General features: G+C 47.2%; 1 protein-coding gene and 1 long non-coding RNA gene across 2 annotated transcripts in view; both read right to left on the bottom strand.

Moving 5' to 3' along the window:
- LOC147662911 (zinc-binding protein A33-like) overlaps positions 1–9,652 on the bottom strand; it is a 10,305-nt gene extending 653 nt beyond the window's left edge. The window contains exons 1-4 of the mRNA XM_086950797.1: positions 9,608–9,652; positions 9,382–9,403; positions 5,546–5,608; positions 1–714 (exon numbers count right to left, since the gene is read on the bottom strand). The exon at positions 1–714 is cut by the window's left edge and continues 653 nt beyond it. Coding sequence (XP_086806923.1) covers positions 143–714; positions 5,546–5,608; positions 9,382–9,403; positions 9,608–9,652 — 702 coding nt within the window. The 3' untranslated portion in view covers positions 1–142. The remainder of the gene's footprint in view (positions 715–5,545; positions 5,609–9,381; positions 9,404–9,607) is intronic.
- A 40,995-nt stretch (positions 9,653–50,647) lies between these two features.
- On the bottom strand, positions 50,648–119,765 carry LOC147662910 (uncharacterized). The gene is made up of 4 exons (XR_015305471.1): positions 119,653–119,765; positions 96,098–96,124; positions 68,376–68,405; positions 50,648–50,680 (listed from the first exon to the last, which is right to left on the bottom strand). It is a non-coding gene; the product is annotated as an uncharacterized LOC147662910 (long non-coding RNA).
- Positions 119,766–144,179: the final 24,414 nt, after the last annotated feature.

The following is a 144,179-nucleotide window of genomic DNA, read 5'->3' as shown; positions in this document are numbered from 1 at the left end:
CTTTGACCACATTTTTCATCAATGCTTAAACCAGAACCACCTCCATGTTTAAATAGAAATACCTTATAAATACATACATCTTACATCTACATTGGAGGATGGGCAGGCTCACAGTCTGTCCCTGCCCCCAAGTGGGCTACAGCTAATTACTTTGATAGAATGGCTCACTGTGTCTATCACTGGTGTCAGCAGACTGTGGAGGAGACACAGTAATCCAGTTCTTCTGGTCCATGGTCCAGATGAAAGGGAAGACCTTCTCACGGAAGCGAATCATATGGGTGAAAATATGTCTATGTCTTTCAGTGTCCGCATTAAAAAAAGATATCTGTCCACCTCCAATGTCCAGAAACACGCCCAGTGTCACAGGAGGTGGGTCTGGGCTTAGATTGGTCAGAGGAGAGGTGAATGCCTGGTACTGGCCCGCAATCCGGCCCACTGCCAGTACCCCCTCCTTCTCGAGCAGGTTACTGTTCTCGGTCCTGTCCACAGATTCTTCAGCAACACCCACGGCCCAGCTTTCGGCTTTGCCTACACGCACCTTCCAAACGTACTTTCCTTTGGTGAAGCCATCTTTCCCAAATGCGACTGGCTGCCCCCTTTTGACAGTGGCGTCAGGCGTTGCATCGCCTTTAAGTTTTACACAATTCTTGTCTCTGATGAAGTTGAGATGGCTGCTAGCTGAGCCCTCCTCCAATATAACAGTAACCTCAGAAGCTGAAACAAGAGAGACATGTGGTTAATGCCGAGCAGGAAACAGCAACTGCCAATGCCATGTAGGTGCCCCTGAGTGGTATAGCCTGTCATCTGGAATTGAGTTTGTGTGCCACCACATATGTAAATGTCAGCACATATTCTTTTAGTGTGGGTCGGTGTCTAAGCTCAAGTACCATTCTGTTTTGGGAATGTGTCTCTTCATGGATTTGTCCTCTGTTTGGTATCTGTGTACACATTTTCCCATGTACCATTACCTGTGTGCACTCCTCAAATGTATCTTTTTTATTATGTTTTCAAGAGCCAAAAGAATAGGCAAGAACAAAAGGAAACAAAAACGCCAAAAGTAAAGCTTCAAACCAATTGACCCATACCTGCTCCCCCTTCTCCCTTCCACTAGCATAACGAAACTTGACGGGGGTCCCATGCAAGGTACGCAGCGGGCCCCTCCAGACTAAATCGGTGTACTGTGCTGAGGGAGGCCCCTGGAGCTAGGGGCCCCCCTCACCGCAGGAGATGCGGGGGCCTGTGAAACGCCACTGCTCTCCTCCCCCACAGCCCTAGATGACATGATTCACCAAGGATTCCAATGTGGAAGTTAGACCATAGTAGTCTCACCCTTTTACCCCAGTTCTTAAAAACCTTTGCGGGGCTTTGTTTCGTTTTGCACACCAGTCCCTTCCAGCACTACACTGTTTTATTGTTCGTGGGGAAGGCCGTTTCCAAACATGGGTTGTCACAGTGAATCTACCCGTTTCATGCATCTCTGCACCTTTATGTATTTCTCCAATTAGGTATGTGTTATAGGAGTATACAATATTCTATATGTGAGCATATATGTAGACATAGCCATATAACTTGTTCCAAAATAAATCTGTGTAAATTTAATTTGAAAATGTGGCTTCGAGTAGGTTTCTGAAAGGCTTCTGTATTGATGTATTTTCGGTTTTCTGTCCGTCCACCCTTCCCTCCCAGCGCCTTGGGACTAAGTCTGGGCAGAATTTGCGGAGTTCCGCAAAGTGCCTAAAAAAACTTTGCCGCGACACGTGGAGCTCCGCAATCGGCGGAGTTCCTTTAGATAAATGCTAGTCGCTGTGATTTTCAGTGTCAGGTGCTTGCCCGCACTGTGCAATCATCGCGAACGGCACCATGCACACCGCAAGATGGTGCTGCTTCCTTTCTGCCGCTCGAGTAGATTTTTACCCGAACACCAGCTTTCTCAACGTGAATGGACGGTTTCTCAACGCGAGCGGTCACGAGCATGTCGCAATGAGAAATCTGACCTCCCGTGTTGAGAAATCTCGCCGGGAGGTTAATTTTCCACGCTTGCCAACTTGATGTTGACGATCAGGAATGAGGAAAAATCTCGCCGGAAGGTGGATTTTCCTTGCTTGGCGTTGCAAACCGCGAGCGTGGAAAAAACTACGGAACTCCACAAGCTCTGCGTAACACAGAAAATTACACAAACTCCGCGAGCGGAGAGGAGTTCACCGCACAGACTTACTTGAGACCCTTACAGGTGAGTAGTCGCACTTTACAAGCCACATGATTGATCCATTCCTTCCTGTCTGCGGGTGTGTGGCTCTGTGTGTGCATATGTTTGCTTAGATATGTGTATGTGATCATTAACTTCATATACCTATTTGCAACATTGTGAATGATGTTTTATAGTTCTCCGCAAGTGTGAGGTATAAATATAATTATGCATCGTGGTTTGCATTTATGTTATAGACATTTGATTCACTTAAGATAATGTGGTATTTATGTAAGCAGCTCAAGATTCACGGTCTCACTTTTTCGAGCATAGTTAAAGTATGTTTGACATGGGCAGAGTGGTATATATACTGATAAGCGAGATACATAGTATGAGGATCGCTTCACTTCGTGGGGATTATTACATATAAGCTGCACTTCTGAGTCCTGTGCACCTCCAAATAGGCATGCCAGTCGCAGACTGGGCCAAAGTGCGTTAACCGTAAGTCGCAAACTCGCAGCTTCCCTGATGGCAGTGCACTAAAGAAATGTGGAGCTACTTATTTAAGCAGACTGTCTGTCTTTCACTTTTTAGGTGGTAATTTGACCTTACAAAAGAGGTGTTGAAATCCCACTGGAGGCGGGTGCTGGGAGATGTCTGGTCGGGTCCATTGTATCCTCTTAGTCCCATTATAAGGGGTACCCCTGGGAGGAGCACTCACTGAGCGGCAACTCTTTGTGGTGGATAGTCAGTGTGCCTATCAACAGCTGCTTTGCCTGTGTGCATGCACCTGTAATACAGTGTGCATCAGTGCAGAGGCCAAGTGTTTCCTCATTTGCATGTGGCCACACCTCTATACAAATGAAGGAACGCCCTCTTGATACCACACATAGCGCTGGTGTGATCTCTATTGCAGAAGAGGCCGTGAAAGCATGTGCAGAAAGAGGGCGCACACTCGGTGCAACTCAAGGCACTCTCCATGGTAAGCGCCAGATCTCTCCGAAAACTATCTCTACTACTGAACATTTTGCTCACCAATCTATGTTTTCAGGAGTGGTAATCTGATTTCTTCAAAGGAAGCAGAACTAAGAAATGTATTACATGAAAGTGCAGAATTGGAAAGATCCGGAGGTTGGTCACCTAATAAAAAGAACAATGCGCCTCACACCAAGCTGGGTAGTTTCAGCTACATATACAATACCTGAACCAGCAGGACAGTGATCATCATTGACGGTTGTCTCTTACGGGAACGACACGCAGCTCTTCCCCAAAGGGAGAATCCTAGCTCCACACAAGAAGTGTCTAAAGAATGCCTAACTGTGGTGCACAGGATGGAAGAGAGGCATCTGAAATGCAGTTCAGATAGAACTGAAACCTTGCTGTTCAGAAATGCACACAAGGTATTGTCTAGCCGCAACTGGTGGCCTTATGCACTGGGAATCCCCCTCAGCCTACTGCTATAGCCAAAACTTTGGGAGGCAAGTTTGACACAGATTTATGAGAATCAGAATAAACTTTATTCGATCTAAATAAATAGATCCTATAAGTACAATAAATGGCAATGCATTAAAATACAATTGGTTCCCAAAAATGTCATTACAATGCCTTATAAAACGATTAATAAAAGAGCAAGACAGACTTATTTTTACCCTTCCGTTTTCTGTTTGTGACTGGCACATGGTTTTCTCTTTTAAGATATATGAAAAAGATACCACGTATTTTACCAACTGATATACGCATGATTATTTCTGTCCTGGCGCTGTAGACCGCTGAGGAACCCGTCCTGGTTTTCCTTATGAGATGGTCCCTTTCTGGGTATCTCCAGGGTGAAACCAGGCATCCCCGGCGTCTGTGGGGGCCGTTGTAGAGATGAGGCAAGCTTAATGCCCAGAGTTACCAAGTGTGTTCCCTGGTTAGAGTAGGCACTGATGCGAGAATTATCGAGTCCGTTGACCCCTGGTCCACGACCCTGCAGCGTCGGGAATTGAAGCCTGGTCCCGGGCCGCTCTCTGCTTACAGGTCTGCCGCCTCTAACCAGTGAGCCACTCCTCTCCTCTATGGGGCTCCCTGATTACTTATTTTGGTCGCCTTCAGATTTTTCAGAATGTAGCAGCCAGACCAGACTGATTCTGAAGAAACCCTGGTGCCAGTCAATGGTTAAACATCTCACATAATTTCGGTGGCTGCCGATTCTGAAAATATATATATATTTTCCAAAGTAGTGGTGATGGCCCTCAGATTATTGTACAAGACTGGGCCAAGATGGCTTAGGGGCAGGCCAACCTACTCCTAGCTGCCTGCCTAGAAGGGTAAGATTGTCTGAAGCCTGTCTGCTTAAAACTTCCAGGTACTGGCCAGCTTAAGGAGGAGGTCTCGCTTTTATTTATCATCTAAAACGTGGAAAAGTATTGCCTCTGCTTTACACAATATCATAAATAAAAACCAGACTTGGAAACCAGTTGAAAACTTGACTTTTAATGAGGGCTTTTAAGTTCCAAGTTGCCCTGCTTTTGCCTCAATAAAGCGCATGGGTGGCTCATCCGCTAAGTGGCGCTCAGGGTGACAGCAGCGTTGTGATTGGCTAGGGGACCCTGGGAGCGTCTTGCCTCGTGCGTCAAGTACCGAGAAGAAGGTAAGTGGATTGAATTATTTTTAACCCCCTCTGCCCTGGCTCCCCGGTTAAGGATCAGCTGGCACTGCGCAAGCGCCCGGACGCCCGTTTGGGCAGGTGCCGCGCTCTACAAATTTGATCTTTCAGAAAGAGCATATACATTTCCAAGACTGGAAGGGCAAGCTCCACTGTGCACAATGTTCAGAATGAACACCCCTTTAGGGCCATACGCCTTGAAGAAGTCCAAAGGGTGAAACACGCTTGAAATGATAATTCTAGAAGCTTTTAAAGAACTCTGTTGTTAAGAATATCTGATGAAAATAAAGAGAAAAATGATAGGTTCTCGCGAAAGTACACCTATTATTTGCACTATATGTAAAGGACAGTTTTTCTTGGCTGATATATAGTGCCACATGAATTTGACACTTGGTACTGCCTTATGGATGCGGCACAATGTTCCCACTGCAAACTTTGATTAAGTGGCCACAGGTATATTAAAACATCATCTCCACCACTTGCCGGTCGCGAGCAGGAGGATCCAGAGTCTATATAGCTCTGTAAATTGCACGTGTGTATGTTTATATGTCTTGAGATGTCCACTGTTGCCTAGGTGTCTATGAGGATGCCACCAGGTCTCATACAGTGTGCGCCTTTGGCTGTATATGGAGTTCAGCGGCTATGACTGCGGATCATATTGGTTTACAAGGACCGTGAAACCAACTTCGATGCAATCGTACAACGGAACTTACCTGGGCCGTACTGCTGTATAAGGGACTCCTGCCGTGTAAGAGACTCTTGCTGTGTAAGGGACTCTGCAATAAAGAAAGGAAAGGAAAGTAAGAGGATTCATGATGCATTAATCAACCAAACCATTACACACGACACGATGCGAGGAGTTAGGATATAAGGGCAGATTATGATTACAGCACCAGGAGGCGTTTCATTATGAACCTGCACCACCTAAATTGAGACCATTCTGGCCATGTTCGTTGTGGTATCAATGGTGGCTGCATTCCCTGCCTGTCATGTCTACGTCACTGGCAGTCTTACCTATGGGGAGGACATTGGCAGTTTCTTGTTAGCTGGTGTCTACAGTGGTGACAGCCTCTGGAGTCCCTAGTGGGGGCAGCAACAGTCTATGGTGGTGATAACCTCTGACTGTAACGTCTGTGGTGGTGAAAGTGGACATCAGTGAGGTCTATGACTAGAAGAGTGACTCTCACCACCATAATTCTTTGGTATGGTGATGCCAGTCTCTGATATCTATGTCAACAAGGAGCTGGGGGTTTATAAGTGATTGAGCGTGGATATTATCTGATGTCTACCTTTATCAATTCTCAACTGTAACAGATCTATACAACACATTTTTTTTGGTGAAGATATGTTAACCTGCCAAGTCAAAAATATACAGTGTTCTAAATGGTAACTTGAAAATGTAAACAAAATAAAGAAATACCATGTGAACATTTCATGAATGCATTTATGTGCTATAGGAAAATAAAATGTGTTAAAAGAGAGAGTTTTAGGATAATAATATTTAAATGTACATTGCACCTAAAAATATTACACGCATAATAGAAATTCTTAACATGAAAATTGCTTAAATTGGAGAGATTTGACGGAGACCAATTCTGAGCTCATGTAACGTTTATACAATAACATATGAATTAAGAAGTGACACCATAATAATTCTGGCTTTGAAAAATGATAACGAATGATATGTAGTATTTGAAAGAAAATAATAACTGCAATAATGAAGACAATTAAAATGCAATTATGAAATGTGTGATTTATGTTGAATTTAAACAGTAGTGATTCAGCTAAATGTCATGTAGGCCTCAAATGCTTCTCTATTTCTGGCTTTAATGTAAAATCATGTGAGGCAGTCACCTAAGCCCCATGAGAACTTTCTGCAAAGTTTCATATCTGCCTTAGTTAACAATGGACTCTCTACTCGCTGAGAAGAATATTTGACAAAATATAACGGTATTGTTGCAAATCCAGAGAAAAGCATCTGGGAAGCGACGGACTGATTGTGAGCAAATTAAAGTTCCACCTACTTCAGTGGAAGTGGCAAAAAGGGATTACAATTGATCTTAATCAATATTAATGAAATTTGCAAAAAGGATTACTCAATTCTTCCGGATTTGTGTAATTCACCGATCACCCCATCACAGCTCACGATGAGTGACCAATGAGAACCAACGATAACCCCATGGACTGATGCAAGTGATATGATTGAGGGTGTAAACCCAAAACAATTAGGTATAATTGCCCCATAATGGAGCAGGAGGCTGACTTGCTGACATTTCCATTTCTTGCCTGGCATGCTGTCGGACAGATCTCTGAAACCTATCGCTTTTCCTAGGTCCTATGCCTCTTTTCCGTCTTTCTGGGTGGAACTGGCACTGATGGAACTGAACTATATGTAAATGTGACTTCAAAACCTGTCTTTGCCAGACGGTGAAGTGTGCAGAAAAATAACCTTTCGGCTGAGAGGTTAGCTGACTCCAACTGTGGCACATGGTGCGGCAGATCAGACTAGATCAGATCTAATTAAGGGGGAACTTGAAGTGACCAGCTTTGTTTTGGTTTGTATGATCAATAATTGAATTTCCAATTTATCCTACTTCTCTCAAAGGAGATATCCCAAATGTCAACAACTCGCTCTGTTCTGTGATGTGAGCTGCTTGTAGTATGTCTTATAATTAAACCTAAATTGATATGTATTTTCTTGACTTGTCCATGCTAACACAGGCATCAGATAAATGTTTTCCATTAATTATCTTTACCAATTCTGTCTCATTCTTTTAGTCATATTTCTTGCTTGGAAGCAATTTTATCTGTGGCCGGGAAAGGTATTTTATTAGTTTTCAGGTAACAATAATTCTATTGCAGGTCCTCATAGAGTAATTGTGCACGTTTCCTAGTATCCTAGTCCCTGACAGCTCAACAAAAAGACCCATTGGAGGACCAAGAAACTGTAGATGTTTGAGTGGCAAATTAAGATCATAGTATATTCTAGTAATGATGATGAATTGGTCCTGGTATGAAATGAGAGGGACTGAACTAATTGAAGTTAGAAAAAACCCACTACACTTTGCGCTGCATCATAAGCCTCTGGTACTGAGGATGGAGACCGTCTCTGGTGTTCATGGTGACATGCTATAGTGTCTGTGTAGTGGTTTTCTCTGGTTCTATGTATGGAGTTGCCAGTGGCAGTCTCTTTTATCCACAGTGGCCTTTCCTGAAGACATACATGTGAGGCTAACATTTCACGCTTTCAAAGGCTACCTCTGGACTTCAACTTGGCATTCGACAGCTTGAACCCCGATTTAACTATCTCGTCAAAAACTGTCAACGTGCTTCTTAGTTTCAAGGTGTCTGCAAGCACTTCCCACAAGAGCTGTCGTACAACCACTGTCAGCAGTTCCACTTTTATCACATGTGCGACTTTCGATGTTGTTTTATTGAAGAAAATGCATACGAAGTCAGCATTACATGCACACCGCTCTCAGAGGCGGGGCTCTGGCAGTCTGGCTAGCCGATTCAGTGTTTGCTTAATGGACGTGTATTAGACTTCCAGTAGGCTGAAGGAGTGTTGCTTTGACACACTGAATCACATCTGATGACTGCTGCCTATAGGCAGTGAGGGCAGTCAGTCACTGGTCACCTCAGGTCTATTGTCTCACTCTCCTGTGGCCACAATGATAATCAGTAATATCAATGAAGGAAGGAGGAACGGGGTATCTATATAGGTGGGAGCAGTGATAGCCTGGATGGATGCAGAATCTATAGAGGTGGAGGAAATTACAAACTCTAGCTGAGGTATATATTGACGTGGAACCAGTGCACACTCAGCCTGTGTTATCTACAGCAGGGGATCCAGTGCACTCTCAGCCTGTGGTATCTACAGCGGGGAAACCAGTGCACACTCAGCCTGTGGTATCTACAGAAGTGGAACCAGTGCACACTCAGCCTGTGGTATCTACAGAATTAGAACCAGTGCACACTCAGGTTGTGGTATCCACAGAGGGGAACAATGCAAATATCAAGGACCCCCAGCTGTGGCTCTAAAACTCCTAGGTAAGTTAGGCCTGGTGGAGAACCAGGACACCAGTACGCACTACTTGATTGAGCTTAGACGTTAATACATTTATTTAGTATTCATCAGTAAATTGTCTTAGGTCAACATAACATTCATATTCATGTTACATTAGTTCAAGCACATATTCATTAGCCAACAGATACATTGTTGTTTTCAAACATATATTATACACCAGAATATCAATACATTCAATGTTCACCCAATGCATTTCGGGGCGCGAAGCCCCTTCGTCAGGGGTCTGTGTGTAGAAAAAAGAAAAAGAAAAGAATAAGGAATCTATTAACTGTTGATGCACTGTCACAAATAGGATCTCTATAGAGTATGGCCGTCTTACCGCAAATAAGGTGAAATATTGGATAATGCTCCAAATTAGGTGGGTGATGTGAATCTGTCATAGCAAAGAGAACTGGGTTTAAACATATGGATTTTATTGAGCAAAGGACATGTACGGAAATATTGCATAAAGCATAGGGTTACCTGTATTATGTATTGATGGAGTCTATAGAAAAGGAAGAGAAAGAACGTGGGAGGTTTAGAATGTTTTAATTGCACAACGCTAAATTGGGTGTATGTTTAAATAATACGTGAGAGCCCTCACCTTATAAATACAATTTACTGATGAATACTAAATAAATGTATTAACGTCTAAGCTCAATCAAGTAGTGCGTACTGGTGTCCTGGTTCTCCACCAGGCCTAACTTACCTTATACTTCATAGTTTGCAGGCTACATACCAGCACAGCACACATATCGGATTAACGTTTTATCACATCTAACAAAAAGAGTGCAGTTACCCTTCCAAATTCTCTAAAACTCCTAGGGCAGGACAATAATATAATTGTAAGCAAACACCCTAGGCAGTCAATCAGATCAATACATCTAGCTGCTAATCATATCAACAACAACATTCATGTAGGAACTCAGTGCACATGCAGGTAAACTATGTTAAAACATGTTTACATTTAAGTTAACTTGCAGTTAAAAAGGTATGTGACAAATTGTATATACAATACAACATAATATCAAAATGGCACAGAGATTAAATAACAAAATTTACAAAAAAAGAAAATAAAGATTGATACAAAACATATTGAGATACTACAAACATGAATAAATATATATATTATGATTATGAAATAGGTATTGAGCTGATTGACTGCCTAGGGTGTTTGATTACAATTATAGCTACAGAGGTGAAACCAGTGCACACTCGGGCTGTGGTATCGACAGCAGGGAAACCAGTGCACACTCGGGCTGTGGTATCGACAGCAGGGAAACCAGTGCACACTCAGGCTGTGATATTCACAGAGGGGAAACCAGTGCACGCTCGGGCTGTGGTATCTACAGAAGGGGAACCAGTGCACACTCAGGCTGTGGTATCCACAGAGGGGAAACCAGTGTACACTCAGCCTGTGGTATCCACAGAGGGGAAACCAGTGCACGCTCGGGCTGTGGTATCGACAGCAGGGAAACCAGTGCACACTCAGGCTGTGATATTCACAGAGGGGAAACCAGTGCACGCTCGGGCTGTGGTATCTACAGAAGGGGAACCAGTGCACACTCAGGCTGTGGTATCCACAGAGGGGAAACCAGTGTACACTCAGCCTGTGGTATCCACAGAGGGGAAACCAGTGCACGCTCGGGCTGTGGTATCGACAGCAGGGAAACCAGTGCACACTCAGGCTGTGATATTCACAGAGGGGAAACCAGTGCACGCTCGGGCTGTGGTATCTACAGAAGGGGAACCAGTGCACACTCAGGCTGTGGTATCCACAGAGGGGAAACCAGTGTACACTCAGCCTGTGGTATCGACAGAGGGGAAACCAGTGCACACTCAGGCTGTGTTATCTACAGCAGGGGGACAAGTGCACACTCAGCCTGTGGTATCCACAGCTGGAAAACCAGTGCACACTCAGCCTGTGGAATCCACAGAGGGGAAACGAATGCACACTCAGCCTGTGGTATCTACAGCGGGGAAACCAGTGCACGCTCAGGCTGTGATATTCACAGAGGTGGAACCAGTGCACGCTCGGGCTGTGATATTCACAGAGGTGGAACCAGTGCACGCTCGGGCTGTGGTATCTACAGAAGGGGAACCAGTGCACACTCAGCCTTTGGTATCTACAGAAGTGGAATCAATGCACACTCAGGCTGTGGTATCCACAGATGGGAAACCAGTGTACACTCAGCCTGTGGTATCGACAGAGGGGAAACCAGTGCACACTCAGGCTGTGTTATCTACAGCAGGGGGACAAGTGCACACTCAGCCTGTGGTATCCACAGCTGGAAAACCAGTGCACACTCAGCCTGTGGAATCCACAGAGGGGAAACGAATGCACACTCAGCCTGTGGTATCTACAGCGGGGAAACCAGTGCACGCTCAGGCTGTGATATCTACAGCGGGGAAACCAGTGCCCGCTCAGCCTGTGGTATCTACAGAAGTGGAACCAGTGCACACTCAGCCTGTTATATCCACAGAAGTGGAACCAGTGCACACTCAGCCTGTAGTACCCACAGAAATGGAGCCAGTGCACACTCAGCCTGTGGTATCTACAGAGGCGGAACCAGTGCACACTCAGCCTGTTATATCCACAGAAGTGGAACCAGTGCACACTCAGCCTGTGGTATCTACAGAGGTGGAACCAGTGCACACTCAGCCTGTGGTATCTACAGAAGTGGCACCGGTGCACACTCAGGTTGTGGTATCCACAGAGGGGAAACCAGTGCACACTCAGTCTGTTGTAGCCAGAGAAGTGGAACCAGTACACACTCAGACTGTTATATCCACAGAAGTTCAACCAGTGCACACTCAGCCTGTGGTATCTACAGAGGTGGAACCAGTGCACACTCAGGCTGTGGTATCTACAGAAGTGGCACCGGTGCACACTCAGGTTGTGGTATCCACAGAGGGGAAACCAGTGCACACTCAGTCTGTTGTAGCCACAGAAGTGGAACCAGTTCACACTCAGCCTGTTATATCCACAGAAGTTCAACCAGTGCACACTCAGCCTGTGGTATCTACAGAGGTGGAACCAGTGCACACTCAGGCTGTGGTATCTACAGAAGTGGCACCGGTGCACACTCAGGTTGTGGTATCCACAGAGGGGAACAATGCAAATATCAAGGACCCCCAGCTGTGGCTCTAAAACTCCTAGGGCAGGACAATGATATAAGTGTAAGCAAACACCCTAGGCAGTCAATCAGATCAATACATCTAGCTGCTAATCATATCAACAACAACATTCATGTAGGAACTCAGTGCACATGCAGGTAAACTATGTTAAAACATGTTTTAAATTTAATTTAACTTACAGTAAAAAGGTATGTGACAAATTGTATATACAATATAACATAATATCAAAATGGCACAGAGATTAAATAACAAAATTTACAAAAATGAAAATAAAGATTGATACAAAACATATTGAGATTCTACAAACATGAATACATATATACATAATGAATGGAGGGTATGAAATAGGTATTGAGCTGATTGACTGCCTAGGGTGTTTGCTTACAATGATAGCTACAGAGGTGAAACCAGTGCACACTCAGGCTATGTTATCTACAGCGGGGGAACCAGTGCACACTCAGCCTGTGGTATCCACAGAGGGGAAACCAGTGCACGCTCGGGCTATGTTATCTACAGCGGGGAAACCAGTGCACACTCAGCCTGTTGTATCTACAGAAGTGGCACCGGTGCACACTCAGGTTGTGGTATCCACAGAAGTTCAACCAGTGCACACTCAGCCTGTGGTATCCACAGAGGGGAAACCAGTGCACATTCAGGCTGCGTTATCTACAGCAGGGGGGGCCAGTGCACACTCAGCCTGTGGTATCCACAGAGCACACTCAGCCTGTGGTATCCACAGCGGGGAAACGAGTGCACACTCAGCCTGTGGAATCCATAGAGGGGAAATCAATGCATACTCTGTCTGTTGTATCCACAGAGGGGAAACCAGTGCACACTCAGGCTGTGTTATCTACAGCAGGGGAACCAGTGCACTCTCAGCCTGTGGTATCTACAGCGGGGGAACCAGTGCACACTCAGCCTGTGGTATCCACAGAGGGGAAACCAGTGCACATTCAGGCTGTGTTATCTACAGCAGGGGATCCAGTGTACTCTCAGCCTGTGGTATCTACAGCGGGGAAACCAGTGCACACTCAGCCTGTGGTATCCAGAGAGGGGAAACCAGTGCACACTCAGCCTGTTGTATCCACAGAGGGGAAACCAGTGCACACTCAGGCTGTGTTATCTACAGTGGGGAAACCAGTGCACACTCAGCCTGTGGTATCTACAGAGGGGGAACCAGTGCACAATCAGGCTGTGGTACCTACAGCGGGGAAACCAGTGCACACTCAGCATGTGGTATCTACAAATGAGACACCAGTGCATACTCAGGATGTGGTATCTACAGAAGGGGAACCAGTGCACACTCAGGATGTGAAATCCACAGATGGGAAACCAGTGCATACTCAGGATGTGGTATCTAAAGAAGGGGAACCAGTGCACACTCAGCCTGTTGAATCCACAGAGTGGAAATTAGTGCACATTCAGCTGTGTTACCTACAGCGGGGAAACCAGTGCACACTCAGGCTGTGTTATCTACAGCAGGGGAACCAGTGCACACTCAGCCTGTGGTATCTACAGCGGGGAATCCAATGCACACTCAGCATGTTGTATCAACAGAGGGGAAACCAGTGCACACTCAGGCTGCGTTATATACAGCGGGGGAACCAGTGCACACTCAGCCTGTGGTATCTATAGCGGGGAAACCAGTGCACACTCAGCCTGTGGAATCTACAGAAGTGGAACCAGTGCACACCCAGGCTGTGGTATCTACAGATGGGAAACCAGTGCACACTCAGCCTGTGGTATCTACAGAAGTGGAACCAGTGCACGCTCAGGTTTTGGTATCTACAGAGGGGAACCAGTGCATACTCAGGCTGTGATATCCACAGAGGTGGAACCAGTGCATACTCAGGCTGTGATATCTACAGAAGGGAAACCAGTGCACACTCAGCCTGTTGCATCCACAGAGGGGAAATTAGTGCACACTCAGGCTGTGTTATCCACAGAGGGGAAACCAGTGCACACTAAGGCTGCAATATCTACAGAGGGGGAACCAATGCACTCTCAGTCTGTGGTATCTACAGAGGGGGAACCAGTGCACACTCAGGCTGTGGTATCTACAGCAGTGAAACCAGTGCACACTCAGCCTGTGGTATCTACAGAAGTGGAACCAGTGCATACTCATGCTGTGATATCCACAGATGAGAAACCAGTGCACGCTCAGGCTGTGGTAACTACAGAGGGGAAATCAGTGCACACTCAGGCTATGATATCCACAGAGGGGAAACCAGTGGACACTCAGCCTGTGGTATCTACAGAAGTGGAACCAATGCACACTCAGGCTGTGATATCCACAGATGGGAAACCAGTGCACGATCAGGCTGTGGTATCTACAGAGGGGAACCAGTGCATACTCAGGCTGTGGTACCTACAGAGGTGGAACCAGTGCACACTCCGCCTTGGTATCTTCAGAGGGGGAACCAGTGCATACTCAGGCTTTGGTATCCACAGAGGGGAACGCAGTGCACACTCAGGCTGTGATATCCACAGAGGGGAAACCAGTGACCACTCAGCCTGTGGTATCTACAGAAGTGGTACTAGTGCACACTCAGGCTGTGATATCCAGATGTCCTGACAGAGTTTGAGGTCAAAGACGTTCAAGGTATTGAACTGATGGGCTTCTCACTTAAAGGTCATAAGGGAGTCTTGTATTCCGGCCTGCTCTGTTATAGACCTCCTGGCAGTGCCATGACAGTCTCACACGATTTGGTGGATCTTATTTACGATCTTTCAAATACTCATGCCAGGCTTATGATTCTAGGAGATTTCAATCTTTGGTTAAATGGTCCCCTGGATACAGCCTATAAAGAAATATGCCAGGCCTTTAGTAATATCCACCTCCAGCAGCTGGTGCTTTCTCAAACTCATTTGAGGGGCCATATCCTTGATCTGGTCTTTGCAGAGGACACCTGGGTCAAGATTAAGGATATAACCGTTCAATGCTGGACTGATCATGCCCTCATCCAATTCTCACTGCAACTTCCTAATGACTCTTATACAGATAACAGCACAGGTAACATTAAATTCAGTAGGCAGTGGTCTAAACTATTGAAATGCTCCACACGGCCTACTTTGTTGCCTTGTGGTCTCACCCTGGAGAAAGGAGTTGAGGAGAATTATCTGAGCCTCTGTCAACAGATTACTGAATCCTTAGATAAAGTGATTCCTCTAAGGAAAGTGAAGGATAGACCCAAGCATTCTGCCCCCTGGTACTCCAACGAACTCTTTCAGCTGAAACTGCGTTGCAGACAAGCTGAGAGAACTTGGAGGAAGCAATATCTTGACTCAGATAAAACACTTTTCAAGCAGTTTTCTCAGGTTATAAAGCACAGATAAAAAGCCCTAAAGCCAAGTACTTAGAGGTCACGCTAGCACATGCGGCTAATAAGTCTCAAACCCTTTTTAAAATTGTTAACAACCTTTCCAACCCGGCTTGTGCCACTAATAGTATTCCTGCTTCGCAGGCACTGTGTGATTCTCTGGCTTCTACTTTTGAGGACAAGATCACTGCCATTTTGAGTGGTCTCTCTGCTTCAAGTACTCTCAACACCCAGCCTACTAGCGAGTCATTGTCTATATTGACCCCAGCTAGTAGTAGGGAGAGTATTGCTTACTCGATGTTGTCTAGCTTTCCCCTTCCATCTTATGAGGATTTTTGTACCGTGGCCAATAGTGTTTCATCGGGTTCTCCGTTGGACCCGCTGCCACATAAGTTTTGGAAGCTGTTTCAAGCGGAGCTTTTCCCTCTCTTATATTCAATCTGCTGCCAATCTCTTAGCACTGCCATGGTTCCCGACTGCTGGAAATTGGCGGTGGTATCCCCTCTATTGAAGAAAGCCACTTTAGACCCCCTTTGTCCTGCGAACTATAGGCACATCTCTTTAATGCCCTTTCCAATTGAAATCTTGGAAAAATATGTCACTAAGTCCCTAACAAGCTTTATAGAGACAAATATCTGCTTAGATGTAGCCCAGTTTGGCTTCCGGCCACTCATGGCACGGAATCCGCACTGGTGGTTGTTCTGGATGATCTTCGTTTGCGTGTCGACAGTGGTCGAGCAGTATTTTTGGTACTGCTCGACATTTCGGCCGTGTTCGATACGTTAAACCACTCTACTCTAATCAGAAGATTGGAAGAGAATGGGGTCGTCGGCTCGGCCCGGGACTGGCTGGTCTCTTACCTCCACAATAGACATCAAGTGGTGGCTTTACCTCCATTTAGGTCTGACACCGGAATGGTGGGGCAAGGTGTGCCCCAGGGGTCAGCGATCAGCCCCATTTTATTTAATCTTTATCTCTGCCCCCTGATCAGGCTGATTAAATCCTTCGGCATTACTGTAATAAATTATGCTGACGACACGCAACTTATTTTCTCCTTTGAAGGTATGGATGCTGTCTCTACAGAGACCTTTCACCGTTGTATGCTAGCCACTGCGGACTGGTTGAGACATAATTCCCTCCAGTTCAATGGATCAAAGACAGAGGTACTGCATTGTTCATTGGATAAAATTCCTCGCCCTCTGCCTGCGGACTTTTGGCCTCCTGCTACCTTGGTCACTGTCGAAGCAGCGGATGCTGCTCGCAACCTTGGTGTTATCTTTGGCCCACATCTGCAGTTGGGTGCCTTCGTGAACAAGACCATTGGCACCTGTATGATGCTGCTACGAATGTTGCGCAAGATCCTCCCCATGCTGCCTGCATCGGCCGGACCTGAAGTAGTGCGTAGTATTATACTCAGTAGACTTGACTACTGCATGCACTGCTTCTAGGTGAACCTAGTTCCCTGATTAGACAATTGCAGTGGCTCCAGAATATGGCAGCCAAGTTGGCCCTCTCGCGTTCAGCCTCTTCTTCTCCGGCACTCAGGGACCTTCATTGGCTGCCTATACATTGGCGGATCTGCTTCAAGGCATCTTGCATTGTCTTTAGGGCACTTCACGGACTGGGGCCTATGGCACTTCAGAATCTATTTACATGGTACTCGGCAGCCAGACTCCTAAGCTCCTCTTCTGCTTATTTGGTGGCAGTTCCTCGAATCCTGAGGATACAGATGGGTGGCCTCTCATTTGGCTTCACTGCTGCTAAACTCTGGAATTCTCTTCCACTTTCTTTAAGGAGTATGAATGAATTGTCTCTTTTTAAAAAGGGGCTGAAGTCCCATCTTTTTCCTAGGGCTGTGTGATCCCTCTCTGCTTGTGATGTATGCTGAGTCAAAGCGCCAGGATACCCTTTGGGTGACAGCATGCGCTATATAAGTATGTTTTACATTAGATTACATGGGAAACCAGTGCACGCTCAGGCTGTGGTATCTACAGAGGGGAACCAGTGCATACTCAGGCTGTGATATCTACAGATGGGAAACCAGTGCACGCTCAGGCTGTGGTATCTACAGAGGGGGAACCAGTGCACACTCAGCCTGTGGTATCTAGAGAGGGGGAACCAGTGCACACTCAGGCTGTGATATTCAGATGGGAAACCAGTGCACGCTCAGGCTGTGGTATCTACAGAGGGGAACCAGGGCATACTCAGGCTGTGATATCCACAGAGGTGGAACCAGTGCACACTCAGCCTGTGGAATTGATGGAGCAAGGATTCGCACGATAAGCGACTTGCTTGTATCATGACCCTCAAATAATGTTAATAAAATAAACCAACATGTTTGTCTTACTAATTTTGCACATTTTTCATTATACGAGGTGTTCCAGAGACGCTTGCCTATGTGTTTATTAATCTTAAATACGCTTGCACATTAAAGATGGCCGCTGCTACGCGGGAATTTAGACTGCGCATGCGTCGGTCATACCCATGTGATGTGACGTACTCGCAGTTCTGGTGGGAAAGTGTTTGCTCATGCGCTATGCAGCTGACATGGCCGCTCTGTGTTCTCACATGCTCTGAGCTTGCATTGCCGCTTTCGCAAAGCTGTTCGTTCTACATAATCCTAATGCTATAGTATATTATAAAGTAATGGGAGTTATATAGAAATTCATGGTATACAGTGAAATCATTTTTTCTATGTTTTAAAACTGTTTCTTTACCATTTCATGTACACTTTGAAAACTTGGCCTATTGTAACACTGTACTCCATCTTGAATGAAACTGCGTCTGCGCGATATCCGCGAGTCTCCAGAGCAGATGACCTTTGAAATCCCGCCAAGGAGCTGATTGACTGAGAAGATGCTCCTGGGAACCTGAACTTCAACCCAGCTAGAAGAAGCTGAACTGTACTACAATTGTAACAAATGTATACGAATATTGTATTCACCATTGTTAACTGAAAAGCATATGTCATGAGAACCTGGAATTTAAGGGGCGGGTACAGAAATTGAATATTAAGCCTGAGAAAGTCTAAAATTTAGGTGGTTTGATGACCTAACCTCCTCCTTTGTCCAATCAAAATTGGGGATCCTTACACTTGCAACAGTGGGGGGTGGTACACTGACCCGAAAAACAGTATAACTAGCGTAGGTTTAGCTAGAGAATTTGTCCGACTTGTCCTAATAGCTGACCTGTCACTGACCCAACGCACTCTATAGGTGACTGAACTCAGAGAGCTGCGAAGCACTCTGTTGGGAGGTTCGAGAAACCCATTCGGGGTTTATGCAGACTTAGAAGTGCTGGCGAAGCACTTTGCTGGGAGGTTCGAGAACCCAATCGGGGTTAATGGCAGATTCCTTGCAGAGAGGGAGTAGCGCAGGCGTTGCAACCGAAGCTGCGGGTGTTGGTCGTACCTTTGGTGAACCCTGTCCTGATCCAAAATTTTGGGGTTATCCTGTCCTGACTGTCCATGAGCTGTACCTGCTTGCCTACTGGCACATAAGTCCAGTCTTTTCCAATTTGACCCGTGGCCAGGGTTGGTCTTCACTCTATCCTAGGTAAATATAAAGTCTGTGTGGGTGATTGCTTATCTATATTTGCATTTCTAATTCTCGAATATTGCAAATCATAATTGCATATGTTCCCTTTTCTCCCCTGTCCCTTTATATATAAGATTTTCATGCATTACTCGTTTATTAGCATGTTCCACTTTTGACCTACCTTTAGTTAATGCTAAATCGTTTTTATCTTAAGTATATGTTCCTTATCTTACCCTCCCTCTAGGAGATAAGTTGAATTGAATAGTATGTTCCTATCGTACCTACCCTTTAGTATTTGAGCTAAATTAAATCTCGAATTTCAATAAAGTTTTCTTTGACTGCTCTAAAGACTTTTTGAATATAGCATGTTCCCTTTCTTTACCCTCCTTTAATCAGGTTGTGAGAGGTTGTTATCTAAATATAGCATGTTCCTTGTTTTTACCTATCCTTCTGTTTAAAGTTCTAGATGCTAAGCATACTCTGTCTTATTCATAGCTATATACTGTTTTGATGCTAGTTATTGATAGCCTTATCACATTTAATTTTCTGCTCATGACATATGATGATGAAGATGATTAGATAAAGTTTTGAACCTACCCAGAGTCTCTGGTTATTTCATATTTCTCAAATGTTTATAAATGTTCTTGACTACCTAATATTTCGACTAGACTCCCTGATCCTAGGTGATTAGGTTCCTAGTATTATACTGCTAGGTTATAGATATAGGAATTAGTGTTATAGAGAATCTCAAGATATACTGATAGTAGAGCGTGTGTTACCCAAGGTACATATTAAAGTGTGTTTAATGAAATTTATGGGCCCAGGTGAGTATTTAGTAAAATTATCCTATCCAGGTGACCTGCACTATCAGTATTCCTTCTGGTAAGCAGAGGATGGTTAGGGATCAGTTAAAGTTAGGTAGCTAGTTAGTTAGTAGGTTAAGATTCATATTTTCATTGATCGATCAAATGTATTATTATTGAAATGTATTATTATTGAAATGTGATATTATTGAAATGTTTATTTTGATGCTGCTATATTGAATGTATTAACAACAATTGTGCGTACCTGTTATATGTTTTGTTTGGAATCCCGGGGGCAGAATAGCGAGTGGTAGAATAGAAGCCACATCGCGGTAAGGTCACTTAGTCGAGGAAAATTAGTGCATGGTTGGGCAGAACTGGAAGCACTGATTAGGGTTTTCTGTATGAGTGATTGAATAAATGATAGCAACGATTTCGCTAGCAAAACTTCTATTGTGATATAACCTAGTAAGGGTCACATGGAAGGAGTAGTAGGTTCGTCGGAGCTTGATTGATAGCAAAAGGGTTCGCTGGTGAAACTTTAGACTTAGTATATATCCCAAAGTGGATGAGTCAAGGGAGTAGCAGATTCTCTAATGCTGGTATGAAGGATAGGCAGAAGGGATCTATACGCAGTATATGAAAAGTAGACAGAAGAAGTTTACTTGCAGTGAAACAAATCTTTCCTTTTCTAGGCACTTGAGTACAGTGGCAAATGCTTTACGTTGTAAATTAAATAAAGCATTTGCACTTTAAGAAAGACATTGAATTTCAGTTACCTTGTGAAGGAGGGAGTCAGTTGCGGAGCTGCGCTGACGTCACTCTGTGCCGCGCTGGTATTGGTCAAAACAGCGGGCGTGTAGCTGAGATAGTATTGTAAAGGAGGGGTGAGCGCAGGAGCGTGAGAACTTGTCTCACGGGAAAAGCCGCGCACCCATTGGTGGAACTTATTTGCAACCACAGTGTTGATTGGTTATCAAAAATTGAAAGACGAGCTAGCATTGGAAGAATTTAGTAAACAAGAGTACGTATTTTCACACGATATAAGTTTTTGCGAAGTATATGTGGTATCCAAGATATCCAGAAACTATACCTGATCCGAGATACTTAGGGTTCGCTAAGGAACAGATGTTAAAAGGCAGACCTTACAATATGTATGGAAGCATGAGAAAAATGACTCTTGTAGACAAAGTTAAAAATAATTTCAAGAAAGACAAGCCGATTAAGACTAGAGAAGGAGTTATTATTCCACCATGAAACACTCCCGCTTCATTTATGATGTTTGACAGAGGGTATCATGCTTGTGTATGGTTGGAAAATTGGGTGGAATATACCAAAGATGATGGAATTTTAGCATTCCCTCTACACAGTACCTTCAGTGGAAGAATTTTGTTCAATTTGAGAAACCGAATGAATGACTTACATCCCAGACCTAGATTAACGCAATATGAGGCTCTAGAAGAATGGGAGATTGAGGCTTTTGAGCGAGACAGACCAAGGATTGACAAAGGAATGAGTAAATAGTACCCGAAAATGCACCAAGAAGCAAAAGAGAAAAAAATAAAACAGTGGAGACAGAATATGATAGTGGAAGGACTTTACCCAGTACTAACCGTAGAGGAGCCTATGGGAGGTAAAAGGACTGAGAAAACTAGACATTTAATGACTACTGGTGATTCTGATGATGAATACTTGGAGGATTTATTAATGAAAAATCCACCACCATATAGTGAAGAAACAAGAATAGTAAACCCAAAAAATCCATTCTTTGGGCCTCCCTGTAATGAGGGGTCGAGCACATCTGATCCAAATGTTCCATATTATAGGCCTTCCTGTAATGAGGGGACAAGCACTTCAAATCCAACTGCTCCGTTCTTTAATCCACCTTTAGTGCCGCAAGTGATTCACAAGACCTCCCTTGAGAGAGTATTACAAGAAAGAGAAAAGGAAGCTTTAAATAAACAGAGAAGTGAATTAATTCAGAAAATATCACAGTTAAATACAATTCAGTAACCATTGGCCCAGTTGTTCCATTTTACGGAGATAATCAGACTAGTCCGAAAGCTCCAGGTATAACGACATCAGTAGTACAACCAAGGAAAGAAACCCTGATAGTAAAAGATCAGGCAAGCGAATGTGAATCAGTGATTTCCTTAATGAAGTACAGAAAGAGACTTCCACAGGTACGAGAAGTGCCACAGTAGTGACTCCTGAAGAAATAGAGAGATGGACCCGAGAAATAGAGAGACCAAAATTGTAGCCTTAGCCATTAGACATATTTAAATTAAGAGTTGAAATAGAAGAATTAATGAATGGGAATGTGGGACTGGAAAGATTGAATGTCCTTAGTGAAGATGAATTGCAGTTTGTCTGTAAAAGCATCACTAGAAATACAAGGGTGTTTCACGAAAAACTAATGGATATGGCAGCTAGCATGGGAATTGACATTGGCAAATCAAAAGTGTTGCAGAAACCCTATCTAGTAGAATTTTCTGACAAAGATTTAGAAAACATGAATGTGTCAGGGAAAAAGGTCCAGATTAGAGAGTTGATGAATTTGATGCAAAAATGGGGTGATCTAGAAAAATGGAGAGCCAGGTGGGCAAAGAAAAAGGAAGAGCTGCGGTCAAGACAATTGGCTTCAGAATTTGTCCTAAAAGAATCAGACAAGGTAGAAAAATGATGTCCCATGCGAGAAGTACTAGGTGGAGGATATGTACATGTGCCATGGTCCAGACAAGATATTGTGTCATTTACTAATGACTTTCTAAAATTACGAGAAAAACCTGTAGAGTGGTACAGACAGGTTGAGTGATTTGTGAAGGTTTCGAAATGCCTTCTGAAAGATCTAGATGGTTTCTTTGACATTGTAGTTCCTGTGGATCTGTGGACAGAATGTAAAATTGCTGTAGATTGGCCAAATGAGGAATACCCTAGAGACCCAAAGACAGGGGCGCCTTCCGAAGATGTGATGAGGAAGTACAATCAGGTAATATTGTACCTAAAAGGAAAGGTGCCTGCAAAAGAGACAGACTGGACCCGAATAGATAGAACTACTCAGAATCGAGATGAAACTGTACATTCATATTATGAGCGTCTGTTACAGGTGTTCAAAACGTACAGTGGGCTAGACAATATTGAAATGAAGGATATGACCCACTTCATTTATCGATTTGTGTTAGGGTTATGACCTGAAATTTCACAATGGATCAAAGATAATAAAATTTGTTGGGAAGCCAAGCCCATAGATGAAGTCCTGAAATATGCAAAATATTGAGAAGATGAGCTACAAAATAAGAAAAATGAATTAAAAGAAAAAGTCATGTGGGCACAAGTAAAATTAGCAGAGCACCAAGAACAGCAGTTAAGTAAAATGAGTCGAGAAGAGGCCAGGAAAAAATTTCCCTGCCACGGGTGCGGAAATATGGAGCACTGGAGGGACGAGTGATAATGTGCAAATTAATGATTTAAATCCACAGGCGCAGAATGAGGGGCCACGGAAGACACCGCAACAGGTAAAACAGAATCAGTTGCCGCGTGCACCTAGGCCAAACTATAGGAGCAAAGCACAACAGGGTGAAGAAGCCGAAGTTTGGGAAGGAAGGGAGGATAGAAATGCAGCAACTTCGCAGTTTCTGTTAAATGATACATTCCTCTGGGACAAACCTTACTGACGGTGCCTGAGGAGGAAGGACGGGGAGTGTGTGCTTGGCGCCTCTTTGCTGATAGACCAGTCAGGGCCATACATTGAAGGAAAGGTTGAAGGAAATGACATCACCTTTCTGTTGGACACTGGTGCTACCCGTTCTACTGTGAGAACAGCAGACGTTCCAAACCTACCCCTCTCGGGAGAAGCGATACAAGTAGTGGGCGTTTCTAATAAATTAATTAGTACCCCAGTTACAGAACCCATGGAAATTAAAATAGGGAATTTCAAAGAGATGCATAGATTCGTTGTTTGTGATTCAAGTCCTGTGAACTTATTGGGACGAGATTTGCTGTGCAAAATGAACTGTACCATCTTTTGCTCACCAAATGGCGTCGAAATTCAGACCCCGGACGAAGATGGAATCTACAAATTAATGCTAATAAGATCTGACTCAGAAATTAAAAGACTGACAATACAAGACTTACCTGAAGAGCTCCAACAGACAGTGAAACCAGAAGTATGGGATTTCACTGGGAAAGATGTAAAGTTAATGGCAAATGTTGACCCAATTAAAATTTCCATAAAAGAAGATGCAGTTTACCCAAATACTAAACAGTATAAAATTAGTGCAGAAGTGAAGGCAGGGGTTGCTGTTGAAATAAAAAGGTTGTTGGAAGCAGACATCATACAGGTGGTATTGAGCAGTCCTTGTAATTCGCCCATAATTGGAATAAAGAAACCAAGTGGTAAGTACAGGGTAGTACAGGACCTGCGCAAGGTTAATAAAATCGTTGTTCCTTGCTGTCCTATTGTGCCAAACCCTGCAGTGATCTTGTACCAAATACCATGGAATGCTGGATGGTTTACTGTCATCGACCTATGCCATGCATTCTTTTCAATTCCATTGCATCCAGACAGCAAATTTCTTTTCTCATTTGAATTCGACAGTCATGTTTATGTCTGAAATCGTGTTCCTCAGGGGTACACAGAGAGGCCTTCAATTTTTAATCAAATTCTGAAAAAATGCCTTGAATCCTTGGTATTGCCTAGAGAATCCGTCCTGGTACAATACATAGACGACCTCTTGGTGGCGTCTAAAAGCAGGAAAGACTGCGTCATTGATACCATTGCCTTACTGAACCATTTAGGTGAAGGGGGACATAAAGTATCACCAGACAAACTACAGTTCTGTACCTCCTCAGTGAAATATCTGGGGCACCAGATAGAGAGAGGTATCAGGAAGGATACCACAGAAAGGATTAGATTAATTCGAAACATGGAGCTGCCCAATACGCAGAAAGAAATCAGAATGTTTCTTGGAGTTGTAGGAAACTGTAGGCAGTGGATTGTGGGATTTGCAGTTCTAGCAAGACCATTGATACAAATGACAAAGAAAGGTGCAAAAGACCCAGTGGAATGGGATGAGGAAAGCATGTCAGCTTTTACGAAATTATGGGAATGTCTGTGTACAGCTCCCGCATTGGGAATGCCTAACTACTCAAAGGAGTTTGAACTGTTTTGTGACACACAAGACAATTGTGCACTTTCAGTCCTGACCCAAATTCATGGTTTAACCAGACGTCCTGTAGCATATTTTTCCTCTACTTTGGATCCAGTGGCTGCTGGATTACCTGGATGTCTGAAAGTAGTAGCTGCAACTTGCATGAGTCTTGAACAAAGTGAGTCCATTATTATGGGACATCCTGTAACTGTGTATGTTCCACATGCAGTTGTAATCTTGTTGACTAGAACTAAAACTCAGTACCTCACACCTAGTCAGCTGACTAAGTATGAGAGAATTCTTGTAGGTGCAGGAAATGTAACCATTGCCCGATGTAATATTTTGAATCCAGCAACCCTGTTACCAAATTCTCTCACAGCAGGAGTGAAGGGAGGAGTTGAACATGACTGCCTTGATCTGACTGAGTATAGCACAAAACCACGCCCAGATATAAAGGAAGTGCCCCTAACTGATGAAGATTTTGAACTGTTTGTAGATGGCTCCTGCCTGAGACATGAGGACGGAGGCTTAAGTGCTGCCTATGCAGTATTCACTCTAGGAGTTCCAGTGGAAGCATCCTATTTACATGGAGTCAAGTCTGCACATATAGCCGAATTGGTTGCATTGGCAAAAACCTGTAAATTTGGGAAGAACATGAAAATAACCATATACACTGAGAGCCAGTATGGTTATGGGGGTGTGCATGACTTTGGCCAATTGTCGCTACAAAGGGAGTTTCTGACTTCTTCGGGTACTCCTATCAGAAATGGAAATTTTGTGCAAGAATTACTGGAAGCAATCCAGTTACCAAAAGAATTGGCAGTGGTCAATTGTGCTGCTCACAAATCTGGCGATGACAAAGTGACAGCAGGTAATCGATATGCTGACCGAGTGGCCCAACATTGTGCCAAATATAAAATAGCAATCAATACAAAGATGGGGGTAGGCGGAAGCAGCTACCAACTTATGGTGTTTGAGGAAATAAAAACATGGGTAGAAGTGAGAGATTTGCAGAATGCAGCAGAACCAAAAGAAAAGGAAAGATGGAGAAAATGTGGTTGTCAAAGAAGGAATGAGGATGGTGTCATTGTTTACCTTGATGATATACCTGTGTTGCCAGATTGCCTGCTTGCTCCTATGGCTAGATTGATACATGGAAACACACATATAGGGAGAGACGCCATGATACGCATCTTCAGGCAAACATGGTTTAATTCGAAATTCAGAAACATAGCAGAAGCACTCTGCCCTAAGGTGCCTAGTCTGTCAACAATTCAATCCAGGAAAGAAAACTGTAGTTTTGCCAGGAAAGTTTGGGAAGGCAGAAGGCCCTTTCATACGGTTACAACTTGACTTTATTCAGTTACCACCATGTCGAGGAATGAAGTACGTCCTCGTCATTGTCTGCCTGTTTTCAAAATGGGTAGAAGCTTATCCTGCACGCAGAAATGATAGCATCACTGTAGCCAAATTGTTACTGAGGGAATTGATACCTAGGTACGGTTTTCCAGTCACAATTGAATCAGACAGAGTTGGGCATTTCCATAGTAAAGGAATAAGACAAATCTGTGAAGCCTTCAAAATTACGCAGAAACTGCATTGTGCATATCGCCCAGAGGCTTCTGGAGTAGTAGAACAGCTGAATGGCACAATCAAATCAAGATTGGGAAAAATGTGTGAATCCACTCAAATGGAATGACCAGATGCTTTGCCACTTGTCTTGATGGGACTCAGAAGTATTCCAGACCGGAACACAGGCTTGACTCCACATGAGATACTGATGGGAAGAGCAATGCGGCAGGATACAAACTGATAAGCATATCTGATGATTTGGTACTTGAATACTGCAAGCAACTGGGTGACCAAGTGCGTTCTATCTCTCACCAGATTGGGGAAGACGCCGTCGCCAGGCCACCAACTCCAGCACATGACTTGAACCCAGGTGATTGGGTCGTAATAAAGAAACATACTCAGAAGAGTTGCCTTGCTCCGAAGTGGGGAAAAGCAAGACAAGTAATCCTGGTTACCACAACAGCTGTGAAGTGTGCAGGTGTGCCACGGTGGAACCATGCCAGCCATACGAAGAAAGTAACTGAACCTGAAGAAAGTGAGGCTGAAGGTTGTGCAACTGAGGGGTCTCCTGAAATTGGTCCTGAAGTAGCTGAAGAAGAACAACCGAGCTCCAGTTAAGATAATTGGGTCCCAGTAATCGACCTGACTCTAGATCCAATAAGAGCAAGAAGACAAACCTACTTAGATAGAGAGTTTGATAGGGAGGACGAGACAGGAATAGAAGAAGACGATCAGATTATCGAAATCCAAATCAAATCTGATGATGAGGAAAACCAGATAGGGAAAGAACAGATTATTGACACTCCTCCAAGAACTCTAGAGCCTGAAAAGGGACAGATAGAAATTAGAGCAGAAGTTCAAGCGGAAGAAAATCAAAAGTTCGAAGTGCTTGAACAGGATCAGATAGAATTAGATAAATGTGTTCAGGAAGAAGAAATTGAAACAAAACAAAGCCAAATCCAGCATATACCTGAACAAGGCCAGGTTAGCGACATTGCAGAAGAATCCGAAATAAGACCTGGAACTAGTCAGACAGAAAGGGAAGAAGAAGACACTGAAGCAGATGTGCCACAACTGAACGAGAATAAAAGAGCACTTGAAGAAAGCCAAATTACAGTGCCAGTTAAAAGATTCAGAAAAGGTGATAAAGTACCCTGATTTGTCAAAAGACAGACTGAGATTAAAGACTATCGACGAAGAATGTCAGCAAGAAAAAATCAAGACTCCAGTAAACCTGAGCAGTCAGGAACAAAGCTTAAAAGAAGAAGTGCCCGAATAAAAAGACTAAACAACAAGTATCAGAGTCCTGAATGGACTTATCTGGTGTTGGAAGATTTTGAAAACCTTGAAATAAGTGACGAAAGTGATGAAGAATTTATTGCTGACCAGACGAAGAAGTGAAACTAACCTGAAAGTTGCCCTGTGTAAGCAATCTGTGAAAAGTTACAAAGAGGGGTTGAAGCTTCTTTAGTGCCAAAATGTCTGATTCCACTGTGAATGGAAGACCGAGGCGAAATTGTTGCAAAACATGCTGCAAAGTATGTTTATGTAGTGTAGCATTAGTACTTACAATATGGATAGGACTAACAATTACTATTCCTTACATGATGAGTAAAGATACTAATTTGTACCCTACTAAATCCGTGACAAAAGACACAGAAGAGCTGCAAACGAAAGATACACCACAAAGAGTAGAGACACAAGAGAGAGCACTTAGCCTTAGACAAACTAGAATGGACTTAGATGCACCAGATGAGGAAGGACTACATTATCACGGAAGCAAGAATAGAACTCATTTAAATGTATTTGCAAACCTTTTAGTACATTATGTAGAAGCAATGGAAATAGAAGACTGTTACGTCTGTATGAAGCTACCTACTTCGGTAGCTGAGGGTGTGACCTACCATCACTTGCCACTAAAATATGGAATTTTCTGTAGTATTTTAGCTAGTTTATTCTATAAGAGGGGACCTTTACAGTATTATTACTCTAACTCAGATGTGATATTTTCTGAACTTCCTATACGTGGAAATCTGAATCCTGTACATACTAAGAGCGATGTAACACGTTATATGGGAGAATACTTTCTAACTATAGGTACAATAGATTTAGGTGAAGCACATAGAGATAACTTAACATGTTCATTACATGAACAAGAGAAAATGTTTCTAAATATGGCAGAGAAAAGAAGAGAAAGTTTCCAAAGAAAGGCAAATGACAAAAAGACAGAAAACTCCTAAATGGGCTGAAAATATGGGGAGCACCTCAAATGGTGGAGCAAATGCTTCATTGTTGCTGGATTTCGAAAAGAAGGGGAAACTTTGTCTTCACAGAGAAAAGACTAGTTACTATAATAACATATTCATTGGTTCCAGTGAATGTGAACACAATTACAAGGTAATTGGAGGTTGGGGTTTCAAAAATGGGTCTGAACCTGTGTTTCCCGGAATTTAATATATATGTGGAGTCAAGGCTTATTTCAAATTGCCAGATCATTGGTATGGAAGCTATTATTTTGGAATTGTCTTCCCAAAAATATACCATGTGAATGAAGTCGCTGGAAGCAATGAAAACACTAATGGATTAGTGCGTAGTAAAAGAGAAAGTGTAGGAGAAATAATAGGTGATATATTTAGTGCATTGATACCAACAGTGGGAGTGGCTCTGAATACTCACAGAATCTGCAAATTGTCAACAGTAGTAGATCGGTTATCAACTGACACTGCTGGAGGTTTCCTGATGGTCAATACCGAATTGGTTGCGATCAGATCTATGGTTTTACAAAATCAACTTGCTCTTGATACCTTATTGGCAAAAGAGGGCGGAGTCTGTAGAATGTTGAAAGCGCAACATTGTTGCACGTATATTCCAGACAAAAGTGATGAAATCAAGAAATATGTGAGAAACATAACTAATTTGGAAAAAGAGCTCAAACCACTAGAGGTTGATAGTGCCTGGAAGAGACTAACGGATGGTCTCTCCTCTGCAGGTAGTTGGTTTTCTAACCTAGGTAAAAGTCTTGTGAGTAAAATACTGATGCCAATAGTGGGAATAGGGTTATTAGTGTTCACTATAATAATTTGCTGCAAATGTCGAAAACACAAAAATAAATATACAGTCAATATTAGAGGGATGAAACGAAATGTTGAAGAACTCTAACTAGAAGAACTGAATAATAAAATGTATAAATAGATGAAAAATTACCATCCTAATAGGGATGCAGAGAAAAGGCTGAATAGAAAGTTTGAAGAGATTGAAATGGGTGAAATGTGAAAAGTTGGCATCGGTTTCCATTAATAGTGACGATAGTAAATATCATCAAAGAGGGGATTGATGGAGCAAGGATTTGCACGATGAGCGACTTGCTTGTATCATGAACCTCAAATAATGTTAATAAAATAAACCAACATGTTTGCCTTACTAATTTTGCAAATTTTTCATTATACGGGGTGTCCCAGAGACGCTTGCCTATTTGTTTATTAATCCTAAATATACTTGCACATTAAAGATGGCCGCTGCTACGCAGGAATTTAGACTGCACATGCGTCGGTCATACCCATGTGATGTGACGTACTCGCAGTTCTGGTGGGAAAGTGTTTGCTGATGCGCTATACAGCTGACATGGCCGCTCTGTGTTCTCACATGCTCTGAGCTTGCATTGCCGCTTTCGCAAAGCTGTTCGTTCTGCATAATCCTAATGCTATAGTATATTATAAAGTAACGGGAGTTATATAGAAATTAATGGTATACAGTGAAATCATTTTTTCTATGTTTTAAAACTGTTTCTTTTCCATTTCAAAAACTTTGCCTATTGTAACACTGTACTCCATCTTGAATGAAACTGCGTCTGCGCGATATCCGCGAGTCTCCAGAGCAGATGACCTTTGAAATCCCGCCAAGGAGCTGATTGACTGAGAAGATGCTCCTGGGAACCTGAACTTCAACTCAGCTAGAAGAAGCTGAACTGTAGTTCAATTGTAACAATTGAATACGAATATTGTATTCACCATTGTTAACTGAAAAGCATATGTCATGAGAACCTGGAATTTAGGGGGCGGGTACAGAAATTGAATATTAAGCCTGGGAAAGTCTAAAATGTAGGTGGTGTGATGACCTAACCTCCTCCTTTGTCCAATCAAAATTGGGGATCCTTACACTTGCAACATTGAGGGGTGGTACACTGACCCGAAAAACAGTATAACTAGCGTAGGTTTAGAGAAAAAGACTAGCTGACCTGTCACTGACCCAACGCACTCTATAGGTGACTGAACTCAGAGAGCTGCGAAGCACTCTGTTGGGAGGTTCGAGAAACCCATTCAGGGTTTATGCAGACTTAGAAGTGCTGGCGAAGCACTTTGCTTGGAGGTTCGAGAACCCAATCGGGGTTATTGGCAGATTCCTTGCAGAGAGGGAGTAGCGCAGGCGTTGTAAACCGAAGCTGCGGGTGTTGGTCGTACCTTTGGTGAACCCGGTCCTGATCCAAAATTTTGGGGTTATCCTGCCCTGACTGGCCATGAGCTGTACCTGCTCGCCTACTGGCACCTAAGTCCTTGAGGGTCCTTTCCCGTCTTTTCCAATCTGACCCGTGGCCAGGGTTGGTCTTCACTCTATCCTAGGTAAATATAAAGTCTGAGTGGGTGATTGTTTATCGATATTTGCATTTCTAATTCTCGAATATTGCAAAGCATAATTGCATATGATCCCTTTTCTCCCCTGTCCCTTTATATATGAGATTTTCATGCATTACTCGTTTATTAGCATGTTCCACTTTTGACCTACCTTTAGTTAATGCTAAATCGTTTTTATCTTAAGTATATGTTCCTTATCTTACCATCCCTCTAGGAGATAAGCTGAATTGAATAGTATGTTCCAATCTTACCTACCCTTTAGTATTTGAGCTAAATTAAATCTCGAATTTCAATAAAGTTTTCTTTGACTGCTCTAAAGACTTTTTGAATATAGCATGTTCCCTTTCTTTACCCTCCTTTAATCAGGTTGTGAGAGGTTGTTATCTAAATATAGCATGTTCCTTGTTTTTACCTATCCTTCAATTTAAAGTTCTAGATGCTAAGCATACGCTGTCTTATTTATAGCTATATACTGTTTTTGATGCTAGTTATTGATAGACTTATCACATTTAATTTTCTGCTCATGACATATGATGATGAAGATGATTAGATAAAGTTTTGAACCTACCCAGAGTCTGTGGTTATTTCATATTTCTCAAATGTTTATAAATGTTCTTGACTACCTAATATTTCGACTAGACTCCCTGATCCTAGGTGATTAGGTTCCTAGTATCTATACTGCTAGGTTATAGATATAGGAATTAGTGTTATAGAGAATCTTAAGATATACTGATAGTAGAGCGTGTGTTACCCAAGGTAAATATTAAGGTGTGTTTAATGAAATTTATGGGCCCAGGTGAGTATTTAGTAAAATTATCCTAGCCGGGTAACCTGCGCGCTCTATCAGTATCTACAGAAGTGGAACCAGTGCACAATCAGGCTGTGATATCCACAGATGGGAAACCAGTGCACGCTCAGGCTGTGGTATCTACAGAGGGGGAACCAGTGCACACTCAGGCTGTGATATCCACCGACGGGAAACCAGTGAACATTCAGGCTGTGGTATTCACAGAGGAGAAATTAGTGCACACTCAGCCCGTGTTACTGAGGGGAAACCAGTGCACACTCAGGCTGTGGTATCTACAGCAGGGAAACCAGTGCACACTCAGCCTGTGGTATCTACAGAAGTGGAACCAGAGCACACTCAGGCTGCGGTATCTACAGAGGGGGAACTAGTGAACGCTCAGGCTGTGGTATCTACAGAGGGGACCCAGTGCATTCTCAGGCTGTGATATCCACAGAGGTGGAACCAGTGCACACTCTGGCTGTGGTATCTACAGCAGGGAAACCAGTTCACACAGCCTGTGGCATTTACAGAAGTGGAACCAGTGCACACTCAGGCTGGGATATCTACAGATGGGAAACCAGTGCACGCTCAGGCTGTGGTATCTACAGAGGGTGAACCAGTGCACACTCAGGCTGTGGTATCTACAGAGGCGGAACCAGTGCACACTCGGCCTTGGTATCTACAGAGGGGAAACCAGTACATACTAAGGCTGAGGTATCTACAGAGGTGAAAGCAGTGCACACTCAGGCTGCGATATCCACAGAGGGGAAACCAGTGGACACTCAGCCTGTGGTATCTACAGAAGTGGAATCAATGCACACTCAGGCTGTGATATCCACGGATGGTAAACCAGTGCACGCTCAGGCTGTGGTATCTACAGAGGGTGAACCAGTGCACACTCAGGCTGTGGTATCTACAGAGGCGGAACCAGTGCACACTCGGCCTTGGTATCTACAGAGGGGAAACCAGTACATACTAAGGCTGAGGTATCTACAGCGGGGAAACCAGCGCACACTCAGGCTGTGGTATCTACAGCGGGGAAACCAGTGCACACTCAACCTGTGGTATCTACAGAAGTGGAACCAGTGCACACTTAGCCTATGGTATCTATAGCGGGGAAACCCGAGCACACTCATTCTGTGGTATCTACAGCAGGAAAACCAGTGCACACTCAGCCTGTGGTACCTACAGAAGTGGAACCAGTGCACGCTCAGGCTGTGGTATTTACAGAGGGGGATCCAGTGCACACTCAGACTGAGGAATCTACAGAGGGGGAGCCAGTGCAAACTCAGGCTGTGATATCCATAGAGGGGAAAGATGTGCACACTCAGGCTGTGATATCCACAGATGGGAAACCAGTGCACGCTCAGGCTGTGATATCTACAGATGGGAAACCAATACACGCTCAGGCTGTGATATCTACAGAGGGGAACCAGTGCATACTCGGGCTGTGATATCCACAGAGGTGGAACCAGTGCACACTCAGGCTGTGGTATGTTCAGCAGTGAAACCAGTGCACACTCAGCCTGTGGTATCTACAGAAGTGGAACGAACCAGTGCACACTCAGCCTGTGATATCTACAGCGGGGAAACCAGTGTTTACTCAGGCTGTGGTATCTACAGAAGTGGAACCAGTGCACACTCAGCCTGTGGTATCTACAGCGGGGAAACCAGTGCATACTCAGCCTGTGGTATCTACAGAAGTGGAACCAGTGCACAATCAGCCTGTGGTATCTACAGCGGGGAAACCAGTGCACACTCAGGCTGCAGTATCCAAAGAGGTGGAACCATTGCACACTCAGGCTGTGATATCCACAGATGGGAAACCAGTGCACACTCAGACTGTGGTATCTACAGAGGAGAACCAGTGCACACTCAGGCTGTGATATACACGGAGGGAAAACTAGTGCACACTCAGGCTGTGGTATCCAGAGATGGGAAACCAGTGCACGCTCAGTCTGTGGTATCTACAGAGGGGGAACCAGTGCACAATCAGCCTGTGGTATTTACAGCGGGGATACCAGTGCACACTCAGCCTGTGGTATCTACAGAGGGGGAACCAGTTCACACTTTGGCTGCGTTATCTACAGAGGGGGAACCAGTGCACACTCAGCCTGCGGTATCTACAGAGGCGGAAGCAGTGCACACTCAGGCTGTGATATACACGGAGGGAAAACTAGTGCACACTCAGGCTGTGGTATCCAGAGATGGGAAACCAGTGCACGCTCAGTCTGTGGTATCTACAGAGGGGGAACCAGTGCACAATCAGCCTGTGGTATTTACAGCGGGGATACCAGTGCACACTCAGCCTGTGGTATCTACAGCGGGGATACCAGTGCACACTCAGGCTGTGGTATGTACAGAGGGGGAACCAGTGCACACTCAGGCTGTGGTATCTACAGCAGGGAAACCAGTTCACACTCAGGCTGTGGTATCTACAGAGAGGAAACCAGTGGACACTCAGGCTGTGGTATCTACGGTAGTGGAACCAGTGCACACTCAGGCTGTGATATCCACAGAGGGGAAATCAGTGCACACTCAGGCTGTGTTACAGAGGGGAAACCAGTGCACACTCAGCCTGTGGTATCTACAGCGGGTGTACCAGTGCACACTCAGGCTGTGGTATGTACAGAGGGGGTACCAGTGCACACTCAGGCTGTGGTATCTACAGCAAGGAAACCAGTTCACACTCAGGTTGTAGTATCTACAGAGAGGAAACCAGTGGACACTCAGGCTGTGGTATCTACGGAAGTGGAACCAGTGCACACTCAGGCTGTGATATCCACAGATGGGAAACCAGAGCACGCTCAGGCTGTATCTACAGAGGGGCAACCAGTGCACACTCAGCCTGTGGTATCTACAGAGGGTGAACTAGTGAACACCCAGGCTGTGGTATCTACAGCGGGGAACCCAGTGCGCACTCAGGCTGTGGTATCTACAGAGAGGAAACCAGTGGACACTCAGGCTGTGGTATCTACGGAAGTGGAACCAGTGCACACTTATGCTGTGTATCCACAGATGGGAAACGAGTGCACGCTCAGGCTGTGGTATCTACAGAGGGGGAACCAGTACACACTCAGCCTGTGGTATCTACTGAAGTGGAACCAGTGGGCACTCAGGCTGTGGTATCTACAGAGGGTGGAACAATGCACACTCAGCCTGTGTTATCTACAGAAGTAGAACCAGTGCACACTCAGCCTGTGGTATCTAAAGAAGTGGAACCAGTGCACGCTCGGGCTGTGATAGCCACAGATGGGAAACCAATGCACGCTCAGGCTGTGGTATCTACAGAGGGCGAACCAGTGCACACTCAGGCTGTGGTATCTACAGAGGGGGAACCAGTGCACACTCAGGCTGTGGTATCTAGAGAGGGCAAACCAGTGCACACTCAGGCGGTCATATCCACAGAGGGGAAAGCAGTGCACACTCAGGCTGTGATATCCACAGAGGAGAAACCAGTGCACGCTCGGGCTGTGGTATCTACAGAGGGGAACCAGTGCACACTCAGGCTGAGGAATCTACAGAGGGGGAATCAGTGCAAACTCAGGCTGTGCTATCCACAGAGGGGAAAGCAGTGCACACTCAGGCTGTAATATCCACAGAGGGGAAGCCAATGCACACTCAGGCTGCAGTATCTACAGAGGCGGAAGCAGTGCACACTCATTCTGTGATATCTACAGCGGGAAAACCAGTGCACACTCAGGCTGCAGTATCCAAAGAGGTGGAACCAGTGCACACTTCGGCTGTGTTATCTACAGAGGGGGAACCAGTGCACACTCAGCCTGCGGTATCTACAGAGGCGGAAGCAGTGCACACTCAGGCTGTGATATACACGGAGGGAAAACTAGTGCACACTCAGGCTGTGGTATCCAGAGATGGGAAACCAGTGCACGCTCAGTCTGTGGTATCTACAGAGGGGGAACCAGTGCACAATCAGCCTGTGGTATTTACAGCGGGGATACTAGTGCACACTCAGCCTGTGGTATCTACAGCGGGGATACCAGTGCACACTCAGCCTGTGGTATCTACAGCGGGGATACCAGTGCACACTCAGGCTGTGGTATGTACAGAGGGGTAACCAGTGCACAGTCAGCCTGTTGTATCCACAGAGGGGAAATTAGTGCACACTCAGGCTGTGTTACAGAGGGGAAACCAGTGCACACTCAGCCTGTGGTATCTACAGAGGGGGAACCAGTGCACACTCAGGCTGTGGTATCTACAGCAGGGAAACCAGTTCACACTCAGGCTGTGGTACCTACAGAGAGGAAACCAGTGGACACTCAGGCTGTGGTATCTACAGAAGTGGAACCAGTGCACACTCAGGCTGTGATATCCACAGATGGGAAACCAGAGCACGCTCAGGCTGTATCTGCAGAGGGGCAACCAGTGCACACTCAGCCTGTGGTATCTACAGAGGGGGAACTAGTGAACACCCAGGCTGTGGTATCTACAGCGGGGAACCCAGTGCGCACTCAGGCTTTGGTATCTACAGAGAGGAAACCAGTGGACACTCAGGCTGTGGTATCTACGGAAGTGGAACCAGTGCATACTCAGCCTGCGGTATCTACAGAGGCGGAAGCAGTGCACACTCAGGCTGTGATATACACGGAGGGAAAACTAGTGCACACTCAGGCTGTGGTATCCAGAGATGGGAAACCAGTGCACGCTCAGTCTGTGGTATCTACAGAGGGGGAACCAGTGCACAATCAGCCTGTGGTATTTACAGCGGGGATACCAGTGCACACTCAGCCTGTGGTATCTACAGCGGGGATACCAGTGCACACTCAGGCTGTGGTATGTACAGAGGGGGAACCAGTGCACACTCAGGCTGTGGTATCTACAGCAGGGAAACCAGTTCACACTCAGGCTGTGGTATCTACAGAGAGGAAACCAGTGGACACTCAGGCTGTGGTATCTACGGTAGTGGAACCAGTGCACACTCAGGCTGTGATATCCACAGAGGGGAAATCAGTGCACACTCAGGCTGTGTTACAGAGGGGAAACCAGTGCACACTCAGCCTGTGGTATCTACAGCGGGTGTACCAGTGCACACTCAGGCTGTGGTATGTACAGAGGGGGTACCAGTGCACACTCAGGCTGTGGTATCTACAGCAAGGAAACCAGTTCACACTCAGGTTGTAGTATCTACAGAGAGGAAACCAGTGGACACTCAGGCTGTGGTATCTACGGAAGTGGAACCAGTGCACACTCAGGCTGTGATATCCACAGATGGGAAACCAGAGCACGCTCAGGCTGTATCTACAGAGGGGCAACCAGTGCACACTCAGCCTGTGGTATCTACAGAGGGTGAACTAGTGAACACCCAGGCTGTGGTATCTACAGCGGGGAACCCAGTGCGCACTCAGGCTGTGGTATCTACAGAGAGGAAACCAGTGGACACTCAGGCTGTGGTATCTACGGAAGTGGAACCAGTGCACACTTATGCTGTGTATCCACAGATGGGAAACGAGTGCACGCTCAGGCTGTGGTATCTACAGAGGGGGAACCAGTACACACTCAGCCTGTGGTATCTACTGAAGTGGAACCAGTGCGCACTCAGGCTGTGGTATCTACAGAGGGTGGAACAATGCACACTCAGCCTGTGTTATCTACAGAAGTAGAACCAGTGCACACTCAGCCTGTGGTATCTAAAGAAGTGGAACCAGTGCACGCTCGGGCTGTGATAGCCACAGATAGGAAACCAATGCACGCTCAGGCTGTGGTATCTACAGAGGGGGAACCAGTGCACACTCAGGCTGTGGTATCTACAGAGGGGGAACCAGTGCACACTCAGGCTGTGGTATCTACAGAGGGAAAACCAGTGCACACTCAGGCGGTCATATCCACAGAGGGGAAAGCAGTGCACACTCAGGCTGTGATATCCACAGAGGAGAAACCAGTGCACGCTCGGGCTGTGGTATCTACAGAGGGGAACCAGTGCACACTCAGGCTGAGGAATCTACAGAGGGGGAATCAGTGCAAACTCAGGCTGTGCTATCCACAGAGGGGAAAGCAGTGCACACTCAGGCTGTAATATCCACAGAGGGGAAGCCAATGCACACTCAGGCTGCAGTATCTACAGAGGCGGAAGCAGTGCACACTCATTCTGTGATATCTACAGCGGGAAAACCAGTGCACACTCAGGCTGCAGTATCCAAAGAGGTGGAACCAGTGCACACTTCGGCTGTGTTATCTACAGAGGGGGAACCAGTGCACACTCAGCCTGCGGTATCTACAGAGGCGGAAGCAGTGCACACTCAGGCTGTGATATACACGGAGGGAAAACTAGTGCACACTCAGGCTGTGGTATCCAGAGATGGGAAACCAGTGCACGCTCAGTCTGTGGTATCTACAGAGGGGGAACCAGTGCACAATCAGCCTGTGGTATTTACAGCGGGGATACTAGTGCACACTCAGCCTGTGGTATCTACAGCGGGGATACCAGTGCACACTCAGCCTGTGGTATCTACAGCGGGGATACCAGTGCACACTCAGGCTGTGGTATGTACAGAGGGGTAACCAGTGCACAGTCAGCCTGTTGTATCCACAGAGGGGAAATTAGTGCACACTCAGGCTGTGTTACAGAGGGGAAACCAGTGCACACTCAGCCTGTGGTATCTACAGAGGGGGAACCAGTGCACACTCAGGCTGTGGTATCTACAGCAGGGAAACCAGTTCACACTCAGGCTGTGGTACCTACAGAGAGGAAACCAGTGGACACTCAGGCTGTGGTATCTACAGAAGTGGAACCAGTGCACACTCAGGCTGTGATATCCACAGATGGGAAACCAGAGCACGCTCAGGCTGTATCTGCAGAGGGGCAACCAGTGCACACTCAGCCTGTGGTATCTACAGAGGGGGAACTAGTGAACACCCAGGCTGTGGTATCTACAGCGGGGAACCCAGTGCGCACTCAGGCTTTGGTATCTATAGAGAGGAAACCAGTGGACACTCAGGCTGTGGTATCTACGGAAGTGGAACCAGTGCACACTCAGGCTGTGTATCCACAGATGGGAAACGAGTGCACGCTCAGGCTGTGGTATCTACAGAGGGGGAACCAGTACACACTCAGCCTGTGGTATCTACTGAAGTGGAACCAGTGCACACTCAGCCTGTGGTATCTAAAGAGGGGGGAGGGGGCGTGGCTTGAGCGCCGATGGCGGAGGTCGCCTGATCGCTCAGCTCTGAGACGGTGCCGTCTTTGATCCTGTTAAGAGTGGTCCCCGGGCGCCCCAGCTCCCCCATTTAGAGTGCTCTACCCGGGGCTGGTGCACCCGTCACGGAGGACCCTTCGGGAGACCCGGGAAGCGGCTGTTGACACCGGATCGGGAAGCAGCAGCAACAACGGAGCGGTGCTTAAGATGGCGCCCGCTCCGTCCCTGTAATCTGCATCGCAGCTGTGTCCGGACGGGACCCGGGACTGCTCCTCTCCATTGCTCCTTTACCCGGCACCGGAGTGCTATGATCGGAGCTCTGTTTCCACCGGGACTTTAGCGGAAAGGGCAGGGAGCGTCTGCCGAGCCGGCGCCAGCCCAACTAGCTGCACGGAGACCGGCGGAGCTGACAGCGGCGCCTTCCTTGGGCGCTTGACTCCACACGGCGCAGCCAGTCAAGTAGGTGGCAGATACGAAGGTGGGAGCCCCACAGCCTGCATTTTATACCGAGAGCGGTAAATCGTGTGTGATTCAGCCCACGTGGTGCTTGTGCCCGGGTGCACGCACTTTCGGCGGTGGCGGCTGGTGTCATTGGCGAGCACAGAGGCAGTGCATTCTCCTGGCGGCCATTGTCCCTTGGCTTTCCCACTCCCCCGGGGGCTCCCGAGACCGGGCCCTCGGCATACCATTAAGGGGGCTAAAGTCCTGAGGCCCCTCCCACGTTACATTATAGGGGCACAACTGGCAATCGACGGCGGAGGACATCAGAGCGGGCCTGTGGACAGCAGTGAGTGGGACCTCCCTGACCCCCGGGCTTGATAGCCCCTCCCGGAGGCCGCGATCCTTATGGGGAAGCCGAGGGGCCCCAAGGGGGGAGCCCCGGCCACTTCGGACACGGAGGCGGCCGATAAAGACGATGGAATGATTCCAGGGAACCCGGGGAACCCCCAGTTACAGCTACAGTTCGATAGAATCCTCGAGGCAATTGCGGACACGCGGTCTGCCCTCCAACAGGACATCGCACAGGTGGCGACGAGTCTGGGACTGCTCCGGGCGGACCACAGCAAGCTCTCGGACAGGGTTAAGGAGGTAGAGAGCACCGTGGGAACGATTGAACCTGCGCAAAAGACTCTGGCTGCCGCTATGAAAGATGTACTGGCCCGCGTCGGAGACCTGGAACGGCGTGCGGAGGACGCGGAAGGGCGCAACAGAAGGAACAACATCCGCGTGGTGGGCCTTCCGGAGAAAGTTGAAAACGGCGACATGGTGTCCTACCTCGAGAACTGGCTCCGGACGGTGGTGGCCCCTGAGGGACTATCCTCCTTCTACACACTGGAGCGAGCCCATAGGGTGCCGGCCAGACCACTACAGCAGGGCCGCCCCCCACGCCCAGTGGTGGCGAGACTGCTACACTATAGGGACAGGGATCATCTCCTCGACGCCGCCAGGCACAATGGCCCATTTCAGGTGGGGAACAGCCAGGTGAACATTTTCCCAGATTACTCCTACGAGACCCAGCGGAAACGCACCTCCTTCCTGGCGGTTAAGCGGGAACTCCGAAGTGAGGGCATCCAGTACTCACTGTTGTTTCCTGCGAAACTCCGCATCATACTGGACGACACGACCAAGTTTTTCGATAACCCGGAGGATGTCTGCGCTTGGCTCGAGTTGTATCGGGCAGGCAAAGACGGACTTGGCTCCTCGTCCCAGGCTATGTCGGAGCTAGGTCTTCAGCGGAGATCAAAGAGGATTCGGAGTCGCCGTGGCAGATCGAGCAGACCATCAACGGTAGAAACGGCAACAGAGAGACGAGGGGTGCTGGAACTGATCTCCAACCTATCTGGCCCACAGAGCGGGCCGGGGGTGGAGGACTCGGAGACTGGTACTGGTGGGCATCGATCGGACACGGAGAACACGGAGAACTCGGAAACAGACAGTGTCACTCTGCCCGTGATTACCCCGGATTCGGCGGAGGGCCTGCTGGACGGACAAGAATAACCCTGGGTGAGCTAACTCCGGTTGTAGGGCGAGACATTGTATGTGAGTAGATCTTTGGGTGGAGCTCTGGTTCATGGATGTGGGGGGATGCTGGGGTTGGATCCCATTCGGGCCATAAATGATTAGGGCACACTTACGTCTCAGTAGCGCAGGTGCGTGACGGCCCCCTGCTGGCGCTCGGCCCCCACTCAGCCCTTAAGGCGCGCCTGCGGTGGCTACCGTCAGGTTAGTTGGGAGGGAGAGGGTTCTTGGGGAAATGGTTTGGATGGGGACTAGATGGCGCAATTTGGGACCTGTTCTAGGGGGGTGGGGTGGGAGTTGGGTTTCTTGGGGTGTTTTGTTGTTGTTGAAGGGGACGATTGCCAATGGTGTGTGTCTACGAAGCGGTCCGATCAAGTCTGAGCGTTGCTGGGGGAACCTAACTGTGATTTTGAAGGACAATGGCTGAGGCATCTAACCTAAAATGCATTACCTGGAATGTGCGGGGCTTACACACTATGTCCAGACGACACAAGATCCATTCCTATTTGGTGCGCAGGGGGGTGCAGATAGCGATGCTCCAGGAGACACATCTCACAAAGCAGGAGGGTCTAGCATTGCAGCGTAGGTGGAGAGGGCAGGTATACTACACGACATACTCAGCTTATGCGAGAGGCGCACTGATTTGGGTGAGAGCCGGGGTGCCTTTGCAGGTGACTAGATCGGTGGTGGATCCGGAGGGGCGGTATGTAGCCATCACAGGTAATTTGGGGGGCAGGGCCCTGAATATTTGCTGCATTTATGCGCCTAACATGGACCAACTCTCCTTTCTGACCGCGCTGTCGGGCTCATTAGCCCACTGTTTTTCGGGGCCCCTCTTATTGGGGGGGGACTTTAACTCGGTGGTGGATGTAGATCTCGACCGTTCCCACCCTCCCCTCCCGGACTCCCCGGTTCGACGGGTGGCCAAGGGTAGGAGGGAGTGGCAATCCCAGTGGGGACTGACGGATTTGTGGCGAGCGCAGCACCCGCATACCCGGGACTACTCCCACTTCTCGGGTATGCACGAACTTCACGTGCGGCTAGACGGGTTGCTGGGGTCGGCGGACCTGATGGCTGCGACGGTGAGGACTGAATATCTGTCCAGGACACTATCCGATCATAACCCGTTGCTAGCTGTCTTTCAGTGGTCTCCGGGTACCTCCGCTGTCCCTACTTGGAAACTACGACCCGAGATTTTGGAAGATCAGGTGTTTAGGACGGAGCTAGAGGACAAAATTACCGAATATTTTGTAGCGAATGCCGGTACGGCCGGGTCGAGAGCCACGGAGTGGGACACATTTAAGGTGGTGGTCCGGGGTTACTGTATAGCAAAGAAGGTGGGGATGCGTAAAGTTATCTTGGACGAGCTAGCTGAAGCAGACCGGAAACTCCGTGAGATAGAACTTCGCCGTCCCGGTAACCCGGAGCTACAGGAGCAAACACTGGCGGCAAGGGAGGCAGTGGCCGTTGAAGTCGAAAGACTTCGGAGCTTCGATTATAGGATCTACTTAACTAGATCATTGGCGGAGGGGGATCGGTCGGGGGCGCTCCTGGCGTGGCTGGCTAATCCCTTGAGACGCACCACCCCCACGATGGCCATGCGCACTGAGGAGGGCGGTGAGGTATATACCCAACCCGAGATCCTAGACTGTTACCTGCGCTATTATGAGGAACTCTACCGTAGTAAGATGTCGCAGGACACCACCCCCATTGATGATTACTTGCAGTTGCTCCCGATCCCCACTTTGGAGCCGGAACAGGCGAAGGACTTGGGGAGGGATGTAGAGCTAGGGGAAATCCGAGGAGCCATTAAAAGGATGGCTAGGAATAAAACGCCGGGCCAGGACGGCCTTCCGGTGGAGTTTTACTCCACGTACATGGACCTCCTAGCCCCTAAATTGCTAGTGGTATATCGGGAGGCGAAACGCTTGGGGCACCTGCCGAAGTCGATGTGCGAGGCTCTGGTGGTCCCGCTCCTCAAGCCGGGCAAGGAGGGTAACGAGCCGACCTCTTACCGACCGTTATCGATGCTCACGGTCGACTATAAGATCCTAAGTAGCATTTTGGCAACAAGGCTGTTGGGCCACATGAGCTCCCTGATCCACGTTGATCAGGCGGGTTTTATTCCCAGGCGCAACACGGTAATGAACATCCGGCGCCTATTTCGAATCCTAGGGGAGGCCCACGAAGGAGCACCTTGCCCCTTGGTCTTATCAGTTGACCTGGAAAAGGCCTTTGATAGCCTGGAGTGGGCATACCTCCACAGAGTCTTGGCGCGTTTCGGTGTGGGGGAGGGGTTCCTGCGGTGGACAGCGGTCTTGTACGCCTCGGCAACGGCCAGGGTGCGGTCAGGCCCACTGATTTCCCGGCAGTATTCGGTGTCCCGGGGCACGAGACAAGGGTGCTCCCTCTCTCCCCTGCTCTTCGCGCTTGCGGTGGAGCCTCTGGCGCTATCGATCCGCACTGGAGCCCATTTTGGGGGACTGCGGACCATATCAGGACAACAATTTATTTCCCTCTATGCCGATGACTTATTGCTGTTCCTAGAGGATGCCGAAGCTGCCCTGACCGGAGCCGACGCGGCGCTCACCACCTTCGGAGAACTCTCGGGCTTGAAGGTGAACTGGGCAAAAACTTGTCTGTTCCCGGTCCGACACGGTGAGCCCCAACCTGCCACCGCCAGAGAGATTAGATGGGAACCGTGCTGCCTGAAATATCTTGGGGTTTATGTGTACCACGACCAGGCGGATGTCTTAGACAGTAATATTGCTCGCTGCATCCGAGCGTTGAGAGGTTCCATGAGCTTTTGGGCCACCTTGCCGCTGTCAGTGGCCGGTCGTATCGCGTTGCTGAAAATGGTAGCGCTCCCACGACTATTATATTACTTTAGGACGCTCCCGCTCTGGATTCCCCCGGCTACCTTCCGGCACTTGAATTCCATGCTAGTATCATTTCTCTGGGGGTCGGGCCGCCGCAGAGTGGCACTTAAGACCCTAATGAGACCAAAATCGGAGGGGGGGTTAGCGGTGCCGGACCTTGAAAACTATTACCTAGCCGCCCAACTGCAGACTTACACTCAAGAAATTGCGCAGGAGTTCCGGGGACCGGAGGACGAGAGAGGGCGCGGCATGCCTAGGCACGTCTTGTCCTATATCGCTTTACGGCAACGGCTGACCTTGAGGGACCTCACACGTGAGGAGCGGGCCATTCAGTCCTGCTGGAACCGAGTACATGCTCATGTGCAGCTGAGGCGCCCCTATGCTCCGGAGATCCCGTTGGGGATGATCACTGCCCTACCACACGGTGGTGATTGGTCCCGGTTGAGGTTCTGGGAAGATGCAGGGCTGCAGATGGTGGGTGATCTATACGAGGGAGGGGTCTTGTTGCCATTCCAGTCGATACTGGAGCGTTTTGATGTTCCTCGCGGCGATTTCCTTCTACATTCGGCAGTGGTAAGGGCGGTTCAGGCGCACTGGCGGACCGGACAAGAGGAACCCCCTACGTCGGAGGCCTGCCAGTACGTCATGATGTCGGCTGGGACAGTCAAAGCGGTAACGTGTCTCTATTCCAGATTGATTAACGCGGGGCTCCCCCCCCTGGAGGCCCTCAGAACCAGATGGGAAGTCGATATTGGAAGGGATATACCGGAGACTACATGGGCCCAGTTGGTGCGCCGTGCGTGGAAGGGCACTCGTCACGCCCGGTTTCAACTGGTCCACTATTATATATTACACCGGGCCTACCTGACCCCAGAGAAAATTAGGAAATATTTTGCCTCGGATTCGGCGGTTTGCCCCAGATGCCGAACGCCAGCAGCTACTTTAATACATATGCTATGGTCTTGTCCGGCGCTGTCCTCTTACTGGGGTGCGATAGGGGATACTCTAAAGGAGGTGACCGGGAGGGACCTGACAATGGACGCCGCGGTTGGAGTGCTACACTGGTTCCCCCATACTGCCAAGAACAAGCTCTCGAGTAAATTCATTGACCTGGGCCTACTGCTGGCAAAACGTGAGATCACTAGACACTGGAAGGCACGAGTTGGTCCAACGGGCACTAAATGGCGCAACAAATTCTTGAAATGGGCAGCTGGAGAAAGCACCCTTAGGCACCAATTAGCAGCACGGCGACGCAACGAGAAGATGTTAGAGGCAGCGCAGGAATGGGAAACACTAGTGCAGGCCCTGCGAGATTACCTCACTTCCAGTGATTCAGATAGCGATGATAATACACACAATCCAGCCCACTGACCTTCTTCTGAAGTGTTCTCCTTTCTGATAGGATTAGTTCCCTACAGCTAGCTCTAGACATATGCTCAACACACCAACGGCGGGGTGGGTGGGGAGGGGGTGGGAGGAGGCAGGAGGACTAGGCGCTGCTCCTTCACTTTCATTAGGACGGTAACGTTATTGTTTGTTTAGCTCGGGCCTTCCGGGGGGGATTAGACTGCGAGGGAGGGGGGGGAGTTTTATTATAGTTATTTGGAAAAGCAGATGATGACTTACATTACTCCTGGCTGATATCACGTGACGACCAGAGCATTCTGTGTGGGACATTAGGTAGCGCCGCCCAGCCTCCGGGATGTGGGCCAACAGGCTGTGTAACCAAATTACTCCCTGCAAGTGGTCCCCTGCACTACTATTGACACTGTTTACGCAATTGGATGTCAGCAAATAACTTGTATTAATTCCTGCAATAAAAATATATTTTAAAATAAAAAAAAAATAAAGAGGGGGGACCAGTGCACACTCAGCCTGTGTTATCTACAGAAGTAGAACCAGTGCACACTCACCCTGTGGCATCTACAGCAGGGAAACCAGTGCACACTCAGGCTGTGGTATCTACAGAAGTGGAACCAGTGCACAGTCAGCCTGTGGTATCTACAGAAGTGGAACCAGTGCACAGTCAGCCTGTGGTATCTACAGCGGGGAAACCAGTGCACACTCAGCCTGTGGTATCTACAGAAGTGGAACCAGTGCACACTCAGCCTGTGGTATCTACTGCGGTGGAACCCAGTGCACACTCAGGCAGTTGTATCTACAGCGGGGAAACCAGTGCACACTCAGGCTGTGGTATCTACAGCGAGGAAACGAGTGCACACTCAGCCTGTGGTATCTACAGAAGTGGAACCAGTGCACGCTCGGGCTGTGATAGCCACAGATGGGAAACCAGTGCACGCTCAGGCTGTGGTATCTACAGAGGGGGAACCAGTGCACACTCAGGCTGAGGTATCTACAGAGGGGAAACCAGTGCACACTCAGGCGGTCATATCCACAGAGGGGAAAGCAGTGCACACTCAGGCTGTGATATCCACAGAGGAGAAACCAGTGCACGCTCAGGCTGTGGTATCTACAGAGGGGAACCAGTGCACACTCAGGCTGAGGAATCTACAGAGGGGGAATCAGTGCAAACTCAGGCTGTGATATCCACAGAGGGGAAAGCAGTGCACACTCAGGCTGTGATATCCACAGAGGGGAAGCCAATGCACACTCAGGCTGCAGTATCTACAGAGGCGGAAGCAGTGCACACTCAGGCTGTGATATACATGGAGGGAAAACTAGTGCACACTCAGGCTGTGGTATCCACAGATGGGAAACCAGTGTACGCTCAAGCTGTGGTATCTACAGAGGTGGAACCAGTGCACACTCAGGCTGCTGTTGTGTACCATTTTAGGGCCCTAGTGTAATTTTCCAGATTCATGCCATTATATAGGTATAGATCTCCTTGTCCTTATATAGGCATAGAAATCATAACCATATTTAGACATAGCCCATGCAGTCCAAATACGGCATGGATACTAGTTCTGAAAAGCCACATTTTCTTGGAAAACTCGGCTTCAGCCGTTAGGGACTTCCCCTTGCTTGAATATTGATTTGTCCAAGAACTCATGGAGTTTTCAAAGAACTGAGACTCTTTGATGATGTTATTATGTCCAACCTTACGTCAAACTCGGCACCTTCAAGGTATAAGTATGTCCACACTTGCCTTAGCAAACGCACGGTGGTTTGGAGCAGTTCAACTATCTACGTGCCCGACGCAGCTCGCTACAGCAAGTGCCGAAGGAAGCCGACCCTCCAGCAGACGCAATGAGAGAGACGCTGTCTTTTCTCCAGCCGAGAAATCCAGCTCCAGTGTTTCCAAGCTCCCCTTGCGGGGTGTTGGGAAATCGAGTCTCGAGAAAGAGAGATACCAGACCTCCTTCATTCTAAACCAAGGTACGGAGCTGATTAGACTCTAAGAAAAATCTTGGATAGACTCTTGGCAAAAGAATACTAAGCCTAAGCTACGCCACACTTACTTCTTCCTTCGTACTAGACTTAGGTTAGGTACATCGGGGAGGCGTATTTTAGAAGCACCAGTTGAGTACTTTTAGTATTTATTTATTTATGTATGTATTTTATGACTTAGAAACCATACCATGATTTTACAGTATTATTTTATAATACTCTTCTTACTGTACGCATTATACTTTGCAACCAGTATTACGACTGCAGCAATTTATTTCTTCTGTATGAGAAAGAAGACTGTTCAATAAATACTTTTATTGAAAACGCCCATCTTTCTATTCTCTGCACCTCTGGTGAAACGACACATGCACGATTGATTGAGTGTATCTATGTATTGTTTCCACGACTCTAGAGATACATTTTCTTATTTTTGGGAAACTAAGTTGCGGTTGTCAGAAACTAATCCCTTCTTGTTTATTAGCTGGCACTCACAATTAAGTTTAATATATTCGATAGAGGCCTAGTCGACCTATGTCCTACGTCTAATCTATATGATATATTATTCCAATGCACAGAGCCTATTGAGAGCATAGGAACTACACTACATTGTGGGATCTACAGAGGGGGACCAGTGCACACTCAGGCTGTGGTATCTACAGAGGTGGAACAAGTGAACACTCAGGCTGTGGTATATACAGAGGTGGAACCAGTGCACACTCAGCCTGTGGTACCTACAGAGGGGAAACCCATGCACACTCAGGCTGTGGTCTCTACATAGGTGGATCCATTGAACCCTTAGGACAGGGCCAGGCAAGTCTGACGAGTAACTCGTTAGCTACCAGTAGCTCTCCAGGGGCCTGCGAATAACTCTCATAGGTGCAGCCCAGCCTATTATTATAGAAGCTTTTGCCTGGTTGAAATATTATCAGTATACTGCTAGCCATCCTCACACTTGTAATCTCAAAGCTCGACTACGTCAACAGCCTATATCTTGGAGTGCCCATATTCATCATACGCAAAGTACAACTCATCCAAAATGCTGTTGCAAAGCTGCGCCCAAAAGTACGCATGACCCTAGGCCTGCAATTGATCCACTAGTTACTTTTATCTAGAAGGGCAATGTTCAAAGCACTCTGCATTGTCCACAGAGCCTTCTAATGTAAAGGAAAGTAATTATGCATGGGCGGAAAATCCGTTACGCTCGCGGATTTTGCGGATTTTCGGTAAATTCGCAATCCGCAAGATTCGCGAATTTCCCGCAAAATCCGTAAATTCGCACGCAGTGGATTTTTTTTCTTTGCGGTGTAAGTTCGCAATTGCGAACATGTAGGTGCGGTGGGCAGCAACAATCTCGCACTTGCGAAATTACAAAAATTGCAATTCTGCACAAGAAATCTACTAGTAAGCAGCATAGACCCTCTGAAAATGATGATTTTTATCAAAATAACTCCTCAGGTTGACATTTGCCTGCACTTTTTTGGATTTGAGGCCTTTTGATTTTCTTTGGATAACTTTTGGATTAGAAATCAACTTTCTCATATAAGCTTGGTGGGGCATTACAGTTGCTGTAATGCTGTTCTGCAGAAAAACGAGTTTTGCAAAAGTGAAAGCAGTTTCAAAAGTTCAAACTCATCATTAGTAACCGTTCCCTGTAGTGCTTCCTGACAAGGGCCCCTCCAGAGTTCAGTTGCTAGTTGCAACATATGTATGACCCTGCTCTGACCCTCACAGCAGGCTAATAGAATAGCTACAAGTAGGCCACAAAGGTCCTGGAAAAAAAAATTGCACTGCAACAGAAAGCAAATTACAGATAAGGAAGCAGGTGCCAGACTGGAATTTTAAAACAGTGACACATTAATAAATCAACCCCAAATTAATTCATGTCAGTTGAAGCAGGCAGGTGTGCTTGCTTTTTCCCCCTATAATCTACAGTGATGATGAACCAGAGGGTGGCATAAGGCATTGATGTACCAGAGGGTGGCAGGGGTGAAACAGAGAGTGGCAGGGGTGAAACAGAGGGTGCTGGGAACCTGTGATGATGAACCAGACGTAGAAACAACATCTTCGTGACCGTTGCGAGCCGACATGTAAGTTCACAATTGCGAACTGTTACAAAACCCTCGCGAACTGGCAGAAATCCTTACGAACTGGCAGAAATCCTTGCAAACACAAAAAAAAATCTGCACATTCGCGAGAATTCGCAGATTTTGCGGATTGCGAGTTCGCAAATTCGCGAACGCCAGATTCGCAAAATTCGCCCATGCTTAAAAGTAATACCTACAACTTCAGTTCAAACAATATAAATGAAACCAGACACTACATAACAAATCCATAGGAGACACTGCTTTCTCAGTACAAGCAGCCAAACTCTACAACTCACTATCAGCAAACATCTGAAGCATATACACTTCATAAGGCAGTTGGAAATGTGGCTATTTCCAACATAACTACATCACGGCACAACACAGCGAAATAACCCATAATGCCAGGTTCACCTTCAAACTCAATCTTCAGATTACAATGCACTGATTGGAAATAATCAAACCAGCAAATTCCTTTCGAAAGGCATGTAAGTTTAGGGGCGCTGACCTATGGTTCTCCAGGAAATTATACAGTATTGCTCTATCATATATGACATTTCTGGCACCCAATAATACTAAGACCATAAAACTGAGTGGTGGCCAGCCAATTCTAACTTATACCTCTAACATTCTCATATGACATATCTGCTATGAGGGCTTTCCATCACCAGTATTGTAGAGCCGATAATCCAGCCATCGCCTACTGAACAGGAATGGAATGACTGAAGAGATCTTTCACACACTGCTGGACAATCCGATGACTTTCATCTAGTTCACCACTGCAGGTCCCAAACATCTATACACTATGACCGCTTCACTACATCTCACAGAGACACTCAGATATGGGCTTTTAGTAACAATGCCCATCCCAGCAGATCTCTCCAATTTTCCCTTCCTTCAGCCAGGCCAGCTCAGGATCTCAACTATACACACAATTTCAAACCGGACAATCCTGTTCAGTAACCAGCAAATAATCACCCGAAATAGTATAATGTGACCACTAGAGCTGCTCGAAATTGTCAGTATCCTGAAAACCATAAACTCGGCGTCTGTCTCACAACTCATCATCCATCACACTGCTACCCGTTGCGCCCCAGAACATGATAACCACACCTCGGTGGTCCTCACTCATGACATGGAAACACTACCCACATAGGATAACATCCTTAAAAACACACACCCTACATGCTGTAGCATGCTAATCACACAGGTAAGCTGTTAAGGGCCCCACATAGGGTTAGTAAGCACAATATAAATTCTGCAATACAATAACATTGATTTGATTCCAAACTCCAGGGCCGCATGCAGCTGCTCTTGCGCTTGTTCGCACTCACCCCTTTCATTTTGGCGGTTTTCATTTTCTGCATCTAGAAAGGAAATGGACAGAAGGGTTGTCAGCACTGAGCCCTCACCAAAAACATATTTACTACATGCACGTTTTTTAAATAAAGATGTTTACTGCAGTTTGTATAAATGACATATTACAACAGACAGTGACTGCAATAACCTAGGAATCAAGTGGAACACATAGACCCATTAGGTCAACATGACAGGTGCGAGGGATAAAAGCAGCAAGCATGAATATTTATTGTCTGCCCCTTCAATTAACACAGGCAAGAACCCGCACACTTGTATTTTAATTTTGCCCTGCAATTAGAAATGTTCCAGCTATAACATACATATTTTGCCATGTTTTTGCAGGCATCGTCAGTTCCTGTAGATTGGCATTTCCAAAAACGTATATTTGTAATGTTCCCAAATGCACTTGCTCCGTCTTGGGTGGCAGGAGGCTTTCCGGATCTCTGCTTATTCAGCTGAGGCCAAACTAGACCCAAGTGCAAGGCCTTGGCATACTGGATTGTGTCTCTGGCATGATATAATGTGGTGTAACCTTGAGAGAGTATGAGTTGGGCCAGCCCAAGACGTATGAAAGTGTCCTGAAGACCTCCCACCAGGAAACCTGTCACTCTATGCAGTCTCACGTGGGCTGGAAAGAACTCACTGCTGCGGGACATCACAGGCATGCCAATGAAGCGTCTACCAATTCTGTGAAGCCTTGGCCAAGTTTAGTAAATCTATGCAGAAACTTAAACTGAATTAGGCTCTGTCTGGAAAAAATGGACACTTCTCAGGGGGGCATAGGAGCATTTTACCAGTCTTTGTCTATGAAGCTCCCTAAACCCCCTCCAAGAAATGGAATATACATAAACAAGAGACCTTCTTGACCCCCATTAATAGCTTACCTCTCAATGTCATAACCTAGCAATGGAACTTACCATTTTCAGGTAGCGGGAGATGTGTGTCTAAGCTGAAGACAGCAAAAGATTTGGGACATGTACAGCTTACAGTCCTGCATTATTCAAATGATCACAAGTAAACTGGGAGGTCCCATATTTTAACAGGGAAGCAGTAACAAGATCCCACTCCACCAAACCATGCAAGGAGAAGAACTGCTTCCTTCAGGCTCCAACCAGACTGTGGTCTCTCATAAGCTTTCCGCCCATTGAACTGTCCGGAGTGTGCCCATCCACACTGTAAGAAAACACCTGGTGGTCAAGGACAGCACCAATAAAAAGTCCAGATACAGGAACTACAAGGTGATCTGTCTTCCATTTTTGTCTGAAAAACTAGATCTTGCTGCAGTCAAATAACTGGCCATTATTGACTAATAGAATGGAGGCCTCATAATAACAGGCAATGCCAAATATGCAGAGACCCCCTTCATAGGGGGATTGGCAGCTCATTTCTAATGAGATTTGCAGCATGCTAATCTCCCTCGGGAATGAGTGGACCTGGGCTGTAAGTTGCTTGAAAACCGAGAAGACGAGGAAGTGAGTAAAGTTTTGAAGTGTACAAAGCAGCTATTGGAGGACTACCATGTTGGCGAAAAGCACCAACCCATAAGAAACAACAGGCGAAGGGACCAGTAATTTAGGTATCCTGATGAAGTCGAAGAGTGCATGATGTTTCTGGCCCAATAGTTGCCAGCTGAGATCAAGGTCTCAACATATTTCCTCTGGATGATCCAACACCAGAAAAATTGACGGTTTGGACCAGTTCACTTGCTGTCCGAGCCAATCGAGCAGCTCCTTTGCAATTGGACCCATTGATTTCGGTGTTTGATATGTAGATGAGCAGATTTCTTTGAATTGAGAAACTTGGTTCTAGTCTCTACCGCCCAATGGACGATTTGGAGTTCGCAACAGGATGTGTGGCTCATACCAGGATGACATTCCCCTCCTGACTTGTCAGAACAATCAACAGGACTGTAAAAACTACTGTTAGATTCTAAGTCATGGCTCAAGCTTGGTTATTGCGAATGCCGCAGTCAAGGTCGCACCTGGTAACTCCAGAGCAGTGCGAGGAAGACTGTAATCAGATTGGTGGAAAGGTCAGATTGTTTTGACCAAAACATACTATCCATACAGGGCAGGTCAGAAGACAAAGGGTTGAAAGGCAGATAGCGCACCAGCACCAGGAGGCCTATCACTCAAAGTACTTAGAGGTAGCTGCCGGGGACTACGGTTGTCTGTAGTTTCCATGTTCCCTCTACTGGAGGCCAGGATGAGGCCCCACAGGAACAAGATGCCCCTGTGATTGGGCTTAGTTGGGCCCTGCCCTACACTAGCCTACACACACCACCAAAGCATTGAACTAGCCCCCTCCATTGCCAAACAGGGTTCACCAGGTGGGTTGTGTACGAGAACAAGCCAGGTTTAGGGAACTTCCAGGACTGGTACTTGCCTCCCAGGCCAAGTAACACACCAGGCCTATGTGTGAGGACTGGGCAGTATCCCTTGGCTAAACTCCATCTGTCCTAGAGGGCAACTGCTACTTTGGTCTGCCGCCTTCACTTGCCTCTGTCCTCTTCGGTGTCCCCAAGCCAGTAGATCAATGGGTGCATTGTCCCAGGCCTCTCATCTCAGTCCCTCTGTGCCTGGGACCAGGCCTGAAAAGGCTTGCAAATGGCTGTACCACGGTCCAGTACGCTCCATCCTATGCATTTTGCTCACATGCACAGTCTCTGGGGTCCACCATAGTGTTTCCCAAACTGTGGGTAGTGACCTTGTGGATCGGTAAAGTCCAGCCAATAAATAAAGATGGTTTCCAATACAGTACAATAACGTGTCACATTTGCTGTGCCTCAAAGATAGAGGGCAAATGTCAGGCCATGTCTTCTATTTAAGAGACTGGTGTTTACAAAATCCTCTCACTTTGAATTCAGTGAAAGAAAAATATGTGTCAATCCTGCAGGGGCAGAGAGAGTGTGAAAGGAAAGCTGGAGGATTTAATCTTTTGTCTAAAACACAACAAAATGTGAATACCTGTAAATGAACTGGCCACATTAAGCAGGTAGAAAAGTAAAATGAAGGACATTGTTTTGTAAATCTGAAGTGTGATGGAAAGAAAATATTTTAGCAGGATCCGAACAAATAAAGACACTTAAGTTGGTGATGCATTAGCAATATATACTGAAACACGATTTTCACATATTATCATGTATGTGCAATATAGTTTTCTCTATAAAACTGTGTGTCTGTGCAAATTAATGGCCATTTCAAGGGAAAATGTGCTGTCTGCAAATAACAATGTGCTATCACACAATGCTTTATTACTTTAAAAAACAAATTGAGCGCTTCAAATACATTAAAGCTAGCTGGGTCGCACAAGTTTGTCTTCCTAAAATGTGGGTCTAAAAAGTTTGGGAAGCATTCACCCACCATATAAAGAGCACGGGTCAACTCCAAAGCACACCTAAGGGGAAGGAGAGCCCCATCCATCTGGGATGCATCCGCAGATCAAGAGCACCTCACCGTCCACTAACCCTGGCCGTCCTGTCCTGGACACGTGCGGTCGCTCCCCTTGCCTCCTCCTGCGAAGACCTGGTATTGTAGCGCCTGACTTGAATTCCGCTCCGCACGCACAGTTTACGGATTTTTCTGCGCTCCGCTCAAGTTGGCAACCGCAAGCAAGAAAAATCCACCTACTGGCGAGATTTTTCGTCATTCACAATCGTCAAAATCAAGTTGGCGAGCACAAGCATGGAAAATCAACTTTACGGCAAGATTTATGAACACGGACGGTCAGATTTCTCATTGCGAGTGGTCACGTATGCTCAAGACCGCTCATGTTGAGGAACTGTCCGTTCAAGTTGAGAAAACAGCCATTCGAGTAAAAATCTACTTGAGCGGCAGAAAAGACGCAGCGCCGGCTTGTGCTGTGCATGGTAACGTTCGTGATGATTGCACAGTGCAGATAAGCATCTGGCTCTGAAAATCACTGCGATCTGCATTTATCTAATGCACTCCGCCGCTTGTGGAGCTCCGCGTAGCACGGCAGAGTTTTTTTTTTGCACTTCGCAGAGTTCCCACGGAACTCCGCCCAGGCTTACCGTCCACCAGCCGCATTACACTGGCCACCCTCCCTAGATTCTCAGTGGGTTTCCAGGCCCGGGGAAGTGGCGAGCAGCGACGACCATAGAGCAGCAGATGCTTTGGATGGTTTTCTCCAGAGATAGGCTTGTGGCCTGTCTAGTTGTTAAGAGATTGAAAGCATTTTGAATGCATGCTTTGACTTAATGAGTGTGCATTTGCCATCTATTGTTGTATTGTATTGTATGTCGATTTATATAGCGCGATTGCTGCCCCACGGGCGTCCAAGCGCTGAGTGTGTAGACAGAACTGGGCGGTGCGGAAGAAGTTAGTACTCGGTGGACCTTGCGAACAGATGGGCCTTCAATTGTTTGCGAAAGGAGAGCAAGTTCGAATTGGACCGGAGTTGTAAAGGAAGTGAGTTCCACAACTTTGAGGCGTTCAGGGAGAACATCCTGCCTCCGGTTCTAGCTCTCCTAACTTTGGGCACCACAGCCAAGAAAGCCTCCGTGGAACAAAGATTTCTGCTTGGGTGATAGCGGGTGACTAGGTTGTCATTAATTGCTGGGCCTGTCTTCCAGAAGGCCCGGTGGGAAATACACAGCGCCTTAAATGCCACTCTCTGCCTCACCGGCAGCCAATGCAAACTTTTTAATCCGGATCTGGCTGACTGAGTGCGTGGGATCTGTAGCAAGGTACGGGCTGCACAGTTCTGTACCACCTGCAGCTTCCGTAAGGTCATCTCAGGGGCTCCCACGTAGAGGTCGTTATTAAAATCTAGCCGGGACTGTATCAGGCCTTGTACTGCCACCTGTTTGGCCTCCATTGGCAGGAGGGGTAGAACTTTCCTCAGTGTTCTGAGTAGGCCGAAACATGTGGCAGATAGCTTAGTGGCCTGAGTGGTAAATGAGAGACTTTTGTCCAGCCATACTCCCAGGCTTTTTACACTTTCCTTGGGGGTAGGAGGGGTGCCCAGGCAGGGAGGGCATAGGGAGATGAATGGCACTGGTGATACTGGGCCCAGGAGCATGAGCTCTGTTTTATCTCCATTGAGTTTTAGAGAGGAGGTTGTCATCCACTCCTTGACATCCTCTAGACATTTCATCAGGCCTTCCGAGGTTTGCCTGTTGCCCTCTTGAGCCAGGGAAACCACTAGCTGGGTATCGTCCGCATATGATATGATCTTAATACCGTGCGGTTCGACGACCCCAGCCAGTGGTTTCATGTATATGTTGAACAACGCAGGGCTCAAGGAAGAGCCCTGCGGAACCCCACAACTCAGTGGTTTGCTGGCTGACACTATTTCCCGGTCAAAGATCTGAAAAGATCTGTTGGTCAGGAAGGAGTCAAGCCACCTCAGTGCATTGCCTGTTACTCCGATGTTACGTAAACGGTTCAGCAAGGTGGCATAGCTGACCGTATTGAAGGCTGCACTTAGGTCAAGGAGGATCACTGCCACTGATCCTCCTTGATCCAGTATCCTGCGTGACTCTTCGGTAACCGCTAACAAAGCGGTTTGAGTTCCGTGCTTAGGTCTGAAGCCTGTCTGGGTCGTGTCCAATAGCAGGTTATTCTCAAGAAATTGAATTAACTGGGTGTTTATATACTTCTCCAGGACCTTACTTACCCAGGGGAGCAGTGAGATTGGGCGGTAACTGGAGTGATCTTCTGGATCAAGATTGTTTTTTTTTAGCAGTGCCCGTACCATGGCTCTCTTCCATACAGTGGGCACTGTGCAGGATGAAATGGAAGAGTTTAATGGATCCAGAATTACGGGCAGGGTGGCTTGGCTTGCCTGCAGCATGATCTCCGTGGGGCTGGGTCACGTGGAGAGCCAGATTTGACTTGGCGGGCCAATTGATTCAGGGTGTCAAGGTCTAATGGGGGGAAATGTTCAAGATTTGGCTGGTCTGGGAGAGTGGGGTGTCTCAAAAGTGTTTGGTCGGCTGCTCCTGGATTTGTGGCTACTATCGGGAAGGAAGAATAGATCTGGGTAACTTTGTTGTGGAAGAATTCCGCTAGCTCATTGCACTGTTCTTGCGTTTTTGCCAAGGGTGGGGCTATGTTCACTTTAGTGCATTTTTTTACCAAGTGAAAGATTTCCTTGGGTTTGGATTTGGCTTCCATGATTTTGTCCGCGAAGTAGGCGGCCTGGGCCGTCCTGATCCCATCTCTGTAGGCCTTGATTGCCTCTCTGTATTGGAGCTTTTTCTCGGGTACACAAACCACACCCACTCATATCTATACGTGATTCTTGGTACACCATACATGCCATCGATAAGGTATCTTGGCGCTTAAACCTAATCAGAAATGCAACAGTCAGATGTCTTAAAAGGGAGAAAGCTCAGATAAAGATTGCTATCTTTGGAAAGAGCAAGTTTTCAGTAACTTTCTGCATTTTAAGGAGGAATCTGGGGAGCTTAAAATGTAAAGAATGCCAGTGCTTGACTGCCGCACAAGAAAATGCTCAGCTTCCAAACTAATTTGCCAAAACTTTGGCAGCCTTATCAGAACTACATTCTCTGATCAGAGTTTACACCGAGGCATGTAGCGCACAAACTTCTGAAGTAAGAATTCATGCGTGGATCTTAAATACCTTGTGGACCAAACAGAGAGATTGACATCTTCTGTCTGACCAGAAGTTAATGCAAAGAGGTTCAGTGGTCGAAATAGAATCAGCTGTCTTCAGATACAGAACCAGTCTCTGTGTCGTGTTTTGAACCAAGTTGGCAGGGTATGCTCAGACGTGAGTCCCTTGCTCACTTTGCCACTTGATTCAAGCAAGCCTGGCTGAAGACAGCTGGAATGCCAGAAACCGGTCCTAGGAAGCTTGTTTCCGGTCCAGGGAAGGCATGGCTTGGCAGTTTGGGCTGGACTGTTCCCATGAGGCACAGGGTCAGACTGATTTGCATATGGCCATGTCTGAAGTGGGGTGGCAGAGTGGGCTAAAGAACGGTGATGGATTAAACCCAGATCTGTTGACTGGGTGTGAGTGTTTGATTGGTTCAGATGCTCCGTCCATCACCACCCCCTTTTGTACCGCTTTGGCCGCCATAAGTTGGCAGGGTATGCTCAGACGTGAGTCACTTGCTCACTTTGCCACTGGATTCAAGCAAGCCTGGCTGAAGACGGCTGGAATGCCAGAAACCGGTCCTAGGAAGCTTGTTTCCGGTCCAGGGAAGGCATGGCTTGGCAGTTCGGGCTGGACTGTTCCCATGAGGCACAGGGTCAGACTGATTTGCATATGGCCATGTCTGAACTGGGGTGGCAGAGTGGGCTAAAGAACGGTGATGGATTAAACCCAGATCTGTTGACTGGGTGTGAGTGTTTGATTGGTTCAGATGCTATGTCCATCACCACCCCCTTTTGTACCGCTTTGGCCGCAATAAATTGGCAGGGTATGCTCAGACGTGAGTCCCTTGCTCACTTTGCCACTGGATTCAAGCAAGCCTTCCTGAAGACAGCTGAATGCCAGAAACCGGTCCTAGGAATCTTGTTTCCGGTCCAGGGAAGGCATGGCTTGGCAGTTCGGGCTGGACTGTTCCCATGAGGCACAGGGTCAGACTGATTTGCATATGGCGATGTCTGAACTGGGGTGGCAGAGTGGGCTAAAAACGGTCATGGCTGGGTCACGTGGAGAGCCAGATTTGACTTGGCGGGCCAATTGATTCAGGGTGTCAAGGTCTAATGGGGGGAAATGTTCAAGATTTGGCTGGTCTGGGAGAGTGGGGTGTCTCAATAGTGTTTGGTCGGCTGCTCCTGGATTTGTGGCTACTATCGGGGAGGAAGAATAGATCTGGGTAACTTTGTTGTGGAAGAATTCAGCTAGCTCATTGCACTGTTCTTGCGTTTTTGCCAAGGGTGGGGCTATGTTCACTTTAGTGCATTTTTTTACCAAGTGAAAGATTTCCTTGGGTTTGGATTTGGCTTCCATGATTTTGTCCGCGAAGTAGGCGGCCTGGGCTGTCCTGACCCCATCTCTGTAGGCCTTGATTGCCTCTCTGTATTGGAGCTTTTTCTCGGGTACACAAACCACACCCACTCATATCTATACGTGATTCTTGGTACACCATACATGCCAAAGAGTGGTAGGCAGTGAAATATATCCACAGATAACTAGTTCAGACAACACCCCCAATGTGTGCTCAACAAATCATCCTTCAAATATTTTCTACTGGGGCTTAAGGCTCTTACTTTGCGTGTGGCACTCCAGCCAGTTACTACGTATGTGCCTTCCACACATCAGTGCTAGACTGACCTCATAGTGATTCTAATGATGTTAGAGTGGACTGTAGTGTCCACAGTAGCACAACAAGATATTACAGGTGGTGTTGCAGGTGCATCAATGGGATGGAGAAATACGAGTATGGTCAGAATAATTTGGAGTACTTTGGAGAGGTAATTGGTGAGCAAGAAATTAGTCACAGACTGGGGTTAGTTAAGTTAATAGAAGATGTCCCGTCTCCTAAAGGTAAAGACCAGGTCCTTTTCTTTTGGGGCTTTGTAAATGTTATTCTAAGTTCTTGCTGAATTTTTCCTAATTGGCAGAACCTATTACTAGATTTAAAAAAGCAGCATTTGTCAGAAGAGTTTAGCGTTTGAGCATATTAACTCCGACTTAGTGCACCTCTGTTACAACTGTACACTCCCGGCCTGGCTGTCTGTTACAGTTTATACCAGTGATCAGGTATATGGAACAGTACTAGAAAAGAGAAGGTAAGCTCACAGTAGGTTTTCCTTCTCGCACACTAACCAATGTAGAAAAGCAATATCCAGTACTTGAAAGAGATGCTTGCTTGCAATTAAGCTATTCCAAAATGTATAACCTACTTGTGGGGTAATCTGTTTATGCTTTGGACTAAGCACAGACCTTTGTTGACCATTTTAGAAAAACTTGCGTTTACTTTAGAAGATTGACAGCTAGCGTGGTGAAACCAGGTACTTGAGTGCTCAAGTATTCCTGGAGGGTGAAATTGTAGAACAGGTTGTCACATTTGCCAGTACATGAAAAATGTGAGTCTGAGGAAGACACTAAAGATATGGAGTGCCTAATCAAATAAGCTAAGATGTTACTTGTGATTCTGAGGTGAAGGAAGTGGATTCCGCAGTGCAGAAGATGATTCAGTTTGTAAGAGAGGGATGGACTCAGTAACAATGTTCAGAAGATCTTTAGAGTTTTCCCAAAAATGCATCTAAACTATCCACGGACCATGGAAAAGTATACAGAATTGATAAGTTAGTGCCTCCTCATGTTATCAGGCACAACCTTGTTTTTTATGTTCATAATGGGCATCTGAGAGTGACATCAAACAAAAAGAGGCTTCGTGAGACTTACTGCTGCTTTAAGTTGAATTATACTGATAAAATGACAATAACAACTTGAAGCAAAATGTCTCCCAATAGTTAGTGTAGATCTACTAGAATATGTGTGGAATAAAAGTTGCATTAGATTTTTGGGGTCAATTTCAAAGTGAGCTGATACATTTTGATGGAAGGCAGGTTCTACTGGATATAGGTCAGGTTTTTTAAATGGCCATACACCCAAGTGGTGGTTGAATCTCCAATGGAAGTGTTCGTAAGTGAAGTTCTTCCTATCATCTTGGTCACACATAATGGTGTCCAAATCACTCCTTTTGAAATTTTCTGAAATATAAAGGTATCCAACATAACAAAACAAATTTGTTTGGCTCATAGAGCCAACTGATTAACTGAAGGATGCATTAGGTTAACAATGGCAGGAGTGTTGCCTGTTGAGTAGATGGTACAAGATGTGTTGTGGTGTTATTTCACCCCAAATTCAACCACTGGTATTGCTTCGTTTGAGGTCTTGAAGGGTTGCAAAACATGCTCCTTTGCTGAATCACATTCCAGGAAGATGGACTGAGATACATGCAGGAATTGCAAAGAGGGTGATAGCTAGAAGGATACACAGCTGTGAGGCAAAGCTTGGTACAATATCTTGCACTATGTGAAAAGAAAGATGGGTGAAAATGATATCACCTTGTAGTTTGAGAAAGAGTGTGCATAACTTTGGTCTTGAATTAATGGGAGAAGATGTGCTGAAATCTGCAGTTTGTAATTGGGTAAATGGTGGCCCTCAGCAAGGCAGCACATGACTGCTTTCCCGGATGGAGGGCCCGAGTAATCTGAGTAATCTGTGGAAACGAATGTCCCACGCGGAGTAGGTTAGGAGACATTCTTAATGGTAGGGTTTTGTTGTAAGTATATTTGGAATATTTATAAAGGGTGAACATCCATCGATAAGGTATCTTGGCGCTGCAACAGTCAGATGTCTTAAAAGAGAGAAAGCTCAGATAAAGATTACTATCTTTGGAAAGAGCAAGTTTTCAGTAACTTTCTACATTTTAAGGAGGAATCTGGGGAGCTCAAAATGTAAAGAATGCCAGTGCTGGACTGCCGCACAAGAAAATGCTCAGCTTCTAAACTAATTTGCCAAAACATTGGCAGCCTTATCAGAACTACATTCTCTGATCAGAGTTTACACCGAGGCATGTAGCGCACAAACTTCTGAAGTAAGAATTTATGCTTGGATCTTAAAAACCTTGTGGACCAAACAGAGAGATTGACATCTTCTGTCTGACCAGAAGTTAATGCAAGGAGGTTCAGTGGTAGAAATAGAATCAGCTGTCTTCAGATACAGAACCAGTCTCTGTGTCGTGTTTTGAACCAAGTTGGCAGGGTATGCTCAGACGTGAGTCCCTTGCTCACTTTGCCACTGGATTCAAGCAAGCCTGGCTGAAGACAGCTGGAATGCCAGAAACCGGTCCTAGGAAGCTTGTTTCCGGTCCAGGGAAGGCATGGCTTGGCAGTTCGGGCTGGACTGTTCCCATGAGGCACAGGGTCAGACTGATTTGCATATGGCCATGTCGGAAGTGGGGTGGCAGAGTGGGCTAAAGAACGGTGATGGATTAAACCCAGATCTGTTGACTGGATGTGAGTGTTTGATTGGTTCAGATGCTCCGTCCATCACCACCCCCTTTTGTACCGCTTTGGCCGCCATAAGTTGGCAGGGTATGCTCAGACGTGAGTCACTTGCTCACTTTGCCACTGGGTTCAAGCAAGCCTGGCTGAAGACAGCTGGAATGCCAGAAACCGGTCCTAGGAAGCTTGTTTCCGGTCCAGGGAAGGCATGGCTTGGCAGTTCGGGCTGGGCTGTTCCCATAAGGCACATGGTCAGACTGATTTGCATATGGCCATGTCTGAACTGGGGTGGCAGAGTGGGCTAAAGAACGGTGATGGATTAAACCCAGATGTGTTGACTGGGTGTGAGTGTTTGATTGGTTCAGATGCTCCGTCCATCACCACCCCCTTTTGTACTGCTTTGGCCGCCATAAGTTAGCAGGGTATGCTCAGACGTGAGTCCCTTGCTCACTTTGCCACTGGATTCAAGCAAGCCTGGCTGAAGACGGCTGGAATGCCAGAAACCGGTCCTAGGAAGCTTGTTTCCGGTCAAGGGAAGGCATGGCTTGGCAGTTCGGGCTGGACTGTTCCCATGAGGCACAGGGTCAGACTGATTTGCATATGGCCATGTCTGAACTGGGGTGGCAGAGTGGGCTAAAGAACGGTGATGGATTAAACCCAGATCTGTTGACTGGGTGTGAGTGTTTGATTGGTTCAGATGCTCCGTCCATCACCACCCCCTTTTGTACCGCTAGTGTTTTGAACCAACTGCAGCTTTTTGAGAACCTTATCAGGAAGCCCATGTGGACGGCATTGCATAAAATCTAATCTGGTTGTGATTTAGCATTCAGAATTTGGACTTTACACGAAAAAATAAACAGAAATAAAGTTTTAACGTTTGTAGTTGATATAAGCAAGAGCTATCAAGACAATTAATCAGGTTTGTCAGTTAGACCTGTATCAAATTTAACTCCGAGGCTTTTAAAACATTGCTCTCTGACAAGGGTTTCCTCAAGGTAGGATGCCCAAAATGGCAGTTCCCAGGCTAACGCAGGCCTAAAAGTGGACAACATTTCAGCTTTCCTCCACTACAGTTTCAACTTACTTCTGCCTATCTGGTGCTACACATTTTAGAGGCAGTCTTGCAAGGTATTTGACATCTGCTGATTTGTTTTTTGCTTTGGATTTGTATCTGCTATATTTCGTTTTGGTTTTGTAGAGTTGCAGAATATGTTGTGTAAATTTTAAATTTGTTGTGTACTTTTTCTTTTAAATAAGAGATGTGTTGTGTTGTATTGCGGCATACGATGGATCTTTGACTCTTAGCCTCGATTGAGAGTCTGGAGCTAGGTAGGCGCGCGCCTTCCACAAGTCAGTATTACAGTTTTAATAACAGGTAATCCAGTACTGTTGGAATGAATTGTGGAGCTGGGCAATGACAGGTGAGGTAACTGTACACTTGGTAATTGTTACTAACAGTTGTTACTTGAGCTTAGAAACAACAACAACAGACATGTGGTGTGAACTGCTAAATAAAAAATAAGCATTGGCAAAAACCAATGGGTCTCGCCTTTAGGACCTATTGGATTTGTTATTGGTATTTAGCCACACTGCACAGCACGACTAAACAAGAAAAAAAGCCTGTAACGTGGCCGGTTGCATCATTCTGTGGGTGTCTGAGTTGAATCACAAATAAAAAGAAAAAAATGCAAACTCTGATTTTTGAAAGCAGGTTTGGGAGCAACGCGGGGGTGAAAGCAAAGTGAGCGGGGGCAAAAGCCACACAGGAGGGGGCTGAAGCAACACAGTGGGCGGTGAAAGCAACGCAGAAGTTGTAAGTGTGGGGAAGCAACAGAGAGGGTACGACTAAAAGAAAACAGGTGACAGCAAAGTGGAAATGGGAGGGGGGAGAAGAACAAGAGGGCGAGCACATAACAAAGGGTCACAGAAGAGAAGCACATGGGCAACAGAGACCAACATGGAGGGCGGTGGGGAGAAAAATACACAAAGGAGAGAGATGGAAAAAATATACACTCTAGTGGAGAGCTTAACCTAAAACAAAAAAGTGCTGCTTGAAAAGCAAGTAGTGAAAGGATACAAGTAATGGGTCCATGCTTCAGCGAGGGGACAAACACAAGAAGAGAAAGTAAAGCCCACCTAAGCTAACAAATAAGAAGTAAGCAAATAGAAGTGACAATAAAACCAACCAATGGTTAGCAATGAATGGGTGCTACGCCCACTCTAAGTTCAAAATAAGTCTCACAGCAGTCAGCACATGTACTGTCAAGCAGACTTAACAAGTTAGACAAACGTCAAAGCTGCTAAACAATCAAATACACATTCAGCCATTTTGGAAGAATATTTCGGTTGTGTAGTAGACCTGTTATTATTATATTATTATTATAGAGGCTTTTGTAGCGCGCTCTGTTACTAAAAAGTATAGTATCCTGGCGCGGGAGAAAGGGGAGACAGATCAAATTACATGCAGATTAGAGAGACATCCATTAGGCAGTGATGTTAAAGAGGTGGGTTTTTAGGCCTTTCCTGAACGCCATGATGGATGGGGATGTTCTCAAATGAAGCGGAAGGGTATTCCAAGCTCTCGCTGCTCTGACAGAGATGGATTGGCCGCCGAGCCTGCTATATTTAAACTTTGGCACAGTCATTTGGTGGAGGTTGCTTGATCTGAGAGGGCGGTTGGGAACATAAAGGGAAAATCTTTTTCTCAGATAAGCTGGACCCGTTTGATGGAGTGCTCGGTATGCTAGCACGAGGATCTTAAATAAGATCCTTTGAGCAACTGGGAGCCAGTGAAGATCTCTAAGAGGTTGGCGGACACTAGATCTTCTGGGTATGTTAAACAGCAGCCGAACCGCGGCATTTTGAATAACTTGGAGGCGGTGAATCAAATAGGCTGGGAGTCCGCAGTAGAGGGCATTCGCATAATCCAATCTGGATAATATGAGAGCGCGAATGACCGTCTCCTTGGCCTCTCTCGGGAGCAAAGGGAGAAATCTGCGCACGGTTTTGAGAGTGGAGAAGCAGATTCCAGTGAGTTTTTTCAGGTGGTCCTCAAATCTGAGATTGTTATTAAACCAGACTCCTAGATTTTTTGCAGGTCCACCAATGGATTTGGGACATGGGAGATCGGTGGGCCAGAGGGAGTCACTAAAGTTATCAGGAAAGGAGCCGTACAGCAAGATCTCAGATTTACTCTCATTACATTTGAGCTGGGCACACGCCAGCCAGCGGAAAACCGATGATAAACAGAATTGGACCCTCGACGTGTCTGAGTTGTTTTTGGGCCATGTAAACAGAAGCTGAGTATCATCGGCATAAGCCATAATTTTGGCTCCTAGCTGTTCCGCAAGATAAATGAGGGGGGTCATATATATATTAAAAAGCAGGGGGCTTAGAGTGGAGCCCTGTGGGACACCAGTAGAGAGTTTTTTGGGAGAGGAGGAGAAAGGTGGCATCCACACTTGCTGGGACCTGTTATCTAAAAAAGATGTTAGCCAGCCAAGAGCGGAGCCAGTTATGCCTATGGCTGCTAGTCTGGTAAGTAGGAGGGAATGAGGGACCGTATCGAAGGCGGCAGAGAGGTCCAATAAAATCAGAGCCGCTCTGCCACCTCCGTCCAAACATTCCCGAATGGCCTCAGAAACCTCGACTAGAGCCGTCTCTGTGCTGAAAGCAGCTCTGAAGCCTGATTGCGCAGGGTGAAGAGCTTGAGAGCTTCCAACAAATTTGTCTAGCTGTGTGAATGCAACTTTTTCACATATCTTTGCCAGGGCCGGCAGTAATGATATGGGCCGGAAATTAGCAGGGGCCTTCGGGTCTAGTCCATTTTTTTAAGAAGTGGTAGCAGTTTGGCCTGCTTCCAGCATGCCGGAACAGTGGCGGTGGAGAGAGAGAGGTTGACAATATGTGTTACCTCTTGGCCGACTGTATTAGCCAGGCCCGCAAGGACTCTGGCCGGGCAAGGGTCGGCGGGGGATCCCGATTGTAAAGTAGCAAGAATTTTAACAACCTCTGTTGTGTCCACTGGAGTGAAGAGGGCAAACTGGTCCATAGAGATGGGCATAGTGGGGGAAGGAATAATCATTGAAGCTGGAAAATTGTTACATACAGTGAGCAAGTCATCTTGGATTTTTGCAATTTTGTCCACAAAAAACACAGAGTTCTTCACACCATTTTGCCGAAGAGGCTAAAAGAGGTTGAGCGGCACAAGGGGAGACAAAGCTTTTAACAATAGCAAAGATTTCCCTGCTGTTGTTGTTGGCCTTGGTTATGCGCCCGTCGTAGTATTAACTTTTTGCTGATTTAATTGCCGCGTAGTACCTCTTTTGAGCCGTTCTTAGTTCTTTCTTGGCTTCAGGGAGATAGGCTTGTCTCCAACGTCTTTCAAGTTTTTTACAGCCTGATTTAAGATCGCGGAGAGTATTAGAGAACCAAGGTTTAGAAGGGGTGGAGCGCACTCTACGGACACGACCTGTTTTAGTTGAAGAAGCAACACCACCTTCAATCCATGAGTTGAATGAGCTAACGGCTGCCTCGATTTCAGAGGTAAGTGTGGGGCGAGAGGTATCAAGCTGATCACAGAGCATAGCTATGTTAATTTTCTGTGTGTGAGCAGCAGAATGATTGGTCTCAGCTTGGCGGGACAGGGGCCAGGTGAATCTTATCAGCATATGGTCAGACCAATTTACTATTTCAGGGTCAGACATATTTATGTCAAAGTTGGTACATAGTAGGTCAAGGACATGACCCCCCTGAATGGGTGGGAGCTTTAATCCACTGTTTTAGCTGGGCCATACGCCAAAGCATCGTTTAGCCGAACTGTTTCAGGTAGATCTAGCTGATCAACGTGAATATTAAAGTCTCCCAGAAGGAGATATGTGGGGTATTTCAGGGCACGTGGGACTATCATGTCCTCTAGTGCCTCTAGAAATTTTCCTACGTGGCCAGGTGGCCGGTACACCAAAGATCCACCTAAAGTGAAATGCGCCCCCAGAGTAAGAGAGAAGTGGAGCACCTCGGCATCAACTGAGGGGCCCATAGGATCAAGAGAAAAAGTCCACTTATCTCTGAAAATGGCTGCTATGCCACCTCCTCTGCCTAAGGGGCGATCTTGTCCAATGATTTTAAAGCCACGTGGAATAGCCAGTTCAATCACTGGATTGCATGACTCATTAAGCCACGTTTCTGTGACAAAAAGAAGATCAAACTCATTGTCACTTAGTAGTTCAAATATGTCATTGGAGTGTTTGACCAGTGATCTAGCATTGATCAAACCGGCCCGGAGACATGCCGAATCGGTGGGAAGCTGGGTGGGGGCAGTTAAAGTAGGCTGAAAGCGAAATTTGCATGCCTGGCAAATACGCTGAGGTGTATCAGCCAGGTTCCAACAATGCAAGCAGGGGCATGAGTTAGCACTAAGTGTTAATAGGTGCTCACGAGTGTAGGTAACCTGCGACCGATCATTATATTAAACGTGGGAGCGGGGCGGAGGAAGCTGAGCTCCCCTAAAAAAACTAAAATGCATTTGTTTGGGAGATCCATCTGTGGCTTGTGAAACTACCTTTAAAATGCTGCTGCCACCTTTGCTATAGTAAAAAAAAACAAAGGCCACAAGGGCGTTCTGTATTATTGATGCAGCAAGTGCAGTTGCACCAGGCCCAGTGGTAAGCGAGCCCTGCATCTATCTAAGTAGGCCAATTTTGCTTCTTTGCATTAGCATGGCACCATTACATGCCGCTGGATTGGATTTAGAAATCAAGGAGTACATTTCGACTTTTCAAACTCTTCAGGATTCGCAAAGAGCACCAGGTGCCCTCTGGAAATTCTTTAACTGGAGTATTCCTACTATAGAGCAAACACAAGGAGATGATGGACGGAGCGCTGACACTTTTCAGACACTAACCCCCAGTCACAGATCCTGGTTGAATCCATCATCGTTTTTTTGCTCACTTCGCCACCTTAGTTCAGACCCAGCTATATGCAAATCAGTCTTGACCCTGTGCCTCATGGGAACAGTCCAGACCAAAGGGTCAAGCCTGGACCGGAAACAAGCATCATGGAACCGGTTTCGGGCTAACAGCCCTCATCAGCCAGGCTAGCTTGAACCCAGTGGCAAAGTGAGCAAGAGACCCACGTCTGGGCATACCCTTCCAATTTAGGGCACACAAAGCAAACACGAGGAGATGATGGACGGAGCGTTGAAACTTTTCAGACACTGACCCCCAGTCACAGATCTGGGTTGAATCCATCATCGTTCTTTAGCTCACTTCGCCACCCCTAATCCTACCATAGAAAAATGTACTCAGGCAGATTTACCACAAATTGCATTTCCACATAATTGTCTCATGAGGATTTTTAATCTAGACAACTCTCTTTTTAAAATACAAAACTCTGTAAGGAAAATGTTTTAGCTTTGTAGCAAACCTTGCCACTTTCACAACTTGGAAAGGCCTTACTCCTGCTTTAACAGGAGTACGCTTAGGTTAGTATTCAGAGCAAGAAACTACTCACAAACGTACATGTAAATACCTACAAATGTGCACGTTTGTGGATGTTACCAACATTTGGGAGGGTCACGTGGAGTGAAGCAGGTATTCACAACCACCTACTTTGCAAATCGACCTTACAGACGGATCACTAATTTCAGTGCTCTTTACAATTCTAAAAGTACCCATAATTTGATTTTGAGACTCATTGCAGTTACATTTAGAGGTACATAATCTTTTATGAACCGGTTCGACAGACTCACCTGCTTGTACAGCCACATACACCATCTTTCCTGCACAGGAGAAAGAGAAAAAAACTTTAGGCAGTGTTTAATTTGTGAAAGAATAAGTGCTGGGGCCTAGAATTTTGGTCAAATGGATGCCACCAATATCAAGGCTGTGTCTTGATTCCACCTCATGCCTCAGTAATCCACAACCAGACAACCCCAGAACTCTTTATTTCACTCTTGCATTGTGTTTTCATCCCTGCTTTTTCCTTTCATCATTGTTTTTCTCCTTCTCCACCCTTTTGTGGTTTTCTCTCACCCTGTGTCAGAGTTTGCTAAGGGAAAATAAGTGATGTACCCCAAAAACGAGTGTCGCTGGGTTCTACCTGCAACCACCTCCTCAAATTAAGCACAGACTAGGTGAAGTTCAACAAGCAGTCAAAACTGAAATTTTAGTTCCCATAGGAGCTGGTACGGAGTGCAAACCTTGGCGAAATAGGACAGGGGCGGCTCAATGAGAAAGGCGGGGGCCGCATCAGCCCCCCTGCAGGTATGGCGGGGCACTGACCCCTCCCCCCCCCCCTGTTTCGTCTGTCCATTGTGGGGCGTGCGCCGCCACATCACCATGACACGGTAGGCACGCCTCACCATCGATTGGTGTAGAGCCCCCCAGTTGACCCGGAAGCGATTGGATCACTTCCGTGTCAAAGGGGGGAGCCGGGGTCAGGCCAGTTAGAACTGGTCTGACTGGTTTAGGGTTTATAAGGCTGAGGAGCGCGGGAGGCGTTCTCTTGTTCTCGCGCTCCTCAGGCCTGCCCTTTGCCCCCCAGCCTCCTACGAGGCTGTGATCTTTTTCTTTTGCTTTCTCGTTTAAGGTTGAAAGGATCCGCAAAGCTGAATCCGGTTTTGAGTCGTAGCGAGTTGGCGGAGTTGTTTTTTCTGTTTTGCTGCAGGATTTAGCGGAGTGTGGATCGTGGAGCAGGCAGAAGGATCGGACAGCGGTGGAGCGGGGATCGAGGTCAACGATTTCAGAGAGCTGGCGTGGTTGTTGGCTTTCCGGTGGTTTTTTCGCGCTCGGGGGCGCGACAGGTACTGGGGGGGATCTGGAGCGGGAGCACGGCCTGAGTGTGCACGAGGCAATGTGAGCAGCACCGCTGGTCTGGGCCGTTGATAACAGCGTTGCAGGGGAGAGGGGATCGCGACGCGGTCGGGGCAGCACGCACGCCTTCCTGCAGCTCTGAAGGGAGACGCAGGTCAGGGGCACTTGGTTTACAGGGTGAATCTGTGAGTTCGATTCCCGTCACCGCCCAGAGGCACATCATGCAATCAAAAGTATGAAACATAATCTCCCTGTGAAGGAACTGTTAAAAATATATATTTAATAGAAGCGGGTATATATAGCTCAAAGCCACCGCGGCATTGGCATTGTTTACCGCTTCTCCTTTTTTCTTGTGGGGGGTGTTGAGGCAGGGTCACAGGCGGTGCGGTGCAACCAGGGTTCGATCCCCGTACTGGTCGGGGCTGTGTCTGAATTTTGTTTACAGTTTCTGGGCATTGCAAATATATGGTGTATAATTTAAAGGGGCCCTAGGCATACTGAATAGCCCAGTGAATCGAATGCTGGTATGCTATTGATACTGCTCATGCAAAGTGCTGTGATACCTACCTGTTGGTCTGCTATTGCTACTGCTCATGTAAAGTGCTCTGATACCAGCTTGTTGAGGTTTGTGGGCTGGATGCTTGCTTTCCTTTTAAGTGAACTTATTTCGTGACAGCCACAACTTCGGGTTTAAATAAGTTTAGCACTTGGGTGTCCAGAATATATGCTAATATTGTTTCTCTTCGCAGGACCACAGTAAGGGGGGCCTCTGTTTGCGGGGATGATGGGCAGTGAAGCTGTGGACAAAGCTAACAGGGGACACAGGCAGGCCTGCATTTCACTGCTTCTGGAGGGAAGCCGGGCTAGAGTACGCTCGCCCAACACCCAGGCTAGCTGGTGTGTCACAGTCACAGTTGCGTGGTGCTTACGGACAGTCTGTGTACCTCCAACTTCAGCAGGTGAAAGAGATGCGAGGTTCGTGAGGACAGTACTGTTACAGGTCAGGGCGTAGGGTACTTGGCTGTGTTAATAGCAAGGGGATGGCTAGTAGACGCGGCGCAAAACGGTCCCGCGTGGAACACATGCTGGAAGGGATGATGCGTAGTATCGCAACAATGAATAGGAGATGGGGAAAGGTGGTGAAAAGCGTTGCAGAGCTCAGACAGAGATTAGATGAGCAGACCGGGCCAACAGGCAGGCCCCAGCGAACAATAGTGCCCCTGAAACCTAGGGGAGAATTGGACCCACTCCCTAAGCGGGCTAGAGCAAGGAAGGGGAAGAGTCCCGTTCCAAAGCCTCTTGGGGAGGGGTCCTTCAGGGGGAGTCCCTCAGGGAGCCTAGTGCCACCAATGTCCCCCGCACCTATTCCCCAGACTCCTTTAATCCTGGTACCAATTACGCCAGTGCCAACACCGGGTCCATTACCCCCATTGGTCCCGGTCGTAATTCCGGTGGTACCCACATCTAACCCCAGCCCATCCCAGGGGGATCCCTGTCCCAGGCGCAGCGGCCCCTACCCCAGTCCTGCCACCAGCAGTGGTTAGTCAGGTCCCGCCGTAGCGGCTCAGATAGCGGCAGTTCTCCCATGGCTAGGAAAGGGGGGGATGTTATCGTCTTCGGTAGGCGCCAAAGAAATAGGGGAGGATCCTTTAGCGGAGGCACATAAGATGGTGGCAAAGATTATGGCTACCACAAGCGGCGTGGGGCCGAGTATTCCTAACCCATGCCAAGCGGCGCAACTAGAGGTCAACACCGGAAAAGAGAAGATTGTACAGCCGGCGGGTGCTGGGGGAATAGGTAAGGAGGTGCCATTACCGTTGCTAGGCGCGGGTACACTACCTTCTAGAAGGGAGCATTTGGCAAGGCATGTGTCACGAGAAGTGAAGGAATTAATTTGGGCTGGTGCATATGTCAATCTGTTTTCTTTGCTCGTGGATAACAGGAAAATGGAGTATGCTAGGAAGCAGAAAGATTGGATGTCGCCTAGTGAATGGCGGGTGGAAATGGGGGGATTCAGAGTTGAAGAAACTATGACCAATTGGATTAGGGCCTTCTCAGTATTTATGGCTATTATAGCTGAGCGTTCTCCCAACTTGCAGGCTGAAATGGTGTGTTGCCAGAGCAGGGTTACAATGTTGCATGATAATTACGGGGGCGTGGCTTGGAAGTACTATGACATGAATTTTAAGAAAGCTAAATAATTTGACTCATCACTTACCTGGGACCAGGTTGACTCGATATCATGGTTTAACCACTTTACTGCAAGCTAACAGAGTAATCCAGGCCAAGGCTGGAACAGAGGTTCCACCCCCAAATCACCTTAGCGCTTTCGTCCAGGGCGGCCCGGCGGCTCGGCCCCTAGAGCAGGGAGCAGTGGGTCGCGAAAAGGGATCTGCTGAGATTTTAATAAAAGATCATGCACCAGGACACAGGGCACGTGTACATTTAGACATGCATGCTCCATATGTAATCACCCTTCCCACCCTGAAACAAAATGCTGAAAAAGAGGTAACACATCCTCTGAAAATAAGGGGAAAAAGAAACAGGAATAATGAAAATATACGGCTGGTGTCACGTTCACCCATTGATGTGCTGGCTATGACTCCTTGGCTGAACAAATACCCAGACCACGCTACTGCTAGGATGTTACAAGAAGGTTTTTTGTATGGTTTTAGGATCCCAGCAGAGGATTACGGGACCTCTGAGTGTAGAAATCAGCTGTCTGTTAGAACCAATCCAGGGGTGGCAGCAGCCAAGATTACTAAAGAATTGCGTTTGGGCAGAATAGTGGGTCCTTTTGATCACATCCCCGTCCAGAATTTTGTTTGCTCACCCCTGGGCGTGGTGCCAAAGAAAGAGGAGGGCGAGTTCAGGCTGATTCATAATCTGTCAGTGCCTAGGGGTACATCACTGAATAACGCCATCAATGAAGCGTGAGGTATGCCTCCTTTGACCAAGCAGTGGATATGCTAAGGGCTCTGGGACCAGGGGCCTTGCTGGCAAAGTCAGATATTGAATCCGCCTTCCGGCTGCTGCCGGTTCATCCTCTAGATCACCATCTGCTAGGCTTTTCATTTCAAGGCAAATTCTATATGGATATGTGTATGCCCATGGGTTGTTCTGTTTCCTGCGCCTACTTAGAGAAATTCAGTTCTTTTTTGGAGTGGGTCTTTAGACGGATGACTGGGCATCAACACGTCATGCATTATCTGGATGACTTTCTTTTTCTCGGGTCGGCGGGCTCTCTGGAGTGTGCGTGGGCATTGCAGGAATTTTGCGTGCTCCTGCGGGCTTTCGGGGTCCCGCTGGCAGCGGGAAAGACGGTGGGTCCAGCAACAACAATAGAATTCTTGGGTATCAAATTAGACTCTGTAGAGAGTTGTTTTAGGTTACCTAAAGACAAGATCATGAAATTTATAGCAGCATTACAACAATGGTTAGCCAAAGACAAAGTGACACTTCATCAGCTACAGCAGACTGTGGGGCAGCTTAACTTCGCATTATTATTATTATTATTACATTTCTTATATAGCGCCTGAATCGACCCCCGAAGGGGTATCTCCGCGCTTGCCTTGGGAACCCGTCCTGGTTTTTCCCTGTGAGATAGCCCCTACAGGGCATCCCCAAGGTGAAAGCCAGGCATCCCGCCGCGGGGGGGCCGTTGTGGAGATTAAGCAAGCTTAATGCCCAGAGTTGCAGAGTGTGAACCCATGATTAGGTCAGGCACCGAAGCGAGAATTATCGAGTCCGTGGACATATGAGCTCAACACCCTGCCGCGTCGGGAATCGAACCCTGGTCCCGGGTCTGACCTCTGCTTCAGGGTCTACCTGCTCTAACCAGTGAGCCACACTTCTCCAGGGTGATACCCATGGCACGACCATTCCCCCGCTCAATCTCACAGACCATGACTGGTCTGCGGGGGAAGCACCATCGCACGAGACTGCCGGCAGAGGTCCGCCAGCACACGCGGATTTGGATCGCATTTCTGGAGGGTTTCAACGGCAGGGTAGTGTGGCTCGGTCCCCCCCACTATGCCTGCAGAGTTAGGTTTATGGACTGAGGCTGCGGGCAGTGTGGGATTTGGCACCACACTTGGAAACAAGTGGATGCCACACCAGTGGCCGGCGCGGTGGGACGAGAGTGGTCTGACAACTAATATAGGTTTCCTGGAATTATTTCCAATATGGGTTGCACTGACAGTTTGACCTCAGCAATTGTGTAATCAATCTGTAATCTTCTGGTCTGATAACATGACAGTGGTTGAATGTATCAATCAGCAGGCGGTCTGGTGTAAGTTGATACTCCGCCTACTGAAAGAGATAGTGCTGGTGTGCATGAAATTGAACGTACAGTTCAATGTAGGTGGCTTGACCTGCTAGTGGGTGGCTTGACCTGCTGGGTTAGGCAATTTGAGGGGATAAGGGTGGATGAGGTTTTTATTGATAGTCCAGACATCATGGTTATAAGGATAAGCTCAGGGAGAGGCCTTGACTTAACCATTTATAATGTATATGCTAGGGGGCAACCTGGTGGAAGGAGCTCTCCCGTCATTACGGCCCTTGAGAATCATCTGTCAGAATTGCCTCTCAGCGGAAATTGGATTATCGCTGGAGACTTTAATACCTGCTTCGAACCAATAGATTCAGAAGATGGCAGGCTTAGTGAAGATGTAGATGCTCTCTGGGGAATCCCTCAACTGGACCTCCAGCCTATTAAATGGTCTGAGGCTGCACTTCAAGTGAAAGGGTTGTGCCTCGAAAGGGGCCTGAGGGCAGCTAATGGTAGGACTAAGTCAGATGGTAAGGGTGTGGTCACTTTCGACAATGGTAGATCCAAAAGCCGCATTGATTATATTCTTGTGAATGTGGAGCTATGGCCAGTAGTTATAGATATGGAAGTGCAATGTCGCCCTGAAAGTGACCATAATCCTCTGGTCCTTAAAATTAATGATAGTAGCTTTTCGAGCCCGGAAGGTGTTGGAAGGTGATAGGTGAACTAACACGATAGCCATTTCAAATGATTTAAGAAGGGTTCGGTGGACACGGATAGTTACAGACGATAGGAATGTGGCGGAGATAAGGGCTTTAGTAACAGGGTCTCTAATGAAACTGTCTGAATGCGACTCCCAGGAGGCGCTGATTTGCAATTTATAGGGAATCCACAATGAGCTTTTTAGTGGGCTGAAAAGGTTTTTTATTAACACAAAACCAGCTAAAAAGAATGGTTTGCGAAGAACAAGTTACTTACCTTCGGTAACGCTTTTTCTGGTAGATACAGTATCTGCCTGTGGATTCCTCACCTTGTGAATATCCCCCTTGCGTCAGCAACATTCGGAAATTCTTTTTGTAGCTTTGCGCCGACGTGGACGACGTCATAGAAGCACGGCATCGCACGCGACTCCGCTGACGTCACCAACACCATAATAGGACCACGCCGGCCTGATGACATCAGTTCCGCCCTTTTTTCCGTGCCTTCGAGGCACACGGACGGACCAATGACAGTAGATATATACACAGTATACACAGTACACAAATGTCAAGATAACACACACAGTGTGAAGCAAATGCAGGAAAGCAATTGAAAGAAAACATTTCCTTGACAATATAAAATATGTATACATTACATTACAGTAACTCAGGTATAGAAGAGTGGACAACGGGGAGGCGGGTGGGTCAGTGAGGAATCCACAAGCAGATGCTGTATCTACCAGAAAAAGCGTTACCGAAGGTAAGTAACTTGTTCTTCTGATAGATACATCTGCCAGTGGATTCCTTACCTTGTGAATAGAGCCCTTCAGTAGTCCCCACTCCCGGAGGAGGGTGTCCACTCTCCTATACCAGAAAATCCTGGAGGACAGAGCGCGCAAAGTGACCGTCCCTCCTCAACTCAGCATCCAAGCAGTAATGCTTCGCAAAAGAGTGGAGGGAGGCCCAAGTAGCCGCCCTACAAATATCCTCAACAGGTACACCTCTAGACAAAGCAGATGTTGATGACTTTGCTCTAGTAGAGTGAGCTCTTATACCCTCTGGATGGTCCTTACCCGCCAAGGAGTAGCAGATCTTAATGCATAGAATAATCCATCTTGAAAGAGTGCGCTTGTGCACCGCTCTTCCTTTCTTGCTGCCAGCAAATCCAACAAAGAGCTGGTCATCCACACGATAGTCTGTAGTCCTATCGAGATTAAAGCTCACCGCCCTCTTAGGGTCCAGACTGTGTAGTCTCTCCTCCTCCTTGGAAGGGTGAGGGGGAGGATAGAAGGTAGGAAGGGTAAAAGACTGTCCTAGATGGAAGGGAGTTACCACCTTAGGCAGTAAAGCAGCCCTGGTCCTAAGAACCATTCGTTCAGCATGAATGGTCAAGAATGAGGGCTTCAAAATAAGAGCTTGAAGCTCACTTACCCTCCTTGCCGAGGTAATTGCGACCAGGAAGATCGTCTTAAAAGACAAAAGTCTCATGGGACACTTGTGCAAGGGTTCAAAGGGAGAACCCATCAAGTAGGTTAAGACAAGATTTAAGTCCCATTAAGGCCCAATAAAGGGAGTAGGAGGGAATTTATTAGTGAGACCCTTCAGAAACCTTAAAATCACAGGAGAATTGAATAGAGACAGCTGATCCGGCAAACAGAGAAATGCCGACAATGCCGAAAGATAACCCTTGACTGTAGCCACAGCAAAACCTTGCTGCGCCAAAGAAAGAGCAAACTGTAGTATATCAGACACACAAGCCTGAAAAGGGTCAACAGATTTCTCTCCACACCAAGAGACAAATTTAGACCATCTGTACGAATAGATAGATTTAGTGGAGTCACGCCTGGCCGAAAGAATGACATCCACCACATCGTGTGGGAGAGAAAAGGAATTCAGGTTGCCCCGTTCAATCTCCAGGCATGAAGGTGTAAGGTCTGGAGGTGGGGGTGTAGAACCTTCCCCTCCATCTGAGAGAGGAGATCTGCCCTGAAAGGGAGACGGAGCGGCGGGCATGAGGAGAGGTGGAGAAGATCTGTGTACCACACCCTTCTTGGCCAATCCGGGGCGATCAATATAACTTGGGCCCGGTCTTGGCGAATCTTCCTCAGAACCCGAGGAATCAAGGGTATGGGGGGAAACGCGTAAAGGAGCCGTGAGTCCCAACTCAACTGAAACGCGTCCCCCAAGGCTCCCCGCATCGGATACTGGAGGCTGCAGAATGACGGGCAGTGAGCATTCTCGCGAGTGGCAAACAGGTCCACCTGAGGAGTCCCCAACGTCCGAAAGACGTGACGAACCACCTCCGGATGAAGCCTCCACTCGTGGTCGGCCGAGAACTGCCGACTGAGACTGTCTGCACGCACGTTCAGAACCCCGGCCAGATGATTTGCCATCAGAAAAATCTGATGGTCCTGAACCCAGGACCAGAGACGAAGAGCCTCTCTGCAGAGACACTGCGACCCTACTCCTCCCTGCTTGTTGACATACCACATTGCGGTGATGTTGTCTGTCAGGACTTGAACCGACCGACCGCAAAGGGAAGGGAGGAAGGTCTTGAGTGCCAAACGTATCGCCCGCAATTCCAGAAGGTTGATGTGAAGCAACCTTTCCTCTGGAGACCAAAGACCCTTGACCTCCAGATCCCCCAGATGAGCACCCCACCCTAGAGTGAATGCATCCGTTATCACTGTGGCCACCGATGGAGGCAGTTGAAAAGGCTTTCCTTGAGACAGGTTGCCTTCCACTCCCCACCAAGCCAGATCCGCTGCAGTTTCTCTGGAGATCCTCACAGACTCCCTGAGATCTCCGTTGTGCTGATGCCACTGCCTGCGGAGGCACCACTGGAGCGCCCTCATGTGCCAGCGTGCATGGTTGACCAACAGAATGCAGGAAGCCATCAGACCGAGCAGGCGCAGGACCTTCAGGACTGGAACGACCGCTCCATTGTGAAATAAAGGAATCAACTCCTGTATGTCGCGAATCCTTTGAGGTGGAGGGAATGCACGACACACAGTTGTGTCCAGTACCCCACCTATGAACAGGTTGCGCTGGGAGGGCACCAGGTGAGATTTGGGTACATTTATCGAAAAACCCAACCTGTGTAACAACTGAGTTGTTTCTTGCAAATGATGGAGCACTATCTCTGGGGATTCGGCTTTGATCAGCCAATCGTCCAGATACGGGAATACCGGTATCCTCGATCTTCTGAGATGTGCCGCCACCACAGCCATCACCTTGGTGAAAACTCCAAACGCAGTAGTAAGACCAAACGGTAGGACCACAAACTGGTAGTGCGGTGAACCCACTGTAAAACTTCCTGTGCGACTGCAGGATAGGGATGTGAAAATAGGCATCCTGCAAGTCTATTGACACATCCAGTCTTCTTCCATCAGCGCCTGAAGAACCTGTGCAAGGGGGAGCATCTTGAACCGCTCCTGTTTCAGGTAAAGGTTCAAGATCCTGAGATCCAGGATTGGACGAAGCCTGCCATCCTTCTTGGGTATCAGGAAATACCGGGAGTAGCATCCCTGACCCCTTTCCTGCTCTAGAACCAACTCTATCGCACCCTTTCTTAACAGTGTCTGGACTTCCTCCTGCAGGAGTAACAGGTGTTCCTCCGTGCAAAAACCTTGGCAAGGAGGGTAATTTGGAGGGAATTCCCAAAAGGAGCATACCCATTTTCTACGAGATTGAGAACCCAAAGATCTGATGTAACCGTTTCCCAATCCCTTAGAAAATAGGTAAGCCAACCCCCTACAGGACCCGCCTGATCCTGAATGGCGGATCTAGGGCTGCTTTTCTGTGGCTGGGGGGTTGGAAGAGGTGGAGGAGGAGGAGGCCTGACGTCCTCGAGGACGAGCTCTTTGCTTACCCCTGTAAGACCTGTACGGGGGGGTTTGCTGCTGCTGCTGTTGACCGTGCCGGTAGGGGCGAAAGGAAGAACGTCCAAACCCTCTATACCTTTTGGTAGATGAACCCCTGGTCTGCAGCCCCAAAGATTTGGCAGTAGCCCTACTGTCCTTAAATCTCTCTACGGCTGCGTCAGCTTTTTTCCCAAAAAGTCCAACACCATCAAAAGGCAGATCCAATAATGCGGCCTGAACGTAAGCCGAAAAGTCCGATGACTTCAGCCAGGCAGATCTCCTAGAGGCAACAGCGGTTCCCACGATGCGAGCAACAGAATCAGCAGTGTCCAGCCCACTCTTGATCACCTGGCGTGCAGCCGCCTGTGCATCAGTCAACACTTCCTCAAAATCCTTCCTGTTGTCATCAGGAATTTTAGGAGCCAACAGACGCAGCGAATCCATAAGGGCATGAATGTATCTCCAAATAAGGCAAGTGGCATTGGTTGACTTTAAAGCCATACTTGCTGAAGAAAAGGACTTCTTGGCAGTCTGGTCCTGTTTCTTGGCATCCTTATCCCCAGGAACTTGAGGAAATGCGCCCACAGTCTTTTTAGAACAGGCTGCCTGAATAACAAGACTTTCAGGCGAAGGATGTGATGTTAAAAATTCAGGGTCCCCAGGTGCAACTCTATACCTCCTTGCAACACTTTTAGACACTGCAGGAGCTGTTAGAGGCTTGTTCCAAAACTCCAAAATAGGCTCAGTTAACGCCTCATTAAAAGGGAGCAACGGCTCAATTACAGAACTTGGGGAATGGAGAACCTCAGTCAGAAGATTAGATTTAAACTCGACCGTAGGCAAGGTTAAATTCAAAAGTTCTGCAGCCTTCCTCATGACGATGTGGTATGGCTTAACATCCTTTGAAGGGGCATCAGATACAGATGGCAGCTCCCATTCAGGAGAAAGCTCCAGACCACTAGCCTCTGCTACATCTTCAAAACAATCCTCTTAAAGCTCACCTTCCTCCATTTCAGCCTCAGCCTCCCTATATCTTTGTTCTTCCAAGAGGCGCTGAGCATGCCTCCTAGATCTCTCCTTCAACTGCCGCGCTGTCAGATCCGTTAACGACTCCGACGGAACCGGGATGGACGTCGGGATCGACTCCGAAGGCCCAGGGCGCTGTTCACGAGGTCAACTCGGAGCAGGCGACGTCGGTATCGGCGTCAACGACCTCGGCCGAGCCGAGTACTGCCAAGGCGGCGTCGGAGCCGGCATGAAAGGCATAAAGGGAGCTGGAGCATAGGAATAGGGAACTCCTAAATTAAAAGCCAAAGGACCCATAGGACCTGAAGATACACCAGAGGGGTACCATGCTCTGGAAAAGATACCATACATAGCATTTAAAAATGTCAAAGAGTCTTGACCTGGGGCCGGGAAAGGAGGGTGAGAACCCTCAGACTGACCCTTTACAGGCTCCGGATTCGCCTCTTCTTCCACAGGTACTGAACCCTCATCCACAGGGACCTCTTCATCCTCTCGAGCCGGGGACGGCACCAGAGATGGATTCGGAACCGGAGTCGGTGAATGAACTCGCGACTCCAAAGGCGAAGCCTCACCTTCTGGATTCAAGACTTCTGGTGATGGAGAGATAACATCCTTTCCATGCTTCCTCTTAGGCGACTTCGGTCTCCAGTCTGAACTCTTACCGGAGTGATGCCGGGACTCATGCGTTCGTTTCTTATGTTTCATCTTCGACTTCGAAGCATGATCAGATGAAGACTTCGAAGGCTACGCCGTACGGGATCTTGACCTCGACCTCGACTTCGACCTCGCCCTTATCAAACGGGATCTCGAAGTCTTCTTTTCTCTACTACCTCTCAACTTCACCATCAGAAGCTTGGTCTCCCTCTCACGAAGCGCCTTCGGGTTCATTTTTCTACACGAAGAGCAGCCGTCGACATCATGGTCCGAACTCAGGCACCAGATACAATCCTCTTGCGGGTCCGTGATAGACATCATCTTGCCGCACTCTCTACAAGGCTTGAACCCGGTCTTCTTAGTCGACATCGCTAGAGACACAAAGAAGATGGAAGATCGAGAAAACAGTAACAAAGTTACCAACAGCTACAGAGATTCCCCGAAACCGTTAGCATCGACGACGCAGAAAAAAGGGAACTGATGTCATCACGCCGGCGTGGTCCTATTATGGTGTCGGTGACGTCAGTGAAGTCGCGTGCGATGCCGTGCCTCTATGATGCCGTCCACGTCGGCGCGAAGCTACAAAGAGAATTTCCAAATGTTGCTGACGCAAGGGGGATATTCACAAGGTGAGGAATCCACTGGCAGATGTATCTATCAGAAACCCAAACACGTGTAGGCTAGCCCATAAAGCCCTAGTAGATGCCATCAAATCTAGATCCCATGGCAACATTAAGCTGGGTAGAGCAACATACAAATCAGCCTTAAGACAATCTAAGAGAGGCTGGGACGAAGATAGATGGAAAGATCTGATACTAGCTTGTAAGGTTAGAAATATGACCCAATTTTGGGATCTTCATAAATGGGGGAACGGGCAGCAGTCGAAAACCCAGATTAATCATGTTGACCCTCAGCATTGGGTTGCCTTCTTTGAAGCCCAATTTAAAATAAGTACGAACAGTATTGGGGTAGTTCCACCCATTAAAATTGATGACCCCTTGGTGTTTAACGATAGTGAGGTAGAGACAGTGTTAAAGTCCATCCCGTGTGGCAAGGCACCGGGGCCAGATTGCATTCCGGCAGATCTATTTAAACAAGATTACGATCTTTGGGTACCCTATATCAAAATTTTAGTCAATACTCTAGCTGGTGGAGCACCAATTCCTGTATCTCGGTTCGGGCGGAAATCATCCCGATTTACAAGAAGGGTGATCGTTCTGCTCCGGCCGATTACAGACCCATCAGCTTAATTGATGCTATACAAAAGATAGCAGTACACTTGATTCTGGGTAGGATCCAGGGTTGGATGTCTGATGATGACATTTTAACACCCTTGCAGGCGGGGTTCCGCTCTCATATAGGGACCCTGGATCAAGTATTTAGATTTGTTTTACTTTACTGGAAAGAGTTTTTTTTGGGTAGAGGATTGCTCTTTGCAGCATTTGTGGACTTAAAATCAGCTTGTGACCTCGTCCCAAGGGCAGAACTGTGGGAGGTTTTATTGAAAATAGGGATGCCAAAAGAAATAGTTTCCTTCCTGTTTAAACTCCACGAAAATACTTATGCCCAGGTTCGCTGGGGTAAACCAGGTGAGGTCACTGAGAAATTTGAGGTTAAAAAAGGAGTCCGACAGGGGTGTGCGTTGGCGCCCACCCTGTTTTATCTATTCATTAATGGGGTGGTGCAGTACTTTGCTGACCACCCTACGGATGCTCCAATGTTGGCCGGACAGAAGATGCCCCTGCTCATGTTCGTGGACGACACCCTACTAATATCCAAGACGAGACAGGGTTTGCAGTTGGCACTGTCTCGTTTTGAGGTGTTCTGCCGCCAACATGAGCTGGTGGTTAACGTCGGGAAAACAAAGTTTATGGTGCTCCATGGGTCCAAGCCTGTTAAAGCACGCGTTTTTATGGGAGAACTCCTGGAGCAAACCGATGTTTTTACATACTTAGGGGTCACTTTTGGTGACAAGTTGAGCTGGAAACCTCAAGTTAAGACCTTAGTGTTGAAACAAGCCCAATTAGCTGGAGCATTGATTAAGGAACACAGGTTATCATTAACAAAGCCCATAGCCCCTGTTGTTAAAATTTATACTACGAAAATTACTCCTGCTATCCTTTACGGAGCTGAAATCTGGGGGTTTTGTAATCTAACCGAATTGTCTACTGCTCAGAATAAATGTATGAGATTGGTCGTGGTGTTGCCCTAATCATCCCCTCGCATCCCATTGCTTCTTGATTTAGGCTGTCATATAATTGAGGACGTTGCCCGTTATAGGCCGCTGGCCTTCTGGAAGCGTCTCTGGACTACTCCGGAGCTCCACCTTTTTGCCGGGCACTGACTGAAGTAAGGAGACTAGACCGGTCACAAAGGATCCCATGGTTGATCGGTATCAAATCCGCTCTTATCGATATGGGGATGAGGGATCTATGGGACAGCCCAGAGACCGCAGAATTTCTTACAGAGCAGCCTACTGGGAGTTAATTAAAATCAGGAAATTTTCCTCTCACATTAGCCCATCGCTGTCGGGGGATTTCCTAGAGTTAAAATATGAACCCCTTCTGGAAAGCTACTGGGACCTCATAACGAAGCCCTTAGACCGTAAGCTTTATCATCAGTTCAGGGTAGGGACACTACCCCTTCGTAGGCTATCTTGTAAGTGGAAGCCAACAATTAGTAATAAGTGCCCATTTTGTCATGATCATATTGAAAATTCTGATAATTTGCTTTTTGTCTGTCCAGTTTACCAAAACCCAGAAGCATCTGGCTGAAATCAGTGTGCCGGACCTTAGGAACTAGCTCTGCGATGGTCGAAAAGAGGATATTGCAATCTGGTGTAAATGACATTGCAGTGATTGGTGAAGCTAAGTTCCTGAGCTGGGTATTACAGGAGAAAAACGGAGGGTTGATATAGCCATTCTAGCTTATTATTGAGCTACTGAACTTAATTCGTGGAGTCAGGAATTTTTTTACTAGTTTTATCTAGCAACTTCTACGTCTGTGCGTGTGACATATTTAACCCTTTCTTAATAACCATTTTTTAAATTGTAAATACAAGTATTTATTTTTTACTATATGATGTATTATGTAATGCCAGCTTTATGTAAATTCATGGTGTATTTATGGTTGTAACCTGTTGTAATTAACTGACTGGCCTGTCTTTTAAGATGAATAACCGCAATAAAGACTTTTTGAACTGAGAACATACAGTTTAGGGCCAAACATGTTCCAGGGGTACTAAATAATGCAGCTGATGCACTCTCTCGCTCCAAGATGCAGGTTTTCCGGGAACATCTACCATCCACAGAGGCGACGCCAACTCACTTCCCGGAAACACTCTGGCCGATTGGTGCCCCCAGCTACAGAACCTCATAGCAGCTAGCATCCATTCCCAAAGGGGAAGGGGTCCCCTGAGGACCCATTCTTGTTTGCAATTGGTTTACCACCCTTTTGAAGTGGGTGGTAAACTGCAATTGTTTTGCGATTGCAAATGTGGTTGCAAAACAATCATACATGGCAATGGCACTCGCGGGGGGCGTGGCTAAGCACGCAATGGCGAAAGTCGCACCAGGGTAGAGCTCCGAGCGAAGCTCCCCTTCCCTGAGCCGATTCTCCGCCAAATTGCATTGCAGCCGCCCGAAACTGCGGGCGGACCCTCCCGGGTCACTACTCGGCATCCTGGCCGATTTTCATCTTGGGGCTCCGGCGAGGCCGACCCCGACCTTTCCCACGGCCCTCCTGCGGGACCTGCTGCCTCCTGACCGGCAGGACATTCACGTGAGGCCGCGGCCCGGGCCCAGCGCACAGGCCCCGGCCGGCGATCCCTGCTACGCGGACTGCGGCCCCCTAGCCCACTGCTGCCAGGCTGCACTCACCCTCCGGCGGCCCTGAGACTACCCCCCCTCGATGTTGGACGCCTGTGGGGGGACTGAACAGCGAGAGGAGCGGCCGCCCGGCCCTCGCGCCACGGCCATAGTGCACCTGAGGCCCCGTGAGCGGCGCTGCCTTGCCTGACTTCCTGGAGTTGCGCCCGGGACAGGCGCGATACGGGGGCCACCACCGGCGAGACACCGGTGGGGCGGCGGGTCCAGCTGACGAGGGCTTCACTTCGGGACGCAGATCAGTGAACCTGAGCCACCCGGTGAGTCCCTCCCGCGGCTGCTGGCGGGACGGAGATTGCGCGGAGCAACCACCTGGGACTTGCGTTGCGCACCCGCTACCAGTCCAGAGGCTGCCCGGCCCCCCCCCGATTGGCTGCCGCGTCATACCCAGCGATAGCCGGGCCGGCCCCCCTGTGCAGGAGGCCCTTATCAGCGCACTCCGCAGCGGACTCACCCGAGGACCCCCCGTGGGGACAGCGGCTGCCTGGGGGACGGGGAGGCACGTGAGGGGCCACGTCCTAGGCCCAGGCCTGAAGGCCAGTTCTGCATGCCGCACCCGCACACTGCGGACCAGCGGGCCGTCCTAACTGCCTAGGCGGCCCTATCCCCAACAACAACTGGACTGGGGCGGCGAACCCACGCTGGATGAGAACGGGGACCCACTTGGCGGACCCTCCCCCCAGGCAAGACGAAGAGGGCTCCGACCGGAGAGGCGGCCACTTGTAGACGGACCCCCCACCCGGCGGCGGAGTGATCCCCGGGGCACTGCCGGGGCGGCCCGGGCGGAGGTGCTGCAGACCAGGCGACCCTGCCAATGTCCGGAGGGGTGCGAACCCGCACTGGGACCGGAGGTGCCCCGCTGAAGGGAAAAACGGACAAGCTGCAAAACAAAATGGCCACCAACCAACTAACCGCGAGGCTGGACAGCGTGCTGGCGGCAGTGGAGCGCATGGAACAGTCGCTCCAACTGACTAGAACTTCCTTGGAGTCCAAGATCGACGGTGTGGCCGTGGACCTCACCCACCTCAGAGATGATCACAGGAAGCTGTCCGATCGGACCAAAACTCTGGAGGGCGCGGTGAAGGAAATTGAACCCAAAGTCACCCAGACGGACAGGCACGTGCAGGACCTCCTTAACAGAGTGGAGTTCCTAGAGGATCGGGCCGAGGACGCGGAAGGGAGGGCGAGACGCAACAACATCAGGCTCGTAGGGGTCCCGGAAAAATGGGAAGGAAACCACCCTGCCCAGCATGTCGAGGACTGGCTCAGGACCCTGCTGCCCGAGGACACGCTCTCGCCCCACTTTGTGGTGGAGCGGGCGCACCGAGTGCAGACGAGGCCCCACACAACCGGCTCTAATCCAAGACCGCTGCTCTTCCGGATACTGAATTACAGGGACCGGGACACGGTGCTGAGGGAAGCCAGACGCCTGGGCGAAATCCGGATAGACAATGCCACAATAATGTTCTTCCCTGACTACACCATCCAAGTGCCAGCCTACCAACTACCGTAGCATTTCAATATAGGTAATTACTATATTTACCTTCTTTCAATAGCCATCTAAATCTCAGACCCATGCTGTGATAATGGCCATAGCTCATGATGAGTAAGCCAATTCTGTCTTTATTTTTGCCCATAGTGTATTTATTGATCCCATTGATATGGGACATCCACTACACGGTCATCATATGCCTATATAAAGAACAAACTCCATCAGCTACATTCACACATCTTATGTGGAACTATAAGGTACGGAGATGGCACTATCATTTTTATGATCTGTGGTATACTATATCAGTCATTTGTGTCGTATAGTTGGCACTTATCCCTCAATTCTTGTCGGTCTTCCATCGTACTCATTTGTCCACTAGTCGGTGGCTTGTATCTGGAAGTTAATAGAAATCGCCTGAGATCCTTGAGGGTCTAAACGTTATCATGCACGTGTGATATAAGTAGTATCCTGAGACTAAGTTATTCAGTGGTTACATCCTGTATGAGCATTCATATTCTGTGTTCAATTCTTCTAAAACTTTAGTAATCTCTGCAGTGTCATCCACATGTTATGAGCAGGATATTGAGCCAATGTGTTTAAACATAGACGAATAATTCGGTATGACCACCCGTTTAATAATGTTAATTCTATCAATAGGATTCTCTTCATCCAAAACTATTCCGTAAATGCATAACTATCGCATGAAGAGTTCACCTTGAGTGTCTTTGCTGCATGGATAGAGTTCTACTGTTGTAAGTATACCATTGTAAATTGAGTACTGTTTTCTAAAGGTCCTTTATGACATCATTCCAACGAACAGTAAAAAGAACCTGTAAACCTATGCATACTTATTATTTGCTAACAGCTCAAAAGACACAGTCTGAACTTCACATATTAAGAAGTGATTCTACTTCAGTTTATAAATAGAAGCCTGAGTGTATTCCTCTTCATTGTGAGAGGATGCCCTCTACGACCAAGGGGCGCAATTCTTCGTTGAGTCAGATACTGTACAACCGTCAGACATTATTTTGCTTATCAAAGGCGTTGAGTGTATAAAACAATAGTCATGGTCAGTCTTTAAGTTAGGAATGATGTTTTAATCATGTTAGCTATAATAAATAAAAAGGTTGTTGTTGCAAATTCTATGAATGTTCAGATAACATAGATATTTTTTATAACTATGTTTCAGGAATTAAACTGTGTCTCCTGAAGAAGGCGGTCCCCTGCCGAAACGCGCGTCGAGTTTTTATGCTTGTTTTATTAATTCTGTGATTACTTGTATGTTTTTGTCAATATATTCCTTTACCTTGTGGAATATGGATTTTATGTTAACCCTTTATGATTATTGTATGTAATTTTGACAAGATATTTAAATACCCATCATATTGTTTGACCTTCTGGTCATGCCTAATATGATTTTTAAATATACTGAATAAAAATACATTTTTTATATAACTTTGACAATCCTTTTCTACTGCTCCTTCTTGATAACTGGCCTGACTTATTTGTTCACTCATATACCTAGACGTCCTAGGAATTTTTTCGCATCTGTTCTTCCCTGACTACACCATCCAAGTGCAGCGCCAAAGACAAAACTTTATGGAGGTGAAGCGGCGGCTCCGCACCGCGGGCCTTAAATACTCCTTGCTATTCCCGGCAAAACTGAGAGTGTTGGCGGGGGACAAGACTCACTTCTTCAGCACCCCCGAGGAGGTCGGTGAGTGGCTGGATGAGGGCACGGACACGACACCCAGACAGGCACGGGGGGGCGAGGAGAGGCGGAGGCCGCGCGGGCCGCGGCGCCGCCGCAGGAATAGGGCGCAGCAACCTCAGTGCCATGAAGAGGGGTCCCGACATTCTCCTCCAATGAACCAAATGCTCCAAGAGCAGCGGGACGCGCTCCTGAGGGTCACCCAGCTGAGTGCTTCGCCATCCCAGGAAGCGGCCCTGGAAGACGGTCAACAGACAATTCCTAGTGATGAAGATGAAGCCATATATGGGATTCCCAACTCACAGATATCAGTGGACCTACCGAACGTTACACCGCAAACTGCTGACCTGTTTCATTGACCCGGTGGGAGTCATCTGTGCAATGCTTGCCGTGGCGGCGGAGGTGGTGACAGGAACTGACAGGACACTGAGGCGAGGCTGCTGCCAGACACCGCTGGGGACGCCTGCGCCCCCCCCTGTCTGCCGCTTGGACAGAGGATAGCCAGAACAGTGAGTACTGCTCCCAATGGTGCTGATGGCCCGGGGGTGTGGGGCGGTGGGGCTGTCTCCTGACCTGTATACATCATGTGCCACCACTGATCGCTGGCCACGGTCAATGGGGAACCATTCCCGTTGGGGGCCCGGAAGGCACGTTGGGCCGCCTCATACTCCCCCCTTGCCGGGACCGACATGAGCGAGGCCCCTCATGGATCGGATGGCGCCACGTTCCGGAACCTTGGCATTGGCTGCCAGTCACCCATCTCATATGGCTCAGGGAAGGAACTTGATCCCTCTCCTTGACCGCACATTTGAACTGCCGAGACTGTGCCTAGTACACGTTACCCCATAGATTAGAAGAGTTGTCCCTCTCGCTCGAGAGTATGGACGGTGGCCCGTTTCGCCACTGCCCTTTTGGTATTTTAGTGGGACCTACCCGCAGCTGGTTTTTGTTGTTATTTGTTTGCCCCTTCCCTAATGTCTTCCTGAACATTGCAGAGTGTGCCGAGGGGGGTGGTTGTGGGAGAGCTGGGACAGAGGATGCATTGGGCCCTCGGGGGGCTGCTGTTCGTAAATATGGTGGGGGGGAGTTTACATTGCTCAAATGGCCGCGATAACGATATGCACCTGGAACATCAGAGGCATGCACACACCCGCGCGCCGTTACCAGATACATTCCTACTTGAAAAGGCAACGGGTGCACATTGCGCTCCTGCAGGAGACGCATTTGAACGGGGCGGAGGTGACAGCGCTGCGCCGTAGATGGAGAGGTCAGCTATATGCCACCGAATACTCCTCGTTTGCCCGTGGGGCGCTACTGTGGGTGAAACCGGGCACTCCCTTCACAATGACAGATGTCCTCACAGACCCGGAGGGGAGATACGTGCTGGTGAGAGGCCACCTGGATGGGCAACCAGTAGTTCTGGCGTCCGTTTACTCACCAAACACAGATCAAGGGGGCTTTCTGGCGCGTATATCGGAGAAGTTGGCGCCCTGGCACGGTGTTCCCTGGATACTGGGGGGGGGATTACAACACGGTACTGGATCCCATGTTGGACCGCTCGGCCCCGCCCAGGCCGGACGCAGCGTCCCTGGGGGCCACGAGAGCACTCACACAATGGGCGACGCAGTGGGATTTGAAAGATGCATGGCGCGCACACAACCCCAACTCCAGATACCACTATACTCTTACTACTCGGGGGCCCACACGCTACACGTCCGCCTCGATCGATACATGGTGTCATCAGATCTGCTTCCACACATCACAGACTCTCACTACCTTGGCCGAACACACTCGGATCATAATCCACACACGCTGAGCATAGCATGGGAACGCCCACGCCCGCCCATCCCCACATGGTGCTTGCAACCTGCCTTACTGCTGGACGCCCCATTCCGAGACTCCCTGCAGGCTTGCGTAACACAATACTTCATAGACAACTCGGGCACAGCGTCCTCCCCGCGGGTTGAATGGGACGCCTTTAAGGTGGTGATACGGGGACACTGTCTGGGCGCACAGGGGAGCATGCAGAAAACGCTAGAAGCTGACTTACACAGGGTGGAGGCAGATCTGCTCCGCTGGGAACAGGAAGCGGTGGCCGGGCCAGGTGACAGATTAAACGAGGCCCGAGCGGAACACGCGGCATTACTAGAACGACTGAGACACATCAACTATGCGGCACACTCGGCGCGCGTACACCAACACAGTGACAGGCCCGGAAGGCTGCTGGCCTGGCTAGTCAGGCAAGAGAGCCGCACGGAGCCGGTGTCAGCCATCCGAAACACTGAGGGAGAGACAGTATACACGCAGAATAAGATACACCAAGCCTTTGTGAAACACTACCAAGCCCTTTATAAGTCCCAGTTGGGGGTCCCCTCGGCGCACATTGCAGATTACCTTGCAGAGATACAACTGCCTTCCCTCACGGACGCACAACAGGGGGACCTGGGTGCGCCGTTCACACAGGAGGAGATGCGAGAGGCCGTTTTTGCCTTATCCAATGGCAAATCCCCCGGCCCAGATGGCTTGCCTGCCGAATTTTTCGAAGCATGCTCGGACACACTGATCCCGGAACTGCTTAAGGTTTATGACGCTGCTATTGAGGAATCGGCGCTCCCGGACACGCTTAATGAGGCCAATCTTGTCTCACTGCTGAAGCCAGGCTGAGATGGCACATGCATGGGGTCATACAGGCCATTAGCCATGTTGAACACCGACTATAAAATTTTCACCTCCTTGCTGGCCCGACGCCTAGCCCTAGAGGTCCCGAATCTGGTGCATGAAGACCAGAATGGATTCATGCCAGCGAGAAGCACCTCCCGTAACATACGCCGTCTATTCCGAGTTCAGGAAGCTGCCACGTTGCACTGGCCGAGATCGGGATGCCTAGTATTGGACCTAGAGAAGGCCTTCGACTCTGTGGAGTGGCCCTTTCTGGGGGCGGTGCTGGACAGATTTGGCGTGGGCGATGCCTTCGCGGACATGGTCGGATTACTCTACCAGCGGCCCAGTGTCCGAGTGAGAACGGGCGGGCTGTTATCGGAGGCGGTGAGGGTGCGCAGAGGCACCCGGCTGGGCTGCCCCCTGTCACCCCTTCTTTTCTCCCTGGCCATAGAGCCCCTGGCGGCATTGTTGCGGGACAGGGGAGCAGGTTGGGGGATCCCACTGGCTGACGGGGTACACACAGTTTCACTGTACGCTGACGACCTGCTGCTGTATGTACGGGATCTTACCGCGGTGCCGGACACACTGTCAGACATCTTCCAGACGTTTGAAGAAGCATCGGGTCTTAGGGTCAATTGGACCAAGTCCGGGGTATACTCATTTAGTCCGGACCTGCAGGAGTGTAGTGTGCACCTCGGAGGCGCTCGACTCACATGGTACCCCACTGCCTTCAAGTACCTCGGGATGTATATATATAGGGACCCACAAAACATACTGGAGGGCAATCTGGTGCGCGCTGTCTCCTCGCTCCGGGCCCAGATGGCCTTCTGGAAAACTCTGCCGCTGAACGTACCCAGCAGGGTCGCTTTATCCAAAATGATAGCTCTGCCCAGGCTCCTGTATCACTTTGCAAACCTCCCACTGTATGTTCCCGTCAAGATATTACGCAACCTGGAATCAATGCTCCGCAGCCTGATCTGGAATACTGGGAACCCCCGTGTGGCCCTGGCAAAGCTGTACTCGCCGACTGCGGAGGGAGGGCTGGCCGTCCCTAATATGGAGCTGTATTACCTGGCTGCGCAGCTGCAGTGGGTGACGCACTGGCTCAGTGGGCCACATCTTGACGATACGGCCACTGCCGACTACCAATGGACCCACGCGCAGGTCTGCGCCCTGTTTCATCCTTTGACCAAGGGGCCCCGCCCTCTGCCCCTACATATGGCCGTGGCCCGTAAGTGCTTCATCCGCAGCTTAAAACTGACCCGGGCGGTCAGGCCATATGCCCCTGCACTCCCCCTGATGGGCAACACCTGGAGGGGTGGGACAGTGACATCCCGGGTTCTGGAGAGCTGGTCCGCGGCTGGGGTGGAAACCATGGGTGACCTCTATGCAGACGGGGCCATGCTCCCATTTGCTGAGCTGTCGGAGAGCTCGGGCCTGCCGGCGGGGCAATTCCTGCTCCACGCGTTCATACTGCGGGAATACACGGAGTCCTGGGGAGATATCCAGGAGGAGCCACCGGTTCACCATCTCATGCAATACCTACACGTCATGGGCAACGGCTCCCACATCATTCGCTGGCTGGCACAGGCCCTCCTCATACACACACAAAAACCCACACAATCACTTAGAGACAAATGGGCAGTCCACCGAGGGAGGGACTGGACGGACAAGAATTGGACACTGGTTCTGGCCAGCCCCGTGAACATCCCTCGTAACTCCCGCTTCCGCACCATTCAGCTGTACATCCTGCACCAGGCATATCTATCGCCAGATAGAATCAACAGGTACTTCGTGCTTAATACTGCCGCCTGTCCTAGATGTGACCTGTTGGACGCAGACATCTTGCACATGCTCTGGCAGTGTCCCTCACTAGCCATTTACTGGGGGGAGGTGACATCTCTCCTGACACACAGCACGGGCCCGGGGCTACCACACACGTGGGAGGCTTGTATACTTGGGCTATACAAAAGAACCAAACTCAACAGGGCACAGGCTAGGTTCTGGGATCTAGGCCTCATCACAGCAAAACGGCTGCTCACCAAGCACTGGAAACGGAGGGAGCCGCCACACCCCAAACACTGGTATGCATCCTTCACCAACTGGGCTCGAGCAGAAAGTACAGCACTACACCGGGAGGAGATAGCGGGCTTACGGCAGTTCCCAATAGCGCAACTCTGGGATGACATCCTGAGGTCCCTCCAAGGGGAGGGCACGGCCAGAGGGCTCGCATAGGGACCGCCACGAATGAGATGCAATGCTGGGGTAGCAGTGGCGGAGACAAGCAGGCCGCTTTCCCCCCCCCTTTTTTCACAAGACCCCTGCCCACCGAGCGCATTGGAGGCGAGGCGCACGCGGCTTGCAAGTAGCAGACCCCCCCGGATGCATCCGTGATGGACTGGAACATACTCCTGGCCCCTCTCCTAGGCATCGCTCCCGCAGGCACACTCTCCCTTCCCGCCCCCATCCCACATACATCCCCATGTTCACTGTTTTTGGACTCATGTTTCCCGAACGAAGCTATGACTCCATTACACATCGCACTTGGAAGATGTGCCAGGCCCCATGACCGCCCATAGGCCCGGACCGGGGCGCCATCTCCCGAACTCACAACATGGCTGCACCACTTCCCAGACAGGCGCGTCACGCACTCTTTTGACGGCCTGTGGGGCCTTACTGCTCTCGATGGCTGTTATATGCTACAACCACGACAAGCCGCGCACACGCACTGACAACCCCATTCCAATGCCGCACCCCCAGGGTCTGACGCTTCACTTTATGGGGTTCAGAGTTGTGGACACTGGTCAGATGCGCGACAACACAGCCGAAGTTAGGGACACACCAATGAGAACTGAACTGTTATGTTTTGCAGTGTTACATTGTTTATTTCTAAAAGTTAAAGAAAAAATGGAAAAATAAGACGTAATTTACGGATGTAACTGTCTATTGAGCAAGTTCGACGTGAAAATGGTACTTTAACCCCGCTCACTGGGGGCACAATCGTGAGAACGGTGCACTTATCCCCGTGCTCCCTTACTCTCGCGATGCACCGTATTGTTGCAGCCGGCCCGATGGGTTGTAGGCTCTGCTATATGTACTGCTCTTTAACGCACTAATAAACGTCTTACAAAAAAAAAAAAAATGGCAATAGCACTCACAATTAGGAAGGGACGCCCTCGGCAAGTCCCTTCCTAGTTGTGAGTCGCTAACTCTATTTTGCGGGTCGATAATAGATTAGCGACTCGCAAAATAGGGTTAGTACATTGCCCATACGTTTTTGGCAGTGGCAAACGGCCCTAATGGCCCTTTGCGACCGCAAAAAACAGTCGTACATCTGGCCATCTATATCCAGATGACTATTTAGCTTTGATGTGATTTTGTGCATTGGTCTTGCGTTCCTACTCTTTTGTACTGTTGTTTCAGGTCATATTTGGGATTGGGAAACATTGCCTCAAAAATATCCTGTTTTTTTTAGTTCATCAATGCCATCAAGTTTAAGTTAGTTGAGCTCTCATAAACCTATACCATGATTAGAAAAATCCACTTGAACTATGATTTTGACTTTCTCACAGCTGTTCTCGCAAAACAAATGCCAGGCACTACTGTATCACGCATTACGGAAGTGATCACTCAGTCTCTTATGCAAGAGCATGGTCCACTCCACTCCACTCCAAGGAATGTCTCTAAACCCCTCTGGCTGCCTTATTATGAATCAACTATTGACCTAGATGACTATTGCACCACTGCTGGTCTCATCTGGCTGTACCTGAATTTAAAGTTATTTCACAACCCCAACAGTATCTAAAACATCATAACCTTTTAGAAAGGCGCCGGTCTGATTTTCGTTTGAGCATAGGACAGAACTGTATTAGTTTTAACTCTTGATAAAACCTTGTCAGCATCAGATGATGGAGATACTTCTCTAAGGGCTCCTTTGGTTCTGTCTACTGTGTTGATGCTCATCTGTGAACTGTGGCCCATGTGTCTCACTCCACTCCTCATTAATTTGAATACTTTCTCTTTCATAAGAGAACGTTTTGTAAGGTTAAACCATAGTCATCCACCAATGCTCTTGTCGATTTTTGTGTGTCCCAGAGATCAGTACTGTCTGTCCTATTCAATATCTTCATAAAAACCCTATTTTGCATCCTACATCATTGAGGTACATTATTCCATTCCAATGCGGGTGGCAAGCAGATTACATCCAATGATCCTCTGAATTACTTTGGCTCCTTAATGATAGGATTGAAACATCTAATAATCCTCCATTAAAGTTTTCATAAAAGGATTGCTAGTGCTAAGATCAACGCCAAATAGGACTATGCAAATTCATTACAGAGGGGGGTCTCTCCAAATTCAATGGTTGCAGGAGGCACATAATGCTCCTGCCAGTCTGGTCTGCACACTCAAAGAGAGTAGCAGATTTTCCATTGGACTAGAATCACTGCATTGGCTGCCATGAGGCAAAAAGATCAATTTCTAACTATGCCCAGTTCCAAATGAGTGGTTAGAATTGTTCCAACACACTATCAGAAAAAGTTTATCCTACTAAGGATTTTGGATGACAAAATTGTTTGATTGCTGGCTGTCCTACGTATAATGAGAGGTGACGGGAGGTTCACCCATTTCGGCCCTTGTTTGCAGAATAATTTGTCCCTAGGGCAACCCCAGACTCCTTAGCTTCTGGCAATGTCCAAAGACTTTATCCCTACAGTGTTTCATCACAGTGCCCTGAGACTATGGGCCCCATTAGTATGGCGGGCAGACTTTGACCGTCCACCATACCCTCGGGAACTGGGACCGCCCGCTGAGGGTGCGGGGGTCCCGCACTCCCGATTTGCATGAGCCCGCCACACTGGTGGGCGCATTTGGGCATCTGCAACATTGCGGCGGGCGGTGCAGAGAGCACCGCCCGCCGCAATGCCACAGAGGCAGGTTGTGCATTTCAATGCACAACGTGACAGCCACCGCGCAGTGCCTGCCACGTTCTTCATTCCCCCATGTGCACCCCCCACCCCCCGGAGTCCCTGTGGGCCCGCAACAGGCCCCCCAAGCAGACTCCTCATGCATTTCCATGGCGTCAATGCCGCCACGGAAAGGCATGTACTAGGCCACATAGTAATATGGCTGGCGGTGTCTGTCAGACACCACCACCATATTGAAACCTTTTCCGCCCGGTCGACATGTCGACCGGGCGGAAAAGAGGCGGACGGTCTCTCCGTTGGCCGCGGACGCCCCAGCCATTGTGATATGGCAGGTGTCTTTTCTGCAGGGATGGCGGGCAGATTGCCCCCGCTGAGCCGGCGGTGACTACCGCCGACCCAGCGGGGGCAATCCGTCCGCCATCCTAATGGGGCCCTAAGTTCTCGACCCTTTTGAACATGTGTATTTTTATCTTTTTCGAATGATATTATTTACTCTCACAGTGAGATGCCTAGAGACAATTTGCCTAATGGTTTTAGGCATTTTTATCACTAAAATGTTTGTTTTGAACTACCTTGGACTGCAAAACTTGTTTATTTCCTAATTGTAAAGTTGTTTTGGTGATGTAGTGTCACACAGACTTTACTCAAGGGAATGCCTTGCTGGTTTGTCCCGGCTATCAAGGGTAATCTTGGGATTCCTAGAAGAACCCTGTATACTTTTAAGCAGCATTGAGTTTTGACTTTGTGGAAGCATAGTAGCAGCTCTTCTGAAGACTCAGGCTTCTCTCACATCCAGTTTAACTACCTGGTTTATGACATCCATATTCTGAACAAAAATATAGGTTTCTAATGACAATTTTCGACAACATACTTTACAATACATTGTTCTAAAGCAACACGTACACTGACAATGTCCACTGCAACCTAAATGACTTAGCTGCCGAACAATTGATTCACTTTGGAAAATAGAACTATTTATACAATTGTTTACCAGCCAGTCATGTTCCACACACCATGCAATGGCTGACCCATACACGAACACTGCCAGGGCCTGCGGTCCTGTAATCTGCAACAGCAATGGAAAGCGAGAACTGCACCTCAGCATGCTGCAACTGAACACCCTCTTTCTTGAATGACATTAATTGCATTATTATTACTCAGTCACAAGGCTTGCAATTCCTCATTGTACACTAGAGATGCTTGTTCTTATATCTCTAAAAGGCTTGATTTGAATATATACCTCTGCCTGACTTCACTGAGCTATTGTAAAAAAGGGATTACCCATGCTAGACATTGGGCAACCTGCACAATGGGGGAAGAGGAGCGAAGGAAGGGGGAAAGGAGGCGAGGGACGAAGCTAAGACTCAGGGAATGGAAGATAGAGTATCTGTGGGGTGAGGGAAAAACATAGATTGAAAGGAATTCGAGTGGAATAGAGAGTGATAGGGAGAACTAGAAACAAACAAGAAATGTACCTTCTTCCATTACTTGTTGCTTGGAATCTAAAAACAAACAAAAACACAACATGTCAGGTTATTTATAGAGAGAATATTGTAGAGATTGAGTTTATACAACAAACAGTACTGTAGTGTTGTTCCTATATTCCCAATAGGCTCTGAGCATTGGAATAACATCTCCTATAGAATTGACGTAGGACTAAGGTCGACTGGGTCTCTATAGAATATATTAAACTTAATAGTGAGTGCAAGCTCGCTCAGAGCTCACTCGAAACTTTCTCAAATAAACAAAAAGGGATTCGTTTCTGACAACCGCTTAAACATGACAACTTTGTTTCCCCAAGAATAAGAAATGTATCTTCAGAGTCGTGGAACAATAAATAGATATTTTACTCAGTCAATCGTGCATGCTTCATTTCATCAGAGGTGCAGAAAAATAGAGAGATGGGCGTTTTCAATAAAAGTATTTATTGAACAGTCTTCTTTCTCATGCAGAAGAAATTAACTGCTACAATCGTAATACTGGCTGTAAAGTATAATTCGTACAGCAAGAATAATATTATAAAATATTACTGTAAAAGCCTGGTACGGTTTCTAAGCCATAAAATACATACAAAAATAACAGTGACTAAAAGTACTCAACTGGTGCTTCTAAAATACGCCTACCCCGATGTACCTAACCTAAGTCTAGTACGAGGGAAGAAGTAAGTGTGGTATAGGTTTACTATTCTTTGCCAAGAATCTATCCAAGATTTCTCTTAGGGTCTAATCAGCTCAGTACCTTGGTTTTAGAATGAAGTAGGTCTGGTATCTCTGTCTCGAGACTCTATTTCCCAACACCCCGCAAGGGGAGCCTGGAAACACTGGAGCTGGATTCTCGCTGAGAGAAAGGCAGCCTCTCCATCAGTACGTAAGCTGGAGGGTCGACGTCCTTTGCCACTTGCTGTAGCAAGCTGCGTCGGGCAAGTAGATAGTTGAACTGCTCCGAACCACTGTGTCTTGCTAGAGCAAGTGAAGGCAAATTTATACCTTGAAGGTGTCTAGTTTGACGTAAAGTCGGACATAATAACGTCATCAAAGAAGCCCAAAGGAATGGTATTTCTTTGAAAACTCCATGAGTTCTTGGACAAATCAATATTCAAGCAAGGGGAGGTTCCCTAGCAGCTCAAGCCGATTTTCCAAGAAATCGTTGTGGCTTTTTGAAACTGGTGGAAGTAGCCATGCCTGTATTTGGACTGCATAGGCTATGTCTAAATATGGGTATGATTTCTATGCTTATATTAGGGCAATGTGAATTGTATCCATACAAGGGCATGAATCGGGAAAATTACACTCGGGTCCTAAAACGCTATACAACAGTACCTGCTGCTCCTCCTTCCCTCTCTATGTTTCTCCTCCCCATCTCTTCCTCCCATCACTCTGGCACATGGGTTACATGTACATATCACACCAAGACATTAAAATGATGTACTTTCCACTAGAATTGTCTTTCTAAAATGTACTTTTCAACACTAGCTGAGCACAACACACCTGACCATTCTGAATTCCATGAATGTTAGGCGCCAAACAGTTTTGACTTTGTGTTTTTCGAAAAAAAGCTCCTGGCAAGTCTGAGGTATCTCTCAAATATAGTTTAAAAATCTGGGGACCTATAACTGCATTCTGAACAAACGTATGAATAAAGAAGAGTAGATCTCTCATGAATATTTGCAGCACCGATGATTTACAATAAATTCTTTTAATGTAACATGCACACTGGTAATGTTCAATGCAACATTAATGAGCAAATTGCATGATAAACATTTGATTCATTTTGCCAAAAGGGAGCCATGTTCCACCCACCATGCAGATTGCAGCAGTGACTGACTGATACATGCAAATTATATCAGTGACTGACTGAAGCATGCCGATTGCAGCAGTGACTGATTGACGCATGCAGATTCCAGCAGTGACTTACTGATGCATGCAGATTATAGCAGTGACTGACTGATGCATGCAGATTGTAGCAGTGACTGACTGATGCATGCAGATTATAGCAGTGACTGACTGATGCATGCAGATTGCAGCAGTGACTGACTGATGCATGCAGATTATAGCAGTGACTGACTGAAGCATACAGTTTGCAGCAGTGACTGACTGATGCATGCAGATTGCAGCAGTGACTGACTGATGCATGCAGATTGCAGCAGTGACGGACTGATGCATGCAGATTATAGCAGTGACTAACTGATGCATGCAGATTGCAGCAGTGACTGACTGATGCATGCAGATTGCAGCAGTGACGGACTGATGCATGCAGATTGCAGCAGTGACTGACTGATGCATGCAGATGATAGCGGTGACTGACAGATGCATTTTAACCCTGCGGATGAGTGCAGATGAAAGGTTTCTGTTGACAAGATTTAGATTTGGGATTTTATTTAGATTATTAAGTTTCCCGGTTATTAATGATTGGTCTACCTGTTTATGTAAATGCCCGTGTGACAATACCTCCACTCAATCAGACATTCATATTTTATTCTTTTGTAAATATTACACTGTACCGAGGAGAAGGTGGATCATTCCCATTTTAAAATATTTGGATTTTAGACAATGAAGACTTGCCTTCCTAGCCATTCAGAAACTGGAAGACATATTCTCAGTGGCATCTGTTTCTGTATTTCTTAGAAATGTTTTTCATTCAAGACAAACAATAACTGTTTAATCATAATACTTTTTAGATATGAGTCCCTGTACTTTTTAATCAATTTATTGTTTTGATTGACATATGTAAATAGACTATGAATTGTGTTTTTCTTTTAATGTACATTTATGGTTGTCAAAGATTTATAACCGAATAAAGTCTATCTGACTGACTGACAGATGCATGCAGATGATAGCGGTGACTGACTAAAGCATGCAGATTGCAGCAGTGACTGGCTGATGTATGCAGATTATAGCAGTGACTGACTGAAGCATGCAGATTGCAGCAGTTACTGATTGATGCATGCAGATTGCAGCAGTGACTTACTGATGCATGCAGATGATAGCGGTGACTGACTAAAGCATGCAGATTGCAGCAGTGACTGGTAGATGCATGCAGATTATAGCAGTGACTGACTGAAGCATGTATATTGCAGCAGTGACTGATTGATGCATGCAGATCATAGCAGTGATTGACTGAGCATTCAGATTGCAATACTCTGCATGCAGATTGCAGCAGTGACTGACTGATGCATGCAGATTATAGCAGTGACTGACTGAAGCATGCAGATTGCAGCAGTTAATGTTAATGTTATGGGGGATTTATAAAGTGCACGGCTACTCCAAGGAGTGTCCCGGCGCTGAAAGAATCCCCTTGAAAGAGAGATGGTATGCATTCTAGTCCTAAGGTCTACAATTACTGATTAAATAACCAGGTCTTAAGTTGGCGCCTGAAACTGAGAAGCTCCTGTTCTTGTCTGAGGACGAGGGGGAGAGAGTTCCATAGTCTTCCCACTATAGTGTAGTCAAATTAGTTCAAAAAATGGGCTAACCTAGAACTTATTGCAATACAATTTCTGTGAGTGGATTCATATTGAACATTTTCCGTAGAAAACGATGGTGAAAAGTCTACCACTCTATCATGACGTGTTAATCCAATATGGCGGATTTTTCAAAATGGCTGCCAATCATTTGAGATAAAGGGTATAACTGTTTATATGCCCATGTGTGGTATCATTTTATATTTTTATAGGGACAGGAAAGTCAAAAATACAATCAAAAATTGTTTCTGATGACCATAACATCAAATAATCGTGGAATATGTCAGATAGACAAAGTTTGTATAATTTTTTCGTTTACTTAAATGACAAACTGTGAAGGAACGTAAATATTACAATTAACTTTTGAAATAAAAAGTTTCCTATTGTTTGTGTTTTGTTTTGTAACTTTGTTATTGTTTGTTTTTTTGTTTATCAAAAATGTTTCATTTATGTGTTACAGGTTCTTGCGAGTTGCTGTGAGATACAGTGAAAATGGACATAGAAAAGTGTTTCATTTGTGATGTGGTGTTTCAAGAAGATGACGATGTATCTGTACTCACTGAAAGAGGAGTGACTGTAATTCAAAAAACATGCAAGGAGAGAAAAATATCTAAGTTTCACGTTTGTGTTGGGCAGAAAGTTCACAAGAAATGTAGAGCGCGTTTTGTTAACTTGAAAACTCCGTTCCAGGAGAAAGAATCAGATCCCACGGAGTTTTCAAGTTAACAAAACGCGCTCTGCATTTCTTGTGAACTTTCTGCCCAACACAAACGTGAAACTTAGATATTTTTCTGTCCCTGCATGTTTTTTTAATTCCAGTCACTCCTTTTTCAGTGAGTACAGATACATTGTCATCTTCTTGAAACACCACATCAAAAATGAAACACTTTTCTACGTCCATTTTCACTGTATCTCACAGCAACTCGCAAGAACCTGTAACACATAAATGAAAAATGTTTGATTAACAAAAAAACAAACAATAACAACAAAGTTTCAAAACACAAACAATAGCAAACTTTTTATTTCTTAAGTTAATTGTAATATTTACGATCCTTCACACTTTGTCATATAAGTCAATGAAAAAATTATACAAACTTTGTCTATCTGACATATTCCGCCATTATTTGATGTTATGGTCATCAGAAACAATTTTTGATGTTATTTTTGACTTTCCCCGTCCCTAAAACCATATAAAATAATACCACACATGGGCATATAAACAGTTATACCCAATATCTCAAATAATGGGTAGCCATTTTGAAAAATCCGCCATATTGGATTAACGCGTTATGATAGAGTGGTAGACTTTTCACCATCGTTTTCTACGAAACATTTTCAATAAGAATCCACTCACAGAAATTGTATTGCAATTAGTTCTAGGTTCCGCAACAAATTGACTAGTCTACCACCACCTGGAAAGATCGGCCCCCTCTTCCTAGACTGAAGAAATGTAGGCACCAGTAGCAAATGACTGTGACAGTGACTGACTGATGCATGCAGATTGCAGCAGTGACTGATGCATGCAGATTATAGCAGTGACTGATGCATGCATGCAGATTGCAGCAGAGACTGACTGATGCATGCAGATTGCAGCAGTGACTGACTGATGCATGCAGATTGCAGCAGTGACTGACTGATGCATGCAAATTAGCGCAGTGACTGACAGATGCAAGACTACTGATCGAACCTGCAACTCTGTAACAAGCAACATTAAGCACTAGAGCTAGGGGTTTGTCAAATGCTGCAGCATCCCCAGATTTATATGGAAGTTTAAAATGGCAGGACAATAATGAGGCCTAGTTGGTGATTATTTGCTCAACAAAGTAACTTTACCTGCGCGGCCCTGCTGATGGGAGCCAGGAGAGGATGAATGTCAGATGAAGATGTGTGTTAGAGGTTTTGTTGGCAAAAATTAAAGAGAAAACCCTGTTATATAAACATTAGGTAACTCAACCGTGTGCATTTGAGTGTTTCCTACAGCGACAGACTGGGTATGATAAATGTGATAAATGCGAGTCTACGTTTTTACTAGGGCACAAATATGTATTTTAATGATACCATACTTTATTTGTTCTATCAAACATTGTGACTTTTGGATCAATATATAGGGTCCATCTGATGAATGTTATCACGGAAATGGCAGACCTGCATGCACCATTTCATTTGTGTTGCCAGCATAGTAGTCAATAGTTTAAAAGGTATTTTTTCTAAAATACAATTTTGAACTAGGGTACAACTTGAAGAAAACTAATTTCACACAATGTTTGCTGTGCTTACAAAATGGCAAATGGGAGAAACTAATTGTTCTTCCTTTATTCAATTTAAAGGATGGAACTAAGGGGCCGATTAGGATGGCGGACGGACATTGTCCGTCCGCCATCCTGTCGTGGCAAGGGACCGTCCGCCATAATGGCGGAGGTCCCGTGCGCCGAATTAGGATGCACCCGTGGCGGGTGCATCCCGCATTTTTAACATTGCGGCGAATGCTAAAAATGCATGTTGTGCATTTCAAAGCGCAACATGACAGGCACCTGCCATGTTGTACTTTGAAACGCAGGGGGGTACCATAGGTACCCCCATGTGCACCCCCCACACACCCCCTTCACCCTGGGGGCCCGCAACGGGCCCCCAAAGCAAAGACCGTATGCCTTTCCGTGCCGTTCCGGAAAGGCATTCCCCAAAGCCCATCCTAATATGGCTGGCGGTGTCTGATAGACACCACCACCATATTAGACCTTTTCCGCCACGGTCGCAAGGCGACCGCGGCGGAAAAGCGGCGGGCAGTCTTCCCGTCCGCCGGGGTCCCCCCGCCATTGTAATATGGCGGGGGAAATAGGTGGCGAACGAGCACGGATGGCGGACGGATCACCACCGCCTGCATGGCGGTGGCGATCCATCCGCAATCCTAATCGGCCCCTAAGTTTGTGGAAAACAACATTGCTCCATTTATTATTAAAAGGTTAATCACAGCCTTTAATTACTTGTTAGAATCTTTATTAATCCTGTTTTTGCATTGGTGCAAGTTGCCGTGTGTAACTTAAATAGACCCATGCAGTCCTCCCAACTAAGAATCTGCGTTCACTGTTCACTGATTGCTTTTTAGTGACTTATTAGCACCACCACACGATTTTAACGGACAATGTGCCAACTACAAATCATTATGGTTCCATACCACTGTATACGACTTAGCACAATATTGAGCAACATATGCTTCAAAATGCACACCTTGTTTACAAAATGGAATGAAGGGCCTTACTACACTCTTCTACTGCAGAGGCTTTGATTATTTGCAACACTCATTGATTCAATGCAAGACTTTTTCTCTCTGGAAGATGCTGTGGTATTGGGGGCATGACTCGAAGAGCGGGCGAATAAAAGGAGGATGTATTAATTTTGGACAATGTGGAGCACTCATCACTCTGATGTAATGTTCTGCCACCCATAGAGGATCTGACCTCCTACAGTGTAACTGTCTGCTGCTGAGGGCAAATTAAAGTGGTTTTGCAGTAGTTGCAGAGGGAGGGTCTTGTGATTTGGTAATACGTTGACCCAGGAGCCCTAAACACTGGCCACCAGTTTGGACGTCTGCTCTTGCTGAGGCAAGGTGTGATGTAGCCTCTCATGGCACCCTCATCCGAAGTCTCAAAACGGGGTGAAACTGTTGGGGGAACTGCTGCACAGGGATCAAGGGAGTGCATTATTGCCTTGCTCTCCTTGAAGTGCTCCAAGGCCGAGTCTGCCTTGTCTCCGATAAGACATGCTATCAAAAGACATGCCCATCAGAGATTGTTTTACGTCGCTTGTAACCCTGAGGAGCGAAGCCAAGCATGCAGCAAAGCACCACACTGGTCCTAACTGCAGTCCCCTACCCAAGCACTCAGTAGTGTCTAGGCCTGAGCATATGACATATTTTGCTGTGCCCTGACCATCATGTTTGACTTGTTGAAGGTTAGTTCTAAGGTCATTTGGACCGCTGGCAAGATTTCCGCCACCCATGTGCCACAACACATTAACATAGTGTCCCAGGAGGCAGCTGGAGATTGCAGAAAGTAAGGCGAGGTTGATGGAGGACAACATATGTCTTGGCAATTGTCTCCATGTATTTTAACTCTATCTGGCGGGTGGTTGGAAGCGAGTTGGGGTTAAGCTGCTGGTAGAGGCCTGGAGCACCAGGCTCTCTACTGTGGGTTACTGCAGGAGAACGTCTGGGTCTCCAGGTGTAGGCCTGTGTCTATTAACTAGTGGGCAAGATCCAGGCTTCATCCAGGTCCCAGCAGAGTGTGGGTTAGAGCCTTGTTAAAAGCAGGAGGGCTTCCTCTGAGGTCTGCCTGGGTTGCAGGACTTCTTTCAGGAAGTTTGTCTTGACCTCAGTGGTAGGCAGTTCTAGGTCTAGGATCTTTGCTGTTCTCCAAATGACCATGGCAAAGGAGAGAGACTCTTCCATTTCAGGCCAAGGAGTGGATATATGGAGAGGAGAGTTTACGGGAGGTGTCCAAACTACTGGCATCTTGGAGGTCCAGAAAATGATCCTCATGGCCATAAATCTGTGAAATATCATCATTACAGGGGGACGACAGTCTGTAGCATAGTGTAAAGGAAGTGTCTCTGAATCTGAAAAAGCTAAAGGATGTGGAGGTTGCTGCACTTTGGTGGGGGTCGATGCAGATTCACTTTAGTGTCCAAAAGGAGTATTGATTCCCCCTTTGGTGTCAGCAGCGTCAATGCCAGAGTCGACACTCTGGAGTCAGCTGTGATGCCGTAAGGGATACTAGCCTTGGGACCTGCTCCGGAATAGGAACTGACGTTAGTTCAGAGGGGTGGTGACTATGTAGGGGCCTGATGTTAAATTCGGGAAGAGATGAGATGGATCAGACATGAAGCACCACCTACCGACATACAACAGAACTGCTTACAAAATATTTCCAGATCCAGTATGGCACCTAAGGATATTCACAAGGTGAGGAATCTGCAGTTAAAAGTATCCCTCATGACGTAAAAACTATTCAGTTGAACAGTAAATATATATGGATATTTTTTGATTAGATATCTACATATATATATTTACATATATAGATATATAAATATGAAAATGAAAATTACACTCCATCACCATTAATATGTTGGAGTAGAATACAACCTTATACCTACATATCTGAATGGAACAGTATATAACAAACAGAATGAAATATAAATATACTGGAATAGGACTGTAAATATAAAACAAATAGGAGGATATGGCTCATCAACAGCACATAACCTCAAATCTCCTCAGGTGTTTAACGAATCTAGTTTTCTTTTGACATTTCCTCGATAACCATTCTGTCTTTTCTCTATTTCCCCTTCCTTACAACATCCCCATATTCCATTGTTTACCTCTTTCCATGATCACTGTGCTTCAATAAACCTTTTTCACTGGCTCTGACCACCATGACACTACTTCGTAATCATTCCCAGGTTCACCCGTACTTCATTTTATCACCCATCAACTCATCTGTCTTTGTCCATACTTCTCTGGTATGTGCATGGCCAACTCAACTAGCCTTCTGTTACCCAGCCCCTGTGTTGAGGTCTACTCATCCATGCTGGAGAAACAGCTGTGAACTGGACTCAACCTCTTAAAAAACAAGCATTGTCATAGCCAATAGGTCTTGCCTTTGGGACCTTATAAGTGCTTAGCCAGAGCTATTGGCTTGTTTTTAAGCTATGTGACCCAACCGGTGCCTAAGAAGAAGAGAGAGCGTTTGATGTACCCAATGATTGGAGATCTTGTAAGTGTGGATTAAAACAATAAAAAGACCTTAATGTTTTAGTAAAAGGTGTGCTGTTTTCAATATATCAACTTTCGAAGGCTGAGGGACTGAGATGGTGCAAATAGCAAATTACGCAACGTTCGGCTGAAACAAAGTACTGTGTTTTCATTGTGTAGTTTAAACATTTTTTAATAACCACTCTTTTATGCCCTGCATAGTTATTCTATCTTCCACACTTCACCCTTTCTTCCTGCTGCTCAGCCAATGTGCATGTTTACTGTAGAATGTTGCAGTGATGCATGGAATGTTGGGTGTCTGTGTGAGTGAGGAATGACAGTTAGAGAGAGAGGGGCTGAGCAGCAGGCAGGCTGCTCCTGGTGGGGTTTGCTACTACAAGGGGTTTCCTACTACTTGGAACTGATGGCTTGACTACTGGCTAATCTACTGGCTACTTCACCTGTTACCTGGACTACCTGTCTGATGTACTTACCAACCATCTGGATGTACTTGAACCGACTACAGATTAAAGGTACATGTTTAATCTACTTGGCTACCAGTGTCTACTTTCTACCACATAGTACAACACACTCTTTCACATTTCCAGCACCCATGTGCTGTGACTGTTTTAACATATTGCTTTCACCATAAAATTCTGTTTTGCATTTTTAGAAAGCATGTTGTTGCTGAAAACTGGAATTTTAAAAACGTATAACTGCTGGCCAAAGACAGAGGAGACAATGTGTTCTAGCCGTGGATAACAATACTGCACCAGGCCAATCACCGGTAAGTGCCCTGAATATCATCTGTTTGCAGCACGTGGGTCCACTTAATTAGGAGATGCGGGAGTGCTGTGTTTATGCAGTGCTGGCTGACAACAGTTTGCAGTAAAGACCCAGGGTACTCTGTGCACCGGCGGGGCTGCACCTCTCGTTGGCTCAGACTGGTTTATTAGATTCTGTTTCTGACAGGCTCTGATCAACTTCCACTTTAAAGATGTTACTAATGTGCTGTGTGAACAGAAATACTGAAAGCAATCAGGTTTTTAAGAGCAGGCAAAGCCCAAATGATGCAAAATGGACTGTCCTCTTGACTCACAGAAGTGTGCTGCTGGCGAGTGGGCAGTACCATAAGGGTATTGGGGGAAGGAGGAGCGGGATGCCAAGCTTGAGTTGCTTTGGAAAACTAGTTACCAGCCAGTTCTAACATTCCCTGACTCCGCTGAGGGACTACCGGTCTAGATTAATCACATTTACAGTTTATTTTATACAGCGCTCACTGTCAATCCTTCAGCCCCGTGCCGCAATAATTCTTAAGTGTCAGTATGAAGAGAGAAAAAAAATATAATAACCACAATTGTTGAAGGATAAACACAGCTTGGTAGTGGCCATAGGAGAAAATCTGATCAGGCCTGTCAGAAATGGTGTCTTTGGTATATGTGTGTGTTTTCACAACAAATACAACAAGCATTTGCAAAAAAGCATGGCGCGTTGTGTTTAAATAGTAACCTGATCCACAGCGAGGAATGCAGCGGCCACACTGCACAACGCTGCTCGCTCCCGAGAGCAAAACGCTGTGGGAGTCAACATTAAACCTTTGCGTGCGTCGGAGGGCCCCCGGCCGTCTGACGTCACGTGGGCGTGTGCGGAGGACGGCCGAGGGCCGTCCGAACAACGCCCAGTTATAAATCACCCGCACTGCAGCGGAATTCGCGCCGCGGTCAACGGGTTAAAAAAGAGGTAGGACATATACCCGCCTTTAGCCATTTGCATTCTTTCATTATTGAAAGACACACACAAAAGCCAATCCTATGTGTGGGCGGAGTCAGACCCACACAGAGTAAACACAAGAAACCTCACAGAGCAGCACATGTGCGCTGCAAGGCTGGACCTAAACAGTCAATTACCTGTCAAAGAAAGAGGGGTAGTTCTGAAACTCCACAACATTTTTTTTAAATGTAATTTTTTTTAAAAAATCTTCCTTCCTTACTCTAAATCACTACAGAGCATACATTGATCACGTTCCTTTAGCACTATTTTGAACCGTTTTACTAACTCATTTTCTCTGGGATAGCATTTTTTAAGGCTGAACTCTCCAGTAGAGGCTATCCTGAGAGACAGGTTAAGAAATGCAAAATAATGAAGCCTGAACTTTCCACTGCAGACAATCCCTAGAGACATGTATAGGATTGCACAGTGTTGGAGGCTAAACTTGCATCTTCAGACAATCCGTGAACGGATTCCGAGACAGGGGAGGCTTTATTCACCTTAGAGGCTATCCATAGAGACACGCTAAAGATTGCAAGAAAATGGAGGCCAGACTCACCTTTGGAGGCTAGCCTTAGAGACTGTCTATGGACTACGAGACAATGGAGGTCCACTCATTTCCAGAGGCTTTCCCTAAAGGTAGGCTAAAGACTGCAAGGCAATGGAGGCTCTAGAGCAGGGGTTCCCACCCTTGCCTATGCCATGCACCCCTATGAAATGTGTGATTAGTGTTCACACCCCTCTACAAAAGTCTTGCCGGATTCCTATTATGCATATAGTACATACTTTCACTCTTTGTTGCACCCCCTGAAGTGCCATCTCTCACCCCTTGGGTGGCTGAGATTAATTCAAGCATTCCACTCATCACTTGTTGTATACTTACTTTTAAAAGCTTTGGTTAAAGGTGAACAAGAGTTACCCTAGTTCTTTTGCTTGATCTAATGGGAGTTAATGGTACATATCACACTTCATGATGACATAGAATGATTTTATTGCTGGCATGGTTACTCAAAAAGCAGAATATTACCGAGAGTTTATCCAGACATTCATTTACTCTCATTATCTGGGCTCCAATCAGTTTAATCCTTAGTCGCAATTTTTAAGAACCTCTCCAAATCTATACAGACTAGGGAATGCTGTGCAGATCAGTTGGTAAAGATGTAGATCAAAGGCATGTTTTCACCAGACTTAGCCTTTACTGATCTCAATCCCTCAATTTTGACATCATTATGACTGCCTGCAGACAAATTCATCTCAGAGTGGATTGGGCCTAGAGGTCTTGCCTTACAAGTAAGCTACTTCTATCCATAGGTAAGGCCAAAGCGGACTTCCTCCACAGATCCATCTAGATTCAAAAGCAGGCCAAGTCCTTCAATGGAAGTTTAAGCACAAAAGAGAAAAGGAATCACTCCTTCCCCAAGCACTGTTTTAAACAGAATGAGCCTTGTACAACAAAGATTGCTTTCAGAAAAGGGGACCAGAAGGGAGCACAGGCAGATAGCATTCAAGCCAACCAGGGAAATGTCAAAAGCAGTCTCGGCTCGCCTGCAATCCAGATACAGTCTTACTAGCCACCTCTTCTTTCAGGCCTGAGGGATTTACTTCCAGATGCATGGGTCCTGGAGATTATTGGCTCTACATACCTAAATGAATATGCAACAGTTCTGCCCAACTCCAAACTCAGTGGCCTCACTCACGCCATTGCATAGTCCTGGGGAAAGGCCTTTTTACAAGTTAGGCAAAAAAAGGGTTGTCACCACAGTTTATGTATTCCATTCCTGGAGGAAGGCTATCACATTTATTCACTAGTGTTTGTAGTATTGAAACCGCTAGATGATTACAGAAGGATTATGGACACATGGGGAAGAGTAACACAATAGCGGAAGGGGAGATACACAAGTGGGGAAGATGGGAGGCACTGGCTGAGACTAGGTGCATACGACAAGAGACTAGGTACATACGACAAGGTGAGGTGGGATGCACACTGAAGAAGATTAGGAACACATTACATGGAGATGAAGTGCACACTGGAGGAAGATGAGACGCATACTGGAAGAAGAGGAGATGTGGAGCGTGGAAGGCGAAAAAACACTGGAGAGGTGAGATATATAACGGATCAGGTATATAAGATTCACTTTGGTAAGAGGATAACACTGTGGGGAAGAGGAGAGACAAAGGGAAGAAGATATGCATATTAAGCAAATGAGATGCACACTGCAAGAAGTAAGAAATTCCGAAAGATCAGATGCATATTAGGGAAGATAAAGTATTCAAGTCCAAGACATTAATTTAACAGATATAAACTCAAAGAGCAACAAGTAATTTTTTTCTCTATTTTTGTTTCATACTTCTTTTGATTTCTATTTTTGTCCAGTTCTGTACTCACAAGAAGCAAGAAGAAGACCATAGGAACCTTGAGTGGGGGAGGTTATGGGAGGGGTTAGAAGAGGTCCTTGTCAACGAGAAAGAACAATTATTGGGTGAGCAGAGTCGAAGCAGAGGGACAAGGAATACTGGGAGGAAATTCAGAAAAAAGGCACAGTGTAGATCCTTACATGTGGCCTGTCTCTTCTAGGGCACAGCGATCCATCATTACTGTTCTATAAAATATATTTAGAACACATTTTTTAAAAGAAACCCTCATGGAACTGAATGTGACACCAAAACACCATCCCACAAGTATCAAAATATCTTTACATTCAAGGAATAGTTTCAAACTGAAAAGGTTTTTCATCTAGTATATATATATATATAGTTCTGGGTCTAGTAACGTAAGGATGATAACAACATACAATGTCGAGGCAGGCAGTGTACGAGGTATTCTTAAAAAACATTGGCACATTGTAAAAAGTGATCCGACCATTGGCAAATTGGTCAATAATTCACCACAGGTTAGCTACAGAAAGGCACGATCTCTTCAAGACATGCTTGTCAGGAATTACTTTGAGGGCCCTGTGAAAAAGAGACACTGGCTAAAAGAACAAAAAGGGTTCTATAAATGTGGTAAATGTAAAGCCTGTGTCACCAGCAAGAATGTGAAGTCCTATTTACTCCCTACGGGAAAAACTGAGAGTATAGGCAAATTCATGAATTGTAACACTGATCACTGTGTATATGCAATTGTGTGCCCATGTTCAAAGCTCTATGTAGGCAGTACCATCTTCCCGATAAAAAAGAGAATCCTTGAGCACATGCGAGCTATCAGAAATGTTGATATGTCCTATGCTACTGCACGTCATTGGTTGCGTGTTCACAATAGTGATGTTAACCAATTTTCCTTTTTTGGCATCGACAGGGTCCCAGCAAACCCCAGAGGGGGTAACCGTCTTAAACAGCTACGTGTCCTGGAATCCCGCTATATCATCCGCCTGGATTCGAGGAACCCCTTTGGCCTGAACGAGGATGAAGAACTGTATGTGCATATTGGCTAAGACCCTATGTTGAGCCGAAAGATCTGCCTTTACACTGCACCAGTTCAACCTATGTCCTTACTACCTCTGTTACCCAGATCCCTCATTTTGGGCGTCTGTGTTTGTTCCCCCCCCCCCCCCCCCCTTCCCTCACTAACTATCATCCTGCGCAGAGAGGGCTCTCTCTGACACAGATGGGTGATATTCTTCATTACCCCTGTATCCCAAATGGGATCTTAGTTACTAACTTTGCTGAATCCGTCTGAATGTCTGAGTTTGTACTATGCTACTATTTATCATTTAGAATGAAATGTTCCCTGTCCAAATGAGGGTATCTTTGTAAATACCATTGATTTTATTTTTTCACAATCACACCATTGTGCTTGTCCTTAACATGTCTGGCTAGGCAAGTTTTTCAGGCAACACAGGGTTCACTTTTTATAGTTCACAGGGCTGAAAGAAGTATTTCAGTACCCTCTCACCCTTCAACTTTCTTTACTTTTTTAGTTTGTTTGGAATGACTCCTACATAACGTTGGAAACTCCCGTTATGTATATGGGGATGTTTCCCCACCCTACCTTAGAGGTAGAGGAGGTCTTACTGCTTGAGTCCTTAGTAGCTACTAGACTACCACTCTGGAATATATCCGGTACTATGATTTGGCCACTTGGCCGTGATGAGATAACCCTCAACGTTGTTGTGAATTCGGCCACTTGGCCGTGATTAGATAAACCTTAACAATGTTGTGCATTGAATAGACAACTGTGATACATTTAAGCGGTCTCAGAAACTGTGGTGCAAATAATTTGAGATGATATGTATATATATTTTTTCTTTGAATAGGTAACAATTAATGCCAGCATCTAAATTTATGGTTTACATGAAAAATGCACTGTTTTGAACATAAGGAGCTCAATGTTTGAGTGTGTCCTATTTTGCCACGTTACCTTTAATCTCACAATGAGTAATTGTATTACTATTTATTTGGTACCCATCATGTATGATTAACAATTGTAATTATTCATTTTCACTTGAGACCGTTTGTTTGCCCAGTCTGTCTTCTACCTTATTGGTAGTTCATTCAAATTGTAGTTTGGAGAGACAAAGTAGTCCTACCTCAGTTTCCTTTACTTTGTGGAACACTTTTTTGCATAAAATGGTGGTTGTGTTTACATGTGGTTGGCTTTGGAAGAAGACCGTTTGGTCGAAACGCGTCGCCATTAAACGCAATTTATACACAGACCCGGGAGTGCGAGTCTTTTGTGTGGTTCCTGCTAAAAACGCTGGTCGGGAGCCCTTTCTAACATATATATATATATATATATATATATATATATATATATATATATATATATATATATATATATATATATATATATATATATATATATATATATATATATATATATATATATATATTATACTTATATAGTTTACTGGGTCTATGGAGGCTTATCTAATAAAAAGACAACCCAAATAGCCCTCGTGTGTGTGCTCTTTTTCCAGAGGTGGAGCAGAGATATATATATATATATATATATATATATATATATATATATATATATATATATATATATACACAAAAACACCTCCGGGTCTTTATAGGCCCGGAGTGGGCTCCCCGGGCCTTTAAAGGCCGGGGAGCCGACTCCGGGACAAAATTACTTAAAATAGGGAGTGGGCTGCTCAGGCAGGGAAACCTGTTTTTGCTCTCGCTTGGTGATGAAATTGTTCCAGCCCACTGGGAGCAGACTTTTGATCTGTTTCCCTGCCTGCACTGATGTCATCTGAGATCAGTGATGTCATAGAACATGTCATGAGTGATGTAATATGTGAGGTCAAAAGCAGTGCATGGAGGGCGCAGTTATAGAAGCTTTGTTAACAATAACTGGTGAATATCTTTTTTTTTTTTTTTCACAACCAATTTTATTGAGCAAAAGAGTATCAAGAATGTGGTATCTTCACACACCAAGATCCCCACAACAGTATCAATGTAATGGTGACATACATAGTATTCCATGAAGCAAGTGTCAATGAAGCTCAGCTTTAAAAATGCCCTAACAGCCCACCCCAACCCCAACTACACCCCCACCCGTAGCCAACACCCCCCCCCGCCACACATGTACAGAAGCAACACAAAGACGATACACATAGAAGAAGCAGGTATAATGCAACCAGGGTTTTGCCATTCGGGCCAGAAGAGTCACTGCGATCAAATGTCCTCCTCCTGCTCCGCCGGGGGTTCCAAGGACAGGCCACGGTAGTCGGCCCACCGCTTCCAGATCTTGAAATGTTTGCGTGGGCAGCCCCGCGCCTCAAAGACCGGTTTTTCAAGACCCATAAAGTAGTCCAGCCCCGCCTTCCATGCAGACAGGGGGGGGGCCCTCACAGATTTCCAGGCCCGAGCCAGGTCACGCTTAGCAACCACCAGGCCCAGGAGCAACAGATGACGCTTATACACGTTGCCCCCAACCCCTTCCATAATGTGCAGCAGGCCTAGCCGGTGGGTTCGAGGAAGATCCCAGCCCAGGACCTCGGCCAGGCAACTCCATACGCCCCTCCAGAATCCAGCCAGGCGACCACACGACCACACCGTATGTATCAGGGAGCCAGGCACTTCCCCACAGCGCAGGCACTCCGATGACGCAATCAAACCAGCCTTCCACAGACGTTCACGTGTATAATAGGCACGATGCAGGTATTTGAATTGTATCAGGCGGAGCCGAACCGCAATAGCGGTGCCGCGCGGGGACTCCAGCGCCTCCCTCCAATCGTCCTCATCCAGGGCGCCCACGTCTACCTCCCACGCCTCCCGAAGGGAGCTGAGAGTGGATGAGCAGTGAGTAACAAGTGACTGATAGATCCTAGAGACCTTCTTGTCTCCCAAGTCTCCCATAAACACTTTCGCCTCAATCGGGCTGAACTCCGGCAGGGAGTCGAGGCCGGCAATGCTCGGGGCAAGGGCATGCCTCAGCTGTAGGTAACGGAAGAACTGGGACTGAGGCATCTGGAACTCCATACGGAGTTCCTCAAAGGACTTGAGGGTGGCGCCTGATACGACCTGGCCCAGTTGTGTAATCCCAATAGCCTCCCAACCCTCGAACCCGGCCAGGGCCGCCAGTTCCGGGAACATGCCATTGTGCCATAGCGGCGTTTCAGCCGTTAATTTGCCCCACCAACCCATGCGGCGCAGGGACTGCCGCCACACTGCAAAGACCACTTTAGTTACCGACGGCAACCCACGGCGTATACGGGCCGAATAAAGAATGGTGTGGAGCGTACGATCTCCCATGAGATGTCTCTCCAGGGCATAGGCCGGCATAGGCCGGGTCACTCCTGTCCCCGTACCACCAATCATTGAGGACAAGTAGGTGTGACGCCTGGTAGTAGGAGAGGAGGTCGGATGTGGCCAAACCACCACAGTATGTGGACAAAAAGCACGTCCTCAGGGCCACCCTGGCTGCACCGCCATCCCACAGGAAGCGGCTCAGCACAGAGTTCACCTGGCGGAACCACTCCATGCCAATAGGGTGCGGGAAGTGTTGGAGTTGGTACAACAGCCTCGGCAGCGCCACCATCTTAAAGATGGCCGACCTCCCAAAGATTGTAAGGGGCATCCTGGACCATGTTTTGGCATCAGCCTGGACCCACTCCCACACCGGCAAGACACTGCGTGTCCAGGCCACGGCTCGCGAGGTCGAGAGGAAGACACCCAGATACTTCAGGCCGTCCGTCGCCACGCGCAGGTCGGCGGCCCAAGGGTCGGCAACCACTCCGCCATGTAAAATCCACAGGGTCGATTTAGACAGATTAAGGTGAAGCCCCGAGACTTCGCCAAACCCCCGCATGAGCTCCAAAACTCGAGGGCCCGAGCGCCGCAGATCGGTAAGGAACAGGAGGACGTCGTCTGCATAGAGTGCGATCCTATCTGTTAGGGTATCGTTCCAGACAAAGCCACGTAGATGGGCATCCATTCGTATCCGCGACGCCAGGGGCTCCATGGCCAGGGCGAACAGATAGGGGGACAGCGGGCAACCCTGCCGAGTACCACGTCCGATTTGGAAGCGCCCTGAGACCGCACCGGCTACACGGACCGACGCCGTAACATTGGTGTATAGGAGACGGATATAGGACAAGAAGACAGGCCCTAGATTGAGGCGGGCCAACAAGGTGAACAAATACGCCCAACTCACCGAATCAAAGGCCCGGTCCATGTCCGCGAGGAGGAGTGCGGCCTGTTCATCCCTAGCACCCATGGCGTCGATCGCTGCCTGCGCCCGCCGGATATTATGCCGGGTGGCCCTGCGCGGCATGAACCCGGCCTGGTCCGGGTGGACCAGGTCGGCGATGTGGGGCAGAAGGCGATTCGCCAGGGCTTTCGCCAAAATCTTGGCCTCGATGTTGAGGAGGGAGATCGGCCTGTAAGAGTCGTGCCGGTCCGGCGCCCTGCCTGGCTTCAAAAAGACTACAATCTCGGCATGACGCCAGTCAGGTGGCAGCTCGCCTCTAGTCCGCGCTGCCTCCAGGGCGTTGCGAAAGTGGGGTCCCAGCTGGACATGGAACTTTTTATAAAATTCTGCAGGATAACCGCTCGGGCCGGGCGCCTTCCCAGTATTCAACTGGCCAAGGGCCTCCCCAAGTTCCTCGGACGTAAGCGGGGCCTCCAAGGCCGTTCTAGTCTCCTCCGGGACTGCCTGCGGGAGTAGGTCGTCCAAGTATGAGGCAATCTCGCCCTCCACCAAGGGGTCACGAGGAGCGTATTGTGCCTCGTAGTAGCGGGCAAAGCTAGCCGCCAACCGACCCGGGTCGGTCATGACCGAGCCGTCCTCCGCCGTAAGGCCGGGCAGCTCTAGGGGCTGGAAAGTCGCCTGGCAAAGCCTATGTAACATGGTGCAGGACTTATCGCCCCAATGGTACACCCTGCTGCGCGTGGCGAGCCACGCCTGTCGGGCCTCCTCGTACAGGACCGAGGAATACGTCTGCTGGGCCTGCAGGAGCTGTCGCACGACGCCCTCGTCACCCCCGAGTCGACCACGCTGCTCCAGCTCCTCCACGCGGGCCGCGGCAGTCACAATGGCCTCCCGATGCTTCCGCCGAGCGGCCGCACACCAAGCTATATCAATGCCCCGGATCGTAGGCTTCAGCGCCTCCCACACAACAATGGCATCGAGACCCCCCACCAAGTTCTCGTGCCAGAAGTGATCGATCTCTTCGCGTAAATGCGTCACGTACTCCGGCCGCTGCAGCTGCCAGGCGGACATACGCAAGCGAAAGGGTTGCCGTTTAGAGGGGAGGGTCACGGTGGCCAGGACAGGGGAATGATCCGAGAGGCCCCTGGGGAGTATCGTGGCGTCCCTGACACGGCTCAGACAGGCACCCGGTACAAACAGATAGTCGAGTCTCGAGAAGGACCCATGCACCGCCGATACATACGTGAAGGCCTGCACTGCGGGATGAAAATGCCGCCACACATCAATCCAGCCCAGACTACGCACAGTCGCACACAATCGGGTGGGAGCAGCCGCGGGGGGGGGGGGGGTCAGACACTACATGCGCTCGCCTCAGGCGGTCCAGGCCCACATCCATGACCTCATTCCAATCACCCCCCACCACGGTCAGGGCCTCGGGGATTTCGTCCCACAACGCAAACAGCCGCTCAGACAATGCCCATTGCAGGGGGGGAGGGGCGTAAACACTTCCAAAGACCACCGGCTCGGAACCCAGTAGGCCTTTAACAAAGACAAACCTGCCCTGAGGATCAATCCATTGCTTCTCGTGGACATAGGCCACCCTACGATGTATCAATATGGCCACCCCCCGTGATCCCCTCGTAAAGCCAGCATGATAGACCTGTTGATAACCGAACCTCTGAAGGCTAAGGGCCTTGGAGCCCAGCATGTGAGTTTCCTGGAGCATGAGTACATCCACCATCTCCCTCTTCCCCCACCGCAGCACAGCCCCACGCTTGATCTTATCCAGGATACCCCGCACATTCCATGTCACCACCCGCAGGGTCTTTGAAGGAGACATAAGCGCAGTATCAGCCATTGTCAATACACAGTCCAGAATCCGGCCCTCCCTCCCACCCTGGTGCAACCCGCAAATCGACAAGAATCAAAGCCTCAGACATGTGTGGACCCACCCCCCCAGCCCGCAAACTCAGCGCCCCCTTCCCAACCCAGAACCCCCCCAACAAGTGCAACACCAGAACTCCCCCCCACGCCCCACACCCACCACCCCAATACCTCAGAAAACATTGAAGTATCTGTCGCGGCATGGAGAGACCCGGGTCCAAAACAGAGGACCCAGGGCCCGCCATACCAATGGATCCCAACAACCCCACAATGACACACACACACCACCCCCCCAACAACACTCACATCCGTGAGGGTCTGAGGCCCACAAATGGTACCCTCCGAGCCCCACTGCGTCCCCATGGCAATAACTGAAGTCTTCACATGGGAACCGACTGGCACATCAAGGACAGAATGAAACAGTCTCACCAGCCAAAGCAGAGCAGTTCAGTATGCAGCACACAAAGTGCGTGTAGGCCCAGCAATGTTCAGCTGCCCGCATCGGAGTGTTCCGAGTCCCTGGCACCACCCGATTGCGATGCACTGGCGGAAGCCGATCTTTTCTTGGAGCGAGACCTCCGATGGCGGCCCTTCCTGTTCGGGCGATCCGTCCGCTCCGGCGACGATCCCTGGGACCTGCCCGGGTCCAGCCCCGGCTGGGCATGGGGCCTGAGTCGCACCGCCTCATCGGTCCAGCGGAACACCTCCTCCGGTGAATCGAAGAAATGGGTCCGAGACGGATATATTACTCGCAGGCGAGCCGGATACAGGAGCGAGTATTGGAGCTTGAGGCCCCTAAGCTTAGCCTTAGCGTCCATGAAGGATTGCCTCTGTTGCTGCACCATCTTCGTGTAGTCCGGGAAAATCATGATAGTATGATTCTCGAAGGCGAGCGAGCCCTTGTTCCTCGCCTCCCGCAGGATAACATCTCGGTCATGATAGTTCAGCAGGCGAGCGATAACTGGCCGTGGGCGCTCACCCTCCGGTGGCCGCTGGGTCAGAGCCCTGTGGGCCCTCTCAATCACGAAGCACGTAGACAGTGCCCCTTCGGGGAGCCAGCTCTCCAGCCACCCGGTTAGGAACCGCTCCATGTTGTCCTTCTCGCACCGTTCTGGAAAGCCAATGAAGCGGAGGTTGTTGCGCCGCGCGCGCCCTTCTGCATCTTCCACGCGGGCCGCCAGTGTCTTCTGGACGCTCTCCACCTCCGCCAGTCGCTTCTTCAGGCCACCAATGTCCGCCTCAGTCTCCGTGATACGGGTCTCAGCCCCAGCGATCCGCTCCACCGCGTTGCGGAGGTCCTGGCGCAGGAGCGTGACATCCGCCCCAACCGCCCCAATCTTGGCATCGAGCATGTCTCGGGATTGGGTGATGGCCGCCAGTATAGCTGCATTGTCCGGCCCGGGGCCGCCGCTGCCACCGGCCGCCCCGGCGCCACCACTCGGCCCGGTGAATTTATCGATGGGGCCATGTTTAGGCGGGCCACCTCCTCTGTCCCTGGTCATGGCAAGCGCTGGGCAGGGCGGACACCACCCTCGAACCGTCGGGCACTGTCACAAGTCCTGAGCGGGACGGCCCAGATGAGGCCCCAGAGAGGAATGCGGGCCGGCCGCCGTGATCGGGTGTCGCGAAAATCGAGGTCCCGGCGTCACCCCGGCGGGACAGGCCGCACCCGCACTCGTCCCCACAAGCAGCCGTCCAAGGTACAAAAGGAAGAATCTGTGGGTCCGTGGTCTGTGGGCAGCCGTACCCAGCGGGCCGGGCCAGGAGAGGCAGATCGGATGCCACTACCGTCCACTAGTCCGTCACCGGCCGCCTCGGGCACAAGGAACCCCGTCTCCGGACTGTCGCGGGGCCACGCCTCACCGCCTCCGCTCGTTGGTCACCCAGGGGGTGAGCCGATGGGTAGGAGCTGTTGGCACCGTCCCGATCTCCAGACGGTCGCGGCCAAAGAAATGAGCCAAGGGCGGCGTAGCGGATGCCACCCGCACCCGCCAGGTCGCAACTGCCACCAGGCGTCGCGAAACTCGAGGACCCCGGTCTCCGGCCGGCCACCAGGCCGCACTCCGCCGCCGCCTCCCTCCGATCGCAGGAAGGGAAGAAATGCAGGATCGACACACCAAAGTAGACAGGAGACTTCACTAGATCGAAAGCTATCACTGGGTACCAACAGTGGGCTCGGGGGTCAGGATAAATGATCGAATTAAGTCCGGGCCGGCGGGAGCTCTACAAGGCTGCGACCGCCATCTTCGCCCGCCAAGCCACGCCCCAATATATCTGTTTTTTTAATTGCACAAAATGTTAATGTCAAATTCACCTATTATATCACTTTAATCTTAACTTTTTTCAGTGAATATATATAGATATATGGACCACAGGGAGCTTTGAAAATGGGCTCTCAGTGGCACAACGGACTCTATGTGTAAAAATTGAAACTGTAAACATTTCCTTTCAGCCTGGGAACCATTACAGACTACAAAGACCAGGAGTCTCAGTAGCCATTGGGGGCGTGTCAAAACGGAAAAAGTATGAGAGCATGGTTTCCATCAGCTGAAAGGACAAGGACTCACGGCGCACCTTTGAAAAATTCGAAGGTCGAGCGAAACATGTTAGGACTGCCGGGTGAGAGAAAGTACTTTTAATAAAAACACAAAGGCTCCGCTGTTGGTATACGGCTTACTTTCTTTCTTTGTGGAAGATGTTGGGGAATATGTAACGGCGTGGTTCTGCCGTAAAGCGACGCACCTCCAGCAAAGAGCGCCAGGCCTGCCCGAAGGGAACCGCTGGTGGAGTTACAGATGTATATATATATATATATATATACATATATATATATATATATATATATATAATATGTCTAGCTATACACCCTGAATCAATATAAACTGCCCAGTACAGCACAATGTTTTTTATGGAAGCGATGGGAAAAAAAAATCAGTACAATACATTGACAGTTGGGGCCACTAACAAAGCCAACAACTGAATGTGCATTGTTGCTGAAATTCCAACACCCAGTAACAGAAGTGATACCTCCAGCCAAGAGGCCATTTAACGTGAGAAAAGAAGCCTTGCTTACCCGTACAGATTTTGGCCAAGAACCAAGACCACATTCTTTCTATGCAGCTCCCTTTCTTCACTATATGATGGTAGGTTATGAGGGCAGCAATGGCAATGAACAGGAGAATCCAAAGAATCCAAGGGGGAACACAGGAGGGATTTTGCAGGAGCGAGTCTGTAGAGAGAAAGAGCACTTGAGTTTAGTGCATCCCAAACCTTTCAGAACCACAAACTTTCGCAACCACCTTGCTTTAATGGACATGAGGTCGGAGATTTTTGTATGCAACTAAAGCATGGGATGACAGCGCGCTGTCATTTACAGACAACACATTTTCTATTGAAATGGCCAATAAATTTGCAAAGACATACAGATTTACTGATAGAACTACACTGGACATAAACGATGTGTGGAAATCGGTTTTTACTGACTATTATTTGTGCATCACGATCTATAGTGTCTTGATTTGTTCTTATCGCATTAAAACATTGTTTTCATCACACTTCAAATTTACCCAAAAACATGTGCTTCCTTTTCGCTTTCACACTGCTTAATGTGTACAGTTCATTTACAGCTATTTACATTTTGTTGTGTGTTACAAAAAGTGACATCCTGCAGCCGTTCCTTACACACTCTGTGTACCCCAGCAAGATTGTGACATAATTCACTTTGCTAACTCTGACTGCAAAGTGAGAGAACTTTGTAAAGACCAGTGCCATTGTTCAAACAAATATAAGCAGCGATTTGTCATGAGACATAACTTGACAATTGCAGCGTAGCAAATGCGAAAAGATAATTACAGAATTTAAAGGCATCTTTATTTATTGTTTGAATTTTCGATCCATCAACAATCAGCTCCCACACTTTGGGAAACACTGTTCTAGAGACCTTCCAAAAGTGGAGGGCATCACTTGGGTATCTAGAGAGACCCTCGCCTTAACATGAAATGAGGGTGCGCTAGATGACTTTATATTGGTAAGAGTATTGCGGCACACAAGGCCTGTGCAAGATTTTATTTCTTTTTGTTTTTAAATTTCAAATAATTTTAATTGAACGTTTTATAAGAGAGGAAATACAGACATAGGGCTTCATTAGGATGGCGGTGAATACGCATCCTCCGGGCCGGCGGAAGCCACCGCCGGCCCAGAGGATGCTGATTCACCGCAGCGGCCACAGAATACACCCACCGTCAGATTAGGATGGCGGCGGGATTGCGGTGGGACCAGCGGCGGACGGCAGGTCCGTCCGCCACTGATCCACGGGTTTTGGAGGGCCATTTGGTGGCGGTGTCTGCAAGACACCATCAGCCAAATTAGGATGTGCATCGGCACATGCTTTTCCACGGCGGCTTTTCCGCCGTGGAAAAGCATGTGGTCTTTGGTGTTTGGGGGCCCGTTGCGGGCCTCCAGGGTGTCGGGGGTGCACATGGGGGATAGCTATGGTAACCCCCAGCATTTACATGCACAAAGAGGCAGGCACCGAGCGGTGCCTGCCGCTTTGTGCATATAAATGTTAAGCATGCATTTTTAACCTTCAAGCAGCATCCCCCGCAAGGTTAAAGATACAGGATGTGACCGCCAGGGTGGCGGTCACATCCTAATTGCACGGGAGGGACCGCCGCTGCCCCTGCGGACAGTCCCTCTACCTCGGGGGTGGCGGACGGACGCCATCCTAATGAGGCCCATAGTACGAAGCGGAGAGGAACAATCGTATAATGGGTATGTGGGATGACATGGGAACATAACCAAATATTCTGAATTGTTAAATTCTTGGTAGGGATGTGATATGGTGGAATATGACAGTGTTAAAATGAGAATAGTGTAATCTACGTTGGAGGGGGAAAAAGAGGTGGTAGAAAGGTAGGGTATATCGCTGATCATTTCAATGCCCCAGGGTAGTATCACGATGTAGTTGAGAGAGGTGGGTGAAGAGAAGGGAAAGAGAGATCAGCAAGAAGAAGGGGGTGGAAAAAAGGGGAGAGGTAGGATAGGGTAGGTGGGGGTGGTGAGCTGTGTGAAAGCTCAGGGGGTGGCCGGCACCTACGGGGATAAGTTAGAGATGTGGGTCTCCAACTTTGTCTATATTTGTTTTTTCTAAACAGAACCCCTGGTAAATTGCACCCATTCCCACCGTGCATGGACCAAAAGTTTGGAAAGGTCTTTCCATTCTGAGAGTATGGCTTTAGGACAAGTGGAGACAAGGATATCCCACAGAATTCGTTTTTTTGTAAACCAGCTTAGAGCCAGTGTCGCCGGGGAAGATGTCCAGGGCAATGGAGGAGAGGTCAGGGGACGATTTCATATTTAGAATTTTGTGGTTTCGCTGACATCCGACCAGAATTTGTTTTGGGGAAAAGGTACAATCGAGTAGCACAAGCTGTAGGTCACTTAATTCTTTCCCGCATCTCCAGCAAGTATCAGAATCGCTGAGACCCAGTTTAAAATGTTTAGTGGGGGTCCAATGGGCCATATAAGCGTCCCAGAATCTACAGTGTACTAATGAGGGTGTAATCTTATAGGAAGTGTGTTTGTACTGTCCCTGTGTACCTGGTTCCTAGCTGCTCAGCCAGTGTGAGTGTTCTGCATGGAATGTTGGTGTGATGGACATGTTTGTAATGCTTGGGTGCCTGGTGTGATGATGTCAGTTGGAGATGGGCTGAGCAGCAAGGAGGCTGCTCCTGGTGGGGCTGTTCTACATGATCTTTACAACATGTAAATACAGCTTAATAAATCTACTTGAAACCACATCTCGACCACGGACTTCATTACTACAAAGTGATATCAGTCCAGATGGAGGGTCAGTTAGGAAGCGTAAGGTCGGGGTTGATTGAAGCAGCCAAGAGTGTTTCTCATTTGTTCTGTATCGCTTTATGGCGGCCAAAAGCGGTACAAAAGGGGGTGGTGATGGACGGAGCATCTGAATAAATCAAACACTCACGCCCAGTCAAAAGATCTGGGTTTAATCCATCACCGTTCTTTAGCCCACTCTGCCACCCCAGTTCAAACATGGCTATATGCAAATCAGTCTGACCCTGTGCCTCATGGGAACAGTTCAGCCCGAACCGCCAAGCCATGTCTTCCCTGGACCGGAAACAAGCTTCCGAGGACCGGTTTCTGGCATTCCAGCCGTCTTCAGCCCGGCTTGCTTGAATCCAGTGGCAAAGTGAGCAAAGAAACTCACGTCTGAGCATACCCTGCCACACTTATGGCGGACAAAAGCGGTACAAAAGGGGGTGGTGATGGACGGAGCATCTGAATCAATCAAACACTCACGCCCAGTCAAAAGATCTGGGTTTAATCCATCACCGTTCTTTAGCCCACTCTGCCACCCCAGTTCAGACATGGCTATATGCAAATCAGTCTGACCCTGTGCCTCATGGGAACAGTCCAGCCCGAACCGCCAAGCCATGTCTTCCCTGGACCGGAAACAAGCTTCCGAGGACCGGTTTCTGGCATTCGAGCCGTCTCCAGCCCCTTTTGTACCGGATTTTATTCAAGAGCACCCTGCTGAAAACCTTCTGCATTGAATCAATAAGACAAATTGGTCTATAATTACTTGGAAGTGACCTAGCTTCTTTTTTAAATATTGGTACAACTTCTGCAATTTTCCAAGAATCTGGAATAGGGGTCCCTTCAGCAATTGCATTGAATAGTATGTGCATATATTGTGACCAACCAGGGCTATCCCAGAGGAAAAGGTCACCCGGTATCGTAGGACCTGGTGCCCTTGATGGAGCTATAGTACTAATTGCAGCCAAAAGTATCTTCCACAGAGAAGAGAGACCCATTAGATGTACGGTATTTCCTCAATTGTACAGACAATAGTTTGGTAACTTCTTTTTCATCCATATATAGAGTAGAAAAATGAGTGTACCAAACATCAGATAGAATGTGATTTACCAAATCAATATGCCCTAAATCGGCACCCCAGTGACCAGAATTTTTGGCTGTCTCTGGCTTGGCAAGCTACCTTAAGTACCTGCCATCTAGCTTCATCCCAGTCCCGCTTTGCTTTCCACAGTTCTAACTTGTAGGTCTTCTTCGCATTTCTTATCCCCTCTAGGTCCCTGGTTTTAACTGCTTGTACTAATAATAATCTAGAGTGCCTACAAGTCTTGCGTTGCCAGGACTGTGTCTTGTTCTTCTTAGACCGCCTATGCTTAGGGGGTTTATTAACTAAAAAATAGTGACACAGCTGCATGAAAAAGTGGCAGTGGAGCGTTGTTGCTGCGAGCCTCCCTTCCCCTGATACCTCTAAGGCAGCAGCGTCAGCTGTGGTAAGCGCTAAGTCGCTCCGAATGCTCCTTAATTTGTCCTGGTCAGTAACCATATTATGCCACTTAACGTGGCGCCTGTCGTTAGTGGGGCAAACCTCTTCCGTGACCATCTCCTGACTCTTTGGCAGGGCATCCAAGGCGCCCCACAAAGGTAACATAGTGAAGCAAAGAGGGCTTTGGTCACTGTCTATTGTATCACCGACCACCATGTCTTTGACAAAATACCACAACCTTAAATCCAACAGAATATAGTCAATACCACTTTGCCCCCCTGTTCTATTGAAGGTGTTAGCCCCAGGCCGATCTGATTTGGTCCTGACATTAACTGCCCTAAGACCAAATTCCAGTGTCATCGCTTTAACTTGCAGCAATATTTGGGTCCACTTTTTGACAGGCTTCAGGTCCACTGATGGCACCAGCCATTTCTTTTCTTCTTCCAGTGCTTCCAATATCTCATCCCCATCTAATAGTTCAAAAGTTATATTAAAATCCCCTGCTATAATTAGTTGCGTCGAAGGGTTTTTCAAGTTTAAATATTCCTCCAGTAGAGTAATAGTTGGTGAGGGTGAGGAAAATGGAATTTTATATGGCCACGTATGTCCCCTATCGTGTACCCCAACGTTCAGTGTATATGCATGACATCTATGCATTTTCCCTCGGTGGCCGAAATGAAGACGCATTTGCATTTGCGTCCAACGTTAACATGTCAACTACCAGGCCCTCCATGAAAGAAACGATAATTCTGCCTTAAAGCCTACGTTGCCAATGCATTTACATGGTACACGTTTATAAGTCGAGAAGCACACGTTTTTATGGCCCAGCCGAGCCAGGCCCTGAATTCAGGCTCCGAGCCTCATCTGACTCTGAAAGCTGCAGTTTAGTTATGCTTCTCTGACCTCTTCCTTACTCCCTGCTCAGCCGAGAGGTGCCCAGCCTGGCCTGCCAAGACGGTATTTTGCCTACAGTTATCTGCTCAGCTCCGCGAAAACACATTCCAGTCTAGTGAAAGAGGTAAACATATTCCGCCTGCAGAGCATAGGGCCTAGCCTTCCTGTCTCCCTTCAAGTGATTTACTGAACCCGTTGCCATAGAAGGCCCATGGCCCCACGCAATACACGAAGAAATATATGCACACACTAGCATTTAGTGATGAACAGCTTTTGCTCGAGAGACCTTTACTTCAGACAATACATCCTCCAAACACAAGATATCAGATACTCCAAAGGTGCAGGTCGTTCTGACATCCCAGACTCCTCTTCTAGTGCTACAGTCAGCTCCCCCCAGCTCGTCCCCAGTTACACGTCAGTTGCACGTCATGACCAGTTGCGCGAACATGTAGGGTAAAGGTTCCTGCTGACCCTGCAGACCTCCTCTATGCATCCACCTACCTATGACACACCTATGACTCATCAAGTGAACACCTACGTGTACGCCTACCTACACGCCTTCTTTCACGCCCTTGTGCTCTTATCTCTCTAATTTTCTTACTTGCTCCGCCTGGTATGTTCCGCCCTCTCTATTCATTACAATTGTATGGTTTTACTATATATAATGTGTTATGTGAATAAAATGTTAGATATCCCTTCCTGAACCTTAGTGGTGATGGAACCCGATTCTCCCCTGACTCGAGTCATTGAAATAAAGCCCTTTTTGACTCGGACACCACGGACTCTGCCTCTCATTTTATGAGCTATCCTTATTCCTTATTAATGTATAGAAATTATGCCCGGGTAATATTTAATTTACCACAAGGGTCTGCCTCCTCTAGTCCCTCTCACGTAGACATTAAAAATGTCAATAGTAGTATTCGTGGAGACCTTAAGGCGAATTCCCATTGATATCTGGGTTATTCACAGATAGTTGTGAATTACATCTGCAGCGGTCAAGCTTGACCCACACTAGAAGGACCTCCGCAGGACGGCCCATTTTATTTTTAATAGCGGGGACAAAAAAATGAGCAAATCCTTCCTTGAAAGCTGGAGTAGGGCTGAAGGTCTCTTGGAATAGGCATACATCAAAGTTGGCCATGAGCTTGATCCAATGCAGGAGCAACAACTTAATGCCAGCCGCATTCCCTGAGATCAATGAGAACAGTGAGGGTGCTTCTTCACTCAACTGTTTTTTTAGCCAAGGCATCACCCAGTTATAGTTTGTACTACCTACGGGGGTCAGGGAATTCGAGTATGGAATCTCTGTTGAGATGCCCAGTGGATCCAAGGACACCTCCTTATCCCTTAGGCCCACGGGACAACTAGCTACACATGGGGGCTCAATAATATCCGGAGTGGCCAACAGTAATATAGTGGGCTCTACATTAGCATTGGGGGTAATCCTTCCTGCCACTTTGCCCTGCAAGTCAGTCAACCTCCCTCAATGGTGACATGGATAGTGGCCTCTTTAAATGGCCATTGGCCACTGGGGGATGAGCTACAGGCAGGGGACTATGTCGAAACTGAATAGTCGAAGGGGCTGGTGAGGATGTTCTAAACTACAAGGCAATTAAATCATTGGCTCATTAACCAAGGTCAACTCCAAGCAATCTGTGCCAGAATGAGGGATCACATGCCTTCTGACAATAACAATATCTTGCTAGCAGCAGAGTACAAAGTTCCCCAGGGGGCGTTTGACAATGTGGAGCAAGGAGATGGTATTATAAATACCGTGGCTGCAGAGAAAGGGTTCCCTAAAAAAAAAAAAAAAAAAAAAACAATATCTTCCCTGATTAGGGATCTGCACCCTCTCACTTGCGGTATCCAGTGTCACAACCTCTCTGTGGTGCAAGCTTTTGGACCTTAGTCATAAATACTTAGCAAGGGTTATTAATTGTTGGACACCAGTGAGAGAGTGGTCTTAACTCCATGCTTGTGCTACCGGATAGCCCAACCTTCCGAGGTCTAGGAACCTGCTCTGGTCCTGTGGCATGCCATCCCGTAGTGCTTATGTTGTTATAATAGTGCTCTCTACCTGGCCTCCATGATGTGCTGTATCCCTCTAATTCAGTATCTTGGTCAGGGACAGAATGCAAGGTAGGCTGTCTAGTGCCCAAATGTGGTACATGGATGTTCTTAGCAGCAGGTCAATTAATTTGAGCCTCGAGATAACTTTTTGACAGCCATTAATTCAACCAGCAACCCCATAAGGTTACCTATCATAGATTTTAAAGTAGTAACCTCAGCTTTTAAATCGCTGACAATATCGTAAGTGCTCTGGGTAATTGTAGGGATATTTTTTGAGGTATTATTACATTGGCTTAGGGTAAGGGACTCAATGCAAATAGCACTATTTTAATGGGGCTTTGAAAGGACGCAAAATGGTTTCCTCATGCAATTGGCGAATCTACTATGCTGTTGAATTGTACATCAGGATGCTTCCCATGTTCCGTTATGACTACTACTTCCTGGCGTGTATTTGACTGTTTAGTAGTACGTGCAAGGTCCTTTTTATTCTTAGGCATTGAGAACATCTTAGGTATAGTTTGGGTTGTGCCATGGTTAAGAATGTTAGAAAGCCAATACGATCACTAGAGCAGACCATTCCCCCATTGGCATCAAGCATGTCCTCGCGCTCAACCAAGAGTGTATCAATACGATCGAGGACGCAATTGCTTCCTGCATGTTTGGCTAATCTCTCAGCCTTTTTAGGTTTCACTGCGCTTGGCCCGCCCCCACCCTCTATCACCTTCCTTTTGGCCATTATAATAAAAAGCGGAGAATAAAACTGTTACAAATAAGAACCTTAACCTTGCCAAGTTACTACAATCACTAATAATTAATCTTAGGGCTAATGTACACCCCCTGTCTTTGTAAGCCTTTCTAAAATATAGGTAGAAATATGCGACAGAGATGATACCTTATAGTCCAAAAGGTGAAAAAAGTTGGGGGGTTGGCCCAGCCCAGCCTCATCCGGGCGCAGATGGGCCCAGGCTCTGCCCGGGCAAGACCGAGCCCGCTGCGTCCCATGCTGCGGGACAGTTCCGGCACCTTTAAGGAGCGTCAGGCGCTTAACCCAACCCCCTTCAGGAGATTGCGCTGCACTGTGGAACCGAGTCCCACCCCAGGGATGAGGAACCGAGGAGAGGAGCAAGGAGCAGTGAAGAACGGCAGCAACACCACACAGTAGGTAGGTGTGGCCTCCAGTAACCCAGTCAGTCGGCCTGAGCTGTGGAAGAGCTCCGGCGATTTTATGGCGTGTCAGGAGCTTAGCCCAGCCCCCTTCCGGAGATCGCGCTGCACTGGGGGACCGAGTCCCACCATAGCGATGAGGAAGCGAGGAGAGGAGCAAGGAGCAGCGAAGAAGGGCAGCAACGCCACACAGTAAGGTGTGGCCTCCAGTAGCCCAGTCAGTCGATAGTTGCACGTTTCCAAGCATCTTGGATGTCGTGGAAGAGGTGTTGGCATTTCAGAATGGGTATGAGCATGACGCTAATGAATTGTAGTCCTCTAAAGTAGCCTTGATGGTGGCACGTGTCCAATGGAGCCCCTGACTGGATAGACCTCATGGTGGAGGAGCTTTCTCTTGGGGTGATGACAGGCCTGTGGTTAGCATTGGTTCTTTAAATCAGATCGGGAGGCGTTTAGCAAGGTCTGTCGGGTCCGGTTGCAAGCTGTGGTTTCTGTAAATGGCCATGATTTTGTTGCTGAAGAATAGAAAGTGCTTGTAACAGAGGTTCTGAAAGGGCGACAGTGAAGAGAAATCTTTCACAATGGCGAGGATTACTTAGCTCTTTTGGTGCTGGTATAGATAACATATGCAAAAGAACAATTGATGGGCAGAATGCAGAACAATGTCATACATTCACCCAAGTACAGAGATCTGGGCCTAAATTTATTTATTTATTTATTTTTAATATTTATAAAGCGCAGCATATACCCGTGGGCGTCTTGGCGCTAATAAACCAGTTATTTGAGACAAACTGTAAGCGAAGGAAGTGATCATTGAGTGAACAGCCAGGTTTTCAAAAAATCCATCGTTTTTTTGCTAACCATGCTATTCCAGTTTGGACCCAGCCATATGCAAATCAGTCCTGACCCTGCGCCCAATGGGAACAGTCCAGCCCAAACTGCCAGGCCAGGTCCTACCTGGACTGGAAACAAGCATCCCAGGACCGGTTTCAGGCTTTCATCCCTCATCAGTCATGATAGCTTGACTCCAGTGACATGGAGAATATGGGACCCACGTCTGGGCATACGCGTCACACTCGGGGTGACAAATGCAAAAGAGCAAAATAGATAACATAAACCAAATGTTCAAGGGGTATTGTTTGAAAGGGTATTAGTTAAAGAGCTCAATAAATTGCTATGGAGGGGCATAGGGAAACACAAGAACGTGGATCAAGACTTTTTTTTATACAAATGCTTTCCACACATATTTAAATATATTATATGGTCATCACAAAAACAAATTAATCCATAAACAAAATGCACTGCGCTACATTAAATGTCATGTAACCTGTGATGCTGTGCACAAGTGCTCGTTGAAGGTGAACGGCGAAAGTGACACGTGAAGGGGTATGTACAGCAGAAAATTCATCGACACAGTTTGATATCCATGGAAACCCCAAATACATTAAAAAACTAGTGAGTGGACCTTCTCTTCTCTCATCCACACCTGTCCCTCCACAGAATACAGCCAACCCTCTCGCATTCTTCTGAACAGACTAGAAAAACTTAAGAAGAAACAGATTCACACTACCCTCCATGCTCGTATGAAAACAAATTACTTGAGATTGAACATCATCCTCCTTGGACTACAAATTCGTAATCCGCTAGTCATTTTTATCCAGGACCCTAAATTTAGATTAGACTTCAGCCACCTGACCACCACCTGCTCAAGACATTGGATGGTTCTTGGGATTGACACATCTATCAAACACAGCCGGTAAGAGATAGCCGAGCTAGAGAAGCTGATTCTGGAAGACAGTACGCTTACAGACGCCAAGAGTCTCCTCAAGAAAATCAATGTGACTACTGCAACTTTCAAAAATTTGAACAGAACAAGATCAACAAAATCCCAAAAGATATCAAGAACTCCGACAACTAAAGAACCTACCCATACCTACATGACGAATTTTACGACACTTCATACCATCCGCCAATACAAAAGAATCGGGTAAGGTTCTGTAACAACCAGAGAATCTCTTTTTCAGATTCATCCAACACCTCTGCTGAAGACTCGAGCCCAGGTGAAGGCCCTAGCTCCGCGACACCACATAGAGCACAGCCACTCCTTCTAGCCATTTTTTGAGAGACGGGCCGCGGCAGAGGTCGTTCCAGGAACAACTCCCAGTACCAATACTCCGGAGAGCGACAAACCCACAGAAAATTCTACCAATGGGGGCCTCCACAATAACTGAGGTCACACTTTCCACTGATTAAACATTACCTATTTTCGATCTATCCAAACATGTCCTCCAGTCTCAGGAAATCACCCTCTTGAGTAAGGGACTTTTGTTTGTACCCACAAACAGAAGTAACTTCTCGCATTACAAGAGAATCTCCTACAATTCTTCAGGAGAATCAGACTGAGACCATTTTTTGCAGACAAACCAAATCAAGACCAAGGGGTTACTCTCAATTCAGACCGCCTTCTACATTCCTTCCTGCCGCTGCACTTATGCCCCCAGAAATTCTAACCTTTGAAAAACGTGTTCTACCTGAGATCAAGACCATTGAGGCAGACCATGATTTCGTCCTTTACAACCTGGCCTTCACTGAGAAACAGGTGCTGACTACTTTGTCTTCCAATCAGAATATAATCATCAAACCGGCCGACAAAGGCGGTGGTATAGTCATCATGGATTGTGCCACATATGACTGCGAGATAATGTGACAACTATAAAATGCCACTCATTATCGTCCCCTTCCTTCTGACCCACTCCCGGACATAAGAAGCAAGATCCAACAAGTTACAAACCACGCCAAAGCACTAAACATCATCACAGACAAAGAATTACTTTTTCTTAACAACCTTCGTCCACGCACACCTGTGATCATTGTTCTACCTAAGATATACGAAAACGCTACTAATCCCCCTGGCAGACCAATAGTCTCACGCTGTGGCTCGATCCTGGAACCAATTGGGAAATACATTGGAATTTGTCCATTTCACTGACACTTATGTCAGAGACAATATGGATTTAATCAACCTCATTGAGGATACTCCATTCACTACTGATAGCCACCTGCTTGTTGGTTTAGGTATCAAATTATTATACACGAATATCCCACACCATGAAGGACTCACTGTCATAAGGAACCTACTTGAATCCAGACCACAACCTACAGTTGTCCCAACATAGTTTGTCATGGACCTTCTGGAGATTGCTTTTTAGCAACAACTACTTCCTCTACAAAGATACATTTAATCTTCAAATTAAGGGAGTCTCCATGGGAGCATGCTTCGTTCCAAATTTTGCAATACTCTAAGTTCACAACCTCGAAAAAACCAAGATCCTTACACCACATAACCCCTTCAAGGAACATATCACATTTTGGCGTTGTTAATTAGATAACATCTTGCTTCTTTGGAAAGGCAACAAAGAAACTCTACAACTCTTCCTTGACTAGCTCCACTCATGCAAACCACAACTTAAATTTACGGCACACTCTAAATAACATAACTCCTTCCTGGACCTTACTCTTCAGGTCGAAGCAGAGAAAATAGTAACTTCTCTCTTCAGGAAACCTACGGAACGGAACACTCTCCTACTCTACAAGAGTTTCCATTCATGAGGCTTATGGGACAGCTTGCCCTTTAGGTAGTCACTCCGGATCCGCCATAACTGCAAATGGAGAAAGGATTACTTCTGGGAGGCAGCCACCCTCACGGACCAACTCATTCAACTTGTCTACCCAAAGAAACGGGGTACCAGAGCACACAAACGTGTCTGATATAACCACAGAGAAACCCTTCTCATATCAAAGGAAAAACGCAGAAATACTCATATACCTTTTGTCCCCACCTTTTCCCCATCAAGTAACAAAGTCTGCGGAATTATCAAAAGACTTGGAACATCCTAAGTACCCTTGAAATATTCTCTATACCCTCTATTCTCCTATTGCAGAGGATGCAACCTATCGGACCACCAAGTTCATGCCATCACTTGGCCCAATAAACCCAACAATTGCATCAGCGTGGGGCCCTACCACCATCAAAGGGCACTACAAATGCCAGAGGTATGGTGCCTGCTCCTCCACACTTAACACCAAGGAGTTCAAATATAATGACTTGACGTATCCTCTGAGAAACTTTACGAACTGCAGATCCAGCCACGTCATATATGCCATTCAATGCCCCTGTAACCTCTATTACACTGGGCCAACCACCCAGATGATTAAGGACAGAATAATGCAACATCGGAGTCGCATCAGGTGCAGAACACTGAATGCCCTGTTGGTACAACACGTCCAAGTAGAAAACCACATTGAATTGGACTCCACATGGCAGGTCATAGACAAACATATCTTTTCACAAAGACGTGGTAACCTTCAACAGTGACTGGACCTCGTCCTTCCTCACCGGCAGAACCCAAAGCGTCCGCCTCCCACCCTTCCGGTCCGAAGCCACCGACATCATCTGCGGCGTCCCCCAGGGCTCATCCCTTAGCCCAACGCTGTTCAACATCTACATGGTCCCCATCGCACTAGTGGCCCGCCATCACGACCTCAACATCATCTCCTACGCCGACTACACCCAGCACATCCTCTCCCTCAACAAGGACCCACACGCTGCCAAAACCAACCTCCACGAAGGAATGAAGGCTGTCGCCGACTGGATGAGGAGCAGCCGTCTGAAGCTGAACTCGGACAAGACGGAGGTCCTCATCCTCTGATCCACCCCCTCAGCCTGGGACGACTCCTGGTGGCCGACCACACTGGGATCAGCACCAACACCCACCGACCACGCACGCAATCTGGGATTCATCCTCTACTCCTCCCTCTCCATGTCCAAGCAGGTCAAGGCCGTCTCCTTCTCCTGCTACAACACCCTCCGCATGCTTCGCAGGATCTACAAGTGGATCCCGACCGAAATATGAAGAACGGTGGCACAGGCCCTCGTCAGCAGCAGACTGGACTACGGAAACGCACTCTACTCAGGAATCCCAGCCAAACACCTACGACGACTACAACGCATCCAAAACACCTCCGCCCGACTGATCATCAACATCCCCCGCCGCAGCCACATCACCCCCACCTGAGAAACCTACACTGGCTCCCCGTCGACAAGAGGATCACCTTCAAACTCCTCACCCATGCACACAAAGCACTCCACAACGCCGGACGAGCCTACCTGAACAGCAGACTCAACTTCTACACCCCCACTCCCGCTCCACCAGCCTCGCCCTCGCCGCTGTCCCCCGCATCCAACGAACGACCTCTGGCGGCAGATCCTTCTCCTACCTCGCCGCCAAGACCTGGAACACCCTCCCCACCCACATACGGCAGACCCAAGACCTACTCAACTTCAGAAGACTCCTCAAGACCTGGCTCTTCGAGCTGTGGCAGCACGCTCCCCCCTCCCTTCAGCGCCTTGGGACCCTCACGGGTAAGTAGCGGCTTTACAAGTACATTGATTGATTGATTGATTGAACCAGTGCGAGTGTATGTGGATAGCCTGTTTCCAGACAGTCGAACACGGCCTCAACAATTTGGACGAATGGAACAACACGATTACATGTTAGAGTGTTGCCTTGTGTCCTTCCTTTGGATCTCTGTTTATCCAGGCATATCCATCTCCCATACATCTACTCTGTATCAGAATACGTCCTTATCAGTGAGTCCCAGCCAACCCTTCTCTGCTCAATTTATAATTTCTGTGCAAAATATATAGACACTGCTCTAAGAGACATATATACATCCAGGGCTCGAGTCAGGGTACCACGCAGGTGGACGGCGTCCCCCCACTTATTTTACCGGGAGCTCGATAACTATAAACTGCAACTGAGTGCAAGCCACGTTTCGTGACGTTACTTCCTGTCGTGACGTCAGCGTCCCCCCACTTCTTTTTTTAGGACTTGTGCCCTGTATACATCCCTTGAATACATCGTGCCTTCTGATCTATCGTCTCTACCTTGCCAGACTAGTTATTGAATATATAATCATCTTTGTCCTTAATACCAATTCATTTACATCATTTTCCCTTAACCTCTGTTGAATTTCCCTGTACAAGTGGTAATATGACTCACATTTCATCTATCAATTCAATTATATATATGTTTTTCTCCTTAAAGTTAATTCTTTCTATACGATCGATGGTACTATTCTTAATTGAACCAATCTAACAATGATTGCAAAACAGTATCGCTTCTTCCAGTATTATATTCCCTAAAAATTGCCCTTTGTAATCCACTCTCCTTATTTGGTCTGTCTTCTATTTCCATTTCCTTTACGTATCGAAGTCACTGTAGGCATGCTGTTACTGTTACCGTTGTATAAACAACCCGATGACTCCCCGCACCTGGTTTAGTCATCACCGGACTCACACCGGCTCGCCATTGCGCACTCGCACATTAAGCAGAATGAACCCGGCTGCTCCTTTCACCATTTGACTCACTCAGACTCTGTCTGTGTTTCCCGGCAAAGCACGTAAGTCTTTCTCCTGGCCTTACGTTGGGTGTCCTGACCTAACCTAACCTAGACCCCGCCTTCGGCCCTCTCTTACGTTATTCTTTTAGAGGAAAACGCAGCTCCCCCTAAGTGTTTTCACGTGGTCCTTGACAGATTCATGCTGACCGCTTCCTGAAATTCTTCCCCTCCGAGCCCGCACCGATTCATTGAAGTGACAGCCTCCTTCACTTGTCTCCCATTTCCCTACCCCCGCCTCACCTCCCCTCAACCGGCCTATCACTGTGATAGAGCAAGGATTCGCACGAGAAGCGACTTGCTCGAATTCATGAACCTCGAATAACCCTAATTATGTAATCAACCTGTTTTACTAATTTGTGCACTTTTACACTTACACGAGGTGTCCGATAGAAGCTTCCTTATGTGTTCTACTAATCCTAATACGCTTGCACTTAAAATGGCTGCTGCTACGCGGGAATTTCTACTGCGCATGCGTCTGTCATACTCACGTGACCGGACGCACTCGCAGCTTTGGAGGGAAACTGTCCCATCTGCGCACTAGTGTTAATATGGCTGCTTTGTGTTCTCACATGCGAGAAGCTTGCACTGCTGCTTTTGCTAAGCTGTTCGTTTTGCTTAATCCTAATGCTATAGTTTATTATAAAGTAATGGGTATAGTGTAGAAATTCATGGTATACAGTGTAATCATGTATTCTGTGTTCTGAAACTGTTTCTTTTCCATTTCATGTTACACTTTGAAAACTGGCCTGTCTCGTAATGCTGTACTCCATCTTTGTTGACACTGCGACTGCGCGAGAACCGCGAGTCTCAAGAACAGGTGACCTTTGGACTATTGCCAAGGAGCTGACTGACTAGAAGATGCTCCTGAGAAATTCACCGAATGAACTCTAAACTGAATACATTGTAATTGATAACAGAACATCCATTGTTGGGTGTAAGGAATCGGCATAAGAACATAAATTTGATGAGTGTGGACATAAATTTGAATAAGGAGATGACGAAAGTCTGAATTTTAGGTGGTGTGATGACCTCTCCTCCTCCTTTGTCCAATCGAAATTGGGGAACCTTAAACTTGCAACATTGGGGGGTGGTACAGGGACCTGGAAAACAGTATAATTAGAGAAGGCATAGTTAGTTAATTTGTCCAACTAGTCTGAATAGCTGACCTGTCACTGACCCAACGCACTCAATAGGTGACTAAGAGCAGAGGACTGCAGAGCACTCTGTCGGGAGGTTCGAGAACTCAATCGGGTTTCCGGGAAGTTGAAGTGCTGGCGAAGCACTTTGCTGGAGAATTCGATAACCCAATCGGGGTTTTGATTGATAGCCGCAGAGAGGGAGTAGCGCAGGCGTTGCAACTGAACTGTGGGTGCTGGTCTTAACCTTTGGTGGTCTGGTCCTGATCCAAATTTCTGGGGTTCCCTGTCCTGGTTTTCCTGATCTGCACCTGCTCGCCTACTGGCACTGAAGTCTTTTTGGGGTTTTTCTTCTGTCCTCTCCAACTGACCCGTGGCCAGGGTTGGTCTTCACACCATTCTAGGTAAATATATATCTGTCTGGGTAATTGTCAATATAATTTGTGTCCTTATCTTTACCTTCCCTGTTTTGCAAAGCTAAGATTGCATATGTTCCTTTTCTACCCCACCCTTAAGTAAATGAGATGTTTATTAGCGTATTCCACTATCTTACCCACCTTTTAGTTGAATGCTAAATGTGATTGCATAAATGTTCCTTTCCTTTACCCTCCCTCTAAGTACTTAATCTGATCATCTGTTTTATTTTATAGCTTGTCCCAATTTTACCTTCCCTATAGTTATGTGCTAAAATCTGGTTTTCATACATTACATAACATGTTCCTTTTTCTAACCGTTATTAATTGCGGAAGCTGAGTTTATTATTAGTATGTTCCATTTCTTTACCCTCCTTTAGAAAAATTGCGAAAGACTGTTTCTCGAAATAGTATGTTCCTTATTTTACCTTCTCTTTATTTTTGAATCTTGCTAAATGGTTGGCATAATCTATCTTTTGCATAGCTATACACTGTTTCTGATCTTGGCTATTGATAGTTTAATCGCATTTAATATATGGCTCATGACTTTTGATGATGATTAGATAAAGAGTTTGAACCTACCCTGAGTCTGTGGTTATTATATGAGTGTAAATGTTATTGTTTTTTGAACTATCTTTCTAACTAACTCCCTGATTCATCGGGATTATAGGTACAAGTGACGGAGTTGGTGAGTCAAAGGTATAGGAATTAGTCTAAAGTTCTGCAAGATATTGAATTATTAGAAACAAAAGAGAGAAACACTAACTACAAAAATATGTCCAGGCTTGATTGGGAAGCTGTGAAAAGCTTGCAGAATAATCCTGACTTGACGATAAAAGTGTGGTGGCAGCGCTCTAGTGCACCATATAAAAGGAAACAGTTGTCTCCCGCGCTAGCGGTCGCGTTTGCGAGGGGGCCGTCCCTGCGCCGGAGTCTTGCCTGAGTCAGTCCGTCTGCGCCCGTCCGCGCTAAGGCAGCGCCAGACGCCAGGCATACTGTACGTAATACCTGTAATTAAGGCGGTAAGATGTGCTACTCTAAAGCAGAGTTGCTGGGTCTTCAGCACCTCACCTGTTCTTGTGCAAGACGCAACCCTGCCCATATTTTAAATCCCCTACTACATCCCTCCCAACTCTGCTCCTCTACCAAAACTAAACCCAAACCACCCCAGGCTCTCAGGCTAGGTCACCTAAATGTTAGATCTCTGCAGAAACATCACTTAGAAATCCATGACCTCCTAAAAGATCACTCCCTTGATGCCCTGTTCATGACCGAGACGTGGCTCCTTGACGATATGGACTCGATCTGCAACCTAGCTACTCCTACGGGATATACCATACACACTGTGAACAGGAGCACGAGAGGGGGCGGGTTAGCGCTCATAATTAAATCTCATCTTGACTGCCAATTAATTAAAGTGGAGATCAAGGGCAGCGAAAGCGCTCACTTTTCCATCAAAGCCAACCCACAGTTCTGCGCATCCGGCCTTCTGATTTACAGACCCCCTGGCGCAGACGCCCCTTTTATCAACTCACTTTTACAGTATCTGGGTACTAACATTACCAAAACGGCTAACTTTACGATCCTAGGTGATCTCAATTTACATCTTGATAGAGACACCGAGCCCAAAGTTGCCACTTTTCTTGCGGATCTCGCTGCCTTCCAACTCAATCAACTCGTAAGTGGCCCCACCCACAGAGCGGGACACCTTCTTGATCCCATCTTCTTTAACATTACGAGTGGATCCGCAGGCTCGCCTATTCCTATGACCTGGACAGATCACTATCTAGTAATACTGTCTATCTCCTGTAACTCGAGCCCCGCAGCGGTGCCTACTCCGTCAGTTAAAAAACGGCCATGGAGAAAACTTCGCCTTGAAGACTTACACAACCTCCTGGTGTTAAATCCCCCTCCCCCAAGTGAAGACCTGGACGTAGGGTATGACCAGTTTTGCCTCTGGATCACCCAGGCACTTGACACCCTGATCCCTGCCAGATGGACCAAGGTCCGTACCCATACGGCTAGTCCCTGGTACAATTCTGAATTAGCAACTCTGAAAAAGGAATGTAAAAAAGCGGAGAGGGGTTGGAGAAAAAATTACGATGCCAACCTTAAACAGGAGTATGTCGTACTCCAAAAAACTTACCACCGTAAGGTTTGCAGAACGAGAGCGGCATACTATGCAAATGAAATCAGCAATAGCTCTAACACCTCGAAATCTGTCTTTAAAATCCTGAAAGACCTTACTGCAAAAAAACTGTCATCACTACCACTACTTCCCCTGACCTCTGCAATAATATGGCTAATTTTTTCACTAATAAGATTAAGAAAATCTATGACACTTTCCCAAAACTCCCGCAGTCACCGGCCACTTTGGATCCCACCAGGCCCTCTCTCTCCTCCCTTCTTACACTTGAGAGAGAGAGTTTTCAAAAAATCGGCAGAAAAATTAAATCTGGATCTCAGGCGGATCCCCTAAAACCGGATACATTCTATGAAGCTCACGAACTTATCACAGAACATATTCGGGACATTATCAACTTGTCTCTTTCTACAGCCAGAATTCCTTCTAAATGGAAGCAGGCTTGGGTTTCCCCCATCATAAAAAAACCCACTTTAGACCATACGCTTCCGGAAAATTTCAGGCCCATTTCCCTGCTTCCCTGGCCTGCCAAAATCATCGAGGCACATGTCAACAACATTCTGACCAATTTCCTTCTCACCAACAACATTCTGGATGACTCCCAACACGGGTTTAGAGCTGGTCATAGCACCGAGACAGCCTTGCTCAGTGTTACAGAGGAACTTCGTACCATTCTTGACACCGGCGGAACGGCAGCACTGGTCCTGTTGGACCTCAGTGCTGCCTTCGATACGGTGTCACATGAGGTCCTTCTGACGAGACTGGAGGAAATTGGAATTACAGGGACAGCTTTGGGATGGTTTAGAGACTTTCTCTCCAACAGGTCCTTCAGAGTCTCCACCCCCCCTTACAACTCTAAGGAGCATAACATTGGACAGGGAGTGCCGCAGGGTTCTTCCCTGAGCCCTACCCTGTTCAATGTCTATGTCCGCCCTCTGGCAGAGGTGGCTAGAAAAAACGGACTAGCACTGGTATCCTATGCCGATGATACCCAGTTGGTGGTGGCTCTTAAGAACAACAGTGGTCTGGAGGCCCATCACTTTAAACAGACACTTACGGACATCACCAACTGGATGACGCGAATTTCCTTCAACTGAACGCCGGGAAAACAGAGATACTGCTCCTGGGAAAAAACACCTCGTCCTGGGGAGACAACTGGTGGCCTGAAGCACTAGGCCAACCTCCCGAGCCAAAAGAATGCGTCAAAAATCTGGGAGTCTGGGTGGACTCTGCACTGAAGTTCACTCATCATACTAAAAAAGTGGCTGCCACGTGCTTTGGCATTTTACGTAACATCAGGCCCATGCTGAAGTTCTTTGACTGCCGCACTCGCCAGCTAATTGTTCAGGCGACCATTCTTTCTAGACTGGATTATGCCAGCTCTCTCTTACTGGGGGCAAATCTCGCCGAAACCACCAGACTGCAGAGAGTCCAGAATGCGGCAGCCAGGGCCCTGATAGGTCTCCCCCGCCATTCCTCGGTATCCGGAGCCTTGAAAAAATTGCATTGGCTCCCGGTGGGTAAAAGGATCCAGTTTAAGGCACTGTGTCTAGCTTTTAAAATCCTTAAAACCGCTTGCCCCCTCCTGTCAGAATACATTCCGAGGAGGTCGCTCCGCTCAGAGGGACAACACCTCGCGATTATCCCCCGCACCAGACTGGCCAGAGTAGGCGGCCGATCCTTTAGCTTCCTAGCTGCCAAGCTATGGAATAGCCTTCCCGAAGCTATCCGCGGTATGCAGGACCTTTTTGCCTTCAGAAAGGCTGTCAAAACTCATCTCTTCCAATAATTTTTTTCTTCTCTCCGCACCTCCAACTCTCTTCATTCTGTCTGCTTGCAGCGCCGGGACGCCCCTTGGCTGGGGCAGCCGCGCGCTATACAAATCAACAAAAAAAAAAAGAAAGAAAGAAGGAAAAGAAAAAGTGCCGATAAGGGTGGAGCGGTAGTTGTGCTTAACACCTGTGATTATGAGACAGAAGTCTACCGCCCACTCAATGTCCGTGCAAACTACCAGCCATTAAATAAAGATCCTACCCCTGAATTACTCAAAACCATAAAAGAGATGGTAGGTGAGGCAAGAGAGAAGAAGTGGATCTCCTCTAAGGAGGCGGAGTTCCTGGTGAATACCAACCCCAGGACTCCCGCGTTCTATATTTTTCCAAAAATACATAAGCCTGCCCGGCCTCCGCCGGGCAGGCCCATTGTGTCTGTAATACAATCGGTTCTCGAACCCTTATCTCAGTTCGCAGACTATTTTCTGCGAGAATCAGTTGTAGCACAGAGATCCTTTGTGAAGGACACTATGGACATCCTAAATGTAATCAAGGAAATTACATTTGATCCATCTGAAGACATATTAGTGACCATTGATATTAAATCCTTATATTCCTGCATTCCGCAGGACGCCGCGCTGGTGGCAGCAGCGAGTGCCTTGAGGATGCAGGAATGGTTTTATGATGCACCGCAAACCTTTGTACTGCAGTGCATTGAACTGGCCTTAACAAGAAACTTTTTCAGTTACAAGGACAAGTTGTTCTTGCAGACCACAGGGACCTCAATGGGGGCTACTATGGCGCCCAGTCTGGCCTGCATATATGTGGGCCAGTTTGAAGAGCACGTCGTCCACCCCTCCACCAATCCCTTCAAAGACCATGTGCGTCTTTGGAGGAGCTGCATAGACGACGTGCTCTGCATCTGGACGGGAGAGGAATCCAGACTACTGGAATTCTTAAATTGGCTTAATGTGCAAGATCAAAGTCTTCGCTTTACTTGGCCCTATAGCCGGGACTCAGCAGTATATCTGGATTTAGACATTAAAGCCAGTGAGGGTGGCCTGTTGACGAGTGTCCATCAGAAACCCACCGACAGGAATTCTTTGCTCTTCTATGATTCATACCACCCGAGGGCGCTCAGAGATAATCTGCCGGTGGATCAGTTTCTTCGATATCGAAGAAACTGCTCTACAACAGATATTTACAATGAGCAGGCGCAGGTTCTGTGTGACAAATTTACCCTGCAAAAATCATAAAACAAGCTAAGAAGAGAGCACTAAATACACCTAGAAGTGTACTTTTGGAGGTAAACCACAAAGAAAAGGAGGACTGCCTTCCAGTGGTGATGACGTTTGACCCATTGGCTAAGAAAATAAGGCAATCAATACGGAAGCCTTGGTCGCTGCTGTCTAATAAAGACTTTAAAATGCCGCCGCCCAGGTTTGCTTTCAAGTGTTCAAGTAATCTCAAAGATAAATTGGTGCATACACGTACACAAGTTTGTAATGTAGCAAGGAACAGCCCGGTCCCCACGGGACATTACCCTTGCGGAACATGCTCTGTCTGCCCTTTAACATCTAAGGTGACAAGTGTAGTGTTACAATCTGGTAAGGAATGGTGTTTGAGGCAGTTTAGCAACAGTAACACCACAAATGTGGTATATAGGCTAGACTGCGAGTGTGGTTTACAATATATTGGACTTACCACACGCAAAACAAAAACGCGGATTCAAGAACATTTGAGCACAATAAGGTCAGGAAAACTGACCACGAAGCTGGTTCAACACTGTCACAGCAATAAGCACACATTTAAGTGGGTGGTTTTAGAGAAAGTGACAGGAGATTCTAGATCAGTAGAACGGCTGCTTACTACTAAGGAGGCTAGATGGATTTTTCAGGAGAAAGGTGAAAGAATAGGGCTCAACGAATTACTGGAATGGAACAAAGTACACTAATGTAACCTTTACCTTTACTGCCCTTAGGTAGAGGGCTGGGAGTTCCTTTTGCATTGGTAAAGGTGTTTAAGCGAAAAATCCCCTGATAATATACTATATTACTATATATAATATTCTAGACTTTTTGCATAATACAGCCATCATATGCCCTGTACTTCATGTACTACCAGGCTCAGATATTGAACCCAATATAAAGAAAATATAGGTTGCGGTTGGTGTAAAATGGAATGTTCATTCGATATGGGGCTAGATGTGAGTGGATACTAGCTGTCCTTCTGCAACCCCAATTTTTATTGATCTCACTATCATGCAAATGAACAATATACTAAATAATGGGGTCTGTGGTTGTTTGCAGTCTTTTAAAAAAAAAAATGGAAAAATTTAAATTCGTAATTCTAATTTCATCTGTGGCTAAGCATAATATGAAATTATGCATACTTTCTTGCCCGAATGATTTTATAGTGGTGTAGCTTTTTCCACTAAAGAAAGATCGGTTCCAACATGTTTAATAAAGTTTTGTTTGAAACCCTGAATAAATCGCGAGATTTCGCGAGAGTGTTGAGATTGTAGTGCGGTCACACAGGCTGATGAAACGCTGAGTGTCCTTCAACCTATCGGTAAGGAGTACGGGGTCCGAGATGCGGGATGAGAAGTAGAACATCCGGACATGTAGGAAGCTTTTTTAGCAATTGGGGTGATGTCCATTGATAATCAAACGCTCGTGGGGCAAGGGGATTAGCCATGAGAGAAACAGAAAGTTTTGTTTTTAAAGAAACGCAAATGCCGTAGCAGGAAATGGGAGATATCGAGTATTTGAAAACCTAGAATGTATGAAGGAGGAGAGATAAAATATGCATGTAAATTGGGTGTGCTTTATCCCCTGTAGTGAAAATAACCGAAGGGGAGGAAAAGTGACTCACACCCAGAGTCGTTCAGAAACACACGAGGGTACCGTCCTCTCGGCTGGTATGAGTCAAGTTGGCCGATTGAGGGTAAATACTGGTTAGTTATGTGCATTTGGGATAACCTACACCTAAAGCTTTTTTACAAGGCAGGTTGACAATCATGTGTTTTTATACGTTTTTTGACAGTTGTGAAGACTACGTATGTCCAATGGAGAGGCTTAAAATGTGTGACGCCCTGAAGAAATTGCCTAAATTATGAATGGCAATAAAACATGTCGGCAAGTAGAGTATGGTTGGATAAGTAGTAGCCATACTCACTTTTTTAGAGCCCACAACCAACACGAAAGAGACAGAATAAAATTAAAGATCCGTGTTGTTTTTGGTTTATATGTTGTTTTGACACTATATGTGTTGTTCGTGGTTTATTTACACTGCATATCTTCACAAACACACTTTCTGTTTGTTATTGGACACATCTTTTCTTTTGAGCTTGATGGTGCCAATGATGAGATCAGGGCAATCCTGGTGAGTAGCTGCCAGGTTCCCGTCAGTGGTGCGCCCGTGAGGCGCCATCTCGCTCACACACACTTTTTTCCTTTGTCTGAGTCTGGCACATGGGTGTGTGTTGTTCTTCGTCTCACAACTGTTGTTTTACAAAAGGGATTGGGCAATTTTTAAATGTGGCACAATGTGGATGTACCTCCTACCCCATCAATTAAAATAGGGGAGTTAGTTGTAATGGTTTTGCAACGTAAGGTACACCATTAAAATAAGCAATTTGTAAGTGCCTATTTGGTCTAGGTCATAGTTGTGGAAAGTATAGGAATTAGTGAACAAAATAAACTGATAGTAGAGTGTGGGTTACCTGATTAAATAAAAAGTATATTTGAATTATGGGCCCAGGTGAGTATTTGGAAAAATTTATAGTCGGGTGACCTGCGCGCTCTATCAACTGGGTACGCCGCCTGTCCGGATTCCCTCCGTGACACCCACCCAGTTAGTATTCCCCTTCTCACATGTGTCTATTATCACCCAGACCCTTTGTGTGCGTCTTAATTCACTTATCCTGACCACTCTCGTTCATCTGCATAGACACAATAGTTTTTTCTCCCAATTGCGGACTCGATGCTCGTCATTTTTTCCCACTCCTCACAGTGTACTTTACCTGGACACAATAATGTTTCTTAAGTGGAGTACTCTTTCTAGCTGGCCTTTTCAAATTATTTCTCGTAACTCTTCTGCTCATCTGTACTATGATACATCATTGTTTTGTAATCATGCAAATTATGGAATTACCTTTCCCAATTTTACCAGTTTGGGCCTTCATTGACCCGACTTTTCTATTTATCTTCTGCCCACTTCTGGC

The sequence above is a fragment of the Lissotriton vulgaris genome, unplaced genomic scaffold (genome assembly GCF_964263255.1).
Source record: "Lissotriton vulgaris unplaced genomic scaffold, aLisVul1.2 SCAFFOLD_1548, whole genome shotgun sequence".
Classification (NCBI taxonomy): Eukaryota; Metazoa; Chordata; class Amphibia; order Caudata; family Salamandridae; genus Lissotriton; species Lissotriton vulgaris.
The sequence above is the reverse complement of the archived record's forward strand: the minus strand, read 5'-3'. Positions and strand labels throughout refer to the sequence as shown.